A 121,283-nucleotide genomic window follows, 5' to 3' on the forward strand; every position below is an offset into this window, starting at 1 on the left:
ACACTGCTGTGTGCAATTGGCTTCTGCGTTTCGCCCACAAATATACAGTCAATTCACTTTACCGTCTATTCTGTGAAGCGCTTTGACGTCGAGAAGACATTAAAAAGCGTTATATCAAATGCAAGGATTATTATTATATTATTATAAAAACCTTCCTTTTTGATCGTGCTTCTGTGAAGGGCGCAAGTTGTTGTTGTTGTTGTCCTTGTCACCAAGCCATCTGTGCACTGTCATGAGCATAAGTCCATCTGGTTATCACCCACACAGATACACACACACACACACGTACCATCTCTTCCACTTTTACATACAAGATTTTCTGTTTACTAACTCTGCACATTCTGTCTTTGCACAATTATAACGCATGTGGTCAGGGATATCCTTCAATCGCAGGACACGTACACACATTGTGGATTGAGAATGCTGACACTCAGCTTCACATCAGCAAAGGTGCAAGTGGTCAGCATTTTCCACTGTGCAGCTTTGCAAATACATATGCCATGACGTATTGTTCTTCAAATCTCACCTAAAAACCTTCCTTTCTGATCGTGCTTCTGATCACCTCCCACTCCCCCCGGCTCCATTGTCAGACTCTGTCACTGTGAAGTACTCCAGGACTCTACCCTGTGTGAAGGGCGCTATATAAATGCAAGTTGTTGTATTCTTACGTTTCGCCCACAAAATATACAGTCATTTCACTTTACAGTATATTCTGTGAAGAGCTTTGAGACGTCTCTGAGATGTGATAAGACCTTGTATTAAATGCAAGGAATATTAGACACAGTTTACCCATGATGATTCAGGCTTGAACACAAGGCGTGGATGAAACGTTGGGCTATGTTGAGAGTCAGGAAGAGAATAGGGGGGTTTGAGTATTTAAGTGGGTATTTACGTTGCTAACTCCCTGTTTGCTCATATACGGTGTGAACAAGAAGCCATGGGATTTACCTGTTGTCTGAAAATACCCATTTCTTTAAGGCTTACCAGATAATGTAATGATTTCGTCACAATGTGTATAATAATAATAATAATAATCCTTCCATTCGGTTTAGTGCCTTTCATGTCACTCGGGCGTCTCAAAGTGTTTCCCAGGATTTTACTGTAAACTGTAGTAACTGTGTACTTTGTGGGCGAAACACAGCAGCCAATTTGCACAAAGCAACATCCCCCAAACAGCTTTTCTTTCGGAATAATGACTTGGGATCTTTATCTCCACCTGAACAGACAGACGGGACCTCGTCAGAAGGACGACATCTCTGACAATGCGACGCCCCCAGTGCTGTGTTGGGGTGTCAGCTTAGACTATGTGGTTCCTGATGTGGGGCTTGAACCCACAAACTCCTGACTCAGAGGTCACATTGCTTCCCACTGATTAAAGTTACTGTGGGCGAAACTTAGACAGTTGCTGCTGTGGGTGTGTGTTGGGGGCGGAGAAAGGACTTATTAAACTCCTATCTCTCACTGTGTCAGAGCCCGTCTGCTCACAGCTTCATCATGGTCATTCCCCTCGTTCTCCTCGGGATATTCTGGCAATGCAGCTCAGCCGCTTCCTCAGCCGCTTCCTCAGCCCGACTCAGGTGGGATCTGACAGGTAAGAGACTGAGATCCTGTCCTTAACAACAGAGAGTGGTGAGGACTGCACAGAGAGAGGGAGAGAGAGGGGGGGGGGGGGGGGGAGAGAGGGGGAAAGATAGAGATAGTGCGTGAGAGAGGGGTGGGGGGGGAGAGAGAGAGAGGGGGGAGAGAGGAGAGAGAGAGAGGAGGGAGAGAGAGAGAGTGTGTGTGAGAGAGAGAGTGTGAGAGGGAGAGAGAGAGAGTGAGTGAGAGAGAGTGAGAGGGAGAAATATATATCGTGAGAGAGAGAGTGAGAGTGATATATATATATCATGAGAGTGTGTGAGTGAGAGAAATAGAGAGAGCGAGAGTGTGAGAGATAGTGAGTGTGTCTAAGTGTATATATGTAAATATATGTAAATCGTGTGTGAGAGAGAAATAGTGAGAGAGAGAGAGGCAATTTGACCCTCTGTTTGTTGTTGTGAATCTATCATCAGTGGCTGTGTTTGCTGTAGTGCAGGAGCTGTGTGTGGGTTACACTCTCTCTCGGGATTCTCTCTGTTTAACGCGACATTCAGGTGAAATTGACAACAACAACAACAACAACAAGATTCCATTTATAGAGCGCCTTTCACGTCGGGAGGACGTCCCAAGGCGCTGTACAGTTGGGTCAGGACCCGAGCATTGGGGGGAAATGGTCAGGGTGAGGGGAGGGAAGGGAGGGAGCGAGGAGGGGGTAGAGAGTCGAGAGGGGAGCTGAAGGCTGAAGGTCAAAGAGAAAGGTCTTGAGACCGGCCTTGAAGGAGGAAAGGGAGGAAGCGGCGAAGGCACTGGGGGATAGAGTTCCAGAGCCTCGGGGCTGACAGGCTGAAGGCCCGGCCACCGATGGTAGGGCGGTTGGGGAGGGGGATGTGGAGCAGACCGGAGCCAGAGGAATGGAGGGTACGGGCAGGTAGGTAGGGGGATAGTAGGTCGGAGAGGTAGGAGGGAGCGAGGCCGTGAATGGCCATGTAGGTGAGGATGAGGATCTTGAATTCAATCCTCTGAGGGATGGGGAGCCAGTGGAGGCGGGCGAGGGCGAGGGCGAGGGCGAGGACGAGGGTGGGAGTGATGTGGGCGCGGTGTCTGGCGCGGGACAGTACACGAGCTGCAGAGTTCTGAATGACCTGTAGTGTGGAGGGAGGGCCGGGAAGGCCGACGAGGAGAGAGTTCCCATAGTCCAGCCTTGAGGTGATGAAGGCGTGGACCAGAGTTTCAGCCGCGTGAGGGGTGAGGTAGTGCCATAGTCTGGCGATGTTCTGGAGGTGATGGAAGGCGGTGCCAGTTGTGGTGCGGATATGAGGGAGAAAGGACAGCTCAGGGTCGAACAGAACCCCAAGGTTCCTGATGGCTTTGAGAGGTGGAGAGTGCGGCCTTGGATGCTGATGCTGTCAGCGCCTGAGGTGCGGAGGCGCTGACGTGAGCCAATCAGGAGGGCCTCAGTTTTGCACACGTTGAGCTGAAGAAAGTTGTCTCTCGTTCAGGACTCGATGTCAGACAGGCAGCTGTCAGGACATCGGTGGTCGTGGAGTTGAGGGTAGAGGAGGAAAGGTAGAGTTGGAAGTTAATCCCATGTCTGCGGATGATGTCACCACAGGGGGAGCCTATAGAGGGTGAAGAGGAAGGGACCGAGGACAGAGCCCTGAGAGACACCACATGAGACAGTGTGGGGGGTGGAGGAAAAGCAATTCATGGAAACAAAATGAAGATGGTGGGAGAGGTACGACCTAAACCACTCAAGGACAGGGCCTTGAAGGTTGAGGTGGGAGGACAAGCTGTGGAGGAGGATAGCGTGGTCGACAGAATCGAATGCTGCCAATAGGTTGAGGAGGATGAGGAGGCAGAGGGAGCCCTGATCACAGACGTTCAGGATGTCATTGGTGCCAAGTCGTCCTTCTACTCCAGGATAATCCTGGAGGCGAAGGACAACCCCAGGTTACTGTTTTCTACCACATCCCGACTCCTCCGTCCCCCCCGCCACCCCACGCAGGTCATCTCCTCCACCCTTCACTGCGAGGAGATGCTGGATTTCCTTGAATCCAAAATCAAGCGAATTCGCTCTGCGGTCACTTCCCCTCCAACATCCACCCACCCCCACCCCCTCCCTCCCACACTCCGACTCCTACCCATCCTCCCCTACACACTTTCGTACCCGTTTCCCCACCCTCTGTCACCAAACTTATCCTATCCCTGAAACCCACCACCTGCTCCCTTGACCCCATCCCCACTCCACTCCTTATCTCCCAGCTCCACCTCCTGCCCCACATATCACATACATAGTCAACCTGTCCCTCTCCTGTGGCTCTGTTCCCATTCCCTTAAAAACTGCCACCATCACTCCCACCTTGAAAAAACCCTCCCTTGATGCGTCGCAGCTATCAATCTCCGGCCCATCTCCAACCTCCCCTTCCTGTCCAAGGTCCTGGAATGAGTTGTGGCCTCGCAGCTGCGCTAAGTAATTCCAATCGATAGCCTATATTTGTGCTGCCTTAAGAGCTGCACTACTCGATCCTTGAGTGGTATTAAAACTCTGCAGTAATAATACTCTGATTACATCAATAGCTGACGTGCTGACTTCATCTTTTTGTCAGCCAATCAACTTATCTATCACCGCCTTGCCCACCTCCAATCCCTGACACACGGGAACCAACTCCTCCATGCCCAGTACACCAGATAACTCTTCTAGTTTCCGTCCTTTCTTGAAGGACAGGTGACTTCTCATCCCCGTACAGACTCGACCCTCTTTGGTAATCAGTGGAACTAATCCTTCCTTTCCTGCAGTACCTAATAACATCTTTGTCGTCTTCATGGTCATTTTTCTTACTGGAGGAATCCACTCACCCCTGGACTTATACAGTTCTCCTATCCAGAATGGCTGAAAGCCTAGCAGTCAATGGTGGGGCAGAGAGCGCGGGGGACATGAAGCAGGTCGGGGTTTGCTGAGCACTGAAATATTAATGTATTCATTTTGGTACAGGGAGGATGGGAATCTCCCGGCCTCAATCCCTCCAAACGAGGCTGAAAGACATCACTGCTTGTGCAGATTGTGAGTGTTGGAATATGCAGAGAGCAGAGAAATCCTTAGAGCTGTAGCTCAGGGCTGCAGCTCAGTGGTTAGACCACTCGCCTCACAAGCGAGATCCTGGGTTGATTCCCGGGCAGGGCGAAATGTTGGGCAAGTTTCCTTACTCCACATGCCTGTTTACCTGGCAGCAAGCAGGAACACGGTTGTTCATCAATTGATTTCTGGGGGTAATAAACCCTTCAAAAAAAATAAAACGAATAAATTGGTTATTTCAGTCCACGAATGTTTGTGGGACCCTGCTGTGTGCAATTGGCTGCCGAGTTTTGCCTGAAAAATATATAGTCAATTTACAGTAAATCCGGTGAAGCGCTTTGAGAACATCTCAAAGATGTGATAAGGCGCTTTATGAAAGCAAAGATTATTAAATCACAGGTACGCAATGTGCAGATGACAGTTGGTGGGTTTTATAGAGAATATCACCATCGACAGCTATTCTATCAACCCCCCACCCCACCATTCTGTAACTCTCTGCCTCAGTGTCTCCATCACGCTCCTTTTTACCCGCACCTGAAGACTTTCCTTCTCATCTGTGCCCAGAATCACCTTCCCCACCCCCATCCCCCGGCTCGGCATTAAGCCACGCTGTCGGTAAACACTGCAAGATGCTGAGCAGCATGAAGAGCGCTGTGTAAACGTGTCAATGTCCAAATGTATTATGTATCTCAGGCTGCAAGATATCGCTGCCTTGTGCACATTGTGAGGTTGTTAAAATGTGCAGATAGCAGAGAAGTCACAAATACATTTTACCACAGTTCAAAGCTAACAGTTCATATCCTTTATATACACATACAAACACCGCAGGGTCAGAGAGAGCAAAGGGAAAATATAGAAAAGGAAGAGCAGTTTAGAGCATCAGAGTGTGAGCGAGAACGACTGAGTAAAAGTAAAACAGTAAGAAAGAGCCATAAAGAGAGTTGGAGAGGTTCATATACAAGGTTCTACAGTAACTACTGTAACCTGATGGAACAATTAGTGCTGTAACCGATGTATATTCCGCCTGATGTCCAATAATCCTGGCCAATAAAATAGGTGACTCACTCTATGGCTGTTTCTGGGACATTGCCTGTGCAAACTGGCTACCGCGTTCGCTCACAAAATACACAGTCATTACACTTTAAAGTGTATCCTGTGAAGGAAGCACTTTGATTATTATCATTATCTTTGGCTGGTGTGTGGGAGTCGGGAACAGGGAAGGGGATGGGGATGTGGGAGAGGGTTTTAATAAATGAATGTCCTATACTGTGCCTGGCAAGCGAGAGGATCCGGCTTGGATTCCATTGGTGGATCGCTCTCCGGGGGTAATAATCACTCAAAAAATATGGTCACTCAATCCATGACTGTTTGTGGGACGCCGCTGTGTGCAACTGGTTGCTGTATTTTGGCCCCAAAATACACAGTCAATCCATTTTACAATATATTCTGTGAAGCGCTTTGAGACGTCTCAACGATGTGTTAAGACTCTATATAAAATACAAGGATTATTATTATTGATAAGGATGGCATCCACCCAAACAGCACAGATGGTTAAACGTCTCATCTGAAGACTCTGACAATGTGGCGCTTCACATAAATTTTGGTCTCTATTTGAAAAGAGCATTCAAAATGTTTTGGTATAAAATTACAATACAATATACATTAATCCGGAGCCTTTCATGTCGGAAGGATGTCTCAAAGCGTAATCACAAAGCCGGGTGGGGTGGGAGCCGAGGGGGTGGGGGGAATGATGACCCAACGCGTAGTCATAGAGGTACGTTTTGAGTCTTGCAGTGAAATGCGGGCGCGTGGGTGGGGGTGTGGGGGCAGCGTGTCAGAAGGACCCTAGGATGGAATTTCCAAAGCGGGGGTAGAATGGCTGAAAGCCTAGCCGTCAATGGTGGGGCAGAGAGCGCGGGGGACATGAAGCAGGTCGGGTTTGCTGAGCACTGAAATATTAATGTATTAATTTTGGTACAGGGAGGATGGGAATCTCCCGGCCTCAATCCCTCCACCTTGACCCCTCTCTGCCCGTCTTCAGATCGCGTCTGAAGACCCTCCCTCTGACTCGGCATCAATCTCCACTACCTTTTGTAAACTCTTGATAATTCAACCCTGCTTAACTTGTCACTCCCACTTAAGACATCACACTGTCAATATCCCGGCTACATTTATTGATGTGCTTATACCTATGTCGTACGCGCTTCTCCTGATAACTCGTCACTGAGCTCTTTTCCATTGGAGTGATGAGTTATCTGGAGTTTACTGTGGTTCTCTGCTTGAAGTTGTCTGATTATGGAGAACACCACATAACTGTGACACAGTTACATTGAGAACATTCCTGTACACATTGACACACAGTGTGTTCCTCACTGAACTTCCTCAATTTCATCAGGGTTGTTGCTTAAATTTGCAGTAAAATCATGAACTGAATGACTTTTCATTGACATCACAGTTTTGATCACACAATCTGTTTCAAGACCTCCTCAACCTCATTCCGTGTTTCAACACAGGTTACCACATAGGTCTGACACATCTAAGAAAATTGGACCAAAATGCTTCATATGGAAAGATGAGGGGCTTGGTTTTCATTGTAATACACCTGTCTACACGTATGTGTAATGAGGAAATGACATTAGGCTGATGACTGAGATTACCTTACTCATTGCCCATTCATTTGCTGATAATGAATTAATCTATTAATTTTGGCCATTCATTTATTGATCATACTGATTTTGCACTTTGAGACATCTGGAAGACGTGAAGCGCTATTTCAAATGCAAGAATTATTATTATTATTATCACCACCCCTATGTGCATGTGTGTGAGTGTGTGTGTGGATTTGTATGTAAGTGTTTGTGCGTGTGTGGGGGTGAGGGCCAGTGATACTTTTGCAATGTTGATGACTGCACAATCTGCCCCAGAATAAACCCCAAACTGCTGAAGCATCATAGACATCATCATTATTATGATCTTATTCCACTTAAATTAGTGTTCCTTTTTCACCCCTCGTGGTGATCGCTAATCAGCCGTGTTGCTTCTTACAGATCACAAACACGACCGGGTCAAATTTGGACGTGAAGATTATGCTGTAACTCTTCATGAAGGAAATACCGTTTACATTGGTGGAACAAATGTCGTTTACAAGATAAACATTGTGAATTCTTCGGAAGATATGGTACAATAGAATTTAATAGTAAACCATAGAATGCTAGCAATTTACAGCACAGAACAGCATTTATAATAATAATAATGCTTGTATTTGATATAGCGCTTTTCACGTCGGGAGGACGTCCAAAAGCGCTTCACAGAACACACTGTAAAGTCAATTGACTGTATATTTGTGGGCGAACGCGGCAGCCAATTGCACACAGCAATGTCCCACAAACAGTCGTAGATTGAAAATGACCAATTTATTATTGTTGTTGGTTTTGGAGGGATTATTATTAGGCTCTGTGTGGAATAAGGAAACTTGCCCAAGGTTTCGCCCTCTGCCTGGGTTTGAACTCAGGTCTCTCGCTCTCTAACACTGAGCTACAGGACTCCACAAATGTGTCTGCTGCTCTTTAAATAATTAATTCAGTCTAATTTATCTGCCCTATCTCCACATCCCTGTAGCTGACTATGTTTTATTTTTTGTATTTTCCTTTTCATTTGCACTATTTACAGCACAGAAAGAGATCATTCAGCCCATTGAGCTGCACCAGGGTCAGAGCAAGGTGTTCATTCAATCCCACTGCCCGTCCTGTCCCCACACCCCTTCGTATACCTGTTTACTTCCCTCTTCAAACCCACATTGGCCTCTGCCTCGCCCACCTTACTTGGTAGGGGTTCCACAGCTCAACAACTCTCTGAGTGAAATACTGTCCTAAACTCTCCTTTCACTCCTCCTGTGACTATTGCTTATCTGTGATCTCTAGTCACTGACTCCCCGACCAGTGGAAATAGCTTCTCCCTATTCACCCTGTCAACCCCCAGCATTATGTGTATCTCTATCAGGTCCCCATCAACCTTCTCTGCTCCAATGAAAACAGACTCAACCTCTGCAATCTCTCCTCAGTATAATCTCATCCCTGGAATCATCCTCGTAATCCTCCTCTGCAGCCCTCCAAAGGCTTAACATTTTCCTGAAGTGAGGTGCTCAAAACTGGCTGCAGTACTTGACTTGTGGTCTAACCAATGTCCTGTACAAACCGAGCCATGGTTGCTTTGCTTTTGTGCTCTCTGTCCCTGTGTGTGAACCAGAGGCCAAGCTGTTTCCTGTGTCCTGACTATAATTTGCTTCAGTATTTCTGAGAACTGAGAACTCCAATTCGCAACATTTTCTGTACATTTCCACAGCATTTATCTTAAAATGCTTTTTATTGAACAAAATGAATTAGAAATGCTGCACAATATACGCTAAATATTTATGTAGCATTAAATGTATATAGAATGCACATGTAGTGTAGGCACAGACCACTTCGGTCAAATGGCCTCATTCTGTGCTGGGTTATTCCATGGAGGTAAATGCAGCAGCAATGACAACAACAAGTTACATGTGTATAGCGCCTTTCACGTCAGGAGGACGTCCCAAGGCGCTGGACAGTGTACACCATTTTAGACCCGAGATGGGGTCAGGGGGGAGAAGGGAGGGGAGGGGAAGGGGGGTGCCGATGGCATGGTGGAAGAGGAGGGTCATTAGGTGGGACTTGAAGGAGGGGGTGAGGCGGAGTGATTGGGGAATGGAATTCCAGAGGTTGGGGGCAGAGTGGCTGAAGGCTCTCCTGCCAATGGTGGGGCGGGTGGGTCGGGGACATGGAGCAGCCGGAGCCGGCTGAGCGGAGGGAGCGGGCGGGTTGGTAGGGGGTTAGGAGGTCGCAAAGGTAGGGCGGAACAAGACCCTGGAGGCCTTTGAAGGTTAGGACCAGGATCTTGAACTGTATCCTCTGTGTAATGGGAAGCCAGTGGAGTTGGGCGAGGATGGGGGTGATAGGGTCACGGAGCCTGGTGCGGGAGAGGACACGGGCTGCAGAGTTCTGGATGATCTGCAGCCTTTGGAGGGAGGAGTTGGGGAGGTCGACAAGCAATGAATTTGCAGAGTCGAGCCTCGATATATTGAAGGCATGTATGAGGGTTTTGGCGGCCTGTGGTGTGAGACAGTGTCGGCGCGGGCAACGTTACAAAGGTGGGAGAAGGCAGAGCGGGTCATGGCACAGATGTAGGATAGAAAGGATAGTTGAGGGTCAAACAAGGTTCGGGACTGGCTCAGTGAGGGGGAGTGAGCCCCATGGAGGGTGATGCTGTCAGTGCCTGAGGTGAGGAGGTGCTGACGGGAGCCAATCAGGAGCCTCGATCTTGTTGACTTTCAAGTGATGAAAGTTCGCTCTCATCCAGGACTTGACGTCTGACAGACATTCTGTCAGGACAGCAGTGGGTCCTGGAGTCAAGGGTGGAGGTAGAGAGGTAGAGTTGGGTTTCATCCACATACATGTGGAAGTTGACCCCGTGTCTGGAGAGCATATAGATAGTGAAGGAGAGGGGACCAAGGACAGAGGCTTGAGGAACGCCGCATGTCCGGGGAGAAGCATTTTGAGGAGATAAAGTGCAGGTGGTGTGAGCAGTACGATCTGAACCAGTCAAGGTCACTGCCGCGGAGGAGAGACATCTGTTTCCCTCAGGTCACCTTTGTCAACATGAGGATATCTGGGGCCACGCTGACGAGTTGGTTGTGGCTGTTATGACTGTCAGAAATGACACAAAACTGTTGAATTAGAATGACCATAAATAAATAATCTTTGTATTTGGTGTAGTACCTTTCACATCGGGAGGGCATCTGAAAGTGTTTCACAGGACTCACTGTTAAGTGCAGTGACCGTGTGTATTTGTAGGTGAACGCTGCAACAGGCGATTTGCGCAGAGTCATATCCCACAAACAGCCGTGACGTGAACGACTGATTTTATTTGCGACATTCCTCGCCAGAACACAGGGAGAAACTCCCTTCTCTTTTCGAATAGCATTAGATCTTTTAGCATCTCCCTCAACCGGCACAGACAGGACCTCGATTTAATGTCTCAACTCAAGGACGGCACCTCTCATTAACGCAGCACTCCCCCAACACTGCACTGAGTGTTGGCCTCGAGCATAGGCCCTCAACTACAAGCTAAATATCCTATTTTGCATACATTTATCTGAGCTACAGAAGAATTGTCAGCTTCTATATGGAAGTGAATTAGCTCAACAGCATCATTGTTGTCCAGGATTATAATTGTTCTTTCTTTATCTTTCAGATTCCAGTGGTTGATCAAAAGGCCATTGATGATTGCAATAAAGACCAACTGGTGAGTTATGATCCTGAACTCTGCAGACTATTCTGTGCGCAAGACTTAAAATCTCAAATAGTATTTCAGGCAGCCTCTGGAAAGAATGTATTTTTCACGAGCTATTTGGAGTGATTGGAGGGTTGGACCATTTTGTTTACTGAAGTTTGCAATAACTTTGGCTGGTCTCGAATTATTTGGGACCAATTTTAATCTGTTCTTGTGCAAATCCTTGGTATTTGTTGCTTCTCAGCCTGGTTAAGATTGATTTGTATGCATAATAATAATCCTTGTATTTGAGACAGCGCTTCTCATGTTGGGAGGAAGTCTCCATGTGTTTCACTAGTGACTGTAGTGACTGTATTTTGTAGGCAAAGGTATAAATCTAAGCTGTTGTCTCTCTTCTGTTTAGCAGTTTAACATTGTTGGCATCTGTTTGTTTCCAGGACTACTGTCAAAATTTCATCACTGTTTTGCAAAGATTGGATGAAAACAAGATACTTGTGTGTGGCACCAATGCTCAGATTCCCCGGTGCTGGCATCTCGTAAGTAGACGTTCCACAAACAGTAACATGCATTGAAGTAACAAGCATTGAAATACAGTGGAAGCGATTAAACCGGACACATCAGGGCCGGCTGCTGTGTTCAGCTCAAGCAGTGTCCGAGCTTAACCAAAGTTCCATTATTTCTTCCCACCAGAGGAGGAGCAGTGACGGCACCGCCTCCCTCCCATTGCCATTCCCATTGGACGGAATGCAGACCAATTAGAGGTGGCTCCAAGGTGATTGACAGCCTTGCAGCCACTTGTGGATGGATGGGCACTCCAGCCAATCACAAGAGGTCCAGGTGTCAATCAATCGTGATTTGACTCCTCCCATTCCCTCCCTTGTTTCTCCCTGTTCCTCCGCCCCCTCACTGATTGACAGCTAAAAGCCGCTTGTGAATGGCTGGAGTCTGTTGTCAATCAATCACTATTGACTCCACCCATCTCCATCCTGGAGCCCTGGAGCACAGGGTCCATGCAGAGCAGACAGTTTATACACAGCCACGTCCTAGAAACAGCCATGAAGTGAATGCTGGTGGTACTCCAGTCTCTGTGTCAGTAGGTTGTGTTAGGACTTCATGCCCAATGCTCACAGTCTAGGCTGATACTCCAGGGTAGTGCTGGAGGTACACTGCTTTGTCAGAGGTGCCGTCCTTCGGATCACAGTGTTAAACCAAAGTGTAAAGCCACAGAGTCTTTATTGCCCATGTCGGATAGTTTATCCCAGTGTCCTGGTCAATAATCCTGAGTAATTCACTTCATGGCTGTTTGTGGGACATTGTTGTGTACCAGAAGGAGGTGCTGATGTTGCCTCCAAAACGCAAAGGGACTGCAAATTACAGCAAAGGCTTTGAGTACGTCCTCCCAACCAGAAAGACGCTTTATGAATAGTGAGAATATTAATCTGAGTGTTCTGCAGCTTTATAGTTTGCTGTTGTGACGGCGATTTTTCCACAGTCATTTTCTCCACTCTACCTCAGGCAATAATAATGATAATCCTTGAATTTGTTACAGCACTTTTCACAAATTGTGAATTGACTGTATAATTTAGGACGAAACGCAGCAGCCAATTGCCCGCAGCAGTGTCCCACAAACAATCGTGGATTGAGTTCAAATTATTATTGTTTTTTTTCTTGAGGGATTATTATCAGGCATGTGGATTAAGGAAACTTGCTCAAGATTTCGCACTGCCCTGCCAGGAATCGAACCCACGTCTCTCGCTTGCGAGGCGAGTGCTCTAACCACTGAGCTACAGGAAATGTAGGCAAGACGGAAGCCATACTCTTTGTCTCCCATCAACGTCTTCTCTCCTGCGGGTATGAACTTCTCAACCTCCCCAGGCTCTCCCTCACGCTCAAGATCGTCTCACTCGTTTTCAGATCATATCCTTTCATGCCCTGACACCGCCCTACCTATGCAATCTATTTGCTCCCACTCACCTTTTGCCTCCACTCGGTTGACTCCGGCTTCCTGTTTCTCCCTCGCCCCTCCACTCCAGCATTGCTGCCCATGCCTTCAGCCACTACACCCCGAAATTCTAGAACTCTGTCCCTCAATCACTCGGCCTTGCCCCCTCCCTCCCCACTTTCAAATCCCACCTAAAGACCTTCTTTTTTGATTGTGCCGTAAGAGGTTCGGATGGAGACAACCAATACGGTGGTGTAATAATCCAGTTTACTAAGTTATATAAATATTCTTAAAACTGAGACCATAGAAACAGTCAAATCGATATTGATTCTAATGGGAAGTGTGCTGACCCTCTGTCATGACTTCAACTATTCCAAAGTAACATCTTTCTTTACTGTGTTTCTATCTCGGCCTCCCCTAGTCACAGAGAATGAAGCACCCATCCTTTTCAAGCTGCTAGTGACCTTGATCAGGCTGCTTTGCCCGAGAGAGATATGGATAACTTTTGAGCAGCCTTCCACAGCTTGTGACAAAATAGGTCACCTAGAGAACATTGGATCCGAGATTCTGGAGCATCTTGGCCAAGTCGCAATTCCTTTTGCGGCACTTACTGCTTTATCCAATATAAAGGATATATTTCATAAATAATATCAATATTAATGAATAATTATTAAAATGTCACATCACTTTACAGTAAAATCCTTTGAAGCACTTTGAGACGTCTTGAGCGCGTGATAAGGCGCTGTATCAAATACAAGCTTTGTTATTAGTGGGTGAATGCTGCTCCATTCTCTGGAATTCCGTCTGGTGCTAATTACACAAAATAAAAATAATCTTTTGTACATCTTTCACATCAGGAGGACGTCTCAAAGGATTTCACAGATTCACTGTAAAATGTCATGACCGTGTATTTGTAGGCAGACGCAGCAGATAATTTTCACACAGCAACGTCCCACAAACAGTTGTTGTTGACCACGACATAGGCAGAAACTCCCGTCTGGTTTCCAAATAATGTCTTTGGGTCTTTAATGTCCACCTGCAAAGGCACAGGTGGGACCTCAGGTTAATGTCTCGTCTGAAGAACGGCACCTCTGAAAATGCAATGCACTCCTAGCAATTTGCATGATGCTTTTCCAATCTCAAAACGCTTCACAAGGTTTACTGTAGTGTAGTGACTGTTTTTGCAGGTGAAATTATGACATTGTACATCAGGATTTTTCAGCCGAGTAAGAGAATGTGTCCCCTTTCTGAGGTTCAAGAGCTGACTGAGCAACGAGCAATAAAACAAGTAAAACAAGTCACCTTTCTAACACTAATCACTTGTTTCTGTCCTATTAGGGCAATGATGGGAAATTGAGTGTGGTTATCAGTGAGATTAATACACCTCTTGGGAGAGGTGTTTCTGGGCACACCCCTAAACAGAGGACCACTTCACTGTATGAGGGTAAGTCTAGGTCCAATTCACATCTTGTTTCTGGGTAAAATTGATGTTCACATCCAACTCCTCTACCCAAACCCTTCCCTTGTCTCCTTCGCTCCACCATCAGTAGGCAGCCAAGTCTCTGGAACTCTCTGCCTAATTCCTACACCTTGCTTCCTCTTTGCCTGCCTTCAGATCTCACCTGAGGATCTTCTACAACAAGATTCAACAACAACAAGATTCCATTTATAGAGCGCCTTTCACGTCAGGAGGACATCCCAAGGCGCTGTACAGTTGGGTCAGGACCCGAGCAGGGGGAAATGGTCAGGGTGAGGGAAGGGAAGGGAGGGAGCGAGGAGGGGGTAGAGAATTACAGTTACTTCCTGTCTCCCTGGTTCAGCATCAACCTCCATTGAGACGTGAATAAACAACATGTTGCTGCTGTTGAAGTTGTTGTCTGATTATTATGTTCCAATACAGACCAAAGACTCTATTCAGCAGCTCCTCTCTATAGAAATGGTGACCAAATCGTTTTTCAAGGATATAAAGACAAAAAGTGGGTGCGGACTCAGGACAAGTGGATACAGGGTGAGAATGAAATGTTAATAAATGTTTAGGATCCTCTTTCTTTACTTGACGTTTGAGGATTGTTGCTCTCCTCACCTGTCAGGGCTTTGACTTGCAGGGTTAACTGGAGCTCAATGGGAGGATTCCCTGCCCCCAGTGACTGGTTTGCCCTTCTAAGTCCTGCTTTTACGTTTTCAACAATGTGTAGAACACTCTTTAATTTTTGGTCTCCAGTTACACAATCCAACAGTCACACTCAACACCTTCTACTCAGTTCGCTCTGCTTCCTGCTGTTCTCTCCCTCCTGATCTCCTTCCATTGGTCAATTGGTCCTTGTTTATTAATTAGCATCCAACATTGCTGATGTGCTGAGATCAGCAGTGCTCTGGAGTACCTGACCTGCCTGGCTCAGGAACTGTCACAGAGGATGCGCTCGATTCTGACATTCTGTTGCCAAAAAATGTCACCTTGGGGATAGTTCACCTCAGCCCCAAAGTCCGCATTCCCGCCTGCCTCCTGTTAAATTCTGCCTAAAAACATCATCCCCCCACCCCCTTTGCTTGGCTTCCTACTCATTTTTGTCATGTGTATTGTTGAATCGTTCAGCCTGGGAAGACCTGCCGATCATTTCCCTTTGACCAGGTGTCGAGCAGTTTCTGAATCATTCTGTGTCCATTATAGACCACATTTCCATCACAGCACTATTAAATCACTTCAGAAATGATCTGGAGGTTGGGGTTGGTTATTTCCCACATGTTGATCTGTTCTCTTTGATCAGCTGTCTTCTGTGAAAGAGGAAGAGAAAATAACCAAATCATGCTGTTCCATTTCCAAAACAAACCGACAGACAGACAAACAAAAAAGAAAAAGAGAAAGCAAGTTAGAGAGAGTGAGACAGAGAGAGATCACGTCAGTGAGAAAGGCTGGCACAGTGTGCTACTATAATGATGGTGTAAGTCCTGATGGGAGGACTTTAGTTAACATTGTAGTCAATGTCATTTTGTTTGATGTCCAATTATCTGCACTGTTTCCATATCCACATTGGGCCAAGGCTAGTTGTTTGGACATTGGGCTCTCTGCCATCTGGGTCACTCTTCAGTGACGTGTGATCTTGTATCCTCTCGTTTAGAGCCCATCTTTACCAATTTTGTGCCATTGGATGACCTGATTTTCATGTTCTTCCGGGAGAAGCGTGTGGGAACAAAGAACTGGGAGGTTGACCCCTGGATATCCCGGATTGCACGAGTGTGCAAGGTGTGTAAGGCCGGTTTGAACCATCAACATTTACAGCTCACAAGGAGGCCATTCAGACCATCAAGAGAAAGGAATTTCTCTCTCCCAGTGTCCTGGCCAAAATCTTTGAAATTTTTTTTTTAAAAAAGGCCTTTTATTTCGTGGCTGTTTATTGGACATTGCTGTATGCAATTGTGCTGCCAGTTTGCATACAAATACAGTCACTTCATTTCACAGTAATTCCTGTGAAGCGCTTTGAGACATCCTTCTGATGTGATAAGGCGCTATACCACAATCAAGGATTATTATTATCATGTCTTTGCTGCCTCTCTGAGAGCCATCTGTTTCGCTTGTCGTTTCTGATGGTAGAGACCACAAGATGATGTGATGATGTGATCAAGCCGCTTTTTAAATGAGTCCCAGCGTCCTGGCCTCAACCACCCTTCCCGACAACCCCGATACAATCATTACTGCACTCTGAGTAAATAAGTACTTCCAGTTGATCATCTTGCAATTGCCCTCTGCAGACCTGAACCTGTGTCCTCTTGTTCTGCTGTCCCAGTGCAGCAGAATTAACTGTTTTGGGCAGTGACGCACACTGACACCAATTTAATGTGAATGAGGTCTATCAGATGGCAACTATTATTGTTCTGTATTGCTATTACAGTCTGATCTCTTTACTCATAGGCTGACAAAGGGGGTCCCGAATCTGACTTGTTCAATAAATGGACGACCTTTCTGAAGGCAAGGCTGGTGTGCAGTCTGCCCTCCCAGAACCTGCATTTCAACCGGGTGGAAGACGTTTCCATTGATAAATCTAATATGTCCAGCGAGACCCGAGTCTATGGTATATTTTCCAACAGATGGTGAGTACACCAGAGCTGCAGAACACCCTCGTTCCAACTTTTAGTCTAAAGTTTCAATCTAAAGGTAAAAGACCTTCCTTTTTGATCGTGCTTACGGTCACCTCCCCCTTCCTCCCAAATCAATTAGGCATTCCCCCCTCTGGCTGTATGTGGGGTGTTAAATATGCTGCGTTTGCCTACAGACACAGTCACTAGACCTAATAATCACTAATTAACAAACTGGAACAGGGTTAGAAAGGATGGTTGAGGCCAGGACACTGAACACATTTAAAAAGCAGTTTGATGCTGTGATGGGGATGATAGGGGGGTGTTCTGGTGGTGGCCAAAGGGCCTTCTTCATCCAAACTAATTGTGAAATTCAATTCATTATGTGTTTCCATACAAATTATTTCATTTTCTCTTTTTTCAGGAATTCAACAGCGGTCTGTGTGTACTCCATAGGAGATATTTTGAACGTGTTTAAGAATTCCAATTTCAAGGGTTTCACTGGAAAATTCCTGACCATAGGCCTGGCACGGTAAGGAGTGACACAAATCTAGTTGTTCACAACACACAAATTAAGGTTCACTGATTGTTTGGAAGTGAATGACAAGCTTCTGCTGCAATAATAATCCTTGCACTTGATGTAACGCCTTATCACGTCTTCGAGACATCTCAAACCAATTCACAGAATATACTGTAAACTGTATGTTTATTTTGTGGGTGAAATGTTTCGCCAATTGTGCACAGCAGCGTCCCACGAACAGTGTGAATTAAGTGACCAAATTATTATAATTTTTTGAAATCTGAAAAAGTGATCCATCAATTGACTAACAACTTGGTTCCTACTTACTGCTGAGTAAACAGAGGTGTGTGGACTATGGAAACTTGCCTAAGGTTTCACACTGCCCGGAAACTGAACCTGGGTCCCCTCACTTGCAAGGCGAGCGTGCTAACCACCACGTTACATGCCCTGTCTGTCCAGGGTAACAGAGCTGGGGTTTATTGACTTATTTTCAACCCGAAATGTTTACAGTCCTTCTCATTCCAACCCCCTTATCTGTATGACGCTGAATATAACAGAGACATTGATGTGGAGGATAATCAGTTGACTGTTTTTACTTAAAAAATCTTCTTGTTTTGTGTTTGCATGTGATGCCAAAGAGAGAGAGAGGGGGAGGGCAGCAAATGATCAGTTCCTGAAAACAGCATCTGTTTAAAGCTTTACAAACGTTAGCATTCTGTTAATCTTCACTGGGCAGTCTTTAAATAGGATTTATCAAAGAGGAATGGGGCATTGAGATTCTCTCCCAAAGGTGGATAAAGTCAAAGACAACTTATAGCACAAATAAAGGTTAAATCTCCTGTTTCTTTTTGCACAAATATTGCAGTGTGTTGCTGACAGTCAGAGGGTACCACGTGACACCTTGATCTTCATAAGTAGACACCCTGAGATGGAGCAGCCGATCAACCCCATCGGAGGAAAACCAATCATCATCAGCAAACAGCACTACTTCAAGAAAATAGTGGTGGACAGAATTGTTGGGAAAGCTGGCCTGATCTCCCATGTTCTCTACCTGGCTACAGGTAGGTCATGGCAGGCTCTCGTTTGGCTAAATAGTCTTACTGACACATTAATGGGTCCTCAAGCCTTGCCTCTCGCCATCCTGGGCCAGTATAATTTTGGGGTTTGGCGAGCTGGGGAGAGAGTGCATTCCATTCCAAACACAGAGATTTCCATGTGTATGTGAAACTCTCAGTATTTGGTCTGGAGGTTCTTAAGCATGGAAATGGTATTGCGCATAATATATTTTTCATGTCAGAACATTTCAAAGCGCTTCACAGGATTTACTGTAAAATACAGTGACTGTACGTGAATTTACTTATTTTACTCTCCCCTACTGGAGCTCTTTACTCTAATACCATTACTCTGCTCTTATTTAAATAAAATAATGTTTTAAAATAAAACATTTTTTTAAACATTTAAACCAATTCCCTTTTAATGTTGTTGAGGACTCGGCCTCAACAGGTACTGAACGATTTTCCAAAACTGCTATTCTCACACCTCTTTGTGTGCGAGTGGTGTGAGGGGCTGTCCATCTGCAACAACATATTGAAACACACAGTCATCAACTCCATAACAAAACCACTCTGTCAGATTAACACAAATCCATGAAGAGCTCATTCTTAATGAGCACTAACCACCTCACTCACACTCAATCACTTCATGCCCTGACACCGACTCTCTGACCATCTCATGCCCCACTCCTCCAGAAGCCTCCTTCGCTCACCTGGCTTAGGCCTTCTGTTTGTCTCTGACCCCTCCGCTGCACCATTGGTGGCCATGTTTTCAGAACATGTGCCCCAAACCCTCTGCTTTGCGCTTTTTTGCATGTCACACCCAAAGACCACCTCGTCTGCCTCTGTACTCGGGCTCCCATCCTGTCTCTGTAATACACTTTGAGACCAATATTCTGCCGAGGTGAAAGGTACTACATGTGCAAGCTGTTTTTGTGTTTGGAGATCACCTTGGGATATATGTTACCTACAAAACCAGTCACACCAGTTCAGTAATTACTGTCAACTTGCAAAACGCTACAAGAATGCAAACGCTTTCTTTGCTAAGACTGCTGTAACATCACCGCTTGTTTGATCTCTGCAGAGAACGGAAAAATCCAGAAAGTGGTGGAAATAAATGAATCGACCTTCGTTATATCAGAAATCAAAGTTCTGAGCAAACCGGGGCCGATCTTATCCATGTTCCTCGATTCACAAACAGTAAGTGGCGAACGTGCCCAGAATCATCCATCTGGTAATAAATACCCCAACCAGCATCATATTTACCCTCTCAGCACTGAGGAACAGCACTGACCTTGTGCCTTTTCCGTTTTTTCTAGAAACATCTGTACATCAACTCTGCGGAGGAGCTAGAGCGGTTTCCGATGCCGCAGTGTTTCCGTCACACAAACACCTGTGAAAATTGTGTCATGGCCCGAGACCCTGACTGTGGGTGGAACTCAATCAGAAAGCAATGTGAAACTTTCGATCCGAAGGGGTAAGTGATAACCTTGTGATTGTCAGCGCTGATTTCTAATCTTTTCAGTGGTCAGCCCGGCTCAGCTGGTTACACTCCCGCTTCGGGGTCAGAAGGTTGTGGGTTTATACCCCACAGTCAGCCAACTCTCTCCCTGTGAGCCGCCCATTTCAGGTACGAAAAGTACAAATGGCTGACTTTTGGATCACCACCACCATCACTTCCTGTGGTGTGCAAAGCAGGACGTGATGTTGGTGGTGACCAGGAAGATGACCATGTTTTCGAGCAGGCCAGCACAGTGAATGGGGTGCACAGTGCCATTGTAAGAGACTACAGTGAAGGGCGTTGTAATGGGTCTGCGCTGTGTTTAAACAAAGCTGCTGTGCCTTGTGCCCTCTGTAAAGAAATGGCCAAGTTAGAAGTTCCAATGGGATGTGATTAGGAAGGCCAGCGTTCTGTTGACAAGTGACTGTGTGATGTGGGATGAATGTGTTCTTACTGCATAGCCTCATCCCAGACTTTAAACGTGAAATCCTTTTCCAGGGCCCTCATCCAAGATCTCCAACATGGGAATCACCAGAGATGCAATAAAACTGAAATTAATCTGCTATTTGAGAAACAGATATTTAAAGGTGAGATTGAAAGAATGCATTCCATTCCAAACAAGGAGTAAGGCATGTGCAGTAAAGCATAGAGTACCACGGCTACCAACAAATAACAGGAGGAACTGTGGGACAACAGGAAATGCAAATCCAATAGACCTGTGAAAAACTAGAGTGTAGTTTGCTCGTCAGTGTTCTTAAAGGCAAGGTATAGTAAACTCCTGATAACTCAGCACTGCAAGGGAAAAAAGCTCAATAATGAGCTATCAGGTGGAACGCAGAGAGTTAAGCATAAGTATAAATATAAATTATAATAATATAAATAAATGCAGCCAGGATCTAGACAGTGTGATGACAGGTTTTTTTTTAGGGATTATTATCCCCGGAAAAACGATTCGCCAATCGACTAACAACTGGGTTCCTACTTACTGCAAGGTAAACAGAGTGTGGAGTATTAAAACCTGCCCAACATTTCACCCTGCTGGGAATAGAACCTAGGACTTTCGTTTGCGAGCCGAGTGCTCTATTCACTGAGCTACAGGATATCCCCAATATAAACACGGAACTTAGCTTGCTAGGAACACCCCATATCAGCCCAATTCCCCCTCCCGTGTCTGGAACCACTTTGCTCTAAAGCTCTTTGCATTGAAAAGTCTGCATTACCTTTCGGGTCTATTATAGTGAGAAGGAATGCCTGAGGCTAAAGCGCGGGTTTCAAGAGGGAGGTAGGCGAGTATGAAAGTTAGAGGCTTGACCGGGTGTGGATTAAATGGATAGCTTGCTCTGAGGGCCAGCACAGACTCGATGGGCCAAATGGCCTCATTCTGCACTATAAATATTTATGATTCTATGAAATCCACTTCAACCCACCCCCCCCCACACCACCCCACATTCTTTGTGGTGTTGCCTTGAACATGAAGATTGTGACCTGATCCTCCAGATAAAATTGGTCACTGACTCGGTTTATGGGATGTTACTGTGCACTCTGTCTAGTTCAGCTACAAAACACGCAGTCTCTACACTTCACAGTAAACACTGTGATTCACGATGAGATGTCCTCCTGACAGGAAAGGTGCTGTATGAAACGTCAGGATTATTTATCCTGGCATGGCCATCAAGGCTATAGTAAGCTTAACCCCCATTTCCTGATGCAACAAATTGCATTTATAAAGCGCCTTTCACTTTGGGAGGACGTCCCAGAGTGCTGGGGGTAACTCCACAAGGGGTTAAGTACGGCTTAGTAATGAGTTCTGCATTTTTCCTCTTAGCGAAACGTGGTTTTGCAAGACAAGGACCTGAATTGGGGAAAGAGACACAGCAAATCAACATTTCCCTGGATACCAAGCCACCGCCCATGTACCTGCCGTGCCGGAAGTATTCCTATCACGCCGAGTATTCATGGAAACACAAAGACCAGATGCTGCCCTGCTCCTCCACTCGTGATGATTGTCTTCTCCTCATCGAGAGATTTTCTGAGCCTGATTATGGCTTGTACGAGTGTATTTCGAAGGAAAATGGAATGGAGCAAGTTCTGGCTTCCTATTTTATTCCTCATTCATCTGGGTGCAGTCTCACTCTGTACCCACCTCTGCTTCTAGTTGTGACACTCCTTCTGTACTGAAGACATGGTCTTCACACCCTGGCACATTTCTATCTTCCATAAAACAAAGATTCCAACCAAAGGTCAGAAAGAAAAACACTTGCCACGAAAATGCCATTCAGCCTCCTCCTCCCAGGGTCTCCGTGTCACAAGCTGTTCTGTCGCTATAGCTTTCTAACAAATTTAACCTAATACCATTCGTGCAAAGACAGGCGAGTTGTTACCAGCGGTTTGAAACAGCATTGACGGCAGGACTCACTTAATAAGCAGCTGTGATGGGAAGACAACAACAGCTTGCATTTATATAGCGCCCTCCACGCCGGGCAGCATCTCAGAGCGCTTAACAATGGTGGAGCCCAAGGTTGAGCCAAGGGGAGGGGGAAGCTGTGGTCGAAAAGGCGCCATCTGAAGATGGGGAAGGAGGGGGGGGGGGCGAGGTGAAGGGGTTGATGGAGGGAGTTCCAAAGTTTCGGGGCATCGTGGCTGAAGGCACGGCTGCCGATGGTGGAGCGGAGGATTCGGGGCACGTGCTGGAGGCCGGACACAGTAGAGGGGAGGATGTACTGCTGTGGGGAGAGAGAATGTTAGAGAGATGGGGTGGGGGCAAAAATGGAGGGATTTAAACACTACAATGAGGATCTTGAAGTCAATGATGGTAGGACAGTGGTTGTTCTGGAGAGATGACATCAAAGCAAACAGAAGGGTCTTGTTTTTCCAAACCTCCCTCATGTGAAGCATTTTGCAGTAACAGCTCATGGACAGAATTTGGATCCAGCTGAATCTAGGTGTCAGCTTAATAATAATAATAATAATAATCCTTGCATTTGATATAGCGCTTTTCACGTCGGGAGGACGTCCCAAAGCGCTTCACAGAATACACTGTAAAGTGAATTGACTGTATATTTGTGGGCAAATGCGGCAGCCAATTGCGCACAGCAATGTGCCACAAACAGTCGTAGATTGAAAATGACCAATTTATTATTGTTTTTTGCTTTTTTTTTGCTTTTTTATTGCTTAGCCAAGTGAGTAGCACATCTCACCTCTGGGTCAGAAGATTGGTGTTCAAGCTCCAGTTCGGGACACAGAGCTCAGGGTCTCAGCTGCCTTCCAGAGACATGGATGTGGTTTGTTCTTGGATGAGGTGTACAGCCAAGAACCTCCGTGACCATTAATGATCCAATGGGCACTGTTGTTAAAGAGAAGGGAGTTTATCCTCGTGTCCATGCCAACAATCCCTTGAATAAACTGTTGTTCTTCTCTTGGCTGTTTGTGCGACATTTTCTTGGTGCAGATTGGTTGCCGCGTTTGGTAAAACCAGTTCTCTTACATCAGGTCAGTCAGTAACACTTTGGTCTCTGGATCACTGTCTAATAATGGGTCTGAGGTTAAGGAAACATCATTGATTTTCATATTTTACCCATTTGATTCTATGTTTTGCAATATAAATAAATACTTTTTGAAGCTGACTAACATGTGGTTATCTTTGGTTTGGCTTCCCCAATGGCTTCACCTCCCACCATCACACAGTCAGCTGCAGGGCGCTACCCTCCCTCTGCTCCTTTTCCTCATCTACAATGGGCCCCTTGGTGACACAAGCGCAGACAGGGTCAATTGTCACCTCTCCGTGGATGTCACCCAAATCTACCTCTACTTCTGCCCTTGATCCCAGGTCCACTGGTGATTTGACCGCCCGCCTGACAGACATCAAGTCCTGGATCAGCCTCAATTTTCTTCAGCGAAAGATGAAGAAGACTCTTCCTACTCATTCTTCCTGCACTGACTGCCTCAACCTCCTGGCCTCTCTCTCCACTCACCGAGGCAGTGTATACTCTCAGGGTTTCTATTCATCTTCAGCTTTCTTTCCTCCCTTACATCCGGTCTCTGACTCTGACTGTTTTTCTTCACCTTGGCCACATTGTTTGCCTCTGTCCCTATCTCACACCCATGGCTGCCGAAAACCTCATTTGCACCTTCATCATCTCTAATGTTCTCACCACTGACCTCCACAGCTTCACCATCCTTAAGCTCCAGCTCTTACAAATCTCTGCAGTTCATATCCTCACCCACTTCCCATGTTCATCACCTCTGTCTCCCAGTGGTTTGACTCAAAGTTCCTCACCCTTACCTACAAATTCCTTCATCATCCTCTGTGACGTTTGCCGGCATCACTCCTGCTCACCCACTTCTTTTTGCAAACTCGGGCCAGCTGCGCTGCTCTATCCCAGAGCCTTTGCACTCCTTCCATCAATCTGTCCCTTTTTCCCCTCTATCTATCAAAAGCTACCCAAAAACGTAACACATCGGCCATGCCCAAGTCACCTCTCTCCTCCCCTACCCTCCTGCGCCAGCACTGTCTCAGTAAAACGCTCCATTGGAAAGAAAAAGGAAGTTTCTCTCTCCTCATGTCCTGGCCAACACATCCCCAGATAAAATTGTCTGTCATTCATCAGGCCAGGTGGGCTCTAGGAAATGATGATTGATTGGTGACTCTGGGTGGTATCCAGAGCCAATTACAAGGGCACTCATCAAATTTCCTGATTTCTCATCTAGCAAGTCCATCCCTGATTGTTGTGGTTGTAATATAAGTGATTAAATTACACGTAACATGCTGGAGATGCGAGCAAGCGAGGGGAGTGTTCTGGTAAGTCAACGAGGCAGACACCCTCAGAAGAGTAGGGAGCCGAGGGGTCGGGATTCTGAGTAAGAAGGTTCCAAACAACGAGATTTCATTTCGAAATTTCCCGCCTGGACCAACGGCCCAAATCACCTGCATGACATCACTTCCGCACGCCATCTTTCAGACCCTCCCTTTTTATTTCTATTCCTCACCTCTTCCATGTCCTCCTCCTTCATCCACCATCCCTCTCTCTCTCTGGCTTTGGTCCTCCCGACATGAAAGGCGCTCTATAAATGGAATCTTGTTGTTGTTGTTGTTGTTGTCCAAATAAAACCATGAGAACCATCAGTGCTGTCTCCCTTAGCCCCACCCTTCCATACACGTGTGCTGTTTCCCCTAGCCCCCGCCATGCCTGTGTGTCCTAGCCCCCGCCTTGCCTGTGTGTCCTAGCCCCCGCCTTGCCTGCAGGCTAACCATGTCCCACTAAATGCTTTGCTTCCGATCTCCACATGCACGTTTTTACTGCTGCCCGAACCGAGCCACTCTTCGCGCAACCTGAAAATGCTCCCCTTTTACTCCCCACAACCCTGATACTGCCAATCAAGCTGCTAAACAATCGTCTCTCAGCAACCCTCAACTCCCGTGCCCCCCTGAAATCCAGCGCTGTCTCTAAATCTACCCTACTCCTGGTATAACAGTCACCTCCGTGCCCTCAAAACGTAAACACGGACGCCTGAGCGCAGTTGGCACAAATCCAGCCTCGCAATCCACCGCCAGCTGTGGCCTCTCCCTCTAGCAGGTCCAAACGGCCTTTTACTCCAAAACCATTTCAGATGCCAAAAACAACCCAAAGTCACTGTTCTCCACCATCCATCACCTCCTCCATACATTCCTTCAAGCTTCCTCCATCCTCACCTCAAATGGCCAGGGGAAAGAGGTCCTTTAGTTAGTGCCAAAGATTGAAAAAATCCACTTGGCTGCATCTTCCTCCCCTTGTCCCCTTCCGCACACCCCTCTGACCATCCACACCACCCCCGCTCATGCTACAGCCTCTACCACTCCCCTTTCCCTACAATCCTTTGCCCAGATTATTCCCCCCCTCCCTCTCAACCATCACCTGCTGCCTCGACTCCAGAATCCTTCACGATATGGACATTGACCAAACTAACCCATTCTGGTGCATTATGGACTTGTGTATTGCTGAATGGGATACAATGAGGAACGGCTGCCAGAGGGTTGTGCCATTGTCTCGGGCTGATCTTCGCATTCCATGGCAGATGGTTGTCTCACTGTGAAAGACTGGAGACAAGCTTATCTTATGGTTTGACTCTCAGTTAGATGGTTTGCAAAGTCCCAAAGCGAGCCCTTGTCTGGTAAAGGCAAATGTGATCGCTTGCACAGAAAGAGGGAAGAAAGACAGATTCCTCCACACTCTGGTCAGAGGTGCAGGACAGCAGAACATTTTGGGTCAGAAGCGACTGAAGCATTGACCCTCTTCCATAAAGTTGACGACGACGTACTCCATCAAAACCGATAACTCCTCCATCGTTTCCAGGCGACGGCCTAATTACCCGACAGTCCGGAATTCGCTTCCGCAGTTGTAAGACTAAACTCTTTAACTGTCGCTCATTGTTGTTCTTATTAACTATAAATCCAGACGAATTATAACATCTTAATTGTCTGAGTGTTTGTCTTATTCTTACCTCGGGGTTACCAAAGTAAATCACTCTCCACCCCTTTCCACCCAGTTGCAGGTCACCCTTCTCTCTCCTCTCCCCTCTGCTGGCCAACACAGTCAACCAGTTTCTCTCCTCAGGTTCTGTTCCTCTCCGCTGTCATCGCTGTCAGTCGACCATGCCATCCTCATCCAACGCCTCTCTTCCCTCATCCACCTTAGTGGGACCACACTAGTTTGGTTCGTGTCTTACCTAACAAACAGCTTTCACTTCATCTTTTCAAACGGTTTCTCCTCCTGCTCCGCTCGGTCACCTGTGGAGTACCCCAGGGCTCGAACTTTGGCCCTGTCCTCCTCTTCATCTATATCCTCTTAGTGATGTCATCTGCAGACATGGGGTAAACTTCCACATGTATGACACACAAATCTACTTCCCTTCCAGCTGTGAGTCCAGGTCTGCCGTTGTTCTGACAGCTTGTCTGGCAGACATCAGGGCCTGGATAAGTGAAAACTTCTTACTAAATGTTGACAAGATGGAAGCCATGTTCCTTGGCTCCCGTCAACGTCTTCTATCTTGGGCCCCTGTCCACCTCAACCTCCCCGGCCTATCCCTCAATACTTACTGAACCAGTGCGCAACCTTGGCATTAGGTTCGACCCACAGCTCTCCTTCCTTTCCCACATGCAGCCCCTGACGAGGACCACCTTCCTCCACCTCCACCTCGTTGCCTGCCTCCAACCGGCCTACCTTACTCCAGATGCAGCCAAATCACTCATCCATGCGTTCGTCACCTCCCACCTCGACTATTCAAATGCCCTCTTTACCGGTCACCCCAGCTCCCACCATGCACAACATCCAACTGATCCAAAACTCGGCGCCCACATACTCACCCACATTAAACTCTCTAGGCCCCAAATTGTCAAAGGACAAGGTGGGTCTGAACCATGTCTTCACGACCACCTGAGCAGGTCAGGTGACGGGATGGCCTCTCCAGCATGGCCTAAGGCTAGTGACCAAGCTCTGTGTTCCAGTTTCTCCACTTACTCTCTGTGTGAGGGCAGATTACACTGCTCAGATGGAAAGTCCTGCAATATCGATCCCAGCCAACAGAGGGCTGAAGGCATAGCAGTTGCCAGGAACTCAATCCTTCCCATAACAACCTGCAAATCATTGGTGAGATTCGATTGTGCTCGTGTTCAAAGCGAATCTCACCAGGAGAACGTCTCTGGCAGGTACTAGCCGTAGGAATAACTGATAAGAACAGACTGCACATGATCTTAGCCAAAAGGCTGAGAAGTGATCAGGAAGTGATGCTTGACGTTGACCCAATGACCCAGAGATTGGCCATTTTTTTCTTTTTCTTTTTTCTGTGAGCATGTGGTATGAAGCCAGCCTAACTCACCTCGATGGGATTTTCACACGAGATACTGAGATATACTGAGATAAACCAATAAATATCCACTGCATTTTCATCCAAGCACCTTGGGACGTCCGCCTGATGAGAAAGGCGCTGTATTGCATTATATCCAATTCCCCTTCCTCATCCCTCCCCTCCTGCAGGTAGTGGCATGTTCTGGGGTAGACTGACACATTCCTTGTCTAACTGACTCTGTCCCTCTTTACGAGCAGCCAATCAGTGAGATCACTGACTGTGAGAGTGCAGCCAAAGCTGCCCTGGCTTCAGCCCAGACCACATGTTAATTCCACAGAGTTTAACACAAGTAATCATAATCATAATAATAATAATAATCCTTTGCATTTGATACAGCGCCTTATCACATCTTCGAGACTTCTCAAAGTGCTTCACAAAATATACTGTAAAGTGAATTGACTGAGGGCAAATCCCGGCTGGCAATTGTGCAGAGCAGTGTCCCACAAACAGTTATGGATTGAGTGACCAAATTATTTTATTTTTTTTGAAAGATTACCCTTGGAAAAGTGATCTGTCAATCGACTAACAACTGGGTTCCTACTAACTGCTGGTAATCAGAGCCGTGTGGAGTGAGGAAACTTGCTCAATGTTTTGCGCTGCCCGAGAATCAAACCCAGGTCCTCTCGCTTGCGAGGCGAGTGCTCTAACCACTGAGCTACAGGACTCCAGCATATCCCTAGTCAATGGAGCCCAAAGTGGGGTCATTGGTTATTGGTCAATCGGTTATTGAGATCCTTCTTGAAGAGCAGACAGACAGTTTATATTAATAAAACAACAATGTCTGTCTCTTTCTGTCTATTTACGTGCGCTTGAAGAAGGATTTCAATAAGCGATTGACTTAGAGACATGATTTATACCTCAACGGAAAGGTCTTGCACCTGGGAGTGACATTGGTATATTTGTTTTCGGGTATTACTTATTGTTCATGAGTTATGACCTAAAATGTATTTCAGTTTTGTTTTTTTCACTTCAGTTACACTTGGTGGCCATCAAGTCAAAGTGGTGCTGTGGCATCATGCATCACAGAGCACGTACGTAGCCAAGCAGCAGCGGGAACAACATAAAGAACACAGATGAAGATAAGCCACGGCAACAACAACAAAATTACATTTTTAAAGCACCTTTCACATTGGGAGGACATCCCAGTGATTATAAATTATACACTTATATATATCATTATCTGCTGTGCGCAATTGGCTGCCACGTTCGCCCACAAATATACAGTCAATTCACTTTACAGTATGTTCTGTGAAGCGCTTTGGGACGTCTAGAAGACGGGGAGAGCGCTGTATCAAATGCAAGGATTATTATTATTATTATAAAGATGTTTAAGCAAAAATCAAAACTTTCAAAGATAAGTAAAAATGCTCAACAAAACAGAGAAGGTCTATTAAATGACACTGAAGAACAAAGATCAGCACGGCTGCACTTCAATGCTGAAAGGACTGCAACAGTGAGCCAAAATAAATTGCCCACTTAAAGAACAGCATGGCAAAATGAGTCCTCCCACAGGAGTCCTCCCTGATGAGTATAGATAAAAATGAAATGTATGTCTGCCTGTCAATCTACAATCCATATTGGAATCCTTGCATAGCTGCAATAGTTACAGCTAGTATTATTATAATAATAATAATAATAATCTTTGCATTTGATATAGCGCTTTGCATGTCTTCTCAACGTCCCAAAGCGCTTCACAGAATATACTGTAAAGTGAATTGACTGAATATTTGTGGGAGAACGTGGCAGCCAATTGCGCACAGCAATGATCCACAAACAGTCATGGATTGAAAATGACCAATTTATTATTGTTTTGTTTAGGAGGGATTATTATTAGGCTCTATGTGGAGTAAGGAAACTTGCCCAAGGTTTCTCCCTCTGCCTGGAATTGAACCCCAATGCAAAGCGAGTGCTCTAACCACTGAGCTACAGGACTAAATAGTATTGGATTCTGAGCAGGGACAATTGAGTATTCCTTTAATGACAATGTCACAAAAGATTCCTGGAACAGGCTCCGCGCTTGTATCAGAACCGTGTTCAATTGGAATTTTCAGATAAAAATTGCCCAGAACATTGAGTGTCCTTGACATACTGTTCCCAACAATAACGCGAGAGATTCAACCTGCTGGGCAAAGCGGCGTCGCTGAGACGGGCTCACTCGCTGGTGTCTGGCTGGGCTGTGATCCTGCAGTTTGTAACATTCACTGCAACATCCAGTTGTTGTGTTTTGAGTTGTGTAACATACCCACCCACCCCCAAACCCTCCTTTATCACCATAAACGTCACGTAAGGCACGCGTGCCCTTAATTGAGGGCGTATCATTCACTCGATCTTTAGTTGTATAATGTGTCTAATTATCATGACCGTGTTATCAGCTGCCCTTTGCCATCAGCACGTTCCAAGTAAGTTAATCACTCACTTATCTTGCAACAACAACAATTGTGAAATCAGGAGGACGTGTCGCTGGATAATGAGGGATTTGCACCCGAGCTACGGGTTGGAGTCAAGAGGGGTGGAAGAAACGGGGATAGAGGGGAAATTAGGAAATTTGCCAAGTGGCCCCATGATTGATTCTCGATACCATCCCAGAGCCACCAGTCAATCATCATCGCCCAGAGCCCACCCTCCTTGATGAGTGATAGCTTCGAAAGCTAATCACTGCCCGGAATTCACTCTTCTATTTAAGCCCCCGACAAAGGTTTATAAACGCCCAGAGGTCTTATGGTGAATTGCCCCCCTCCCCCCCATTTTACCTAAAAATCCTGAGCCCTTTTGGGGGAGCCAGCCCGCCATCGAGAACAAGTTGCATTTATGCAGCATCTTTTGTGTAGGGAGCACAATAACAACAAATAACATTTGTATAGCGTCTTTCACGTCAAGAGGATGTCCCAAGGAGCTTCACACAGCTGACTGGGAACCCGAGCTGGTGTTGGTGGGTGTAAGGAGGAGAAATCTATTTATTGCTGATGGTAGAATAAAATCGTGTTGTATTATTTATCATTTCGATCTATGGATCTATCAATGGATCTGCATCTGTCTATTGTCCCATGTCCTCACTGCTCACCTAGGACAACAGAAACGTAAGTCATCACAATGAGCTAAAGTGCCTGCTTCAGGTAATAACAACAACAACAAACTGCCTTTCTACAGTGCCTTTCACGTCAAGAGAATGTTCCAAGGTGCTGGACAATGAGAGGTTTGCACCCAAGCTGCGAGTTGGAGTCAAGAGAGGTGGAGGGCAAGAGAGGTGGTGACAGGAAGATGACCAAAAGCTCGGTCGAAGTGGAAGGTCTGGAGATGAGCCTTGAAGGAGACAAGGGAGGGGCGAGGCAGATGGGCTCTGGGATGGAGTTCCGTTTAGGATAAGTTAGGAAAATAATAAGAAGAAACCTTCCCTGCCATGGAATTTTAGTGTTTACCTGAACACGGGACCTTGTTTAACACAGTGGGATTGCTAGGAATAGAAATTTAGGTGAGCCACAACTTATGGTAGGTAGACAATGCCAAAATGATTTAAAACAATTAAAACCTTGACACAGTCGTTTTAAATTTTAACCAATTAATAAATTAAATGAAAGTCAGTAAATCACTTAAACGCCTGCACAGTCTCCTCTTGTCTCTGCCCCCTTTGCCACAGTCGTGACATATTCACCTCCACCTTACACTGCGCAGTGCTCACTGTGGAGAGGAGTTGTCTTCTCCTGCACCAGCTTACAGGTGGCCTGAAGACCAGAGGTGCCGTTGACCCTGGCACTGAGCCTACTAACTCCTGTTAATCTTTAGCTGCACTCCAGGTCATTGCTGATGGACCAGCTAACCAGAGTCATTGGTAGGACCTGGAAGGGCAGACCAGTCACTAGGGGCAGGTAATCCTCCCACTCAGCTCCTGTTAATTAAGTAAGCAGGATGTGCCTCTCCGGGTAGAGAGTGCGCATTCCATTCCAACAATCTATTTCTGGCATTAGGTGAGCAGGGTGCGTCCCTCCGGAGAGAGAGCGTGTATTCCAATCCACAAACAGGACACTCCTCACACGCGGAGAACACTCGGGAGGCCGGTTTGGAGACCTTCACTCACAGTGACTGTTTCTGCATGTACCACGTCATAACTCAAATGTAAGTAAAACAAAAAAACAGCCTCGAAATTCAGACTGAATTTAAGAATTTGCCAAATTCTGGATGTTGTGAAACGCTGAGAAAATAGTGCGAATGTAGAGCCGGGGAAATTTCTCTCTCCCCCACAGAAAGTCGTGCCTAAACCTTCACGAAAATAACATACAGAAGATTAGATTAGATGGAAAAATTAGACACATTAAATCTAAAACTCAGATAAAAGGGGCTAGTGGCCAAGAGAACAGGAGGCGGAAGTCACTGCAGGATAAGCAGAAATACATGTTCAGATTGTTACTAATACCATTGCAACAATTATGCCCATTAAAAGCTGTGCGGAAATACCAAGGAGCCACTGGGAGACGGCATTCCGGCTGGTGAGTTAGGAAGCATTTTGTCTCAGTCTTTCTGTTGTGTTATACTCCACTGACCTTTGATCGGAGGAAATCACAGGAGACTATTTACTTATTACAATCCACATTTATACAGTGCGTTTCACATCAAGAGTATCTCTCAAACCGCTTCACACAGCTATCTGAGAGCCTGAGCTGTGTCTTGTCATGTGTTTGTGTGTGGGGGGGATGGGGGGGATGCTGAGATATTAATCAGCCATGATTCTCTCTGCCTCACTGGTTCGTTAGTCTTTATGTAAAGATTTCCATTTGGGTTTAGGAAGGTTGACGGGTGATCTGATTGAAGTATTTAAAATGATAAAGAGAAACTATTTCCAGAGAAACTGGTATGAATCCAAGGGGGGCATCATCTTAAAATCAGAGCCAGGCTATTTAGGAGTGAAATTAGGGGCAGTTTTTCACCCAAAGAGCAGTGGAAATCTAGAACTATCTCCCCCAAAAGGCTGTGGATGCTGGATCCATTCACATTGTCCAGACTGAGATGGATGGATTTCTGTTAGGTCACAGGGTATCAAGGGACACCGGCCAAAGCTGGGTAAATGGAGTAGAATGGCAGAACAGGCTTGAGGGGCTGAATGGCCTCTCCTGCTAGTGTGTTTTTGCTAGTGTGGAATATTGATTGCTATTTTATCAGTAATAATCCAAACATGTTCTGCGTATCGCATAGTTATTTCCGGCTCCTGTGCTCTCTGCACCCCCAAGAGGTTTGCTCTTCTAAATCTAATTTTTAAAGGTGTTGTGAGTGTGCCAGCCTGGCTGAGTCGGTACTACTCTCGCCTCTGACTCAGGAAGTGGTGGTTCAAAACCCCTTGGAACTCACAGAGCTAGGGGTGGGGGGTTGCATTGTTGGAGATATCATCCCTTGGGTGAAACCTTAAACCGAGGTCCCGTCCGCTTGTTCAGGTGTACGAAAAGAGAAGGGAGTTTCTCTCTCCCGGTGCCCAGGCCAACAATCCCCCGGATAAAATTGTTCATTCACTTCATGGCTGTTTGTGCACAAATTAGCTGCCACATTCATCCACAAAACACTCCACTTTACAGTGAATCCTATGAAGCGCTTTGAGACGTCCTCCTGATATGAAATCCGCTCTAACAAATGCAAGAGCTTTACTTATTTCTGTGTCTGTGTTCGTCTGCGTATGTGTCTACAGTGGACACACACATATATACCGCAATGTACCTACACCCAACAAATATTCATCTCTCTTGCTTTTAGATATTTACATTGGCCTAGGAATATGGGAAAACAGGAGGAGGGACAGGAGGAGGCCATTCAGCCCATCAATCCTGTTCCACCAGTTTGTTAGGTCTGCCAGATCTTTTAATCCCAAGGCCCCATCCTTCAGCTTTTCTCCTTAATATCTCCATGACCCATGCCTCTATCTCACTTTTAAACATCTCTATTGACCCTCTCACTCATTTTCAAATCACTTCACTCCCTTTACACCTCCCTAACTATCTGACCTGCTTACTCCCACTCCACCACCCTCTGCTTCCAGCCTCCTGTTTTTGTTTCTCGTGCCCTCCATTCCACCATCCATGACGGTGCCTTCAGCTACTACCCCAAACTCTGGAACTCTCTCCCTCAATCCCTCCACCTCACCCTCTCTCTTCCCACCTTCAAATTCCGCCTAAAGACTTTCCTTTTTGATCGTGCTTACGGTCACCTCCCCCCTCCCTCTGGTTCGTTGTCAGACTCCGCTCCTGTGAAGTGCTCTGGGTCATGTGAAGGGCACTGAGTTGGGACATGTGAAGGGCAAGTTGTTAATGTTGATTACATCTCTACAGCTCTCTGGGCCTGAGCCATCCACATCCTCACGACCATCTGTATGAGCAAATATTTCTGACCTCCGTCTCTCCTGACTCCTTGCTTTACAATCATTTCAGACACCAAATTCCACATTTCCCCAGCATGAGTTAGTGTGCTTCACTATTAACCAGTTTATTAACTGATTTATCTTTGATTTTATGATGATGTCCTCTATCTCTAGTCTCCCCAGAGAACAGGAGAAAGTTTCTCCGTATCTAACTTCATTGAAAATCCTTTGAAAAGCCTATCCCTGTCCCACCTGTCTCTGTAAACCCTGATCTGTCCTTTCTCCCCCACATCCGTGCCATGACCCGCTCTGCGTTTCCCACCTTCTCAACATTGCCCAACCCCGCCACTACTTCACCCCTCAAGCCGCCGAAGCTCTCAAACATGCCTTCATTACAGCCAGACTCGAACTATGCCAACCCTCTGCTTGTCGGCCTTCCCAACTCTTCCCTCTAAAAGCTGCAGAACTCTGTCCTCTCGTGCACCAGGCTCTGTGACCCCATCACCCCCACCCTCGCCCGGCTCCCCTGGCTTACCACCCCTCAGAGGATTGAGTTCAAAATTCTCTTCCTCACCTTCAAGGCCCTCCGTGGCCTTGCTCCTCCTACCTCTCTTACTTGCTAATCTCTTATCCCTCCACTCAGCAGATTCTGGCCTATTCCATTTCTCCCGCCTGGCCCACTCCACTATCGGTGGTCGGGCTTTCAGTCGCTCTGCCCCCACTCTTTGGAATTCCATCCCGCATTCCCTTCGTCTCGCTCCCTCCCTTGCCTCCTTCAAGGCATGCCTCAAGACCCTCCTCTTTGGCCGTGCCTTCGGCCACCCTCCTACCCTCTCTACCCTCCACCTTCCCTGATCCCAACCCTCACCCCCACCTGGGTCCTAATCCCTGATTGTTCAGTATTTTGGGACATCCTCCCGACGTGAAAGGCACAATACAAATCCTGTAGCTTAGTGGTTAGAGTCTCGCCTCGCAAGCAAGAAGACCTGGGTTCAATTCCCCAGCAGGGCGAAACCTTGGGCAAGTTTCCTTATTCCACACCCTTCTGTTTACCTCGCAGTAAGTACGATTGCCATTGTTATTTGATTGGTGGATCACTTTTCCAGGGGTAATAATCCCATCAAAAGCAAATAAAATTAAATAATAATTTGGTCAATCAATCCACGACTGTTTGTGGGACGCTGCTGTGCGCAATTGGCCGCTGCTTTTCGCCCACAAGATACACAGTCAATTAACTTTACAGTATATTCTGTGAAGCTCTTTGAGACGTCTCAATGAAGTGATAAAGTGTGTATAAAGTGTATCAAGTGCAAGGATTGTTTGGCTTGTTGTTGTTGCCATTGTCGGATACTTGGACTCTGGCTAGTTTGATATCAGTGCAAAGTCTCTTCACAAGGTCAAAGTTTGTGATTATTAATAAAACCAAATCTCATCTCTAGCACCTCGCAATCAAATTACACCTTCAATTAATTTCAATGTGTCAAACCATAAATTGTGAGGGTTTGGAACGATCTCATCTCTAGCACCTCGCAATCAATTATTTTAAATGTGTCAAACCATAAACTGGGAGGAACTAGCGATGAGGCTGGCGGGGGGGGGAGGGGGGGGTGTGGGTGATGAGTGGGGGAGTGGGGTGGGTGGGATGGGGTGATGGGTGGGGGAAGGGGAGTGATTTTTGGGTGGGAGAGCGGGGGGGATTGTTGGATGGGGGAGCGGGAGTGATTTACGGGTAGGTGCTGGTCGGGATCCCAACATTGAGTGAATAGTTTTTTTTATTGTTGTACTGAGCTGGCCAGGCAACCTTACAGTGGGTTGGACCCAAGGCTGAGTGATTGTGTTCAAGTCGCTCGCCTTATCTTTCTCGAGGAGCTATTGACCGAATAAGTATGAGTTGTGACACACTTTGGACCTTGGTTACTAATTATTAATATTGAGTGGTTATAAATTCATAGGTGTCAGGTGTGAGGTACATTACTCCGTTATTCACAGCTGATTGACTGCACTGGGAGCCCGGACACTGACAAGCCCTCACCTCCCCCGTGGACACACACAGGCACGTAAGAGCTTTCCTGACTTTTAACTAGAACTTGGTATGATCCATGTTGAGTTTTTTTAATGATTGTCAGACAGGGCTGGGGCTGGGGCTGGAACTGGGGTTAGAACTGGGGCTGGAGCTGGAGCTGGGGTTAGAACTGGGGCTGGAGCTGGGGCTGAGGCTGAACCTGGGGCTGGAGCTGCGGCTGAATCTGGCTGTGTTGATCTGCCCTCACCAGGTTGTGGTTTCCTCTTCTGCATGGCCGAACAGTGTGCATTTTGCAATGTACTGTGATTGATAATAGTAATAATAACCATGCTTGCATTTGATTTGGCCATCATGCCTTCGAGATGTCTCAAAGCACTTCATAGGATATGCTGTCAGTCATTCAGCCAACATTGACAGGTGACTTAGGCACCTCTCACAACCTCCCGCGACAGTCTCCCCGATTCAGACCTCGGTCTACCAGCCACAGACGGATGTGCTGGTAGAACCGTTCAATAACCGGTATGGAGTCCTGTAGCTCAGTGGTTAGAACATCCGCCCCGCAAGCGAGAAGACCTAGGTTCGATTCCCGGGGAGAGCAAAACGTTGGGCAAGTTTCCTTACTCCACACGCCTCTGTTTTACCAGCAGTAAGCAGGAACCTGGTTGTTAGTTGATTTGCGGATCGCTTTTCCGGGGGTAATAATCCCTTTAAAAAAATAAGAAGAATTTGGTCAATCAATCCATGACTGTTTGTGAGACGTTGCTGTATGCAATTGGTTTGCCCACAAATACAGTCAATTCACTTTACAGCATATTCTGTGAAGCACTTTGAGACGTCTAGAAGACGTGATAAGGCGCTGTATCAAGTGCAAGGATTATAGGGTGCTGCTCTTACTCCCATCATCAGAGAGTAAATTACTGACTGGCAACCTTCGAAATAGTATGTCATACCGGAAAGGTAGACTATGAGAACTACCAGTCAGGGATAAGAAATCAGAAACAGATTAATCATGTAAATGTATTGAAGCCATGGAACCTGTTTATAAATCCCGTACAGCAGGAGGCACATTTATGGCCCAAAGCCACGGTCTTGGACTATTCCATGTCTGTGTGCACGGGGGGGAATTTACATTTAAATTTAAATTAATGTAAATGAAAAGCACAGGTAGCTCAATTGATAGCGATATAGGGCTGTATTTTTGAGGAGGTTGAGAATGATAGAATTCGTGGTGGCCAACGAACCAGGGTGATGGTGAAATCCTGTCCTTGCCTGATACCGGAGGCACGGAAGGGCACGGGGAGGAAGGAGCTACCAGGTAGGCTGCTGCTGAGCGTTATCGAGGAGACCAAAAGTCTAACCCGATTGTGTTCAAACCGAAGGGAACCAATCAATATTGCATCGACTTTAGGAAAGTCAAACCAATTTCTAAATCCGCTGCCTAACAAATGAGTTGTCGGACTGATTGGGAGTCACCAAATCCATTTCAACTATGAAATTGTCCAAAGTCAAATTCCTTTGGGAGAGAATTTGAAAGAAAACACTGTGGTTGCCACCCCGTTTGGGCCTCACCACTTCACTACATTGCCTTTCGGACTTCCAAGGAGCTTCCAGCGCCTTATAGACAGACCGGTGTCTCAACAACGTGATAAGGCGCTATATCAAATACAAGAATTATTATTATAATTATTTATAAGGTGACGTGGGGTGGGGGGAGAAGGAGATTAGATGGCATTTTTTCATTCAGAGGCTCCTCAGGGCTTGTAACTGAGGCCAGGTTAATGGAATTAATCCAGAAGGAACTGGGTAAGTAGCTAAACAGTAAAGCTCTTAGGAGATGAGAGAAGAGAGCTGAAATATAGGATTAAATAAAAGGCGCACAATGAGCTGAATGGCCTGCTTCTGTGCAGAACATTTTCATGTTTTAAAATCTAAAACATCACTGCAATTAAGAGGAAATATGTGTGTAGGCAAGAGAGGAGTAGAGAGGTAGGTGTGGGGTGGAGGGGGCAGCTCCTGAGAAAGCATTAGGAGGGTTGGAGACTCGTGTCTTGTGTTGATTTGCTTGATGTTGTGACCGATCCCATGAATTCCTCTCCACCGCTTTGTTCCAAGGCAGGGCCGAGAGAGATGGAGCAGGAGAAGGGGTCACACTACAAGAAGCCCAGCAATGGGGTGGAGAACGCAGCGTTTGAGATCTCAGTGAGTATTGGGAGACGTCTTGTTTTGCAATTAATCTGGCCCTTAGGCAGAAAGCCGCGCTGGGCCGGGCCAGATCAGATCCTTCACCTCTCTGTCTCTCTCCAGGAGGACCCTGCTGGGCACGCCTCAAAGGACCCATATTCACACGACTCACCGCCTCTCTCTTCCTGGAAGAAAAAGAAGCCCAAGTTTGTGAGGTAGGAATGTGAGGAGATACCAATCACCAGACACCCACCCGGCACAGGCACAGACACTCAATCACTCTGTCATTACACTGTGTCAAGCATCAAGTTCTGGATGAGAGCTAACTTTCTCCAGTTAAATGTCTAAAGACCGAGGCTCTCCTGCTTGGTTCCCGTCAGCATCTCCACACCTCAGGCGCTGACAGCATCACTGTTCATGGATGCACTTTCCAGTACAGAACTTCAGTGTCTTGTTCAATTTCCAACTGTCCTTTATACCCCACATCCATGCCTTGACCAGCACTGCTTTCCCCCACCTCCGCAACATTGCCAGCCTCCGCCACTGCCTCTCCCCTCAGGACGCTGAATCCCTCATCCATTCATTCATCACGCTTGTCTATCCCCCAGTGGGTAGAGTTCAAGATCATCCTTACTTTTTAATTCCCTCTACAGTATTGCCCCACCCTACCTCGGTGCCTTATTAAACCCTACAAACCTGTCCACTCCCTTGACTCAGTGGGCACTAGTCTGCTCCACATCCTCCGCACTACCTGCTCCACTATTCGCAGTCGGGCCTTTCTGCCCCCACCCTCTGGAACGCCATCCCGGAGCCCCTTCGCCTTACCCCCTCCCTTGCCTCCTTCAAGGCCCGTCTTAAGACTCTCCTCTTTGACCATGACTTCAGCCAGTCTCCCATCCCCACCCTTTGGCCCCCACCCCTCCTGCATCCAACCGTCAGTTCAAGTGCAAACTGTCAACTGTCCAGCGCCTTGGGACATCCTCCCAACATGAAAGACACTGTATAAATGCAATTTGTTGTTGTTTTACCACAAGATACTGCATCTATACACAGTACAGAAATCTGCATTAAATCACACTGTGATCTTGTGAGCAGATAATCGGTTTAAGAGATTATAAATTGAATTTAATGATTACTGTTCTGAATAGAGGAATGCTGGCAAAGAGAGAGAGAGAGTGAATGAGAGAGAGAGAGAAAGAGCAAAAGAGAGAAAGAAAGAGCAAGACAGAGCACAAGAAAAAGAATGAGAGCAGGAAAGAAAGAGGAAGAAGGAGAGAGAGAGCAAGAGACAGAAAGAGTGAGAAAAAGCAAGAAGGAGAAAGAGAGCAAGAAAGAGAGTGAGGGGGGTAGCGAGAGAGATATCATAAGTGAGAGAGAGAGAGAGAGACAGCAACAGAATGAGAGAAAGCGACAGAGAAAGAGAGAGCGAGAGGGACAGCGAGAGAGATATAATGAGGAAGAGAGTGAAAGAGAAGGAAAGCAAGAGAGAAAGAGAGTGAGAGGGACAGTGAGAGGGAGAGAGATAATGAGTGAGAGAGTGAGAGAGCGAGAGAGAGCAAAATAGAGAGAGAGAGAGAGAGAGAGAGAGAGAGAGAGTGAGTGAATGATTTTCACGCAGCGAGTTGTTGGGATCTGGAATGCATTGCCTGAAAGGGTGGGGGAAGCCAATTCGATAATAACTTTTAAGAGAAGTAGATAATTATTTGGGGAGGACAAGTTTGCAGGGCTGTGGGGAGGGAGCGGGGAATGGGATTGATTTGGAAGCTCTTTTCAAGAGAGGCACAGACACGATGGGCCGAATGGCCTCCTTCTGTGCTGTATAATTCTATGAATCTATGAGTGAGAAGGCGAGACGGACAGACCGACCGACTGACCGACCGACCAACCGACCGACCAGTGTTGAGAAGAGTGTGGGCCAACACCCTGGGGGACACTGGACGATGATTTAGGGAATGATGGCAGTAAAGTCACTGACCCTGAGGTAAAATGTTGTATTTTCTGTTCACAGACACATGTCTCAGAATATCAAAGGAGCAAAGTTGTTCTATGAAAGCCACTCCACTGTATTCAAACGCGTTGTCCTGGGTATCCTGCTGGCAGGTAAAGCACAACGAGGTGCCCAGAGGGACTGAGTGGCGATCGGTCCTTCAGTTTGTCTTTTGGAACTCTACCCCTAAGCCCTCCGGCTCCACTGGCTTCCCACCCCCAGAGGACTGTGTTTAAGATCCACATCCTCACTTTCAAAGCCTCCTCCATGGGTTGCTCCTCCTTACTTCTGCAACCTATACACCCTCCCACCCTGTCCGCTCCCTCTGTTCGGCAGGCACTGGCCTGCTCTACGTCCCCCGCCCTGCCTGCGACACCATCAGCTGTCAGGCCTTCAACCTTTCTGCCCCCACCCTCTGGATCTCCGTCCTGGGGCACCTCTGCAAGCGAGAGACCTGGGTTTGATTCCCGGGCAGTGCAAAACATTGGGCAAGTTTCCTTACTCCTCTGTTTACCAGCAGTAAGTAGGATTGTTAATCAATTGCCGGGTCACTTTTCTGGGGGTAATAATCCCTTCAAAATAAATAAAAAATTATTTGGTCACTCAATCCGCAATCGGCTGCCGCATTTCACCCACAAAAACACATAGTCAATTCACTTTACAGTATATTCTGTGAAGCGCTTTGAGATGTCTCGAAGACGTGATAAGGCACTGTATCAAATGCAAGGATTATTATTATAATTATATTAGTATAACTATCCACTTCCTGTCTCTCTCCACGGCAGGTTTCGTCGCGTTTCTCATCACCGCCTGTGTGATGAGCTTCCAGCGAGCTCTCGCCCTCTTTGTGATGACCTGTTTGGTTTTGGTTATCAAAATTTATGAGCTCATCAAAAAGCTGTGGGGCAAACGCATAGTCAGACTCTTCCAGCCTGTGTCTAAGGTTTTCAAGAATAACTCCAAATGGCTTCAATGGTAAGTCACGTTACAAATCAGTGCTGCTCACAGACACACTGTCACTCACTCAACAGCTTAACCTCTAGGAACCTCTTCCTTAGGGCGTATTTCATTGTTGGAAGATCAACATCAAACCCCCCATCAGTGCCATGACCCGCTCTGCCTTCCCCCATCTCCGCAACATCGCCCGACTCTGCCACTGCCTCTCCCCCTCAGGCTGCCGAGACCCTCATCCAAGCTTTCATTGCATCCAGGCTTGACTACGCCAACTCGCTGCTTGTCAACCTTCCCAACTCCTCCTTCCACAAGATGCAGAATATTCAGAACTCTGCAGCTCATGTCCTTTCCCGCACGAGGCTCTGTGATCCTGTCAGCCCCATCCTCTCCCGGCTCCACCAGAGGATTGTCCCAATGCCTTGGGACAATCCTGACATGAAAGGCACTATATATCAATATACTATCAATACAATTTGTTGTTGTGTGGGAGACAATCCAGTCTCAAAATTTACATGTGAAAATTGGGAAAATTTCTTCAAACTAGTGGGAATTGGAATGCCATATTTTCCCACAGTCCCTTAAAAAGAAACCGGCTTCCAAATCCAGGCTACATTTAAGTCTTTCAGTTTTTATGCTGTTGATCGCGACAACGATAAGATGAAAGCTCAGGCCTGTGTGTGTGTGTGTGTGTGTGTGTGTGTGTGGGTGTGTGGCAGGATCTTTGCCTTGTTGGCGTTGGGAGGCCTTGTGGCTTGGCTCGCGATCGACACAGCGAAAAGGCCGGAGCAGCTCATCTCCTTCGGTGGTTTGTGCATGTTCATCATCATCCTCTTCGTTTTCTCCAGTCACCCTGGACAGGTAACTGGCCCCCACTTGACCCTCCGCTAATCCCCCACACCCACCCCCAGCCTCCGCTAATATTTTGCTGAATTGTGGAAAAATTTCATCTTTTATATTAATTTGAAAAGAGCTTCAGTTTAGTGAGTGTGTAACTGGCTTCGAATTCAATTTAACAATTCAACATAATCTTCAATTTCAAGATCTGGGACTGGGTGGGATTTCGGGTGGGGGAGGTGGGGGGGTTGGGGCATGCTGTCTAATGAGATTCGGATCACATCGTCTCCGTGGTTCATCACTTGTGTTAATTATCACCTCAGGTACCACAAACCTGCCCCACCTCCCACGCATGTGTTAGACGGTGAATGGTCGTGAGAATTCCAAGTTAGAAGGTTGTAGGTTCAAGCCCCACATTGGGACTTGTGATCGTATGGTCTGAGCTGACACTCCAATATAGTACTGGGGGGGTTGTGTTGCATTGTCGGAGGTGCCGTTCTTCAGATGGACGTTAAACTAAGGCCCCGTCTGCCTGTTCAGGTGAATGTTAAAGATCCCATAGAACGATTGGAAAAGAGAAGGGAGTTTCTCTCTCCTGGTCTCCTGGCCAACAATCCCCCAAATAGAATTGGTCACTCACTCCATGGATGATTGTGGGACACTACTGTGTGCAACTGACTGCCACATTCTGCCCACAAAAGCCACAGTCACTACACTTTACAGAATATCCTGTAAGGCGCTTTGAAACATATCGATGATGTGATGAGGCGCTATATCAAATGCAAGGATTATTATTATGTTCTTATAAGCTGCCGCTTCCCATCCAGGTGTCGTGGAGGGCAGTGGGCTGGGGGCTGGGCTTACAGTTCTGTCTCGGCCTCTTCATCATCAGAACAGAACCTGGATTTGCAGCATTTGACTGGCTGGGCCTCCAGATTCAGGTACAACTCTGAGAGAGAGTGAGAGGACATCCTCCAGCTGAGATAATTCAACACAGTGATAAACAGCTGTATCACTGACAAATACAATAACATTTACACAGCGCCCTTCACACAAGACAGTGTATCGAGGCGCTGCACAGTGGTGGGTTGGACACCGAGCAACAGAGAAGGGGGAGGGAGAGTGGACCAGAAGGAAGGCGGACAGTCAAGGAAGTAGGTCTTAAATGGGGTTTAAAGGTAAATAAAGAGCGGTCGAGCAAGTCGGAGGGATTTGGAGGCAGGGAGGTCCAGAGGTTAGGGGGATGAAGGCACAGCCACGATGGTGACACAGGATCAGAGTTACACAGCAAGCCTGAGTTAGCTGAGTGAAAAAGGTCAGGGGGCAGGGGAGTGGGGTACGGGCAGGTCAGAGAAGTAGAAAGGTGCTGGGGCGTGAAGGGGTTTGTAGGTGAGGGTCAGAGACTGGGAGCCAGTGGAACATGGCGAGATCCAAATATTATCTCAAGATGTGAATTTAATTCCATCTTGGAAATTCACAAGATTGGTCTGGGTGAAGAAGTTTCTTCGTCCCAACCAACTTGATCCCTCCACAACACCCACCCTACAGGCCCATTGACCAGCAGTGTATTACCAAGGCTGGAAACAACAAGAACAACAAAAAATTACATTTGCAAAGAACCTTCACGTCAGGAGGATGTCCTAAGGCGCTGGACAGCGATCCGCACCCACTTACAGCATCTTATCTTACCTGATGTCAATCTTTATCTCCTTTGCAGATATTTCTGGATTACACAAAAGCGGGGTCAGGCTTTGTGTTCGGAGAAGCCCTGATAGCTGACGTGTTTGCTTTCCAGGTCAGTCCTTTTCCCCCTTTATATTGCAGCGAACCTATCCTTCTTGAGCATCGTGCAGTGCTGGAGTAACACAGGAGAGAAATCCCACCTGGGTCTAAGTCACATTTCAGAGCGACCTTGGGGGTCTCCTTGGAGCTAAACTGGCTCCAAGGTTATACGCCTGGCTACAGAATGTCAGGATCGAGCCAGCACTCTGTGACCGTCTCTAGTACGGTTCCTGAGTCAGGCGGGTTCACAGTATTCCAGGGTACAGCCAGTCTGACTCTTCAGCAGGACCTGGCAGGATAGACCAGTCACTGGGGGCAGGGAGTCCTCCCACTCAGCTTCTGTTAGCCCTGCAGCTAAAGCTCTAACGGGTAGGATGATCCTCGTTGGACAAGCAGTGAGAAAGCTTGGCGGACAGCGATATCAATGGCAAGCTTTGAGGTTTTAGCTGGTTAGAATCCAGCAGTTATCCAAACACACACTCTGGGGTCGCCCCGCGCCTTGGCACTTGCCAACCTGCGCCTAATACTCTCCGGAATTAGGTAAACAGGATATATCCCTCCATGGAGAGAGAGAGAGAGAGAGAGAGAGAGAGAGCATTCCATTTCTAACAATCTATCTCTGAGATTTCCATGTGTAAGTGGGATGCACGGAATTCTCAGTTTGGTTTGGAGACTCTTAAGCCACGGTGATAGATTTCCACATGTGTCAGACACCCGGCTGACCTCCCTCACCAATTGTTATTTTTCAGCAAATTGTTGAATTCAGCCTTAACTCTGAAGCCACAGTTTCTTCAAAGAAACTTACAGAAAAATACGACTTCACATTAAGGCTGTGTTTAAGAAGTTCCCAAATTCTGGCAACTCTGAAATGTGATGTAAACAGAGTAAATCTGGACCAGGGGATGGGGGTGTGGAGGTATTTCACCGGAGTATGTTGGTGGAGATTAGTTTGTAAAACTAGGTGGAACTTCAAAGCTGAATGCCTTGAGGGCAAACTAGCGAAGAACATAAAGACAGACTGCAAGAGTTTTTATAAATATATAAAGAGGAAGAGGCTGTCAAAGGTAAAGATCCATTAGAGGCAGAGACGGGGGGAATTATAGTAGGGGACAAAGACATGGCAGAGTCATTAAACAAGTACTTTGCTACTGTCTTCACCTTAGAGGACATTGAAAACCTACCAAGAATAGAGGGGAACCAAGAAGACAATGTTAGCGAGAAACTTGGGGGAATTAATATTAGTAAAGAAATGTTTTTAGGTAAATTGTCAGGTCTTAAAACTGATAAACCCCCTGGACCTGATGGCCTACATCCGAGGGTTTTAAAAGAGGTGGCTACTGAGATACTGGATGGCTTGTGTTTGATCTTCCAAAATTCTCTGGATTCTGGAACGGTTCCCATTGATTGGAAGATTGCAAACATAACACCACTATTTAAGAGGGTGGGGAAAAGATGGGGAACTATAGACCAGTTAGTCTGACATCAGTGGGACGGAAAATTCTTGAGTCCTTAATTAAAGATGTCGTTATGGGATTCCTGGAAAGAGTGGTCAGTGTGTAGGTAACAGTGAAACAGGTCTCAGACACAATACACTGCCAATAAAAAACCGAAGTCGCTGGTAACCCTCAGCAGGTCGGACAGCATCTATGGAGAGAGGAAAATGGATTAATGTTTCAGGTCGATGATCTTCCATCAGAAAGGTGACCGTTCTGACAAAAGCTCATGGACCTGAAACGTTGACCCACTTTGCTCTCTTTATAGATGCTGCCTGACCTGCTGAGTGTTACCAGCGACTTCGGTTTTTATTTCAGATTTTATTTCAGCACCTGTAGTATTTTGCCATTTGTACACTTGCCAATCTCTGCCTGTCTTCACTCATGTTCCATTGCTCTCCCCACACACAGGCTTTACCAATAGTTATCTTCTTCAGCTGTGTGATGTCCATCCTCTATTACCTTGGTCTGATGCAGTGGCTGATTCTTAAGGTAAAATGGGTTGCTTTCCTCATACATTTACATAGTTGCATTAAGAATAATCCTTGCATTTGATATAGTGTGCTTTATCACGTCTTCGAGACGTCTCAAAGTGCTTCACAGCATGTACTGTAAAGTGAACTGACTATATTTTGTGGGCGAAACATGGCAGCCAATTGCGCACAGCAGTGTTCCACAAACAGTCGTGGATTGAGTGACCAAATTATTATTTGTTTATTTTTTTTTGGAAGGGATGATTAGCCCCGGAGAAGCGATCCGCCAATCGACTAAAGATCGATTGTTAGCGAGAAGTTAGCGAAAAGAGGAAACTCCACTCTCCCATGATGTTTAATCTTGCTGCTTTCATAAGAAACTACGGACAACAGTCGGCCATTTGACCTATCGAGTCTGATCCTCTAAGGCTGATCTGTCACGTAACCTTATTTCCCTGCCCTCTCACACTATCACCCGGACAACCCTACCCATCAAATATTCATCCATCTTCCTCTTACAGTTGACCTGGTCACCTTTAGGGGAGTGAATTCCTCATTTCTACAAACCTTTGTATGAAAAAAAATGTTTCTTATTTCACTCTGTTCTGGTTTAGCTCTAAGTTTAAGATGACAGAGAAGAAATGTTCCCCCCCCCCCTCTCTCTCTATCTCTCCCAGCGCCTTGGGACGTCCTCCTAACGTGAAAGGCGCTTTATAAATGGAATCTTGTTGTTGTTGTTGTTGCTATCTTATCAATTCTCCTGGTTTCTTGGCCAGCAATCCTCCAATAAAAAAATAATTGGTCATTTGCTTTGGGGTTTGTTCTTTGGCAGCAATTGACTGCCATGTTTGTCTCTCCCTTGCTCAGCATCAAAATAAATCACAGCTCCGAGAAGCTACCCCACATGAAGGACACTATATGCTCTATATATAGCAATTCTAGACATCTCACCAACATGATAATGCACTGTACCAAGTGCAAGGGTTATTATTATGTCGATAAAATGGGTCAATCACTTCACGGTTGTTTGTGGGATGTGGCTGTGTGCAAGTTAACTGCTGTGCTCGCCCACAAAATATTCCACTTTGCAGTGAATTCCGCTTTGGGATGTCCTGCGACGTGAAAGCCAAAATTCGAGTACAAGGATTATTCTTCTAGCTATTGTGATTTTGCTGTTTGAATTGAAATGTTGCAGTGCTATTTCTTGCACGAGGTTGATTGACAAAATCCAGTTAATCCAGAATTCTCACCAGGACTAAACTACGTACCCCCATCACACCAGTCCTCACCAGGCCCCATGGCTCCCTCTCACCACACAGATTGATTTCAACAACCTCACACTCGTCTTCAAATCCTTTCATGCCCAGGCACCTCCCTACCTCTCCACACTCCACCACCCGCTGCCTCTGCTCAACTTGGAGTCCTGTAGCTCAGTGGTTAGAGCACTCGCTTTGCAAGCGAGAGACCTGAGTTCAATTCCAGGCAGCGGGAAACCTTGGGCAAGTTTCCTTACTCCACACACCTAATAATAATCCCTCCAAAACCAAAAACAATAATAAATTGGTCATTTTCAATCTACGACTGTTTGTGGGACATTGCTGTGCGCAATTGGCTGCCGCGTTCGCCCACAAATATACAGTCAATTCACTTTACAGTGTGTTCTGTGAAGCGCTTTGGGACGTCCTCCTGACGTGAAAAGCACTATATCAAATGCAAGGATTATTATTATTATTATTATTATTTTGCACCAGCCACCTGCATATCCTTCCTGCCCTCCGTTCCGCCATTGGTGGTTGCGCTTTCACCAGATCTGCTCAGTGTTAGCCCTGAAACTCTGGAAAACTCTTCCACTATCCCCCTGCCTTGCCACTTCTTTCCCCACCTTCAGGTCGCTTCTGAAGACCTTCTTGATCGACCGTGTCTACGATCACCTCCCCCCTCCCCACTCGTGCTCCACCACTGTCAAGCGCTCTGGAACGTTGCCCTGCATGAGGGGCGCTGTGTAAATGCAAGTTGTTATTGTTGCCTGTCCGACCTGTCTCTCTCCACCTTTCCTCAGATCGCGTGGCTGATGCAAATAACAATGGGCACCGCGCCCACCGAGTCACTCAGTGTCGCTGGCAACATATTTGTGGGTCAGGTGAGCAAACATGGCAAAGGCTGCTTTCTGCCCTCGGGCCACACAATAACTCATTGTATTTATTGATCCTTACCCTCCTGTTGGGTTGAGGAGAAACGTCAGATAATTCACATCAATGAAGCCAGTGGAACTGCTCAGCACATGCGTGATTCTTCCCCCTCACCACACGCATGTCTCCCCTCTCACCACACGCATGTCTCCCCTCTCACCACATATATGTCTCCCCTTTCACCAGACAGGTGAATCTCTCCTCTCACCTCAACAACAGTCCAGATTCTCAGGGTTATTATTCCGCATGACAACCATCCTCCTTGCACCAAGCGGAGAGACTTGCCTGCAGAGGTCATGCTTTTCTGTCAACCCCACAGGGTTCACCCACTCTAATCCCCATCCCACCTCCATGAGCTGTTGTATGGTGGCTTCAAACTACAGGAGGACAGAGGGAATTCTATCCGCAGTGATTTAGCGGGAGAAGAACAAAGAGTTCTGCACTGCCAGATGTGCTGTCCTTCAGATGAGACATTAAATTGAGGTCCTGTTTGCCTGTTCAGGTGGACATTAAAGATCCCGCGGAATTATTCAAAAAGAGAGGGAATTTCTCTCTCCTGGTGTCCTGGCTGACAATCCTTCAAACAAAATTGGTTACTCACTCCATGGCTGATTTGGGGACGCACAGAAATGTCTTACAAACAGCCATGGAGTGAGTGACCAATTTTATTTGGGGGATTCTTGCCCAGGAATACAACCAGGCAAGACTTTGGCCTAGCAACCTTCTAACCCAGAACCAGGCTGACACTTTCTGCGTTTGATCTGATAGACGGAGGCTCCACTTCTGATCCGACCTTATCTGCCCGAAATGACAAAGTCCGAAATTCACGCTGTGATGACCGGAGGTTACGCCACGATTGCGGGCAGCGTGCTCGGAGCGTACATCTCCTTTGGGGTAAGTAAGTGCTGATCACCTTCAGGGCACATCGAGCTGGGAGGCTGCAGCTCAGTCAGTGGACCACAAGAACAGAGACATTAACAGGTCAGGAATCCGTTCAAATTTAAGCGTATCGCCAAACCCAGTGGTGGCCATTCATTTTCCATTGAGGCCGCACGTCAACAAAGATGCTGTGCGGAATGCCAAGAGGACTCTTACCCTCAAATGTTGGGATCTCTTTTAGGTGATGCATTACAATGTACAACGCCTTTCACGTCAGGAGGACATTTTAAGACGACAATTCTAGCTGAGGGGGGTTGAGGAAGGGGAAAGAGGAACCAAATCATGGTCAAAGAGGTACATTTTGAGGCATCCCTTGAAAGAGGGGAGGGAGGGAGGGAGGGAGGGAGAGAGGGAGAGAGAGAGAGAGAGAGGGGAAAGAAATCAGAGGGACCTGGCAACGGGGTTCCAGAGAGTGAGTGTCATGTTGAAAACCTGCCATCAATAGTAGGGTGGATGGAGTTGGCCGAGTGAAGGGAGCAGCTGAGTTGGGAAGAGGTCAAGCTGGTTGTAAAGGAGGGGAGAGACCGTGGGAGGCAGTTAAATGTGAGAACAAGGATCTTGAACTTGTAATGTGATGCAGGCTGTGTGTACCAGGTAACGCATGTCTCTATCGAGAGGGGAATAGGAGGGGTGGGGGCTCGTGCAGGCTATAGACACAAGCCATGGTGGAGCGGGCAAGGCAGGGAACATGGAGCAGGCCAGAGCCCGCCAAGTGGAGGGTGCGGACAGGTTGCCCAGTGAATGGTTTGGATGGTATTTTGCAGATCAGTGCGTCCGGATTGATCGCAGCCTCAGTGATGGCAGCACCATGTGCCCTCGCCCTGTCCAAACTCAGCTACCCCGAGGTCGAGGAGTCCAAGTTCATGACTGAGGAAGGAGTGAAAATAGATTGCGGGTGTGTGATGCTAACCTCGCTTCTGAAACCTCGCGATCAAAGTTTAATCCCTTCACTCCCTGGCACCTCCCTACTTCTCCAACTCCTCGCTCCCCAATCCACCACCCAGCGCCTCTGCTCGACTGGCACCGGCTTCTTGCTCATCCCTCGCACCCTCCCATCCACCATCAGAGGTCGCGCTTTCTGCCTCTACCCCCCGAAACCCTGGAACACTCTCCCTCAATCCCTCCACCTTGTCCCTCTCTCCCCTTTTTCAAGTCCTGCCTGAAGATCTTCCTCTTTGACCGTGCTTACGGCCACCTACCCCCTCACTCCCCCCTCCCCCGGCTCGGAGTCAGGCTCCCCAGCTGTTAAGCGCTCTGGAAGGCTACCCTGTGTGGAGGTCGCTATATAAATGCAAGTTGTTGCTGTTGATCGTCACTTGAATAGCAGTAAACTGTGGCGTCCCGGAGAGTAGTGGTTAGTGCACTCGTCTCGCAAACGATAGGACCCAGGTTTGATTCCCGGGCAGAGCGAATCCTTGGGTAAGTTTCCTTATTGCATACGCCTCTGTTTACCTAGCAGTAAATAGGAACCCTGTTGTTAGTCGTTTGGCAGATCGCTTTACGGGGGTGATAATAAATAATTAGTAATGAAAAAAATTGGTCACTCAATCCATGTCTGTTTGTGGGACACTGCTGTGCGTAATCACCTGCCGTGTTTCGCCCCCAAAATACACAGTCCATTCACTTCACGAAATATTCTGTGATGCGCTTTTAGATGTCTTAAACGATGCAATAAGGTGCTAAAGCATCCAAGGCTGCACTCTCCACCTCTCAAAGCCAGTCAGGAACCTCGGCGTTTTGTTCAACCCTGAGCTGTCCTTTCTCCCTCACATCCGCACCACAACTGGCACCGCCTTCCATCACCTCCGGAACATCGCCAGACTATGGCACTACCTCACCCCTCACGCGGCTGAAACCCTGGTCCACACCTTTGTCACCTCAAGGCTGGACTATGGGAACTCTCTCCTCGCCGGCCTTCCCGCCACCTCCCTCCACAAGCTGCAGGTCATTCAGAACTCTGCAGCTCGTGTACTGTCCCGCACCAGGCTTCGGGACCACATCACTCCCACCCTCGCCCTCACCCTCGCCCTCGCTCGCCTCCACTGGCTCCCCATCCCCCAGAGGATTGATTTCAAGATCCTCATCCTCACCTATAAGGCCATTCACGGCCTCGCTCCCTCCTACCTCTCCAACCTCCTATCCCCCTACCTACCTGCCCGTACCCTCCGTTCCTCTGGCTCTGGTCTGCTCCACATCCCCCGCCCCAACCGCCCTACCATCGGTGGCCGGGCCTTCAGCCTCTCAGCCCCGAGGCTCTGGAACTCTATCCCCCAGTGCCTTCGCCGCTTCCTCCCTCTCCTCCTTCAAGGCCGGTCTCAAAACCTTTCTCTTTGACCGAGCCTTCAGCTCCCCTCTCGACTCTCTTCCCCCTCCTCGCTCCCTCCCTTCCCTCCCCTCACCCTGACCATTTCTCCCCTCCTCGGGTCATGATCCGGCTGTGCAGCGCCTTGGGACGTCCTCCTGACGTGAAAGGCGCTTTATAAATGGAATCTTGTTGTTGTTGTTGTAAATCAAACGCCAGGATTATTATTATTAAACTCCTGATAACACTAGTGGTCACCAACATCATTAAATCATTATGCTGTCAATATCCCAGCTCCATTTATTCATATACAGTGTATTTATACGTATCGCCTTTCCTGGTAACTGGTCACTGAGCCCTCTTCCCTGGGAAGTGTAGCATATCTCAGAAAAATATGCTGCACAGTGAGTGTGTTGGTGCACTGCCCTTTCACCTCCATCCTGTGGGCACCAAGGTTACCAGACTTGGCTTTACTGATGGTGCGATCAAGAACAGTTGCATCATCAGCGGAGGGGGTGACCATCCACTTATTTCATTTTCAGGTGCATTTTCATTCAGGTTCTATAGTTTCCCCACCCCACCCCCCACCCCCACCATCACCTATTGTCACCCCATTCTCATATTAACATAGGAATTACTGGACAAAAAAAATCATGATATCTACCCTATTATTCAAAAAAAATCATCATTTCTTTAAGACTTATTTGACATTGTAATGGTATCAAAACTTTACAGTCACCTTCTGCCATCCTGGTCGTCACATACTACAATATTGGAGATGTTGATAGCAATTAATTCTGTATGGATTAGTTGACAGCAGAATGGGAAGCTTTGGGAACCTTAGATCCACAGTTGCCTGGTTCTTCCAAGCCATACTACACTTACTATATGTAATTACTCATATTACTGTATCCCAAAATATTATTCTCTGAAAGAAATCTATTTGATTTGTGTTTGAATGAATCATCACTTTCTCACAGTGTGTTTTCTCTATTGTTTTCAATGAATTCCCCTCAGAGACGCACAGAACATTCTGGAAGCTGCAAGTAATGGTGCCTCAGACTCCATTTGCCTGGTGGCTAACATTGCCGCCAACCTCATCGCCTTTTTAGCCATTCTGGAGTTTTTGAATGCTGGGCTCTCCTGGATCGGTGGCATGGTGGACTACCCAGAACTTACCTTTGAGGTACAGTTATTCTCAAACACAGCTTTGCTGATCAACCTCCGATCCTTACCCCGAGACACCCACTCCATCAGCTAAAGCACCAGAACCCACCGTGTCTGACACGTGCGGAAACCCATCACCAACCTCAAGAGTCTCCAAACCAAGCTGAGATTTCCATGCATCCCACCTACACATGGAAATCCCAGAGATAGATTGCAGCAATGGAATGCGCTCTCTCTCTCCCTGGAGGGATGCATCCTGCTTACCTAATCGCAGGAAGTATTAGGCGTAGGTTGGCAAGAGCCAAGGTTTGGGGACCCCAGAGTGTGAGTTGGGGTAACTACTGGAGTCTAACCAGCTAAAACTGCATAACTTGCCATTGTCCAGCTCAGACCACCCTACTGGTTAGGGCTTTGGCTTGCAGGATTATCAGGAGCAATTGAGACACAGGTAACTGTAATTCAGATTTCATTTAGATCCTGTTCATCAGTCCAGAATACTCAACGACCCTTCTCCCATTATAGCGTTAAGCGTTTTCTTCAATCCAGAGTCGAGTCGAGCTTCTACCCCATTTCAGCTAACATGTGGGTGTATCGTGTGTTAGCCTGGCTCAGTCAGTAGCATGTTTGTCTCTCAGTCAAAGGCTTTTAGGGTCAAGTCCCATGTCGGGACTTTGAACTCATACAGACTAAACTAACATTCCAGTGTGGTGCTGGGGGAATGCTGCATTGTTGGAGATTCCACCCTTCTGATGTGACATTACACTGAGGTCCCGTGTGCCTGTTCAGGTGGATGTTCGTCTACAAAATACACGATCACTCCACTCTACAGAGAATGGTTTTGAGACATTTCGATGATGCAATAAAGTGCTGTATCGAAATGCAAAGGATTCGATTCATAGAATATTACAGTACAAAAGGAGGCCATTCGGCCCACCATGCCTGTACCGGCTCTTTGAAAGAGCTACTAAATTGTCCCACTCCCCCGCTCTTTCCCCGCAGCCTTTCAAATTTTTCCTTTTCAAGTATATATCCAATTCCCTTTCGAAAGTTATTATTAAATTTGCTTCCATCACCCTTTCAGGCTTTATTGCAAAGTGCAGGCAATAATTTGTTTTATAGTTTAGTGGTTAGAGCACTCACCTCCCAGGCGAGAGGACTCTGGTTCGATTCCCAGACAGGGCGAAACCTTAGACGAGTTTCCTTACTCCACGCACCTCTGTTTGCCTAACAGTAAGTAGGAACCCGGTTGTTATTCGATTGTCAGATCGCTTTTCCAGGGGTAATATTCTCTTCAAAATAATAATAATAATCCAGTCACTCAATTCTCGACTGTTTGTGGGACGCTGCTGTGCGCAATTGGCTTCCACATTTCACCCAGAAAATATACAGTCAATTCACTTTACAGTATATTCCGTGAAGCACTTTGAGACGTCTCGACGACGTGATAAGGCGCTGTATCAAATGCAACGATTATTATTATTATTATTATTATTGTTAAGTGATGTGTTGAGCTTTGCTCCTGGGACTTTTCCACAGCTCATCTGCTCTTACATCTTCATGCCCATCGCCTTCATGATGGGTGCCGAGTGGAAAGATGCCTCTGTCATGGCGGAGCTGATCGGCGTCAAGCTCTTTCTGAACGAGTTTGTGGCTTTTAAGAGGCTCTCTCTATACCAGGAGAACCGTCTGAACGGTCTAGAGGAATACCTCAATGGGAAAAAGCAGTGGATCACTGTGAGTACACAGCCTGTGTCTGTCAAGTTTGTCACACCGTATGTGCCTTCCAACTTGTCAGCCTGGCGCAGTGATAGCGCTCTCGCTTCCGAGTCAGAAGGTTGTGGATTCAAGCTCCACGTTGGGACTTGGAATCACATAGTCTAAGATGTGACTCCAATGCAGCGCTGGGAGGGTGTGGCATTGTCGCAGGTGCCGTCCTTTGGATGACATGTTAAATCGAGGTTCTGTCTGCCTGTTCAGGTGGATGTTAAAGATCTAATGGCACTAGAAAAGAGAAATGAGTTTCTCTTTCCCGGTGTCCTGGCCAACAATGTCCCATATAAAATTGGCCACTCACTCCATGGCTGTTTGTGGGACACTGCTGTGTGCACTTGTGTGCTGCATTTTGCTCACAAAATACAGTCAATCCACTTTGCAGTATATCCTGTGAATTGCTTTGAGACGTCTCAATGATGTGATAAGGCGGTATATCAAATGCATGGAATATTATTATTAACTTCTAGGTGTCAGCCTGGCTCAGTCAGTATCACTCTTGCCTTGGAGTCAGAAAGTTGTGGGTTCAAGCCCCACTTCTGCTGTATTTCACCCACCCACAAATAACAGTCACTGCACTCTACAGTAATTCCTGTGAAGCATTTGAGACATCATGACGGCTTTAATGTAAATGATGTTACAAGGCCCAGAGGTAGACATTTACTCCAGGGTTGGTGATGGATGAGAATCAATCGAGAACTATCTTTTTCTCCTTGTAGCCCAGAACAGAAACGATCGCTACGTACGCTCTCTGTGGCTTTGCTAACTTCAGCTCCATTGGCATCATGCTCGGAGGCCTCTGTAAGTAACTAACGTTCGGCAAGAGCTGCTGATAGGTGAGAGGGCAGGGAGGGTGGGGGTAGGAGAGTGACCGAAGGCACAATCAAAGAGGAGGGTTTTGAGACGGGCCTCGAAGGAAGCAGTTTGTTTTATTTTTTTGTTAGTCAGCCAGGACACACACGTTCTGACACACAGGGAAACCTAACACAGTGCTTAAAAGAATCCAAACCAAACTGAGATTTCCATGCAAATCTCCTACACCTGAGAATCCCAGAGATAGCTTGTTCAAATGGAATGCGCACTCTCTCCTTGGAGGGATGCATCCTGCTTACCTAATTCTGGAAATTATTAGGCACTGGTTGACAAGATCCAAGACTTTGCGACCCCAGAATGTATGTTGGGGTAACTACTGGAGTCTAACTAGCTAAAACTGCATGGCTTGCCATGGATATTGCTGTCCAGCAAGCTTTCCCGCTGCTTGCTGCTTGTCCAACTATGACCACCTGACCCATTCAGGCTTTGGCTTGTAATGTAACAGGAGTTGAGTTGGAGGATTGACTGTCCCAAGTGACTTGTCTACCCTCCAGGTCCTGCAGATGAACCAGGGTGGCTGTGCCATCAAGACATAAGACTGTCCTGTCTAGCTCCAAGACACACAGGGCTCACGGTCATAGTGAGGTGGTTTAAGGGATGTGGACAAGAGCTGTGGAAATTATTAAATTATTATATTTGAACGCTAAAGATCCCATGGCCCTATTCAAAAAGAGAAGGGAGTTTCTCTCTCTTTCTCTCTTCCAATCCCCTAGGTAAAATTGGTCACTCACTACACAGCTGTGTGCAACTGGCTGCCGCATTTTGCCCACAAAATGCACCTTACAATGCATCCTGTGAGGTGCTTTGAGATCTCTCAATGACATGATAAAGCACTTCATCAAATGTAAGGATTCTTCCTATTACTGTTGTTATCAATATTGTGGAATGGGTTTGATGGGGGTTGAAAGTCCTCAGCTTAGTTAATATGTCTCTTTCACTCTCTCCCCCCCTCTCTCTCTCTCACTCTCCATGGGCACAGCCTCCATGGCTCCACAACGCAAGGGTGACATGGCACAGTTGGTCATTCGCGCCCTCTTCACAGGAACCTGCACATCTTTGCTAAATGCGTGTGTAGCAGGTACGTTGAGTGATACATGCATTGTCAGTCTGGTTCACTGGTAGTGCTCTCACCAATGCACGGCACTATTCAAAAAGAGAAGGCAGTTTCACTCACCCGGTGTCCTGGCCAACAATCTCCCAGATAAATTTGGTCACTCACTCCATGGCTGTTTGTGAGACATTCTTGTTTACAAATTAGCTACTGCTTTCACCTACAAAATGCAGGCACTACATTTTACAATGAATCTTGTGAAGTGCTTTGAGACGCTTCCCTGCTGTGAGAAGTCGCTGTATTAAACGTAAACTGATTAAAAATCTAAACCGAGCTCCTCCTCGTGTCCTTGTGTGTGTGTGTGGGCGAGTCAAACATCCTGGAAAGCCTACGAACAGCATTCCCACTCACCGGTCTCGTTCTCTCTCACGTCAGGAATTCTCTACGTGCCTCGGGGGTCTGTGGACTGTGTCTCCTTCCTCAATGGCAGCCTGTTCAACACTGCCAGCAGTGAGCTGTTTGGGTGCTGTCAGGATCTCTTCAGCAGGTCAGTGTATCTCCTCCCTATTCTTTATTCACACAGCTGCGGTTTTAGCAAATCAACTCACACAGGGGTACGGGTTCACAACGCTGCATTTCATTTCCCTAACAGACTGGGAGGGGGAGAAATTCCACACGGACCTAGACTTACTCTTGTAACATGGCGGCCCACCACAGTCAGTGTTGAGATACCGACGTTTTTTTGAAGGAATTATTACCCCTTGAAAAGCAATCCGCCATTCCACTAACAAACAGGTTCCTACTGCTAGTTGGGCAGAGGCGAGTGGAGTAAGGAAACTTGCCCAACGTTTCACCCTGCCCAGGGATCGAACCCAGGTCCTCTCGCTTGTGAGGCGAGAGCTCTAACCATTGAGCTCCAGGACAGCACCTTATTTACACCAACATTCTTCAAATCTGACAGTCTCTCTCTCACTCTCTCTCTCTCTCCACAGTGCGGTGAGCACTGGGAACGGCACCTGGTCTTTCGATGGGCAATGGAACACTGTAGCGGAGAGCCCCAAGTTTATGACTAATTGCTGTGGCTTGTACAACAATACTGTATGTTTTCAGTAAACACAGGACTGTTCTTACCCGTTCTTGTAAATAAGACAGAATGAACTGGCGAACATTTACTTCAGAAAGAATAACAGGACCCGAATCAGTGGCCCGAAATTTTTCACCATGTCAGCCTTGAGACCATTTCCTTCCAGTTTGTACAGAAGTGGAAAGTTCCAGCCCTAACGTGGGAGCCATGATTTCCACACTTCTTGAAAAACAGTTTCCAGATTAACAATGACTTTAGGAATATAGGAACATAGGAACTGTTCTCCCCCCCACCTTCCCTGCGCCCCCAACCATTCAATGCCTTGTAAGTGAATATCTCTGTCCGTATAACCCAGTGGTGATGGATTCCATGAAGACAACAACAACTTGTGTTTATATAGCGCCCTTCACTCGGGGCAGCTTCTTGGAGCGCTTAACAGTGGCGGAGCCTGACACAGAGCCAGAGGCAGTGACCATAAGCATGGACAAATAGGAAGGTCTTCAGTCATGATGTAAAAGAGGGGAAGGATGGGGCATGGATTGGGGGAGAAAGTTCCAAGGTTTCGGGGCATAGTGGCTGGAAATACGGCTGCTGATGGTGAAGCATCAAAGGTACACAAGCCTCAGATACAATACCTCACAGGGTCACAATTCCTCCAGCCACCCACCCTAACATCCCCCCATCACAGCATTGAGCTGCTTTTATTATGACTCCCAGTGCCCTGACCTCAAACCACCCTTCCTGGTAACCCTGTTCCAATTGTTAATTCCCTTCTGTATGAAGACTGTACTGATAATTACAGATATTTATAAAAGTGTGGCAACATGAAGTATGTTATGATGTAACTGATTGATGCCAGATTAAAGTTATAAACATAATATTTAACGTGTTCTCAAATGATTCATTTTCAAAAATGCAGAACAAGGTTAATAGGCAGATTGAATCCTTACAAAATACAGTCACTACAATTTAGAGTGAAGTGTTTTTGGAAGTCCTCCTGATGTGAAAGGTGCGAGAAATGTAAATTATATTATATCAAAGTAAGGAATATTATTGCATTTGGACAGTACTTACATCCGTTGAATAATTGAAAGAATTGTCTGTGTTAAAGACCTATCATTGTCAACCCCTCACAGTCGCTCGGGTAGGATTGTAGCAGCCTGTACCTAAAATTCAACCAAGTCTGTAAAATCTTTGTTTTACAATTCAAGGTTACGCAGAATTGTGAAAAGTTCTTAAATTAAAAACCTGCTGTTCTGCGATGCTTAAAACAAAGGTGGCTTCCAAATTCAGACTGGATTTAAGTTTTTTTCCGTCTTAAATCATTTAAGACAAGAAAAACAACAACAAAAACAACAACTTACATTTATCTAGCGTCCTTCACGCAGGGTAGCGTCCCAGAGCGCTTCATCAAGCCAGGAGGAGAGGGAGATAAAACATCTCAAAGTGCTTTGCAATCATTACAGACACAGACCTAAACAATGCCACCAAAATCACATCATTTCTCCAGTTAGTCCACCCACCCTCTGCCCCACCCATGCCCACACACACAAAAATAATAATAATCCTTGCAAGTGATATAGTGCTTTTCACGTCTTCTAGACCCCCAGCTCCGCTCATTTCTCTCTCGCCATTCCCTCTTTGAACCCCTCTAATCCAGCTTCCGCGCTGCTCACAGTTAGGAAACAGCCCTGGTCAAAGTCACTAATAACATTATGAACATCTGTGATCAGGGCTCCCTCTGCCTCCTTGTCCTCCTCGACCTCTCTGCCGCCTTCGACACCATCAATCATTCCATCCTCATACACCGCCTCTTTGCCTTACTCAATCTTCACGACCTGTCCTTGTCTGGTTCGATTCCTATCTCTCTCACCATCTCCACTTTGTTGCCTCTAACGGTTTCTCCTCCAGTCTCCGCACTGTCACGTCTGGCGTCCCCCTCAGGGCTCTGTCCTTGTCTCCTCTTTAATATCTATATGCTCCCCTTTGGTGTATGCGAATGACACCCAACTCTATCTTTCTGCCCCCACCCTCAACTCCAGGACCACTGCTGTCTGTCGGACATCAAGTCCTGGATGAGGGCAAATTTCCAACAGTTAAATGTGAACAAGACTGAGGCCCTCCTGATTGGCTCGCACCATCGCCTCCGCACCTCAGGCTCTGGCAACATCAACCTCCATAGTTACACACCACAACTCACCAACCAGTCAGGAACCGAGGTGTCTTGTTCAACAACAACAAGATTCCATTTATAGAGCACCTTTCACGTCGGGAGGACGTCCCTCAACTGTCTTTTCTTCCACACATTCAAGCCATGACCCGCTCTGCCTTCCCTCACCTCTGTAACATCACCCGACTCCGCCACTACCTCACCCCTCAGGCGCTGAAACTCTTGTTCATACCTTCATCACCTCCAGGCTCGACTATGCAAACTCCCTGCTTGACGGCCTTCCCAACTCCTCCCTCCACAGCTGCAGATAATCCAGAACTCTGCAGCCCGTGTCATCTCCTGCACCAAACTCCATGACCCCATCTCCCCTACTCTCGCCCAACTCCACTGGCTCCCTATCCTTCAGAGGATCCTGGTCCTCACCTACAAAGCCCTCCATGGCCTCGCCCCACAACAACAATAACAACAACACAATTACATTTATAGAGCACCTTTCACATTGGGAAGACGTCCCAAAGCGTCCCAAAGTGGTGTCGGGGCCCGAGCATGGAGGAGGGGAGGTGGTGTAGGGGTGAGGGAAGGCAGAGAGGTGGGAGGGAGACCAAAGGTACGGTCAAATAGAAAGGTCTTGAGACCAACCTTGAAGAAGGCACCCTACCTCTGCAACCTCCTAACCCCCTACCAACCCGCCAACTCCCTCCGCTCAGCCGGCTCCGGGCTACTCCATGTCCCATTGGCACCATTGGCAGAGAGCCTTCAGCCACTCTGCCCCCAACTTCTGGAATTCCATCCCCCAATCACTCCGCCTCACCCCCTCCTTAGCCTCCTTCAAGTTCCGCCTCTTCGACCAAGCCATCAGCACCCCCCTTCCACACCCCCCCTTCCCCACCTCTGACCCCAGCTAGGGGCTGAAATGCTGTACTCTGTCCACTGCCTTGGGATATCCTCCTGACGCGAAAGGGGCTATACAAATGTAATGTTGTTGTTGTTATCTCAAAGTGCTTCACAGAGTATACTGTAAAGTGAATTGACTGTATATTTGTGGGCGAAATGCAGCAGCCAATGCCCACAGCAGCTTCCCACAAACAGTCGTGGATTGAAGTGACCAATTTATTACTGTGTTTTTTTTTCTTGAGGGGTTATTATAAGGCATGTGGAGTAAGGGAATTTGCCCAAGGTTTTGCCCTGCTGAGAATCGAACCCAGGTCTCTCGCTTGCCCCTGAGCTGCAAAAATGCATTGTGCGATGTGTTAACAATCACGGGATATAATTATCACATAATTATCACATAATTATGACGGTGATAGGACTATCGAAGATTAAATCTTTTGTCCCTGGTGTAGAGGAGGCAGAAATAGCATAGCTCACACACAGCTCACTAAATTCCAATGTTTATCAACAAGTCCAGCTATTTCAGAGTCACGGCACACTCCCCTGAGGGTAAATAAATCCATAGAAAGATGAGAAGTTCAAGGTCCTGCGCCTATTGTCAGATCAAAGTTTGCTGTTACTCAATGATCCTGAGACATGAAATGTTGTCGTCAGACATGTTCTCATGCACAGCGGGCTCAGGCGTGTGATAACTAAGGAATGTGCGCTGGACACAAAGGGAGACAGGTGAAGGGTTAAGACACGTGCCTTACAGAGAAACACGAGCCTCACCTGGGTGTGATAAGTGGAGACTGGCCATAAAATGATAACGATCTCTGGGCAGGTTAATGTTCTCCTGAATGTCCAATTAAAAATGATTCACAGGGCAATGACAACCTGAATCTCCAGATTGCTCTTGGTTTATTTGAGATAGCTATTTATTAGGTCAACAACAACAAATTACATTTACATAGTGCCTTTCACGTCAGGAGGAAGTCCCAAGTCGCTGGACAGTCAGGGATCCGCATTGAGCGGAGAGGTGAGTCGGGGGTTAGGAGGTCACAGAAGTAGGGAGGAGCAAGGTCATAGAGGGCTTTGAAAGTGAGGACCAAATAGGACCCTTCAAAGCATAAACGTAAATAAAAATTTGGTCACTCAATCCACGATTGTTTGTGGGACGCTGGTGTGCGCAATTGACTGCCGCGTTTCACCCACAAAATATATTCTCAATTCACTTTACAGTATATTCTGTGAAGCCCTTTGAGACGTCTCAAAGATGTGATAAGGCGCTATATAAAAAAAATCAAATGCAAGGATTATTATATAAAGTGCAAGGATTATTATTATAAATTTAGCCCAACAATATTCCACTTCTTTCCTCTGAATGTAATAAACAGCAATGTGAATTGAAGGTTTATTGTTTGAGGGATATTTATATCAAGCTCAGCGCATTGGTAATTAACATTGAAACTGCAAGAATGAATTATTTATCATTAAAACTCCCGTGACATGGAAACTCGTGCAATGCAACGCCCCGTTACAACAAAACCCTTACAGGACATTTCTGTTGCAATGAATTTTCTTTTTCCACATTGAAAATCCCTTTATTTATAACTGTCTATGAAGATTAAACTCACACATTGTTAGAAAAGATCCTTTTTTTCGCAGATGACATTGCCAGTGTTCAGGTTTGGCTTTGTCAGTGTGAACATCTCACGCCTCACATGGAGTCCTGTAGCTCAGTGGTTAGAGCACTCGCCTTAAAGGTGAGAGGACCTGGGTTTGATTCCTGGGCAGGGCGAAACGTTGGGCAAGTTTCCTTACTCCTAGCAGTAAATCAGACCCTGTTTGTTAGTCGATTGGCAGATCGTTTTTCCGGGGGTAACAATCCTTTAAAAAATAACAATAATTTGGTCACTCAATCCACGACTGTTTGTGGGACACTGCGGTGAGCAATTGGCTGCTTCATTTTTCCCACAAAATATACCGTCAGCTCACTTTCCAGTATATTCTGTGAAGCGCTTTGAGACGTCTCGAAGACGTGATAATGCACTGTGTCAAATGTAAGTATCATTTTTATCATTTAACACAAAACATCCCCAGACACATTGCAGGGAATTGTGGTCAAACCTAGTAACTATCTACAGGCAAAGACCACAATCAATGTATGCACAGCAACGTCCCACAAACACCAGGAGGTGAAAGATCAATTGAACAGGCAATGGATGGGACCTTGGTTTAACACTTCATCCAAAAGATGATATCTCTGACATTGTAGCTCCCCCCTCTGCCTCCAACCCCCCACACCCCAGCTCTCTGCATGTGGAAGTTAGACTTGTTGGGTATAAAAGGAGTTTTAGTCGGTATCAATGAGATACAAATCTGACCAACTCCCAGCTGCCTGCTGCTCTTCCAATTTTTTTTTGGTGGGGTGGGAGTGAGGTGCTGTCACTTATCGAGTTTAATCATCCTTTTTTACTGCAATGTACTTCCTTTTTTTTGGTGGGTGTCTGACACATGTGGAAACCCATCACTATGCTTCAGAGTCTCCAAACCAAACTGAGAATACCAGGTCTCCCACCTCCACATGGAAATCCCAGAGATAGATTGTTGGAATGGAATGCTCTCTCTCTCTCTCTCTCCCTCTCTCCCTGGAGGGACGTATCCTGTTTACCTAATTCCAAAAAGTATTCGGCTCAAGTTAGCCAGAGCCAAGGCTTGGGGACCCCAGAGTGTGCTTTGGGGTAACTGCTGGAGTCTAACCAGCTTCTGGTCTGATCAGTTATAAACTACGGACTGCAGGAATCTGCATCACAGCATGAATTATAATATTATAATAACAATCCCTGCACTTTATATAGTGTCTTTCACTTCTGGAGGACATCTCAAAGCACTTCGGAGGAGGTACTGTAAAGTGTAGTAACTGCGTTTTGTTGAGTGTCATTGTGTCCAGCTGTGTGTGTATGTGCGTGTGCATGAGTTACATACATTTGTGTGAATGCATGCGTTTGAATATGTGTGAGTAAATGAGAGTGAATAAATGAGTGCATGTATGCATGAATGAACAAATGAATGAGTGTGGAGAGCAAGTGTGTGAACGGATGTGTGCTCGATCCCCAGCTCTCTTTTCTCCATCACATCCGGTCCCTCACCAAGACCACCTTTCCTCACATGGGCCCCATTGCCCGCCTCCTCCCCTACCTCACACTCAACGCCACTGAAACACTCCTTCACATATTCCTCACATTTTGTTCAGTTTCCCAGTGTTTCTCCTCGCTGGTTTTCCTCGCTCTACTAATCACAGGCTGCAACTCATCCAAACCTCCACACCCCAGTCCTCACCAAACTTCACTGGTTCCCAGTGGGTTGATTTCAAGCTCCTCACCCTCACCTATAAAATCATCCATTCCCTGGCACTTCCTTTTCTCTCCAACCTTCTCCTACTTCACTCCTCCACTCCCCACCTCCACTCAGCTAGCTCAGACTTGCCCATCTTCCATTCACCACCATCGGTGGCCAAGCTTTCAGTTCCTACACGTCTAATCTCTGCAACTTCCTCCTTCTAACTCCTCCACTGCTTCTCTTCCTGTTTAATTCTTGCCTGAAATCCAATCTCTTTGAACAAGCCTATGACCACCTCCCCATCCTCCATCCTTTACTCAGTGTCCAACCACATCTCTGTGAAGAGCTCCACAATTCCTGTGTGTGTTAGGTGCCATGTAATCACATGTTGCTGTTGTGTTCAGTGATAACGCATAGAGTAAGCTTTCATTCAATAATAGCTTGTGTAAGGTTGGTAGGAAGGAAACATCTCATGTAGTGTCAGTCATGCTGGATTTGGGAGGTCCTGGCTGCCTGGTGGGAGGGTATCATCAGCTCAGCTGAAAGATACTGGAGCTTGAGAACCATCAGCAGACACGTATTGTGACAGGTGTTATCACTCACATGTTTGTCCTATAGGAGAGGACCCCATTTGGAATAGACTTGTGGTAGACTTGGGGTATGCTTAGACTTGGAGAAGATATTGAGTAGATCTGGACTTGCTTTGACAGAAGTAATGTAAACAGCACATGAGTGGCAGTGGCTTCTGTAATTGACATTAAGTTTTCCTACATCACCATCCTACATCGATGGTATTTGTACACAATCTATTTCACATTCAATGATGCTCAGAATTGGGTTTCAACACTAAACCTAGAGAGCTACATGATGTCAGGAAGAATGAGTCCCTGTGGATAGATCTGCTCAGTACACGAGTCGCTTCACCAGCCCAGCAATCGTAGGTTTCATGGGGAGATGCAGGGGAACTAGGTCTCCTCCACTCTGGCACACAAGGGGAGCAGCTCAGCTTTGGGGATTGGAAGATGCCCAAGGTGGAACATTTTCCACTGAAGTAGGGTAACCCTAACCTGTCTCATGACAGTCTAAACCCAGCTCACATTCCCTTGTAATGGGCTCACAATGTCAGGGAGAACATTGGTGAGACACAGAGCATAGCTCCCCCTACCTTGCCCACTCCTGCCTCGATCCCACCCAGGCAACACAACCAATAACAATAAGTGAGACCTCCTTATTATGTTCTGACAAGAACTCAGGAGAACATTCCATATAATCGCCAGGCGGGTGTCACATCACCCCCCCCCACACACACACACAGAGCCTCCCTCAGTTTCTCAGCTGCCGGATTTGCAAGAAACTGAAACCAAATCAAATCAGTTCACGGCAAAAAAAAAATTCCCTTTAAACACAAAATTCCATCTCGTCTGAGTCATCATGGCAATTTTGCGGAATTGTGAAAATTCCTTAAATTTCAGTCTTTATTTGGAAGCCGGTTTCTTTTTAGGAAATATGGAAACCTCTACGTTAAATCTATTTAATAATTTTCCACAGGTCTGCTAAATTTTAAGACAAAATGGACTTGCAGGCTAAGAGTGGGTGGAATTTCGGGGCATTAGTGCCAATGGCATCTTTGTGTTGAGGACTGGTGTGAATTAGGACGTGAGTTGGAAATGCATTGGGTTCTCACAGAGCTGGACTGCAACCCAGAGAAGAGAGACCAAGTCAATTCCACTTGCCCTTTCTGGCTGGTCCCCGAAAACACAGAGAAAAGATGGATTCAAAGTAGATGCGGGGTGGGGGGTTGGTGAAACCAGACATCACCAGAAGATTGTTGGAATGGAATGCGCATTCTCTCCCTGAAGGCACGCATCCCACTTAGCTAATTCCAGAAAGTATTAGACGCAGGTTGGCAAAAGCCAAGGCTTGGGGTGCCAGAATGTGTCGGAGTAACTCCTGGAGTCTAACCAGCCAAAAGCACACAGCTTGCCATTGATATCGCTGTCTGGCAAGCTTTCCTGCTGCTTGTCCAGCTGGAACATTCCTAACTATTAGGGCTTTGGCTGCAAAGTTAACAGGAGCTGAGTGGTTGGATTCCCTGCCCCCAGTGACTGGTCGGCCCTTCCAGGTGCTGCGGATGTGCTAGGCTGGGCTGGGCTGTCATCAGCAGTGCTCTGGAATACTGCGGACCCACCTGGCTCAGCAACCAGACTAGAGACCGCCACAGAGGCCTGGCTCGATTCTGACATTCTGTAGCCAAACATGTCACCTTGGGAGCCAGTTCAGCTCCTAGGAGACCCTGTAAGGAGATTAGTAGGGGTGAAGTTGGCAACCTAATGTGACAATGTACAGTCTAGGGGGTTGTGTGCATTGGAAGCATTTCTGAGAGATAGCGTAATGCTCCCAACAACACTCACGGTGCTCAGTGAGATCCAGAATTAGCACCTCAGTTACAAGCTCATTCACGTCACTAAAACAAGTGACTGTCAGCTCACGTGACAGGCCTGTGTACGTCATTAATAAACCCAGCATTGGTGCTCTGATGCAACTGCTCACAACCACTTGGTGACCACCAGACGATCGCAAACAAAAACAACCCAACGCTAGTTAATTTTTAACAGTATCACCTAATATCGAAACAAAACTCATGTCAATCTCCCAATAATGGTCCCAGCTAATCTGCTGTCCGGATAATTGGCCGAATTATAATATATACCAAATAGCTTATTTACCCGTAATCTGCCTCTCAAAAAAANTACTCGCTGATATTAAATATTAGCCATCTAATATTCCCCGTCAGTTCATACATGCACTGTCAGGTCCTAAGCCATTTCTCACCTACAGTCTTGCCAACTAAGCGTGCCTGCCGCCTCTCTACACTTTCCTGCTCAAAAAGATAGTGGTCGAGTAACAAAGCAAAAATGAACTGTAAACCTATATATTATAAGGACTAGCAAATAGCCTGGGACAAGTAAATAGGTAGTTCGGGATATATGTGCATGCGACCGCCAAGAAGGTAGAAGGCGAACTAAATGGACCTTGGTCTTTTTTCGTCTAATATTTCTTATGTACTTATGCTCTTATGCTGTGTAAACAAAATCTCTGCGTTCTGCAAAAATCACTCTAGGTTTACTCTTGTGATTAATTAGCTTTCAGCTCTCCGAGACGCTGTCCCGCGTGAAGGGCGCTATAGAAAGGCAAGCTGTTGTTGTTGTTGTCAGACCCACTCGTTGGAACTACTGGGAACAACCTCACAAGGAGTAATGGTTTGTCGTAGTCGAGCGAGAGGCTGATGTGGACATCACCTCCCAGCGGACATTACTGACGATGACACTAAGTTTGATTCTCCTCTCTCTCTCTCTCTTGTTTTTTTGTATCCTTATTTTTACTCAAGTTTTTTTTTATCCACATAAATAAATTTCTTGCAAAAGTGCTTCAAACCCTTGCGCCATCCTTCTCGGCCACTGATCGGCCCGGTTTACCGAAGCCGGACAGATTTGGGTATTTCCACAGTTTTGTGCTTCACTCCAGACAGCGAGTCCTCGGAATCGCCCGTTTTGCGAGAGACTTTAGGGCTTGCAACCCCTTTTCTCGGAGCCTGTGGGCTGGAGAGACCCTTCCTCTGGACTTGAGGACTGCCTTGTGTCTTCCTGTGAACCTGAGGGCTGGACTGAGATGCTTTCCTCGCTGGCAGTGGGCTCCTGGCTGCCTTAGGTTTCAGTGACTGTTGGAGACTCTCGATGCTCTTCAGTGCCAGCGCCTCACAGTAGCAGTTACACTGATGGGCATGAGCAAAGTCCTCAATGATTGACGACGGACAGTTTCCTGTAAGACCTTGATACCTGCAAAGAGAAACACATTTAAGCATGATCACTGCTCTGTCTTTACAGTGAGTAATAATAATTGCATTAGATATAGCGCTATGATGTCTTCAAGACGTCTCAGAGCGCTTCACAGAATATACTGTAAAGTGTAGTGATTGTATATTTTGTGGGTGAAATGCGGCAGCCAATTACACACAGCAGTGTCCCATAATAGTTGTGGATTGAGTAACTCAAATTATTATTATTATTTATTTATTTTGAAGTGATTATTACCCCACCCCCAGAAAAATGATCCGCCAATTGACTAAGAACTAGGTACCTACTTACTGCTAGATAAACAGAGCTATGTGGACTAAGGAAACTTGCCCAACATTTTGCTCTACCTGGGAATCAAACCCAGATCCTCTCACTTGTGACACGAGTGCTGTAACCACTAAGCTATAGGACTCCACAATATATTTGAATCACCAACTTTCCCGCTCTCTGGAATGACAGAAACCATCCACCTCCACTTACAAACTACAACCATAGCTGCATTGGCCACTAAATCCCAGAGAACCAAAGAGATTTACACACTGATGAAGGCCATTCGTCCCATTGTTTCTGTACGAAAGAGCAATCCATTCAGTCCCAATTACGTGCCTTTTCCCCCACAACACTGCAAATCACTCCTTTTCAGATACCTATGCTGTTCCCTCTTGAAAGATAATTTGGATTCCACCTCAACCACACCCCCTTCAGGGCATTTCAGATCATTGCTCCTAATGTCTATCTTTCCTCCTTTTCTAACTATCTAAAATTAACACCCTCTAATCACTGTCTCACAGTGGAAATCATTTCTCCCCATCGACTATCAAACCCTCTCATCATTTGAAGCTCTTGATCAGGTCTCCCCTCAACCTCCCCTCAACCTCCCCAGCACCTTTGGACATTCTCTGAATGTGAAGGGCACTATATCAATGCAATTTGTTGTTGTTGTTCCAGTGAAAATAGTACCCGGTTCCTCTGGTTTCTATTCACAGGTCAAACCCCTCATCCCTGGTGTCATCCTAATAAATTTCCTCTACATCCTCTCTATGACCCTGGACTAAACACAACAACAATTTGTATTTTTATAGCGTCTTTCACATCAGGAGGTGGATAGTTCACCTAAAGTGACATGAACAAAGTGGTCTAACTAACTATTTACATAGAGGCTTCACCTCTTTGGTCTGACAGCAATATCAATGGCAAGCTATGCGGTTTTAATTGGTTAGACTCCAGCAGTTACCCCAAAACACACTCTGGGATCCCCCAACCCTTGGCTCTTGCCAACCTGTGCCTAATTAGGTAATGGTGATGGGTTTCCACATGTGTCAGACACCCGGCTGACCAAAATACAGATATATATTCTATGCCTCTATTTATAAGCCTAGGATCCTATTAGATTTGTCCAACTTCCTTCCCACCTTTAAGGATTTATATTCATTAACCTCTCAGTCTCTCCATTGTTCTACTCCTTTTAAAATGTTACCATTTAGCATATGCTTACTCTTTTTATCTGTCCTCCTGATAACCTCGCACTTCCTGCATTAAATTTCATTTGCCATTTCTCTGCCCAATCTACTAGTATATCTATATTCCCCTGAAGTTGCTTACAAACTTCTTCATCTACACTAGTGCTCTGAGACGCTCCCCTGGATGAGGGGCGCTATATAAATGTAACTTGTTGGTTGTTGTTTTGTATCAGCTGCAAATTTAGAAATTGTCCCCTTATATAAATGGAGAAAAGCAGTGGTCCTAACCCTGACCCCTGGGGTACACCAATCTTTACATCTCTCCATTACGAATAACAATCTTGTATTCCCCAAATTCTATCCTTTAACCAACTCTCTACCATTTCTGTCACCTACCTATTGCTAATAAGTACCTTTATTTGGTTAACAAGCCTCGTACATGGCACCTCATCAAAATCCTTTCAAAAATCCACATGTACCAGTTTCCTGGCCTCCACCACCCTCAGTCTCTCTCTCTCGCTCCAGTAAAACTCAGCGGAAATCCTCATTCAGTCCTTCATTTTCTAAGATTAGATTTTTCGTCTCTATTTGGCCCAAGCTTTTCTTTCATGATTCCTTTGCTTTTTATATATTTAGAAAATCCTTTTGTGGTTTTCTTTACATTAACCTGCCATCCATTCCACACACATCCTCTCTTGTCCTCTCTGCTCTGTTTTGCTTCACTGTTATATTCTCTGTCCTCTGCCTGATTTCCATGGATAATGCAATGTCTGTGATGAACGTACCCTTTGGAAACAGTGGCGATCCGCACATCAGTAATCTTCAGACCAACGCCTGTGTGGATAAGCAGACAGACAGAGTGACAAGTAGAAAGGCCACTGTTAAACATCACAAACCATATATTATTGACAGTGCTGAGACACATTGTCACTCAGGGTCCTGTAATAATAATAATAGTGCATTTGATATAGCGCTTTATCACGACTTTGAGATATCTCAAAGCGCTTCACAGGTTGTACTGTAAAGTGAATTGACTGTATATGTTTTGGGTGAAACGCGACAGCCAATTGTGCACAGCAGCGTCCCACAAACAGTTGTGGATTGAGTGACTTTTTTTAAATCCGGGGGTACCTTTTGAAGGGATTATTACACCTGGAAAAGCGATCCGCCAATCATCTAACAATCAGGTTCCTACTTACTGCTAGGCAAACAGAGGCGTGTGGAGTAAAGAAACTTGCCTAAGATTTCACCCCGCCCGGGAATCGAACCCAGGTCCTCTCTCTTCAGCGAGTGAGCAATTCGCTCGAGTGGTCAAGCAGAGTGACCAACAGCCATGAGCGAGTGACCAATTTTTTTTGTAATCTGAGGGTTTGTTGGCCAGGACAGTTGGAGAGAGAAACTCCCTTCTCTTTTCCGAGTAGCGCCACAGGATCGTTTACTTATATCAATGGATATTGATCGTCTACTGTACCTTGTAAGTCTGTTACCAACAAATTCCCGTTTGTCCATTGGTAAATCCAGTGCTGGAAAGCCCGGCACTTGTGTCCAATCTCAGAGTCACTTTTCACCGTCATATTCTTGTCTTTCATTGAATACTTCACAAAGGGGCCACTCAGCTCCTCCTCAATGGTGGCGTAGGGGATGTTGTTGGCCGGGCGATAGACCAGGTGCAGCGGAATTATCCTGAAATCAATTCAAGACGGGGTGAGTGACAACAACAACAAATTACACTTGTTCAGCACCTTTCACATCAGGAGGACGACCCAAGGTGTTGGACAGTCAGGGATCTGCACCCGAGCTGGTGGTTGGGATCAGGAGGGGTGGAGACCAGGGAGGGTAAGGGTAGGAGGATGACTGAAGGCCCGGGCTAAGAGGAGGGTCTTGAGACGGGGCTTGAAGGAGGCAAAGGAGGGAGCAAGGCGGAGGGACTGTGGGATGGAGTTCCAGAGAGTGGGGGCAGAGGCTGAAGGCTAAAAATGGGAGATGTGAAGCAGGCCAGTGCCCACTGAATGGAGGGAGTGGGCAGGTTGGTATGGGATTAGGAGGTCTCAGAGTTAGAGTGAAGCAAGGCCGTGGAGGGCTGTGAAGGTGAGGACCAGGATCTTGAATTGTATCCTCTGTGTGATCGGGAGCCAGTGGAGTCGGGCGAGGATAGGGGTGATAGAGACCTGCGGGGTCTGAAGCTGTTGGAATTGAGAGCAACTCCAAGCTGCAGGGAGACTTACTCCGGCACAACCCCAAAGGTATTGATCGTTCGAGCCTCGGCAGCAAAGATTTTATTGTACTCCCTCGCTGTGTTCTGCAGCTTGCATTCCTGGCGATAAAAAAAAACATAAGAACATAAGAAATGCTAGGCCAAAAAAAGACCAAGGTCCATCTAGTTCACCGTCCACTTTCCTGGCGGTCGCGTTCGCATATGTCCCGAACCCTATTTGTACTATATCCCACAATGTTATTTCCTAAAAGAAAATGATCTAATCTGTGTTTTAAGGAATTAACACTTCCTGCTTCAACCATCACCCTAGGGAGCCTGTCCCACAGAATCCTGTGGTTAGAGCAAGTGAGAGACCTGAGTTCAATTCCAGGCAGAGGGCGAAACCTTGGACAAGTTTCCTTACTCCACACAGAGCCTAATAATAATCCCTCCAAAACCAACAACAATAATAAATTGGTCATTTTCAATCCACGACTGTTTGTGGGACATTGCTGTGCGCAATTGGCTGCCGCGTTCGCCCACACATATACAGTCAATTGACTTTACAGTGTGTTCTGTGAAGCGCTTTGAGACGTCCTCCCGACGTGAAAAGCGCTATATCAAATGCAAGGATTATTATTTATTATTATTATTATTCGCTCATTGAACTAGCGTTTCCATAGATATTTCCTGAATTTACCCCCTTCAATCGCAGGCCGTGTTCTCTGGTTTTAGTCTGACTTGGGTGGCAGCACTGAGGGAGGATAGAGGTGTACATGTTGCAGAGAGATGAGATCAAATGGGTCCAAAGGCCTTCTCTACCTAAACTTCTTTTGCGACCTTGTGATATTGGTCCAGTTACAGGATTTACTGTAAAGTGTAGTGCCTGTGTATTTTGTAGGAAAAACACAGCAGCTAGTTCCACACAGCAGTGTCCTACAAATAGCTATGGAGTGAGTGACCGATTTTATCCAAAGGCTTGTTGGCCAGGACACCAGGAGAGAGAAACTCCCTTCTCTTTTCAAATCGTGCCATAAGATGTTTAACAGTCAGACAGGACCTCGGTTTAACATCTCATCCGAAGGGCGACACCTCTGACAATGCGGCACTTGGCTACAGACCAAGACAGGCCCTTGGCTACAGACCAAGACATGCTGACAGTGGTGTTATCAGCTCCCGAGTGAACTGCAATCATTCTCCTCTGCGGGCGATACGACTGCTCCACTCTGCAGTTGGGCCGGATGGTTTACCTGCACAGTGAGGCTGTGGTTTCTCTCAATCAGGCTGTTCTCGTTCTTGGTGGTGTAAGCGATGCAGTTTCGCACTTTGATGATACAGGTAGAGCCGGAGTCGAAGATGGGGTCTAACCCGTATATAACCTTCACCCGGCTGGCCTTGCCCAGGAACCCAGCTCCAAAATGCACCTCCTCCATCATAATCCTGCCGAAAAACTTGTCAGCCCAGAACCCGGAGTCCATCAGACTTTTAGCGAACAGCACAGGCATCATTTCGATTTCCTCGCCCACTGTAATGGAGACCACAGGATGTGACACTCTGCGTTACACACAGCACAAGGCCAAGTTGTGACTCAATAATAATCCTTTCATTTGATACAGCGTCTTAACATGTCATCGAGACGTCTCAAAGTACTTCACAGAATACACTGTAAAATGGAGACTGTGTGTTTAGTGGGTGAAAGGCAGCAGCCAATATGCACACAGCAGTGTTCCACAAACAGCTGTGGAGCGAGTAACCAATTTTATTTGGGGGTTCGTTGGCCAGGACACTGGGAGGGAGAGAGAAACTCCCTTCTCTCTTAGTGTCATGGGATCTACAACGTCCACCTGAACAGGTAGTCAGGACCTTAGTTTAACATCCCATGTGTGAATGACGGCACCTCCGACAATGAACCCCAAACCCCCGCTGCCCCCACCACTGCATTGGAGCATCAGATTAGACTATGTGATTCCAAGTCGCAAAGTGGGGCTTGAACCCACAACCTTCTGACTCAGAGGTGAGAGCGCTACCAACTGAAGCAGACTGACACTTACTAAACTAAAAGGCCTGTCAGCATGGCGGGTCGCTGTAGGGAGGCTGTGATCTTACCTTCAACATCTTCCCTGGAAATAAATCCGCTCATCCCTGCAACAACAACAAACATCCCACTTAGACTATCAGCCAATAACAATATTCGGTAATTGACTAACAACTGGGTACCTACTCGCTGCTGGTCAGGACCCGAGCAGGGGGGAAATGGTCAGGGGGAGGGGAGGGAAGGGAGGGAGCGAGGAGGGGGTAGATAGTCGAGAGGGGAGCTTAATGCTGAGCTGAATTACTGTGTGGGGGGTGGGGTTGGAGGGGGAAACGAGGAGGGGAGGGGTGGACGAGGAGGGGAGGGGGGGACGAGGAGGGGAGGGGGGGACGAGGAGGGAGGATGGAGAGGCTACTGCCCCTCACACACAACAGCCCCGCCCCTCACACACAACAGCCCCGCCCCTTACACACCCCACTCCCCTGCCCCTTACAGTCCCAGATGTGTTATTGCCCCCCCCCACTCATTCACTCACAAACCAGGGGTAGACAGCTGTTTGGAAGGCGTGGTGTAGGCTGACACATCACTTACCTCCACTGCTGAGCAGGAAGTCTGTGCTGTCGGAGCCGTAATCATTCTCCACCACACACTTGTAAACACCACAATCCTTCCCCGAGGCCTGGACGATGGCCAGCGCTAACTGGCTTTCATCCCCAGCGCTGAAACACAGCACAGCGCAGCCGTCTGATCAGAGCACGGCAACAGGAGCATCCTCCCCAAACTCTTTTGTGTGTATCGTGTGCATTGATTGTAGTGTATTGTGCTATATTGTGTTGTATTATATTGTCTGTCTTGTATTGTGTGTATGAACATAAGATCATCAGAATTTGCTGTTGAAACAAGTTCAAGGTCCCTCTAGTTTGCCTTCCACCATCCTGGCACTCGCTTGACATGTCGGGTCCCAAACTGTACACTGCATTCCCAGATATTATTTTCTAGCAGAAATCTATTTAATTTGTTCTTGTATTGTATTATACTGTGTTGTGTTTAGTGTGTACAGTACTGTATTGTGTTGGGTTGTGTGGTAAGAATCTGGTTGAAGGAGAACCAAGCCATGGATCAGTTACCTCCGCTTCAGTTCATCCAAACAAAGTCCATCTTTAAACCATCGGACAGTCGAGTCGCTCAACAAATTGAAGAACTGACACCAGAGCTTCAGGTTCCCGGAGGCGTCAGTAAACTGCTCGGCTCTGATCTTCCTGATCACCTGAGGAGCTAAAGAACACGCAGAGCCGGTCAGAGGCTGACTGACGGGATACAGGGCACAGGGGACGGGGGGGGTGGAGGAGGGGTGGGGCTGGAGGCTCATCTGGAGATGGACGAGCTGGGAAAAATGGTGCTGGGTAAATGCAAGTTGTTCTTCATATCACACACACTGTCTCTGCGCCTTAGCCCTCTGAGCCCTCAGGGCTCTGTCCTCGGTCCCCTCCTCTTCACCCTCTATATGCTCCCCCTCGGTGACATCATCCGCAGACATGGAGTTAACTTCCACATGTATGCGGATGACACCCAACTCTACCTTTCCTCCTCTACTCTCAACTCCACGACCACCGATGTCCTGACAGCTGTCTGTCCGACATCGAGTCCTGGACGAGAGACAACTTTCTTCAGCTCAACGTGCGAAAAACCGAGGCCCTCCTGATTGGCTCACGCCAGCGCCTCCGCACCTCAGGCGCTGACACCATCAGCATCCAAGGCTGCACTCTCCACCTCTCAAAGCCAGTCAGGAACCTCGGGGTTTTGTTCGACCCTGAGCTGTCCTTTCTCCCTCACATCCGCACCACAACTGGCACTGCCTTCCATCACCTCCGGAACATCGCCAGACTACGGCATTACCTCACCCCTCACGCTGCTGAAACCCTGGTTCATGCCTTTATCACCTCAAGGCTGGACTATGGGAACTCTCTCCTCGCCGGCCTTCCCGCCACCTCCCTCCACGGGCTGCAGGTCATTCAGAACTCTGCAGCTCGTGTACTGTCCCGCACCAGACACCGCGACCACACCACACCCACCCTCGCTCGCCTCCACTGGCTCCCCATCCCCCAGAGGATTGATTTCAAGATCCTCATCCTCACCTACAAGGCCATTCACGGCCTTGCTCCCTCCTACCTCTCCAACCTACTATCCCCCCACCTACCCGTCCGTACCCTCCGTTCCTCTGGCTCCGGTCTGCTCCACGTCCCCCGCCCCAACCGCCCTACCATCGGTGGTCGGGCCTTCAGCCTCTCAGCCCCCAGGCTCTGGAACTCCATCCCCCAGTGCCTTCGCCGCTTCCTCCCTTTCCTCCTTCAAGGCCGGTCTCAAAACCTTTCTCTTTGACCGTGCCTTCAGCTCCCCTCTCGACTCTCTTCCCCCTCCTCGCTCCCTCCCTTCCTTCCCCTCACCCTGACCATTTCCCCCCTCCTCGCTCCCTCCCTTCCCTCACCCTGACCATATCCCCCCTGCTCGGGTCATGACCCAACTGTGCAGCGCCTTGGGACGTCCTCCTGACGTGAAAGGCGCTTTATAAATGGAATCTTGTTGTTGTTGTTGTTGTTATCACGATGTTGAGATGCCTCAAAGCGCTTCAAAGGATATGGGTGTTTTGTAAGCGAAACGCAGCAGCCAATTGCACACAGCAGCGTCCCACGCACTGTCTCTGATAACACCTTACAAACATAGAGTCTGTTCACACTCACTCTTACACTCAGTGCAGTCACACTCGTACCTTTAAAGGGGTTTTTGGTTGATTTCACCTCCTCTGTTTTGGCCTCACTTTTCCCAGTGGATGACTTGACCTCCGCGACTGTTTCCCCTCTGGTTGCTGACACGCTCTCGCTCTTCTCCTCCGGCTCCTGGCGAAGCTTGGGGACCTGGAGCATGGTCATCCTGCGGGCGGGGATAGGGGAGCAGCGGGGGGCTTGGGGGGCCGGTGGGGTCACCGGAGCCTGTAACAAGGAGTTGCTTCTCCTGCGAGGCAGGGGATAGAGGTCGTCCTCCACCAGCTCCTGCATCCTCCTCCCAGCCTCTTCCTTCCTTGGCTGAGGTTGCATGTTAAGAGCATCCAATGGCAACACCTCGGTGTTCTCCGTTTGCTTGGATTTGGGGACAAATATCTTGCGCCGGGCTCCAGCGGCCAACTCCTGAGGGGTGGCGGACGGAATGGGAGGTGGGCTCTCGCTGGGCTTGAGCTTGGGATCTCTGCCCTGCTCAGGAGGGGTCCCCAGCTCCCTGTGACCCAGCTCCTCGGACGCCTGGCTCGTTGTTGCCGCTTCTTTGAGCAGAACATCTCCCACCAGGATGCACGGCAGTCGGCTCACCTCCGGCGCCCTGGAGTCGGGAACGCTCTTCACCGGGACATGGTCACCCCCACTCCCGAGGGGGTTTGTGTCTGTGTCCCCCATGATCACCAATGCCTTTTCAACACTTCGAACATCCGTCACTACCAACAACGTCCTTCCACCATTCGGCACCTCCTTCCTCTTGTCTTCCACTGTCTCCGTCGAGCACGGCACTGGGGCTTTGTCTGTAGTCTTGTCCTCAACATGCACAGAAGGAACTGTGGAGCCTTCTCTATTCTCTCTCCTGCTACCGTCCAGAGCCATCGGTGGTGCAGGTGTCTGTCGGGTGTCGATAACGTTTCGTGCCAATGCCAGCCTTGGCTTGGTCTGATCTCCAGTTGGCACAAGAGGCATCTTGGTTGGGAATTGCTCACCATTAGATGAAAAGGACTTCGGATCGCTCCCGCCCAAGCCCCCAACCCTGGGCTCCTCGCCAGCACTACTCACTGGGCACAGAGCATGGTCATCTCCCTTCTCCATCAACAGTGATGCTGGACTAGACACCTGTGGCTCAGGCTCTCTCACAGCCACAGGTAATGGCGACACCTTAACATGCTCAACATCTGTACCAACCACAGGCACTCGCTCTTCTTGTGTACAGACACTGTGCGCGGTACCGTCCGGGAACCCGCTCGGTGGGGTCCAGCCAACCTCTGTCTCTGCCGATGGCTTCACGGGGACAGGCAGTGACCCACACGGGAGGCCATCAGTCGGCTGCAGTCCTGCTGTGTCCTGGATGTGTGAGCCCAGCCCACTAACAGCTGAGATGTTCAATGCTACTTTGCTAATGACCGCTGGAGGTCTATCACCCCTCGAGGTAGTGGGTGTCTGTAAACCAGCGAGCAATGACTCAGCATTGTCAGGAGAGCCCACAGCCACAGCTCCCTGCACACACATTCCCAATCCAACATCCTCACCGCATCCCACCGGCTTTGTGGTTTTGGTAATCTCAGCATCACCCTGGACACCCATCATCCCCGTCAGTTTCTCACCTCTGGCCACTGCCTCAGGAACACGTTCTTCAACCAAAGGAACCTTCATTGTTAAGGAAGTTCCACCCAACAAAGCTTCGCTTACAGAACATGTGCTTATCGTCTCCCTTCTCTCTGGGACCAGGTTTTCCACGGAATCTCGGCTCTGTGCCGTGCGCACGGGCACCTCGGCAGCCTGGCCAGCAATCTGGGCAAGGCTGTCAATTGTTACTTCCATTGGTTCAAAGCCATCTCTTAGGTGGTCCTGGCTGGCCTGACTTCCGTGGCTTCCCCTCTCTGCCACACACTGATGTTCCCTGTGATTGTTGGCCTGAGCTCTCTCACTAGACACTTGGTCCTCAGGGTCTCTTAGTGGCTTTGCTTCCAGTATTGGACGCTCAGCTGTTGTCTCGTTTTGCTTTGACGATTTCAAGAAATCCAACATCTCCCTCTGGGTGTCGCTAGCACCTACCTGGTCAGGTCCCGCCTGACCCTCCTCCTCCACAGCCTGAAATACAAAGAGACTATCAGCCGTTGTCTGACACACGCGAAAACCCATTCTCAAGTTGAAGAATAGCAGTGAAGAGCACAGAAACTTGGGCATTAAATCCTTAATGGTGGGAAGACAGGTGGACAAAGCTGTCAAGAAGTGAGAATACAGCAGTAGTATCGTCTTCATGCCCTCTTATTAGCAGAGGAGGGATGTCCTCCGTTCGAATGTGGCCAAATGACCCACAGTGACCAGTGAAAACATACCACCAGGTGCAGCCGCCTGTAGTTCTGTGGACAGCCATCAGGTGGCGATAACTGCCCAGGAATGAACCAACAACATCAACCTGGAAAACCAGATACAATACAACAACAACAACAACAACACGGTTACATCTGTATAGCGCCTTTCACGTCGGGAGGACGTCCCGAGGCGCTGGGAATACAATACGCTTTACATTTCAACAACATATCAAATGCAAGGATTATTATATTATTATTATTATTATTATAACACCTTTCATATCGGGGGGATGTAAGAGGGGCTGCTTAAATTTTGCCCACAAAATACACTTCACAATATATTCTGTGAAGAGCTTTGAGACATCTCAACGATGTGATAATGCAAAATGATTATAGTTATTATTAATGATTTAACGGACTGGTTTTCAGCCATCTGAAGGGGGGCAGATCGGAAGGGGGTTGGCGAAAGTGGTCCATGGCCCCTTAATTTGAGGACTCATTATAATAATAATACTTGCATTTGATATAACGCCTCATTACGTCTTCGAGACGTCTCAAAGCGCTTCACAGAATATACTGTAAAGTGAATTGACTGTTTATTTTGTGTGGGCGAAACGTAGCAGCTAATTTCACACAGCAGCGTCCCATACACTCTCTCTATCTGATACTACCTTACAAAGGTAGAGCCTGTTCACACTCACTCTTACATTCAGTGCAGTCACACGCGTGACTTTAAATGGGTTTTTGGTTGATTCCACTGCTTATCTTCAACACAATAATGGGGTTCCGCGTGTGTCAGACACCTGACTGATCACCGTGATGGGTTTTCGCATGTGTCAGTCATGAATTGAGTCACCAAATGTGGCAGCCAATTGCTCACAGCAGTGTCCCACAAACAGTCCTGGATTGAGTGACCAAATGGATGGATTATTACCTTCGGAAAGCGATCCGCTAATCGACTAACAACCGGGTTCTTACTTACTGCTAGGCAAACAGAAGTGTAAGGAAAGTTGCCCAACGTTTCGGCCTGCTTGGGACTAAGCTACAGGACTCCACAGTATATTTGAATCACTAAACTTCCCGCTGTCTGGAATGACACCAGTATTCCTGATGGTAGCATCATTAGAGATAGCGGCAAATTCAAAAATAAACTGATTAGAAACCCTCTGGGCCCCTGTCTATGTATCACAGCTTTTTTTGTCTGTGTCAGTCAGTGTCCTTGTCACAGGGTTTTATTTTAGTTTGAGAGAAAGTGAGCAGAGTTAGGACTCTGGAGATGATTTTCATTAGCACTGGAGCTCATGTGTATTTTGTGTGATCACTGTTTTACCTGCAAGCTTTCACTGGGCTGATGGTAATAATAAATAAATAACAATAATCCTTACATTTGATATAGCGCCTTATCACATCTTCAAGACGTCTCAAAGCGTCACAGACTACACTGTAAAGTGAATTGACTGTATTTTTGTGGGCGAAATGCAAAACAAAAAAAAGTAATAATAAGAATTTGTTTAATTAATAATTCATTAATTAATAATAAATGTCAATAATAATCCTTGAATTTCAACAACACATTACATTGACACAGCGCCTTTCACATCAGGAGGATGTCCCAAAGATGACCAAAGGCGCGGTCGAAGAGGAGGGTCTTGAGACGGGCCTTGAAGGAGGTGAGGGAGGGAGTGGGAGGACGAGGTGGAGAGGTCCGGGATGGAGGAAAGTGGCCTAAAATTGGCCGGTGGATTATGGAGAGAGGATCTACGTAGCTTGTCTCAGGTTTCCTGGAGAAATCAGCTGTTTTGAGTCTCCATTTCATCTCTCCCTGAGGAGGCAATTAATAGTCTCACATATGTAGGACACATGTCTGAGTGTGTCTCGTCAGCCTGGCCACTTGTTGTACATTTATTGTACACACAATACTTTGTCAAGCAGACCTGAATGCCAGGCGCTGACTCCCATCTGGGACCACATCACAATGAAAGAGTTTGTTTTAAATGGCACATTGTGGAGCTGCTGCTCAAACCCTCGGTTTCTCATTGACGGAACGTCAGGTTGGAACATTTTGCGACAGCTGAGAGACACTGTTCCTTAGAAACTCTTACACCCGCACCCACCTGACCACTTCCCCCTTCCCCCCTCCCCCTCCCGCCCCATCTCATTGGATTAGTGAAAGTTTCCATCTCTTACAGCAAACCCAGCTGTGTTGGATTCCAAATCTGACTCAATAATCTTCACCGCTTCTTCATTTCCCCTTTGATTCTGAATTGGGTCATTGTTGGCACGTATGCGAACACACACATGTGTACACAGACATATATGTACATATACACACACACACTTACACACACACAAATATGCACGCAGACATACATACACACGCACATATATGTACATACACTTATACACGCACAAATATGCACACACATGTAGACACATGCAGATACGTACACGGTTTATGCTCCAGTGCCCTTGTGAGCATTTCGCAGCTAATGAATAGTTCTGAGCTGAATAGATCCATGGTGACACCTGTAATAGTTCTGTAGCTCAGTGGTTAGAGCACTCGCTTTGCAAGCGAGACACCTGAGTTCAATTCCAGACAGAGGGCGAAACCTTGGGCAAGTTTCCTTACTCCACACATCTAATAATAATCCCTCCAAAACCAAAAAAAAAATTTGTCATTTTCAATCCATGACTGTTTGTGGGACATTGCTGTGCACAATTGGCTGCCGCGTTCGCTCAAACATACAGTCAATTCACTTTACAGTTTATTCTATGAAGCGCTTTCAGATGTCGAGAAGACGTGAAAAGCGCTATATCAAATGTAAGGATTATTATTATAATAGACCCTAAAGGAAACAGAGCAGTAAGAACTATCCAACATTATCATATAATCCAGCAGTTAATATTTGATTCAATGAGGGGGAGGTGGATTCCTGGCAATGATGGGGGTGGGGATTGTATTGACTGTATATTTTTGTGGGTGAAATGTGGAGGCAATTGTGCACAGCAGCGTCCCACAAACTTATCATGGATTTAGTGACCAATTTTTTTTAAATGTGCTAAAGTCAATGAAATGATTTCTCCAGGAAACCTGAGACAAGCCACGTGGATCCTCTCTCCAGAATCCACTGGCAAATTTTAGGCCACTTTCCTCCATCCCTGAGCCCCTCCGCCACGCCCCTCCCTCACCTCCTTTAAGGCCCGTCTCAAGACCCTCCTCTTCGACCCATCCCCCACCAAGCTGGGCCAGTGAGGGTGTTCTGACATAGCCAACACAGTCACCAACAACAACAACTTGCATTGATACAGCGCCTGTCACACAGAGTAACGTCCCGAAGCATTTAAGAGATAACAAGAGGGTACAGGGGAGGTTTTAGTGCTGGTATTTGGCTCAGACTATATATCAAGCCTGTCAGACTGTGGAGACTGTGGGATAGGTTTGCCTGTTATTACAAGGCCATAACACGGCAATAAAAGCCTTAAAACAAGGTGAGTCAGCCTGGCTCAGTCAGTAACACTCCTCTTAATCAGAGGGTTGTGGGTTCAAGTTTCATGTTGGAACATGAACTCACATAGTCTAGACTGACACTTCAATACATTATCGGAGATGCCGTCCTACGGATGAGATGTCAAACCATTGTCCTGTCTGCCTGTTCAGGTGGATGTTAAAGATCCGCGGTGCTATTCGAAAAGATTCTGCTTTTCTCTCTCTCTCTCCTGGTATCCTGGTGTCCAATAATCCCCCAAATAAAATTGGTCACTCACTGCATGGCTGTTTGTGTGATATCGCTGTGTGGGAATTAGGTACCTCATTCATCTACAAATACACAGTCACTGCACTTCACAGCATATCAACAACAACAACAGATTGCATTTATACAGCGCCTTTCACATTGGGAGGATGTCCCAAAGTACTGGATTTGCACACAAGGTGTGGTTGGGATCAAGGGGTGGGGTGGGTGTAGGAGGTGTAGTCTCTGTGGGACTGAAGGTTTTTTTATCTCTGTCTAAGGCTGGGTGGATTTTTAGGTGTTCAGCAATAATAATAATACTTGATTTGATACAGTACCTTATCATTTCATTGACTTTATCACATTTTAAAAAAAATTGGTCACTCAATCCATGATAAGTTTGTGGGACGCTGCTGTGCGCAATTGGCTGCCGCATTTCACCCACAAAAATATACAGTCAATTCACTTTATAGTATAATCTGTGAAGCACTTTGAGATATAAGGTGTTATATCAAATGCAAGGATGATGATGATTGAAACGTCTCAAAGGGCTTCACAGAATATACTGTAAAGTAAATCGACTGCATATTTTGTGAGTGAAATTGGGCACAGCAGCGTCCCAAAACAGTCATGGATTGAGTGACCAAATGGATAGATTATTACCTTTGGAAAGTGATCCACCAATTGACTAACAACCTACTTACTGCAACTGTGTGGAGTAAAGAAACTTGCCTTAGGTTTTGTCCGGCCCGGAAATCAAACCCAAGTCCTCTCACTTGCGAGGCGAGTGCTCTAACCACTGAGCTACAGGATTCCATGTTTAGTAGCTGAACACGGTCTCTGCTTCATTCCTGTGCTTCCTTCCTTCTCTGTCTACTTGGCGGGGGTAGTTTTCATTCGTTTTCAAATTACTTAATTCCCTGACACCTCCCTACCTCTCCGATCCCACTCCATCACCCGCTGCCTCCGTTCGACTGGCTCCGGCCTCCTGTTTATCTCTCGTCCCCTCTGTTCCACCATTGGTGGTCGGGCCTTCAGCCATTACAGCCCAAAAATCTGGAACTCTCTCCCGCAACCCCTCCCTCCGCTTTTCCCCCTCCCTCCCCACTTTCAAATTCCGCATAAAAAGACCTTCCCTTTTGATTGTGCTTACGGTCACCTCCCCCCTCCCTCTCCCCCGCGGCTCGGGGTCAGACTCTGCCACTGGCAAGCGCTCCAGGATGCTACCGTCCGCGTGTAGGGTGTGATATGAAAGCAAGTTGTTGTTGTTGAAGTTGTTCTGGAGGCTGCCACATTCTGGCCACTCTGAAACCTTCAATAGCAAGAGTAAATCGAGTGCTTGTTGGGATTTCAGCCCTAGGGCATTTCAACAATTACATAAGTCCTGTAGTCCTATGGAGTTATAGAGTCCTGTAGTGGTTAGAGCACTTGCCTCGCAAGCGAGAGACTTGGGTTTGATTCACTGCAGAGGGCAAAATCTTGGGCAAGTTTCCTTACTCCACACGCCTGATAATAATCGCTCAAGAAAAAAAACACAATAATAAAAAAATTGGTCACTTCAATCTACAACTGTTTATGGGACGCTGCTGTGCGTAATTGGCTGCCGCGTTTCACCCACAAAATACAGTCAATTCAGTCCATTCTGTGAAGCGCTTTGAGACATCTATAAACGTGAAAAGCACTATATCAAATGCAAGGATTATTATTATTATTATTAAGTCAAATCTCTTCCAACCAGCTGGTCAGTAATACTGTCAAGGAGACAAAGACACGTCTTAAATCGGCATGAGGGAATGTCATTGGTTACACAGCAAGGCCATAACGTCACTGGCTTAAACCTCTGAACTTTTCGTTCCTGTGTTTATTTATAATGACAGCTGGGAAAGTCCAGGCTTCAGTCCAGACTGAGGTCAATGAAAAACTAAACAGCTAACACACACTTGGCAGATAGTCTCAGTGAGGAACAAAGTTTAATGTCCTCTTAATAACTCGCCTCTTACCACAATAACGGTAGTCCTTGCAGCTGATGTAGCACCTGATCCCATTGGGACACCTCAAAGTGCTTCACACGATTTCCCGCAGATTGCAGTGACTGAGTATTCTATAGGCAAGATAGCGGCCAATTTGGTCACAGCGACATCCCACAATCAGCCATGGAGTGAGTGACCAACTTTATCTGGGGGATTTTCAAAATTATGAGGGGATTCGATAGGGTGAACAAGGCAAAACTGTTTCCACTGGTGGGCGGGTTGATAGCCCGAGGACAGCGATTTAAAATAGTCGTTAAAACAAACAGGGGAGGTGAGGAGAAATGTTTTCACACAGCGAGTTGTTGGGATCTGGAATGCATTGCCTGAAAGGGTGGGGGAGGCCGATTCAATAACAACTTTTAAGAGAGAAGCAGATAATTATTTGGGGAGGACAAGTTTGCAGGGCTATGGGGAGAGAGCGGGGGAGTGGGGTTGATGAAGGCTATGGGGAGAGAGGGGGGAGTGGGGTTGATCAGGGCTATGGGGAGAGAGTGGGGGAGTGGGGTTGAGGGCTATGGGGAGAGGGGGGGGAGTGGGGTTGATCAGGGCTATGGGGAGAGGAGGGGAGTGGGGTTGATCAGGGCTATGGGGAGAGAGGGGGAGTGGGGTTGATCAGGGCTATGAGGAGAGAGTGGGGGAGTGGGTTGATCAGGGCTATGGGGAAAGAGCGGGGGAGCGGGGTTGATTTGGAAGCTCTTTTCAAAGAGCTGGCCAGACACGATGGGCCAAATGGCCTCCTTCTGTGTAATTCTGATTGTTTGCCAGAACGCTGGGAGAGAGAAATCTCCCTTTTCTATTCCAAAAGCACTGCGGGATCTTTAACGTCCACCTACTGAACCTCTCATCCAGCAATATATTTTGCAGATGACCAAGTGATTGTCTGGCAGATATGATATTTTTATCAGAATATAAATGAGATGTAAGGACTGCCTTGCGAAGGCAGAGAGGGCCTAACGGAGAGGGCTTAACTGTATTTGTAACCACCCGCTATTTTCCAGGAACATTGCAGTTGCTGTTTTGTGTGTGTGTCTCGGTGTCTGTGTGCTCTCCCTGCTCCGGGGCTGAGAGCTGAGCTCTGCCTGTGGCTCTGGAGGTGACCCTGGTACAGCCAGCGAGAGCCCTGGCCAGAACACATGTCACCACATTCAACTTCTGTCAACCGCCTGCCTGCTAAAGTCCCTTATAAATAGCCTGTGTAAGTGCCGATTGCATTACCCGCTGGCCCAAGTGAGACCAAATCTTATATAAGGTCAGACACCGCGAAGGAACCACTTACCTCAGCGAGCGCCTCGCAGACCAGCTGTGGGGAGAACGTGGGCCTCAGGCCGCCCTCTCCCGGCTCTGCCCTGGGCTGCCCGGCCTCTGCTCCGTCCTTGGGCCATGCAAGCGAGGAGGTGAAGTGGACCCCCTGGTCAGGTCCTTTGTCAGGCCCTCGTGCGGAGCTCACACCAGAGTCCTGCAGGTCTCTCCCCTCGCTGGGACCGACCTTGTCTCCCACCGAGGGCTGTGGCCTCCTACTAACAACACGCAGGTCACATGTCTCTCCGGTTTCCGTCTCCATGATGACCGAGGGCATCGTCATGTCTGTATCAGTCCCCGACGTTTCCATGGTCTGAAGCTCCTCAGACGCCTGTTTGGAGGCACAAGCCCTCGCTGGGGCCTTCAGGTCAGGAGGTGGGGAGAAGCTCTCGCTCAATCTCTTCCCTCTGTTGCCCGCACGGTCTGGGAGCCAGGAGCCGGCCTCGTCACTGCCTCCCTGAGGCTTCTCCTCCTGCTGGGAAGCCTGGATCGTGTCTAAGTACATGTCCCTCATGGAGAAGTACATGACCTGGGCAGGATCTTGCTCTCTGGGAGCCTCTGGGCACTGGCTGGCGCTCCAGTCTCCATTGCTTGGAGCCCGAGTCACCTCAGCGTGTGGGCCTTTGGAAGTCTGCCCTTTCAATCGATCCTTCTCACATCCCACACTCACACCTTCCGGGCTGGGAGGTGGTGAAGAGACGTCTTTCAGCCCCAGAAGCACTGAAGACAGAGGGGCATCAACATCCATCCCATCCTCAGCTTTCGATGGTTTGACATCGTCCCCTGATTTGCTTCTCTTCAAAGTATCTGAGAAGTACTGGGACAGGCTTCCCGACTCCTTGCTCCCGTTGATGCTATTCTCATTGCAGAAGCCTTGAGGCTTGTCCTCGGTGATCACAGCCGGCAGCTCGCTCTCTTCCGCCTTGTCTTCCAAGAGTTTCCTTTTCTTCTTCTTGGCTGCAAACTCCTTGCTCGTGGGTTTGGCCGTCACCATCTCCACCGTCTTGTAAATGTAGTCCATGAACGAAATCCCATTCTCCACCGGGTTTTCCTGCAAATTCTTCACCGAAGCTTCCCTGGCATCTTCCTTGGCGTTGAGCCTGACCCCTTGGGGGCCTCTTACGTAGCCATTGTGGACCTCGGAGAAGGGAATGGGCGGTTTGTCCGACACTCCGGCCCTGGGCGTAGTGGCCGGTCGATGGTGTAGCCTGGTCTCGGGGTCTGGGAGTAACCCTTTGAGCTTCTCCTCTGTGTTGCCCACCGAGCTGGCTGACACCGAGCTGGCTGACACCGAGCTGGCTGACACCGAGCTGGCTGACGCCGTGCGGGCCTGACCGTACGACTTGCGTTTGCGCTGAGCCTTCTCCGGATTCACCGTCCGCAGGAGATCCACGCGTTCGTCGCTGGGAGCTCGTTGCATGTTCTCCTTGCCCCGCTCCAGCTCCCGCCGCTTGGCCTCCGCCTTCTGCTTGAGTTTGCCAAACCAGCGCTGGTGGATCTTGTACTCGCTCATGGTGCCCACCTCCAGGATGCCGGAGCACGACACAATCCCTTTGCTGTTCCGGGCCGACGCCTGGTAAATGGCAGCGTCCTCCTCCGTACACCTGCCGGCAAAACACACATCAGTCAGTCAGTCTGACCCTCTTCTCGACTCAGCACCACAGCCAATACAATCCCTCACGATGGTATGAGTTATAATAATAACCCTGCAAACCATAGTCCTAATAGGGTGGTCCTAGCTGGACAAGCAGTGAGTAAGCTGGCCACATAATGCTCTCAATGGCAAGCTATGTAGTTTTGGCTGGTTAGCAGTTACCAACGCATACTATGGGGTCTCCAATCCTTGGCTCTTGCCAACCTGTGCCTAATACTTTCCGGAATTAGGTAAGCAGAGAGAGAGAGAGAGAGAGTGCATTCCATTTCAACAATCTATCTCTAGGATTGCCATGTGTCGGTGGGAGGCCTGGAATTCTCAGCTTGGTTTGGAGACTCTTAAGCAACGGTGGTGGGTTTCTGCACGAGTCTGACACCCGGCTGGGCAAAATAATAATAGATAATAATAATCCTTGCATTTGATATAGCGCCTTATCATATAATGATATGATGCTTCACAGAATACTCTGTAAAGTGTAGTGAAACGAGGCAGCCAATTGCACACAGCAGTGTCCCACAAACAGTCATGGAGTGAGTGATCAAATTATATTTTTGCCCACAAAATACACAATCATTTTAGTTTACAATATATCCTGTGAAGCACTTTGAGACGCCTCAACGATGTGATAAGGCGCTATATCAACAACAAGATTACATTTGTATAGCACCTTTCACGTCGGGAGGGCGTCGCAAGGCGCTGGACAGTGACAGCATTTCAGATGCAAGAATTATTATTATTTTATTTTATTTGTGGTCAGCCGAGCGTCTGACACACACGTAAACACACCACCGTGCTTAAGAGTATCCAAACCAAACTGAGAGTTCCATGTGTATATGCACCTACACGAGGAAATTCTTGTGTCTGGAATGGAACGCGCACTCCCTCCCTGGAGAGATGAAACCTGCTTACCTAATGATATTGTATTGGGCACAGGTTGGCGAGAGTCAAGACTTGCGGAACACCAGAGTGCGCGCTGGGGTAACTGCTGGAGTCTGAACATGCCAACCCCGCATAGCTTGCTATTGAGAGCACTATCTGGCAAACTTTCCCGCTGCTTGTCCAACTAGGACCACCATTAGGGCTTTGGCTGCAGGATTAACAGGAGCTGAGTAGGAGGATTCCATGCCCCTGATGACTGCACAGTAATAGACATACAGATAGGAGGGTGTGCCCTCAGCGGTTAGTGAGGGACAGGTTGGCATAAACAAAGACCTTCAGTTACAGATGACAGATTGAGCACAGGTTCATTATTCCAGGCAACGACTACAAAAACTAGCCTTAATATACAGCCCTCCTACCTCCCCACCCTTTGCCCTCCATCCCTCTGCAATCCGAACCCTCAGCTTGGGTGCAAACCCCTCATTGTCCAGCACCTTTGGACATCCTCCCGATGTGAAAGGGGCTATATAAATGCCATTTTGTTGTTGTTTGCTGATGTCTCAGAGTCGCTGAGCAATGATAGCAAGCATAGAATGTAAACGTATGTTAATTGGCAAAATATTGGAATAATAAACAAAGGGAGAGGTTAGGAAAATATTTCTTTACACAGAGGAACCACATAATAGTCCTTGCATTTATATAGCATCTTATCACTTCATCGAGGCATCTCAAAGCGCTTCACAGGATATACTGTAACAACAACAACAAAATGACATTTATAGAGCATCTTTCACGTCGGGAGGATGTCCCAAGGCACTGTCAGGGGTCAGGACCCGAGCATGGAGGGGGAGGGCTAGGGTAGAAGTGAGGGAAGGCAGAGAGGTGGGAAGGCGACTGAAGGCACGATCGAAAAGGAGGGCCTTGAGACCGGCCTTCAAGGAGGCAAGGGAGGAAGCGATGAGAAGGGACTGTGGGATGGAGTTCCAGAGTGTGTGGGCAGACAGGCTGAAAGGGCGGGTAGGGCGGGTTGGGCGGGAGACATGGAGCAGGCTGAATGGAGGGAGTCAGCAGGTCAGAGAGGTAGGAGGGGGCAAGAGCGTCGATGGCCTTGAAAGTGAGAACGAGGATCTTGAATTCAATTCACTGATAGATGGGGAGTCAGTGGAGGCGAGGGTGGGAGTGATGGGGTCATGGAGCCAGGTGCATGTAGTAACTGTGTATTTGTGGGTGAAACGCAGCAATCAGTTGCGCAAAACAATGTCCCACACATAGCCATAGAGTGAGTGACCAATTTTATTTGGGGTATTGTTGGCCAGGACTCCCTTCTCTTTTTGAATAGTGCCATGAGATCTTTAAGATCCATCTGAACAGATGGGACCTCAGTTTAACATCTCATCTAAAGGGCAATGCTCTGAAAATGCAACACTCCCCCAGCACTGCATTGGAATGTCAGCTTAGACGATGTGTCCTGACATTGGGCTTGAACCCACAACCTTTTGATTCAGAGGGGAGAGCCCTATCATTGAGCCACATTGAAACACAGAAATTTACAGCAAAGAAGAAGGCCATTTGGTCCATCATGTCTGTGTGGCTCCCTCAGAGAATCCTTTCAGTCATTTCTGCCCCTTTCCCCCCCAACCACCCCCATTCCCCCGTAACATCTCAAAACTCGGCACAGCCATGTCAGCTGCCCTTCTGTACTCACTTGAAGACATGAAGAGAATGCTTCTTTCCATTGCGGAATATTTGATATTTGGGAAGTCCACAATATCGGTCCATCTCCATGTCATCCTTGTACCATGTGACCTCTGGCTCTGGGTAACCTACAGCAGAACAGACTCTGGGGTTAGACACTGTCACCCATACCCGGTTGTGAACTAGGTGTTAATTGATTGGCGGATCGCTTTCCGGGGAGTAATAATCCCTCCGTAAAAAAATTAGTATAATAGTAATAATAATAATCCTTGCATTTGATATAGCGCTTTTCACGTCTTCGAGACGTCCCAAAGCACTTCACAGAATATACTGTAAAGTGAATTGATTGTATTTGTCGGTGAACGCGGCAGCCAATTGGGCACAGTAGTGTCTCACAAACAGTCGTGGATTGAAAATGACCAATTTATTATTGTTTTGTTTTTTGAGGGATTATTATTAGGCTCTGTGTGGAGTAAGGAAACTTGCCCAAGGTTTCACCCTGACGGGAATCAAACCCAGGTCTCTCGCTTGCAAAGCGAGTGCTCTAACCACTGAGCTACAGGACCGTGTTATGAGTGTAAGTGTCTGTGTGCGAGTTTGTATGCGTGTGCCTGCGTGTGTATGTGAAGGTGTTTCATTAACCAACAATGATAATATTAATTTGGTCACTCAATACATGACTGCTTGTGGGACACCACCGTGCGCAATTGACTGCCGCGTTTCGCCCACAAAATACACAGTTTACAATATATTCTGTGAGGCGCTTTGAGATGTCTAACAACGTGATAAGGCGCGATATGAAATGCAAGGATTATTATTTTTTATTATCATTAAAATGGCTGAAAATCAAACCAGCATACCAAACAGTTGCAACCTAGCAACCATTCTCATTGTGGTGAGGGTATGGCGGGTTCTTCGTAATAGAAAAATACTGTGGCAGAAATAAATGAAGCCAAATAAATCCTATTGTGTTTCATCAACAGAGCTCGAACTGGGCCTGGAACGGTGGTGGAGGCAGAATCTGCAGAATCTGCTTAGGTGAAGTGGATTTGATAGGAACCTGAATGAGACTTGGGCGAAGATACAACTTAGGTGATTATACAATTTATAACGATACAACAACAACTTGCAGTTATATAGCGCCCTCCACACAGGGAGGCATCTCAGAGCGCTTAACCATGACAGGGTCTGACTCCGAGCCGGGGGAACGGGGTGGTGGGGGGAGGCAGCAGGTGACTGTAAGCACGGTCGAAGGTGGGGCTTGGAAGACGGAAGAGAGGGGGCAAGGCAGAGTGTTCAGAGTTTCAGGGTGTAGTGGCTGAAAGAGCAACCTCTGATGGTGGGGCGGAGGGTGTGAGGGACGAGCAGGAGCCGAGGCCAGTCGAGCGGAGGCACCGGGTGGTGGATTGAGGAGTGAGGAGGTTGTAGAGGGAGGGAGGTGTCAGGGAGTGAATGGATTTCAACACGAGTGTGAGGATCTTGAAGTCGATCTGTTTGGTGATGGGGAGCCAGTGGAGCCTGGGCCAGAACTGGTGAGATGTGGGTAGGGAGTTTGGTTCGGGTCAGTATGTGGGCGGCAGCGTCTGAATGAGCTGATCTTGTGAATAGTAGAGCTGGGGAGACCGGCGAGGAGTGAGTTGGAGGGAGGTGATAAACGTATGCACAAGGGGTTTCGGCTGCATTAGGTACGGTCGGAGGTGGGCAATGTGGCGGAAGTGGAGGAAGGCGGTCCTGGTCAGGGACCGGATGTGGGGGAGGAAGGACAGCTGGGGGAGTCGAACCGGACGCCTAGATTGTGCACTGGTTCGGTGAGCCTGAGGGAGAACCCAGGGAGGTTGCGGAGTTCAGATCCGCAGAAGTGAAAACGGTGACGGGAGCCAAGGAGTATGGCTTCCATCTTGTCCATATTCAGCTGCAGAAAGTTTACACTCGTCCAGGCCCCGATATCTGCCAGAAAGCTGATAGAACATCAGGGACCTGAAGTCAATGCTGCAGGAGGAATAGTAGATTTGTGTGTCATCCGCATACATGTGAATGTTTACCCGGTGTCTGTGGATGACATTGCTGAGAAGGAGCATATAGATAAGGAAAAGAAGAGGCCAAGGATGGAGCCCTGGGGTACCCCACAGGTGACTGGCGGGGGCGGGAGGAGAAACTATTACCAAGATGAAAGGGAGGAGGTTGGTTAAGGTAGGACTTAAACCATATGAGTACAGTCCCACTAAGGTGGATGAGGGAGGAGAGGCAGTGGAGGAGGATGGCGTGGTTGACTGTGTCGAACGTGACAAGAGAGATCCAGGAGGACGAGGAGGCAGAGGGAGCCCTGGTCACAAATAGAGAGAACATTGTTTGTGATTTTGACAAGCGCTGTCTCTGTGCAGCTGAGGCGAAAACCAGACTGGAGGGACTCGAGGAGGGAGTGGAGGGAGAGTTGCGACTGAAGTTGACCTGCAACAATGCATTCCAGGACTTTGGCAAGGAAGGGCAGGTTGGAGATGGGACAGTAGTGTGCGAGATTAGAGGAATCGAGGGTGGGGGTTTTGAGGAGGGGGGTGATGATAGGGGTTTCAGAGGGAGTGGAACAGAGCCTGAGGAGAGAGAGACTAGTTGACGGTACCAGCCAGCAGGGAGAGAAGAGGGGGAGTTGAGTGACCAACAGCTGGGTGCAGAGGGGGTCGAGGGAGCAGTTAGTGAACTTCATCCAGGTGATTGTGGTTGAGAGGGAGGAGGGAGAAATGGGGTCAAAGGAGTATAAGGAGTGGGGAGTGCTAATAGCTGTGGCAGAGGGAGAAGGTGGTGTGGATGGTCTGGGTGGGGGGGACATGGGGAGGATGCAGCCAAGTAGATGTTTGCAATCTTTAAGACAAAGAAGTCTAGGACCTCTTCGCACCTGGCATTTGATGTGAGGATTGAGGGGGCTTGAGGGGGTGCACGGAGGAGGTGATGGACAGTGGAAAACAGCGTCTTGGGTTGTTGTTTGCACCAGGATGACTTTGGAGTAAAAGTCAGTTGTGGCCTGTGAAAGGGAGAGGTGGAGGGTGAGGAGGAGCTCGAGCCACAGCTGGGCTGAATCATGAGACACTATTTCTGCCATCTGCTCGAGTGTCCGGGTTTGTGTTTTGAGTGAGCGGACATGACTGTTGTACCAGGGGGAGCGGGTGGGTTTGGAAACAACCCTGGATTTCAGCGGAGCCAGGGAAGATAAGACTTTAGTGAGATTTTTGCATAAAATCATAATCCTCGTGTTCCATATCGCACCTGGAACAATAAATAGTTTTAAGTGTAGTGACCGTACACTTGTTGATAACTGCGGCAGCCAATATACGTGCAGCAATGTTCCACAAAAAGCCATGAAGTGAATGAATCAGAGAATCCTAGACATTTACGGAACAGCAGAGGCCATTTGGCCCATCTAGCCTGTCCCGCTCTCAGAGCAAGCTGTTCATTCAATCACACTGCCCTGTCCTATCCCCACACCACTCCAAGCCTCTGACCATCAAATTCCCTCTTCAAACCCACACTGACCTCTGCCTCTCCCACCTTGGTAGGGGTTCCCAGCCCTGAGTGAAAACATTCTCCTGAACTCTCTTTATCTTATAATTATGACTCGAGTCACTGACTCTTCAGCCAGTGGAGATACCACTGGGGGATTGTTGGCCAGGACACCGGGAGAGAGAAACTCCCTTCTCTTTTCCAATAGCGCCGCAGGATCTTTAACATTCCCCTGAACAGGCAGAAGGGATACGGGTTTAACGTCTGATTTAAAGGATGGCACCTCCACCAATGCAGAGCTGAGTTGAAATGTCATCTTAGACTGTGAGCAGTGAGAAGCCGTCCAGCGTGAAGGGCGCTATATAAATACAAGTTGGTGTTGTTGAGCTTAAAGTTTTGTTGTGGGGACTTGAACCCCCAACCTTCTAACCCCAAGGCAAGAGAGTTACCAACTAAGCCAGGTTGACAGTGGCAGTCAGTCCCTGCGCTGTACGTACACAGGACTTAACAAGGACACAACCACAACGATCAGATCCTTTCATCTCAGGTGAAACAATGTGGTGTTTTCCTGTGGCTAATCTCCTGTGCTGTTAGGGGAGGCTTGTGGTAGGCTGTGTAACCAGAGTCCATGACAGGTGCTTTACGTGCGTTCCAGGAGGCTGTGAGTTCTGGGAATATTCTGGGAATTCTCTTATCTTCCCATGGCCTGTGTCTGCTTCCTCCCGGCCGGTCTAAGTCACACGCTGAGGTCTATAAATAAGGCCTTGTGGCTTTGTCATGTTGATATTTTCCATTGTGTAACATTGTAAACAAGTTAGAGTTGGTCACACAGCAGCTCAGCTTTCAAACTCCAGCCATCACGCGGCAGCCAATTCTCTGTCCTATTAGCAGAATGAGTCAGAACCTTTCTGAACAGAGGTCACGGTTGGGTGTCTAAACGCGTCCGAGGTCCCGTGTATATTGTAGTCATAAAATAATAATCCTTGCGTTTGATACGGCCCTTACTGCATCATCAAAACGTCTCAGGCTTTCACTGTGACTGTGTGTTTGTGGGTAATAATAATAATAATCATCATCCTTGCATTTGATATAATAATAATCCTTCTATTTGACACAGCACCTTATCACGTCATTGAGACATCTCAAAGCGCTTCACAGAATATATTGTAAAGCATAATGACTATTTTTGGGGGAAAGGCAGAAGCCAATTGTGCACAGTAGTGTCCCACAAACAGTCGTGGATTGAAGTGACCAAATTTTATTTTAATGGGTGTAGGTACGGTGGGGAAAGGCGAACAGTTCACTGATGTGTGCTGCAGTCAACCTCATCCACATCCCAGTCTAACCTGCTGAGTCTCTGTACAATAGACAACATTCAGATGACAACAACTTGCATTTAGATAGCGCCCCTCAATCAGGATAGCATCCCAGAGCACTTACACTACACAATGGAAATGTACACGATGGAAAAATAACTATCCTCCACCATCACAAAGCCACAAGGCTTTATTTGGACCTCAGAATGTGACTTAGAGAAGCCGGGAGAAAACACCCACAAGCCACGGGAAGATAAGAGAATTCCCAGAATACTCCCAGAACTGGGAAGGACAAACTTACAAGGCTATGGGGAGAGAGTGGGGGAGTGGGGTTGATTTGGAACCGCTTTTCAAAGAGCCGGCACAGACACGATGGGCTGAATGGCCTCCTTCTGTGCTGTATAATTCTATGAACTCACAGCCTCTAGGGGTTAGGCTGCTTGAACACACTTAAAGTCCCAGACTGCCATTGACACCTGCCACTTACACAGCAGAAGCCCAACCTCCCAGCGAAGGACTGAAAGAGGAACAGCACCAACAACAACAGCTTGCATTTATATAGAGCCCTTCAGGCCAGACGGCATCTTGGAGCGCTTGACAATGGCGGAGCCTGATGCCGAGCCAGGGAGAGGTGGAGGTGACCGTAGGCACGGTCGAAGAGGAAAGTCTTCGAAGGCAACCTGAAAATGAGGAGAGAGGAGGCAAGGCGAAGGGATTGAGGGAGAGAGTTCCACAGCTTCAGGGCGCAGTGGCTGAAAGCAAGGCCTCCAATGGTGGGGCAGAGGGTCTGGGGGACAAGGAGGAGACTGGAGCCAGTTGAGCGGAGGCAGCAAGTAGTGGTGTAGGGAGCGAGCAGGGAGCGAGAGATAGCAAAGGACTGAAAGAGGAACAAGCTCCTTTAGAGTGGGATCATCCCCAATTTAGAAAATGGTTTACCACGGCCTGAACTTTGAAGTCGCTTTTCTGTCAATTTCTTTTAAGAATTGATGAGAAACCGAGCTTTGAAGTTAAGGCTGAAATAGTCAGGTTGTCACTTTCTGCACACTGTGAAATGCGACGTAAACCGAGTAAATCCAGACCTGAAATTCCACCCGGTCTTAGCCTGGGAGACTGTCTTTGACTGGAAATTGAAGCTGGGGAAAGTTCTTAATATTAGTCTCCATTTGGAAGATTTTTCTGGAGTTATTAGGAAAGAAACCAGCTGTCAAATTACAGCTACCAAATCTTCCACCATTCTGCGCCACCTCACATTTTAAGCCATAATAATAATAATCCTTACATTTGATACAGTGACTTATCATTCTGTCAAAACATCTAAAAGCGCTTCACATGACATTCAAACTTCACCAGCCTGAATGCTCCCTTCGCTCAGTGGGCACTGACCTGCTCCATGACCCCTTCCTGCCTGCTCCACTATTGGCGTTCGGGCCTTCAGCCTTTCTGCCCCCATCCCGGAGCCCCTCCGCCTCACTCTCCCTTGCCTTCTTCAAGGCCCGTCTCAAGGCCTCCTTTTTCAACCATATCTTCGGGCACCGTCCTACCCCCATCCACTCCGCCCTCCACCCCTCTTGATCCCAACCCGCAGCTCAGATGTAAACACCTCATTGTCCAGCACTTTGGGATGTCCTCCCGACATGAAAGCCGCTGCATAAAAGCAATTTGTTGTTCCATTAAAATAGTACCCTCCATGCCGGGTGGGGTCCCAGAGCCCTTAAGAGGATATACTGTGAAGTGCAGTGACTGTGTATTTATAGGTGAATGAGGTACCTAATTCCCAAATAGCAATATCCCACAAACAGCCATGGAATGAGTGACAATTTTATTTGGGGGATTTTTGGCCCCTTCTTTTTTCGAATAGCACCGCGGGATTTTTACCATCCACCTGAACAGGCAGACAGGACAATGGTTTGACATCTCATCTGTAGGACGGCATCTCCGATAATGCATCACTGTATTGGAGGGTCAATACAGACTATGTGAGTTCATGTTCCAACACGAGACTTGAACCCACAACCCTCTGACTAAGAAGAGAGAGTGTTACCAACGGAGCCAGGCTGACTCACCTTATTACAAAGCTGTTATGGTCTTGTTATGGCCTTGTAATAACAGGCAAACCCATCCCACAGTCTCCACAGTATGACAGGCTTGATATGCAGTTCAAACCCAGATACCAGCACTAAAACCCCCCTGTACCCTCTTGTTACCTTCGGGACTGTACCCCTCGTGAAGGGCACTATAGCAATGCAAGTTGTTGTTGTTATTACCTCTTATTGTTCCAGCAAATGTCCTTGGATCCCAGGAGCTTGTTACTAATAATAATAATCCTCATATTTGATATAGCGCCTTATATCTTTGAGATGTATCAAAGCACTTCACAGAATATACTGTAATGTAAATTGACTGTATATTTTGTGGGCGAAACGAGGCAGCCAATTCCACACAGCAGTGTCCCACAAAAAGTTGTGGATTGAGTGATCAAATTATCTTTTTTTTCTTTTCTCCCTGAAAAGCGATCCGCCAATTGATTAACAACTGAGTTCCTACTTACTACCAGGTAAGCGTCTGTGTGGAGTAAAGAAACTTGCCCAATGTTTCATCCTGCCCGGGAATCGAACAAGAGGCCTCTTGCTTGCCAGACAAGTGCTGTAACCACTAAACTATAGCATTCCACAAATTATTACCTGCACCTTGCAATAAAGAGTTAGAAATTGTGCAATTCTGTTTCATCGCCAATTAGACTCAGCTGACGTGCACTGGAATGTCTGGAATTCCGGAATTCATGAACCTGAGCTAATTGATTTATGAAGCCCAGAAATCACACAGGAAAATTTCTGGTAAGTGTTACATAACGTCTGTTCAGTGTCACCCTTCAGGGATGTGCGGTCACAATGGGCAAATCCCACTGATATTTGCCTTGTAATAACACATATCCAGACCACAATCCCCACTGTCTGCTGGGCTCGGTATTACAGGCAGTTTTACAGTCGCATTCAACTACAAATACACAGTCAATGAACTTCACAGTATATACGCTGCTGTGTGCAATTGGCTGCCGCGTTTCGCCCACAAAACATACACTTCATAGTGTATCCTGTAAAGCGCTTTATAGAGCGCCTTTCACGTCGGGAGGACGTCCCAAAGCGACCCCGGCTGGAATTCAAGGCTCTACACTGCTCTCTCTCTGTCCGTTTTCTGGGCTCTCACCCTCTCTCTGTCTCTCTCTCTCTCAGCCTTCCACACACTTACATTCCACTGGTGCCGCCGCACCCTGGCTCCACTTTGGAGACGAGAATAAAAGCTCAGTTATCTTCATGGAAGTTAAAATAGTAAATAATCCTCAGCAGGAAGTTTATAACGATAATAATCCTTGCATTTGATACAACGCCTTATGTCTTTGAGTCACTTCAAAGCGCTTCACAGAATATTTTGTAAAGTGAATTGACTGTATTTTGTGGGCAAATCAGAACAGCCAATTGCACACAGCAGCGTCCCACAAACAGTCGTGGGTTGAGTGACCAAATCACTATCGTTATTATTTTTTTGTCCGAGTTTCTTCTGGGAAGAAATCCTTCAAAGGATTTGCTGCAAAGCATCGTGACTGTATATTTTGCAGACCCACATGGCAGCCAATTTCAACACAGCGACTTCCCACAAACTGTCATGAGGTGAATGACCGATTGTCTCTCTCCACCATCCCAGTGATGAGCAGTTACCGGATGTAACTCAAGCTTCGGATAAGCGAAGCGTTCCGATCCTGCAGCTTTTGGGGTCAAATCCACAGACTTTAGGTTTGGGTCTCGTGGACTTAAAACAGCAGATTCTTTCCGATCCGGGGTGAATTTGGAAACCGGTTACTTTTAAGCGGCTGCCCGGACTGGCTTCCAAATGAAGCCTGAACGTCTTTGCAATTTAAAATTTTAAGGCAAAGTGGTCTGAAAGACTGAGACTAGGTGGAATTTCAGCCTGGGAGTCTCGCTCAGTGGCTAATATTTTCTAAAGATACATTGCAGCCCCATTTAACGCATTCCTTTGTAGCACTGGTTCAGTTATTGCAGTGTGCACCATACTGAGAAGCTCTTTCCGATTAGTGCTCTCTCACTAAGATGGCCAACGGCCAGGTCAGCAGGTCACCTCCAGCGTCACTTCCTGTGAGCCGCTCTTGCACAAAGCAGGAAATTATGTCAATAGCGATCTGATGACCTGGAAGTCAGGCCTTTTTTTTTATAAACATAAAACGAGCCAAATGTGCAATCGACAGTGAAAGTGGCTTTCTTGGCCTTGTTGCCATGTGACGGATCACCAACGACGACCACTTTCTAAGGAAGTCACAGGAATTAGTCTCCTGCAGCTCAGTGGTTAGAGCACTCGCCTCGCAAGTGAGAGGACCTGGGTTTGATGCCTGGGCAGGGCTAAACATCGGGCAAGTTTCCTTACTCCACACGCTTCTGTTTACCTAGCAGTAAGTAGGAACCCTGTTGTTAGTCAATTGATGCATCGTTTTTCGGGAATAATAATCCCTTCAGAAAAATATATTAAAAAAATAATTTGGTCACTAAATCTATGACTGTTTGTGGAACAGTGCTGTGTGCAATTGCAGCCGCGTTCTGCCCACAAAATATACAGTCCATTCACTTTACAGTATATTCTGTGAAATGCTTTGAGATGTCTCGAAGACGTGATAAGGCGCTATAACAAATGCAAGGATAACTATTATTAGATAGAAGTCTTGCACCATCCTGCTTTGAGCTCACATTACTCGTATTGAGGTGTCAATAACTTACCTGTGACAATGCAGTGAAACTTGACGTCGTTGTCCTCAGATACCGCACGGGATTTCAACGTTGTTTCAAAACAAGGCTGAGTCTCTTCAGTGAGATGAGCCATGATGGTGCAGAAGGTTTGCCTGAAAGGAAACATGAGAATTAATAACAAATAATCCTATTTCTGATACAGTACTTCACTTAGAAACCAAGTGTCTCAGGAGAAAAAAAGGGAGTTTAATCATCCTTGTCTGAGTTGGAACCCTTTGAAGGTAACTTTAATATCCTTGAATTCTCAGTCTAGACTCTTGGTCCAGTGCAGTGCTATTTGGAGCGCCACATTGTCAGAGGTGCCGTCTTTCAGACGAGATCAGATCAAACCATGACCTGCCTGTTCAGGGGGACATTAAAGATCCTGTCACACTATTTGGAAAGAGTCTCTCCCGGTGTCCAAGTCAACAGAAGAATGAATCATTCACTTCATGGCTGTTTGTGGGACGTTGCAGTGTGCAAATTGGCTGAAGCGTTCTGCGGAGGAAGAGCAGACCTGCCAGGCTTCTATACTCATAAAGACAAAATATCTATGTATCTGTCCGCCAATAACGCAACAACTGATTGGCATAGAGACATGATTTATAACTCATCAGAAGGGTCTGGTAAGTGGAGTGTCATGGGCATATTTTGTTTCAGCAATCTCCTATCATTTATTTAAAAAATGCTTTAATTGAGTCCTAAAATATGAGATAAGCATGGTATTCTGCAGCAAAGTAGCGACAAAGGAAATCTCACACTTTTCTAGAAAGATACATGTATACTAATAAAGGCCAAATGTCTGTTTGTGTGTTTGTCCGCCAATAATGTAATAACCGATTGACGTAGAGACATGATTTATATATCATTGGAAAGGTCTTGCATGGGGGAGTGTATGGGCATATTTTTCGGGGGAATCTCCTATCGTTATAAGAGCATAAGAAATGCTAGACAAAAAAAGACCAAGGTTATCTAGTTCGCCTTCCACCTTCCTGGCGGTCGCGTGCATGTCTGGACTACCTTTGTACTATATCAATAATGTATAATAATATAAAATATAATAATATCAAGTATAACACAACAACAACAACAAGATTACATTTGTATAGCGCCTTTCACGTCAGGAGGACATTCCAAGGCGCTGGACAGTGTACAGGATTTCAATAATAATACAATTATAAAAACTTTATAATAATATAAAGTAAACAAGCTCATCGCACATGTATGGCAGTTTTGCTTAAGGTGTAGACACAGTATTTATGGCATGTTAAATGGTTTATGAGTGGGTATCACTGAAGTCTACATTCCGTATTGGATCCTTTGATTGCAAGCGTTGCTGCAACAGTTACGACTAGTCTTTATTAATAATAATTCTTGTTTTTGATATCGGGCCTTATTACTTCATTGAGACGTCTCAAAGTACTTCACAGATTATACTGTAAGTGTAGTGACTGTGTATTTTGTGGCCGTATCACAGCAGCTAATTGCGCACAGCAGCGACTCACAAACATCATGGATTGAGTGACCAATTTTTTTTTAAGAGGGAATATTACCCGCAGAAAGCAATTCGCTAATCGACTAACAACCTGCTTCCAAATTACTGCCAGGTAAACAAAGGCGTGTGGAGTAAGAAAACTTGCCTAAGGTTTCACCCAGCCCGGGAATCAAACCCAGGTCCTCCCACATGTGAGGCGAATGCACTAACCACCACACTACGGGACTCTACTCAATCGCTCTGAAGCACATCCCTGGAAGTTCGTGGTGGATGTCAGTTAGGGAGCTGGACCCAGGAGATACAGCGCTGGGGCCTTTCAGAAGGATCAACTAGTGTTCAGAGGGAGAGAACAGTTAGTGGATACATTGGCAAAGCTCATGTGCTTTTAAAAGAGCAAAGTTGGGTTTCACTGTGTGGTTAGTTGAGGTGGCTGGCTCAGTGTGCTGAGTGGCTAGTGAGGTAGGTAGGATGGGATGCTCAGTAGTACTGCTGTAATGACTGCAAAAGGTGAAATGTCACTGTGTGTTGGTGGGGGGGTGGGGGGAGTTCTGTAAAGTTATCTCAGTCACTTACAGTGGGGTTGACGCAGCTCGCCACTGGCAGGAAAAATAATGATTTTCGTTAGCAGCCCATCCTGTGTCTAGGTTTTTTTTTGCCTAACGCACGCCAAAGCCCATCACCATGCTTAAAGAGTCTTCAAACCAGACTGAGAGCGCCACATCTGTTGGCACATGGAAATTTCCCTGTGTCTGTAATGGAACGTGCACTCTCTGACTGAGGGACACATCCTGCTTACCTAATTTCCATGTGTATTAAGCACAGGTTGACAAGAGCCAAGGCTTGGAGATCCCAGAGTGTGCAATGGAGTCTAACCAGCTAAAACCGCATAGCTTGCCATTGATATCGCTGTCTGGCAAGCTTTCCCGCTGCTTGTCCAGCCAGGACCACCCTACCCGTTAGGGCTGTAGGGTTAACGGGAGCCAATTGGGAGGATTCCCTGCCCCCAGCCTGGTGTTGTAAGTTAAAATGCAGTCAGGGCCATAAATGAGGCTGGTTCCTGGAATCCCAGTGAACAACAGCAACATCTCAATATGATCAAAGAGTTTCTCTGACAGCGATGTTTTCCACCAGCTGCCTCAGTCCATAAGATCCCAACATAAATGGCGATTACCTTACACGGAGACCTAGCAATCCTTACAGTGAACTGTCTGTTCTCATGCCTTGCCCTTGCACGTCCAGGGCATAACATTCAATCATTTGCTCATTGCGTAATGCTGGCTTGGTCATGTGATGGGTTGCAGAGAGAGAGAGAGAGAGGAGGGGAGAGAGAGAGTGATCTTTGCATCCACCTGAACCCCACAGGTTCAATCATTTACATGGTTCTGCTCTGCTTCTCTGTTACCGGATGCTGTGATTGAGGTGTATAAAATAATGACAGGAATTGACAGGTTAGAGAGTGGACGACTCTTCCTTCTGCTAGAGGGATCAAGCCTTAAACTCAGAGCGGGGGTGAGTTTAAGGCTCTGTCCCTTGTAATGACCAAATAAAATTGGTCACTCACTCATGACTATTTATAGGACATTGCTGTGCGCAAGCTGGCTGCCACATTTCGCCCATAAAATACACAGTCAAAACCACTTTCCAGTATATTCTGTGAAGTGCTTTGAGACGTCTCAACGACGTGATGAGGCGCTAAATCAATTGCAAGGATTATTATTATCCCTCTAGCAGAAGGAAGAGTCTTGTTGGACCTCCATCCTGGAGTCTCTTCGACTCGCTCCTTCACTCCCTGCCCTCTTTCAAGGCTTGTCTGAAAATATACCTCTTTGACCATACTTTCTTTTATCTTTCCCCTCCCCACTTCCACCCCTCAACTCCCACCCCCAGCTCAGGTATCCAGCCAGCACTGTGAAACACTTTGAGACTTCCTCCCAACGTAAAACGTGCCGTGTAAATGTAAATGGTATTGTATTGTGTATGGCTCATAAAGTATCTTAAAAGACAGAGAAATAGCATCCAGCAAAATGATCATTTAATCAACAATTATATCAATTCTGTCTTCCTAATTAATGCCCATAGCTTTATAACAAGTCATATAACTGCAAAATAAGGCCTCCATCAGTCTGAGGTTTACCCAGTGACACAATTACACTCCTTGGTTGTCATTTTATTATTATTAATAATAATAATCCTTGCATTTTATATAGCACCTCATCACATTGTCGATATGTCTCAAAGCGCATCACAGAATAAGCTGTAAAGCTTAGTGACTGTGAAATCCGTGGACAACACTTTTGACCGTTTCCAGATCGACAATGTGCCACCAATGCTTCCCAACGAGTGTTATAAATACAGCAGAATCCTTCCAGGAACATAGACAATCAGGAACAGGAGGAGGCCATTCAGCCCATCGAGTCTGTTTCCAGTTTATTAGATCTATGAATCTCTTTGCACCCCCACCCTATCATCACACCCCTTAATGTAGATATATATATATATATAAAACCCATACGTCTCTCTCTCTCTTTGAAACATCCCTATTTGTTTCTGTCTCTACAGCTCTCTGGACATCTTCACCACCCTCCAAGGTCTCGCTCTTCCCTACCTCTGTGACCTATTAAAACTTCATCAACCTGTCTGCTCCCTCTGCTCTGCAGGTACTGGCCTGCTCCAGGTCCTCCACCGCCTGCTCCACTATCTGCAGTCGGGCCTTCAGCCTTTCTGTGCCCACCCTCTGGAACTCCATCCTGGAGCCCCTCCATCCCGGACTCTCCTTTGCGTCTCAAGACCTTCCCTTTGGACTGTGCCTTCAGTCATCTCCACCCCTCAGCCCACAGCTCCGGTGTAAACCCTCATTGACCAGCATCTTGGGACGTCCTTTCGACGTGAAAGGCGCTGTGTATATACAATTTGTTGTTATTGTTGGACACCCTCGAGTCTGATGTATCCTTCCTAAGACTGGGCGCCCCAAAGTGATCTCATTGCTCCAAATGAGGTCTGATCAGTGCTCTATATAATTTTTTTTAGAGGGTATATTACCGCCTTACTTTTATACTCCAGGCCACTTCTAGTAAATGCCTTACTAAAGGTCTTATAATAATAAATAGTAAGAATCCTTGATTTGATATAGCGAGTTATCCACGTTTGCGAGATGCCTCAAAGCTCTTCACGCAATATATTGTAAAGTGCAGTGACTGTATATTTTGTGGGCGAAACGCAGCAGCCAATTGCGCACAGCAGCGTCCCACAAACAGTTGTGGATTGAAGTGATCAATTTTATTGTTGTTCAAAGGCCTTATTAGCTTTAAGACCTTCAAGTTTTGAACAATATGTTGTCAAACATTTATGTTTTTTACCCACTGACTGAACCTTCCAGCCTCAGCCAATAATCATTTTCTAAACATGGAGAAGTAGCAGTGAGTATCTGGGGTGTGTTTTGCAAAGTGTTTTTCCCCCAAATATGTTGTGTAAGATGCAGCGCCTTATTATAACATCACTAAAATGCCTTAAAGCAATAATGGAGCAGACCAGTACCTGCAGAGCGGATTTATTGTAACGTGTAGTGACTGCGTATTTTGTAGATAAACGCATCAGCTAATTTGCATTCACTGATGTCCGACAACCAGCCATGGAGTGAGTGACCGATTTATTTGGGGGATTGTTGGCCAGGCCTCCGGGAGAGAGAAACTCCCTTCTCTTTTCCAACAGTTCCGTGGGTTCTATTCTAATCAATGATGAACATTGGAGATAATGGGCGGGAGGCATTGTCAGGAGGCACTGTCAGGAGATCTGCTGTGCAGTTCAATGGCATGAGATGCGTTTCATTTTGTTCTGTCAGTCACTGAACGTTTTGCTATTCCCGTAAACAGCGTACTGTAACAGGACACAGTTGCTAACCTTCGCAACTTCACTAAACACACCCCAACATCTCACTGTTTCTATTTCATGCTTTATAAAATGATGATTAGGTCAAAGCATTCCCTAGAATCAGTCAGTAAAGTCAGTCCCTAAACTAATACAAAGCATACGGCTCGTTAGAAACATACACAAATAGAAACAGGAGGAGGCCATTCAGCCCCTCGAGCCTGTTCCGCCATTCTATAATTCATAGCTGATCTGTACCTCAACTCTAATTACCCGCCCTTGCCCCGTATCCTTGATACCCTGACCTAAAAAATATCTATCCTCCTCAGTCTGGACAATGTGACTGTATCCAGCCATAATCCACAGCCTTTTGGGGGAGAGAGTTCCAGATTTCCACTACCGTTTGGATGAAAAACTGCCCCTGACTTCATTCCTAAATGGCCCGGCTCTAATTCTAAGATGATGCCCCCCTTGTTCTGAATTCACCCATCAGAAGAAATAGTTTCTCTGTAGCTGCCCTCTCGAACCCTTTATTATTTTAAACACCTCAAACAGATCACACTGTACAACCCCCCCCCCCTCTCCCTTCAGTCTCTCCAGCCCGCAGACATTCCCAGCCATAGCTCCGGACACCTCTTCACAATGAGGGCCGGAGATTTACATCGGAAAAACTTTTCCCATTAATTTGAAAGTTTAGTTATTTTTGTCACATCTCAAAACCCAGAGCAAAGCTGTGCAGATAGCAACACTGGCACCTGTGTCTGTCTGTAACACCCTGGGCCAGGCTGCTTACAACACAAAGCTTGTGATACGCTGCTTACAACACACCTCTTGTGACACCATAACAACAACAACAAAAATTGCGTTGACACAGCGCCTTTCACCCCGGGAGGACGTCCTGAGGCGCTGGAGAGTTGAGGGCTTGCACCCGAGCTGGGGGGGTTGGAATCAAGTGGGTCGGAGTATATTTGAAGTGGTGGTGAAGAGTGGCCAAAGGCACGGTCAAAGAGGAAGGTTTTGAGACGGGATTTAAAGGAGGCAAAGGAGGGGGCGAAGTGGAGGGATTCGGGGTTGGAGTTCCACAGGGTGGGTGAAGGCCTGATCGCCAATGGTAGGGCGGGTAAGGCGGGGGACATGGAGAAGGTCAGTGCCCGCTGAGCAGAGAGAACGGACAGTTTGTTATGGTGTTAAACCATTGGAGGGCTTTAAAAGTGAGACACGTTGAGTGTGACATACAGTGTCACACTGTTCGGTGATACCCACTCTGATCCAGATTTACTCTAATAACATAGCATTTCAACGTGTTCAGAATTTGTTAAAATTATTAAGCACAGTCGTTAATTTGAAGTTTCTTTTAAGAGACAAAGAACACAGGCTTCAAAGATACAACTGAATTCAGCAAGCTGCCAGATTCCATAGTAAACCTGTACCCAGAAGAAATCTTACCCCAGGATTCTGTGTCACTGTTCATACAGTTAGACGCATGGCTTCCCTGGATCAGCACCTATCTGTTGAAGCTTTCAAATACATTTAAAAAGTATGAAATTCAGCCCCTCGACCCTGCATCACTCAAAAGAACCATAGAAACTTACAACACAGAAAAAGGTGTTGTTCCGTTTGGTCCTTGGAATCACATTGGCTGATCTCCAGGGCAGTCCTGGGATGGCGGGGGTGGTGGGGGAGTGTTGGATTGTCAGAGGTGCTGGCATTAAGATTCCAGGGTAGTATTTGAAAAGAGAAGGGAGTTTCTCTCTCCTGATGTCCTGGCCAACAATCCCCCAAATAAAAAGTGATCATCATTCTGTGGCTGTTGTGGGACATTGCTATGTGCAATTGGCTGTCAGATTCACCCACAAAATACACAGTCACTGCAGTTTGCAGTATATTCTGTGAAGCGCTTTGAGACAGCTTGTCGATGTGATAAGGCGCTATTTCAAATGCAAGGATTATTATTATCCAGCCTCTGCTGGCTCTTTTAAAAAGCGATCCTCTCAGTCCCAGTTACCTGCCGCCACACCTCCACAGCACCAGACGGTTTACCATCCCAGTACTAACTAACCCTAATTCTGCTTAGCTTCCGAGAGACACAGAGACACAGGAACTGCCCCGCTAGTATCTCCTGAAAAAAACAGATTTGCTGTCTTACCACATCCTGATCACAACTCATTTTTGGTTAACGATGGCCCTTTGGCCCATCTGATCTCATAATAATAATAATAATAATCCTTGCATTTGATATCGATCCTTTCTAAGTCATTGAGCCTTATTATGCTTCACCAAATATATTGTAAAGCGTAGTGACTGTGAATTTTGTGGATGAAATGCGGCAGCCAATTTGCACACAGCGACATCCCACAAACAGCCATGGAGCAAAAGATCCTTTTTTTTTAAGCTTGTTGGCCAGGAAATCGGGAAGGAGAAACTCGCTTCTCTTTTCGAATATTGCCATGGGATCTATCATGTCTCATTCTTCCAGATCTCCCACGCCCTCCCATCACGGCACTGGGAAGTCATGAGGCCAGCGTCCCAGCCCCGTCACCAGCCCATTGATCAGCCTATTGTACCCCCTCCCTCCCTCCCATACCCACTCACCTGTTCTCAGGGCGCACATTGAGAAAGTAGTTACGGCTGGTCTCACTCCGTGTGGGCCCTTGCTCTCCCCCATTGCTCTCGTTATCTGAAGAATAACGGCCGTTGGTTGAAGCAGACCGGATCAGACGCTGGAAACTCATTTTTCCGCTTTTCGTTTCTTTTCTCTTCTCTGCTCCCTGGATCGTGTCAGATCTCCAGTCAGGCCGTTGGGGTCAGTGGATCAATGCTGTTGGTGTGATCAAACCACGGCAGGCTCCTCCAACAATGCACTTGGGATAACACAGAGAGTAATCCAACCGCTGTAGACTAGACTCACAACTCCAGCTATTGAACGAGACCCAGTAACAATGGTCAATTGGATACTGTAAGACTCTATTCACAATTGTACTACAGAGTGACCAAAAAATTGTGATACCATTACAATGTCTAATAATAATAATCCTTGCATTTGATATCGTGCCTTATCACTTCTTGAGACGTCTCAATTCACAGAATACACTGACAAGTGAATTGACTGTGTATTTTGTGGGTGAGACACGGCAGCCAATTGCACACAGCAGCGTTCCACAAACAGTCTTAAAGTCTTAAAGAAATTATAATGTTTTTTAGATAAGCGGGTAGCTGAAAATAAGACTTTTTGGTCACCAAGTATTTCAAACATCAATCATTATGAACACCACAGACACACACACATCTCTCTAACAAAAAGCCAATTTTCCTTCAAGTTATTTCATACTCTCTGTCTCTGTCTCTTTCTCTCTCTCTCTCTCTCTCACACACAGACAAATACAATCGATTTTTTTTTGCAAATAACAAAATCAATACTATAGCAAAAATCATTCATTAGAAAACACACATCCTCTCTCTCTAAAAAAATCAATTTTCCTTCACGCTATTTCACATTCTCTCTCTCTCACACACACACGGACACAAATACAATCTTTTTTTGCAGGTTAAACCAAAAAAAATTGGGATCAAAAAGAAATGAAAGCGTTGGGGATAACTAGGGTATGGGAACTTCACTGAGTTGGAAGGAGATCGAGGTTTGAGTTAAAAATAGATTGTTGCAGTTTTAGTTCCCTCCTTGAAATCACTCGCTCTCCCCATAGAAAATCTCTTATCTCTGCATTCAGCAAAGGTCTATTTTACACAGAAATCAGCAGCTAATAAACCTGTCACCGAAATAATAGATGTAATACAATAGAAAGCGAATCTCTGCTCACCATTCTCCCTCTGAGCTTTGCCTCTGCCCCAGTGAATGGCTGCAGATGTCAATCAATCCCCTCTCTGGAGCTATTTATAAAGAAAGAGCTTCACTGTCTGCAAATAACACACCACAGACATCCAGAACTTTACAGCCACTTCCCAACTTATTGCACCAAGTTGGACTGTGAGATTTCTCTCTGTCTTGTTGTCCCGTGAAATGGACAAGCGCCTTGCGGAGTGTGGCAGCACCTGCTCCACAGGGCCTGTTGGCTTCACAGTGTGACTGTGTGTGTTGAGCTGTGTTGTGTGTGTGTGTCTCTCTCTGGAGCACATGAGTGGTCACCACATGCCAGGCAAGCCTGACCTAGCCTGTCATCTCCCAAACTAACCCAAGACCTCAGTCAATCACACTGTCCCACCGCCCCCACCCCCCCACATAGGATGCATTGCTCCACCCATCCATAAACCATCAACAACAACTTGCATTTACACAGCGCCCTTCACACGGGGTACCATTCCGGAGCGCTTCACACTGTCAGAGTCTGACCCTGAGCCAGGGGGAGAGGGAAGGGGGGCGTGACCGTAAACACGATCAAAAAGGAAGGTCTTTAGATGGGTTTTAAAAGTGGGGAGAGGCAAAGCAGAGGATTCAGGGAGAGAGTTCCAGAGAATCGGGGCGTAGTGGCTGAAGGAACGGCTACCGATGGTGGAGAGAAGGACACGAGGGACAAACAGGAGGCCGGAGACAGCCGAGCGGAAGCAGCGGGTGGGGGAGTGGGGGGTGAGCAGGTCGGAGAGTTAGGGAGGTGCCAGGGTATGAAGGGATTTGAAATTGTGTGAGAGGATGTTGAAATCGATCTGTTCGGTAATTTAGAGCCAACAAAACAACAACAAATTACATTCCATCTGGAGGAAGTCCCAAGGCACTGGACAGTCAGAAAGGATTTGCAAACGTTGGACAAAAGCGTATCAATATATTTTTGTCCAAAGTTTGTATCTAAACCTGTGGAAAAGTCAGATGTTTGCACAGTTGAAAGTCTTTGGGAAACTAGAGAAAACAACCAAATATATTGGGGCTGATTAGAATTATTATAATCTCTCTGTTTAGCCAAGTACTGTTATTAATATTGAACGTAATAATCTCACTGTTTTTTCCATTGTCTGTAACATCAATAAAGGATTCCCTGTCCAGTCTAATGATTATATTTCATGTGAATGTAGCAGCTAATTACACACATCAAAGTCAACTGGAAAGTGTAGTGACTGTGTAGATAATAATAACCCTTGCATTTGATATTTGTTTTTGTAAGCAAATGGTAATGTCAACTGTAAAGTGTAGTGACTGGTTTTATTTTGTAGGAAAATGGTACAACCAATTACACACAGTTGGGAGTGGATGCTAAAGAGATGCGGGGGTGGGGGGGGCACAGGAGGAGGAAGATGCCCAAAAACTGAGTCAAAAAGGTGAATCATTAAGTGGGCTTTGAAAGTGGAAATTCAGATCAGAGCAAACTGATTAAACACAGAGAGTCCTCCCGACAGCTTGTGTCTACATTACTGTAATAATAATATAATAACCTTTGTATTCTATACAGCGCCATATTACGTAATCGTATTACGTAATATTACGTAATATTCACAGAATATACTGTAAAGTGAATTGACTGGGCAGAACGCAGCAGCCAATTGTGCACAACAGCCGTGGATTGAGTGACCAAATTATTATTTTTTATTATAAAAAAAATTCTTAACACTGATTCCATAAACTTCAGACAAAATAGATGACCGCAGCAGAATACTGAATTACTCATTTTCTTTTAAAAAAAATTCCTGTGACACTATTCTTTACATCTAAACATCGTATATATCAGATCTATGTATATAACAACAAGAAAATTACATTTGTAAAGCTCCATTCACGTCGGGAGGACGTCCCAAGGCGCTGGACATACAAAGTTTCGGACCTGAGCTGGGGGACGGGATCGGAGAGGGTGGAGGCGGGTGGGGATTCAGGGAGAACGAAAGCACGGTCGAAGAGGAGGATCTTGTGATGGGTCTTGAAGGGGTCAAGGGAGGGGGCGAGGTGGAGGGACTGCGGGATGGATTTCCAGAGGGTGGAGGCAGAGTTACAGAAGGCCCACCATCCAATAGAGGCGAGCGAGGCGTGTGACGTAAAGCAGGCCGGAGCCCGCTGAGCAGAGGGAGCGAACAGGGTGGTAGGGGGTTAGGAGGTCACAGAGGTAGGGGGTAGCAAGACCATGGAGGGCTTTGAAGGTGAGGCCCAGGATCTTGAACTGTATCCTCTGTGTGATGGGAAGCCAGCGGATTGGGCGAGGATGGTGGTGATAGGGTCACGGAGCCTGGTGCGGGAGAGGACACGGGCTGCAGAGTTTTGGATGATCTGCAGCCTGTGGAGGGAGGAGTTGGAGAGGCCGACAAGCAATGAGTTTGCATAGTCGAACCTCGATGTAATGAAGGCGCGTGTGAGGGTTTCGGTGTGAGACAGTGTCGGAGCCAGGCGATGTTGCGGAGGTGGGGGAAGGCAGAGTAGATCATGGCACAGATGTGGGGTAAAAAGAATAGTTGAGGGTCGAACAAGACCCCAAGGTTTCGGCCTGGCTCAGCAAGGTGGAATGTGCAACCATGGATGGTGATGCTGTCAGTGCCTGAGGTGAGGAGGCGCTGGCGGGAGGCAATTAGGAGCCTCGGTCTTGCTGGCGTTCAACTGAAGAAAATTAGCTCTCAACCAGGACTTCATATCCAACAGACACCGTTTGTGGAGATGAAGTGAGAGGTACGATCTGAACTAGTTAAAGACAGAGCCGTGAAGGTTGAGGTGAGAGGGGGTGGATGAGGATAGAGCAGTCAAAGGCATCGAAGGCAGCAGAGAGGTCAAGGATGGCGAGGAGGCAGAGGGAGCCCTGGTCACAGATGGACAGAATGTCCTTGGTCACTTTGACCAGGGCTGTTTCTGTGCTGTGGGCGGCATAGAAACCCGATTTGAGGGGTTCAAGAAGGGAGTGACGGGAGAGAAAGGAGTGAAGCTGAGAAGCAACAACTCGATCCAAGACCTTGGAGAGGAAAGGGAGGTTGGAGATGGGGTGTATAGAAGGGTCCAGGGAGGGTTTTTTAAGGATAGGAGTGATGACTGTTGTTTTTAATGGGGTGGGAACGATGCCAGAGCACAGGGAGAGATTTATAATGTCAGTGAGTAGAGGGGCAAGGAGGTGGAGCTGGGAGGTAAGGAGAGGGGTAGGGATGGGGTCGAGGGAGCAGGTTTTTGTTTTCATGCGGGTTATGGTGGTGATGAGAGAGGAGGGGGAGACAGGCTTGAAGGTGTGGAGAGAGGGATGGGGTAGGTGCCGGGGTGGGAGGGGGAGATGGGGAGGGGATAGCAGATGGAATGGCAGAGGAAGCTGAACGGATAACTTTGACTTTGGATTCGAGGAAGTCCAGCATCTCCTCGCTGTTGGCAACAACAACAACAAAATTAGGGGAGGGTGGAGGGCAGGAGAGGAAGCAGGGTGATCGCAAGCACCCTGCTTTCCCCCAGCCCCCCGCCCACACCCTCCACCCTGCTTATTAATAATGAGGATTATTATTATTACCATTATCAGGGACACAGACACAAAATATAAAATAACTAATATAACCGTCGTGGGTAGATTTCTTTGGTGACTAATACAATAGGATTTGTTAGGAAATGACCATTACATACTAATCATTATTAATTTCTTATGAATATGACTTTAGGATGACCTGCGCCACACAGTACTGTATTTTGCTGTTACTAAGAGACACAGTTCTGTTTATAGTCACAGATGGTGATCACAAGATTTCGAACAGCGAATCTGGCAGGCGAGAAACCTTGCACATACAGTGTGATCATAGAAACCACGTGCTGTCTCAAATTAAGTAAGAAACGCCATGATTAAGCCATGATTCCCACTCATAGAAATTCCTTCACACCCTGACACCTCCCTACCTTTCTGACCTGCTGTCTCCACACTCCGCTAATCAGTGGCTGTGACACGGGCTCCAACGGATGGAGAGAAACCCAAAGATTTTGTTTTAGTTTGAGAGAGAGTGAGCAAGCGGACACAGTGGAGAAGGCTCTTAGTTAGCGCTGTAGCTCACGTGTATTTTGTGTGATCACTGTTTTACCCACAATGTTTCCATAAACCCCACTGTGGCGGATAATAACAAATAATAATAATAGCAATAATAATCCTTGCGTTTCGACATCAAATTACATTTGTAAAGCATCTTTCACACCAGTAGGACATCCCAAGGCACCGGACAGTCAAGGATTTGTACCTGAGCTCAGGGTTGGAATCAGAAGGGGTGGAGGTCGGGGAAGGTAGGAGTAGGTGGTGGTCGAGGAGGGTCTTGAGGTATTCCTTGAAGGAGGCAAGGGAGGGGGCGCGAGGCGAAGAAACTGTGGGATGGAGTGCCGGGGGGAGGGGGTATAATAATAATATAATATATATGATATATATTATATATATAGTCCTGTAGCTCAGTGGTTAGACCACTCGCTTTGCAAGTGAGAGACCTGAGTTCAATTCCAGGCAGAGGGCGAAACCTTGGGCAAGTTTCCTAACTCCACACAGAGCCTAATAATAATCCCTCCAAAACCAAAAACAATAATAAATTGGTCATTTTCAATCTACGACTGTTTGTGGGACATTGCTGTGCGCAATTGGCTGCCGCGTTCGCCCACAAATATACAGTCAATTCACTTTACAGTGTGTTCTGTGAAGCGCTTTGGGACGTCCTCCCGACGTGAAAGTCTATATCAAATGCAAGGATTATTATTGTTATTATTATTAGTGAGTTGATTAGTTGGTTGGCTAGTGAGTGGGTTGGCTGGTTGGTTGGCTAGTGTGTGGGCTGGTTAGTGAGTGGGTTGGCTGGTTGGTTGGCTAGTGTGTGGGCTGGTTAGTGAGTGAGTTGGCTGGTTGATTGGCTAGCGAGAGGGTTGGTTGGCTAGTGAGTGGGCTGGTTAATGAGTGGGTTGGCTGGTTGGTTGGCTAGTGAGTGGGTTGGTTGGCTAGTGAGTGGGCTGGTTAGTGAATGGGTTGGCTGGTAGGTTGGCTAGTGTGTTGGCTGGTTAGTGAGAGGGTTGGCTGGTTGGTTGGCTAGTGTGTGGGCTGGTTATAACAACAACAAGATTCCATTTATAGAGCGCCTTTCACGTCGGGATGAAGTCCCAAAGCACTGGACAGTTGGGTCAGGACCCGAGCAGGGGGGAAATGGTCAGGGTGAGGGGAGGAGAGGGTTGTGAGGAGGGGGTGGAAATGGTCAGGGTGAGGGGAGGGAGCGAGGGGGGGGAAATGGTCAGGGTGAGGGGACTGAGCGAGGAGGGGGTGGAGAGTCGAGAGGGGAGCTGAAGGCACGGTCGAAGAGAAAGGTCTTGAGACCGGCCTTGAAGGAGGAAAGGGAGGAAGCGGCGAAGGCACTGGGGGATAGAGTTCCAGAGCCTGGGGCTGAGAGGCTGAAGGCCCGGCCACCGATGGTAGGGCGGTTGGGGCGGGGGAGTGGAGCAGACCGGAGCCAGAGGAACGGAGGGTACGGGCAGGTAGGTAGGGGATAGTAGGTCGGAGAGGTAGGAGGAGCGAGGCCGTGAATGGCCTTGTAGGTGAGGATGAGGATCTTGAATTCAATCCTCTGGGGGATGGGGAGCCAGTGGAGGCGAGCGAGGGTGGGAGTGATGTGGCGCGAAGCCTGGTGCGGGACAGTACACGAGCTGCAGAGGTCTGAATGACCTGCAGTGTGGAGGGAGGGCCGGGAAGGCCACGAGGAGAGAGTTCCCATAGTCCAGTCTTGAGGTGATAAAGGTGAGGACCCGAGTTTCAGCCGCGTGAGGGGTGAGGTAGTGCCGTAGTCTGGCGATGTTCCGAAGGTGATGGAAGGCGGTGCCAGTTGTAGTGCGGATATGTGGGAGAAAGGACAGCTCAGGGTCGAGGGGAACCCCGAGGTTCCTGACTGGCTTTGAGAGGTGGAGAGTGCGGAGCTGATGGTGTCAGCGCCTGAGGTGCGGAGGCGCTGACGTGAGCCAATCAGGAGGGCCTCAGTTTTTCGCACGTTGAGCTGAAGAAAGTTGTCTCTCGTCCAGGACTCGATGTCGGACAGGCAGCTGTCAGGACATCGGTGGTCGTGGAGTTGAGGGTAGAGGAGGAAAGGTAGAGTTGGGTGTCATCCGCATACATGTGGAAGTTAACCCCATGTCTGCGGATGATGTCACCACAGGGGGAGCATATAGAGGGTGAAGAGGAGGGGACCGAGGACAGAGCCCTGAGGGACACCACATGAGACAGTGCGGGGGGTGGAGGAAAAGCCATTTGTGGAGACAAAGTGAAGACGGTGGGAGAGGTACGACCTAAACCATTCAAGGACAGTGCCTTGAAGGTTGAGGTGGGAGGACAAGCGGTGGAGGAGGATAGCGTGGTCGACCGTATCGAATGCTGCCGATAGGTCGAGGAGGACGAGGAGACAGAGGGAGCCCTGGTCACAGATGGTCAGGATATCATTGGTGACCTTGACCAGGGCAGTTTCTGTGCTATGGGCAGCACGGAAACCTGACTGAAGGGGTTCAAAAAGTGAATGGGTGGAAAGGAAAGAGCGCAGTTGGGAGGCGACAACTCTTTCCAAGACCTTGGAGAGAAAGGGGAGGTTGGAGATGGGCCGGTAGCTTGATAGCTGCGACGCATCAAGGGAGGGTTTTTTCAGGGTGGGCGTGATGATGGCAGTTTTTAAAGGAATGGGGACAGAGCCAGAGGAGAGGGACAGGTTTATGATGTCAGTGATATGTGGGGCAAGAAAGTGGAGCTGGGAGATAAGGAGTGGAGTGGGGATGGGGTCAAGGGAGCAGGTGGTTGGTTTTAGGGATAGGATGAGTTCAGTGACAGAGGGTGGGGAAACGGGTAGGAAGGTGTGTAGGGGAGGATGGGTAGGAGTCGGAGTGTGGGAGGGAGGGGGTGGGGGGGAGCCGGGGGGGGCCGGGGGTGGGGGGTGGGGCCGGGGGTGGGGGGTGGGGGTGTGGCCGGGGGGGGGCAGGGTGGGGGGTGGGGCTCAGTGCTGTGTGTGTGTGTGTGTGTGTGTGTGTGAGAGAGGCTTTAGGGCCCTGTGGAGCCGATGTTGGTATTTTCAGTGAGAGGTTCCGGGGATTTCCTCTCTCAGTGACACCGACACCGACACCGACCGCCGCGCGGCCCCGGACCCGCACTCCCGGACCCGCACTCCCGGACCCGCACTCCCGGACCCCGCCTCACACTCACACACAGGTCAGTGTCACAGCCCCCGAGCTCACACTCACTCACTCACACTCACTCACTCACTCACACTCACTCACTCACTCACTGACACTCACACTCACTCACACTCACTCACTGACACTCACACTCACTCACACTCACTCACTCACACTCACTCACTCACACTCACTCACACTGACACACACACTCACTCACACTCACTCACTCACTCTCACTCACTCACTGACACTCACACTCACTCACTGACACTCACTGACACTCACTCACTGACACACTCACTCACACTCACTCACTCACTCTCACTGACACTCACTCTCACTGACACTCACAGACACTCACACTCACTGACACTCACTCACTGACACTCACTCACTGACACTCACTCACTGACACTCACTCACTCACTGACACACTCACTCACACTCACTCACTCACTCACTCACTGACACTCACACTCACTAACACTCACTCTCACTCACACTCACTCACTGACACTCACTCACTCACTGTCACTCACTCACTGACACTCACTCACTCACTGACACACTCACACTCACTGACACACTCACTCACTCACTCACTGACACTCACTCACCCACTAACTCACACTCATTGACACTCACTAACTCACTGACACTCACTCACTCACTAACTCAATGACACTCACTCACTCACTGACACTCACTCACTGACACTCACACTCACTGACACTCATTCACACTCACTCACTCACACTCACTCACTCTCACTGACACTCACACTCACTGACACTCACTCTCACTCACTCTCACTCACACTCACTCACTGTCACTCACTCACTAACTCACTAACTCACTCTCACTGACACTCACACTCACTGACACTCACTCTCACTGTCACTCACTCACTGTCACTCACTCACTGTCACTCACTCACTGACACTCACACTCACTGACACTCACTCACTCACTAACTCACACTCACTGACACTCACTAACTCACTGACACTCACTGACACTCACTCACTAACTCACTGACACTCACTCACTAACTCACTGACACTCACTCACTCACTCACTGACACTCACTGACACTCACTCACTAACTCACTGACACTCACTGACACTCACTCACTGACTCGCTGACACTCACTCACTAACTCGCTGACACTCACTCACTAACTCGCTGACACTCACTCACTAACTCGCTGACACTCACTCACTAACTCGCTGACACTCACTAACTCGCTGACACTCACTCACTAACTCACTGACACTCACTCACTAACTCACTGACACTCACTCACTGACACTCACTGACACTCACTCAGTAACTCACTGACACTCACTCAGTAACTCACTGACACTCACTCACACTGACACTCATTCAGTAACTCACTGACACTAACTCACTGACACTAACTCACTCACACTCACTCACTAACTCACTCACACTCACTCACTAACTCACTCACACTGACACTCATTCACTCACTCACACTGACACTCATTCACTCACTCACACTGACACTCATTCAGTAACTCACTGACTCACTCACACTCACTCACTAACTCACTCACACTGACACTCACTCACTCACACTGACACTCACTCACTCACTCACTCACTGACACTCACTCACTCACTGACACTCGCTCACTCACTGACACTCACTCACTCACTGACACACTCACTCACTGACACACTCACTCACTGACACACTCACTCAGTGACACACTCACTCACTCGCTGACGCACTCACTCGCTGACGCACTCACTCACTGACACACTCACTGACACACTCTCTCACTGGCACACTCACTAAGTCACTCACTCACTGACACTCACTAACTCACTCACTGACACACTCACTGACACACTCACTCACTGGCACACTCACTCACTGGCACACTCACTAAGTCACTGACTCACTGATACTCACTAACTCACTCACTGACACACTCACGCACTCACTAACACACTCACTGACACACTCACTAACTGACACACACTGATACACACAGTAACTAACACTGAGCGGGAGAGAGAGAGACAGAGAGACACACACACTGAGTGGGAGAGAGACAGAGAGAGACACACACTGAGTGGGAGAGAGACAGAGAGACACACACTGAGTGGGAGAGAGACAGAGAGGGACACACACACACACTGACTGACAAATAAAAAGAGTCAAGGAGAATGTCAGACAGACAGACAGACAGAGGAAGATTGACTGACCGAGACAGTCACACACAGCTTTGCTCACAGTGCAATTATTATTTCAGCCAAAGTAACAAACCAGACTCCCAGTGTGTGTGTGTGTGTGTGTGTGTCTGTTTGTACCTGTGTATGTCTCTCTTCCGTCTGTGTGTGTGTGTGTGTGTGTGTGGTGAAAGGGGAGTCCCGAGCTGATGTCTGGTTTCAGATGTGGATGCAGATTGGGGACAAACAGCAGTAGAGATACAGTTAAAGTCTGTGTAAACTACAGGGAACGGGATCTGCTTTGATCGGGTTTGCTATCGGTAGTTAAACGTGAACTGAGATTTGCTATCTTCACAACCAGTAAAAGCACTGCCTAAAAAAGGTGATGTGGTTTAGCTCAGCTGCCTGACTGAGAGACGGAAACCCAAAACCAGAGCTTCCAAACCAAGGGAGAGAGCAGAGGCTTGGGGAGAGCCCGGCGTGTGTGTTGGGGTAACTGCTGGAGTCTAACCAGAGCGCTGTCTGGCAAGCTTTCCCACCGCTTGTCCAGCTGGGACTACTAGGCCTTGGGATTGCAGGATTAACAATATGGGACCTTGGCTTAACGTCTCATCTGATGTTGGACACCTCTAACAATGCCGTGCTTCCCCAGCATTGCATTGGAGTGTCAGCTTGGACAAAATGAGTTGCACCTACAGTCATTGGGGCTTGAACCAACACATTAGGGCTTTGGCTTGCAGAGGTAACGGGAGCTAAGTGAGAATTATCCCTGCCCTCAATGACTATCTGCCCTACCAAATCCTGCCAATGAGCCAGGCTGGGCTGGGCTGTCACCAGCAGTGTACTGCGAACCCGCCTGGCTCAGGAACCAGACTAGAGATCGTCACAGAGGAAGGGCTCGACACAATATTAATAATCTTGTATTTGATATAGCACAGTATCACGTTGAGATGTCTCAAAGCGCTTCACGAGATATACTGTATACAATTGGAATGTCTGCGTATTTTGTGGGTGAAACGCAGCAACCAGTTGCACAATGCCGTGTCCCAAAAACAGCCATGGGATGAGTGACAATTTTATTTGGGGGATTGTTGGCCAGGAGACCAGGAAGGAGAAACTCCTTTCTCTTTTCAAATAGAGCCGCGGGATCTTTACATCCACCAGAGCAGGTAGACCTCGGTTTAACATCGTGTCTGAAGGACGGCACCTTCCACAATGCAACTCATTCCAACGCTGCACTGGGGTGTCAGTTTAGATGATGTGATTCCAAGTCCCGATGTGGGGCTTGAACCCACAACCTTTGTGACTCTGAGGCGAGAGTGTTATCACGTGCCAGGCTGACACAAAGACCAATACCCCTGGAAAGCGATCCGCCAATTGACTGACAACCGGGTTCCTACTTACTGCTTGGCAAACAGAGGCGTGTGGCGTAAGGAAACTTGCTAAGGTTTTGCCCCACCTAGGTATCGAACCCAGGACCTCTTGCTTGCGAGGCGAGTGCTCCAACCACCGAGCTACAATATTCCATTGCTGTGTATATATTGAAGATCAAATATCACTTTTGAAAACCACAGATAACAAGCCTCAGAGAAATGTAGGTCAGTGACGCTGTCTCCACCCAGCGAGTAAAAATTGAACCATTTTGTCAAAACAAATCATTTTGTCAAAATGAACCATTCTTCCTGTGGATTTAGCGGTCATTAAATGGAATCAGCTTATTCAGGGATATGTGCGGAGATATTTATGCTCCCCACAGTCTTAGAAGTTGCAGTAAAATGTGTATTAGAAAGATTAAGCATTTCGCCCACAAATATGCAGTCAGTTTACAGTCTATTCTGTGAAGTACTTTGAGACATCTAGAAGATGTGAAAAGCATCTTGATGTCAAATTCAAGGATTATTATTATTAATTGCTCAGTGTGTTGGGATTACACGATGAAAAACATAATTTACCAAAACTCATTTGCAAACTAATACTGCAGCTCCTGAATCACAATTCAACCAAGAAAAATTAACTCAAATGACAAGCAGTTTATGCTTCACTGGGTGGTGTTTCTGCCTATATTTCAGCTTGATTCTTTTTCCGACAATGCCTTGATTAATGTAATTACGTCTACAAAGTTAAAATGTTCCAGAATGTTCTGTGAGTTTACAACAACTTACATTTGTATAGCGCCTTTCACATCGGGAGGATATCCCAAGGTGCTGGACAGTCAGGGATTTAGACCCGAGCAGGGGCTCATGATCATGAGGGGTGGGGGGGTAGGAGGGCAATCAAGGCTGGTTGTAGAGGAAGGTCTTGAAATGGGCCTTGAAGGAGGCAAGTGGGGGAGCGAGGCGAAGGGACTATGGGATAGAGTTCCAAAGGGTAGGAGCAGACAGGCTGAAGGTCTGACTGCTGAATGTGGGGCAGCCAGGGCGGGGAACATTGAGCTTAACTCAAAACAGTATCATCAGAATACGTCACTGACGGTTAGCCGGGTGTCTGACATGTGGAAACCGATCACCGTTACTTAAGAGTCTCCAAACCAAGCTGAAAATTCCAGGCCTCCCACCGACACATGGCAACCCCAGAGATAGGGTGTTGAAATGTAACACACGCGCGCTCTCTCCCTGGAGGGATGCATTCTGCTTACATAATTCCAGAGAGTATTAGGCACAGGTTGGCTTGGGGGATTGGGTAATTGCTGGAGTCTAACCAGCTTGAACAACCAACCCACAGTGTTGACAACGTTCCCTGTGAAGCTCTTTGACGTGTTGTGATGATGGACAATACAATTGACATTTATTTACACAGGGAATTTCATGTCGGGAGGACATTTATATGCGCTGACTGGCACCTCTGCCTTGCCCTGGCCTCCCCCGCATGAGGGGGCGGGAGCCACAGAGACTAAGGAGGGGGAAGATGACCGAAAGCGCGGTCAAAGAGAGAAGCTTTGAAGTGGGTTTTGAAGGGGACGGGAGTGGGAGAGTGTGGGGAATGGAGTTCCAGAGAGCGGGGTGGGCTGTAGTATAGCGCCTGAGTTATTACAGTTATAATATAGATGCCTGAGTTATTGTCTCGCGTGTTGTGAGTGATAGCCAGGAGGTTAGAGAGAGTGCTCGTCTGTGTTTGTGCTGTACTCGAAATCAGGGAAATGTGATGAATCACTACCAGATGAAACAGACCACGTGCAGCGCTTTTAAGCAAGACCTTGCAACATCTCGCCTGTTCCATGTACACAAACAGTGTCTCTTGGCGGAACAGCCAAAATTGGAATCATTTTCACAAGTTTGAAGGGTTTTTGTTTGGCGCCGGCTGTCACGTTAACAGAATATTTTGTTTGACAGAACTTTTACAAGATGAAATCTTTGCTCTTTCCCAGCTGATGGTAAATGAGACTCACGCTCTGTCTCACGCTCTATCCCCCTTTGT

General features: G+C 47.3%; 3 protein-coding genes and 1 pseudogene across 9 annotated transcripts; 2 read left to right on the forward strand and 2 right to left on the reverse strand.

The window, feature by feature from the left end:
* The first annotated feature begins 1,409 nt into the window (after positions 1 to 1,409).
* Positions 1,410 to 18,460, forward strand: LOC103189221 (semaphorin-7A-like). The gene is made up of 10 exons (XM_042343078.1): positions 1,410 to 1,591; positions 7,699 to 7,829; positions 10,922 to 10,972; positions 11,398 to 11,496; positions 14,241 to 14,346; positions 14,803 to 14,910; positions 16,019 to 16,143; positions 16,810 to 16,988; positions 17,398 to 17,505; positions 18,359 to 18,460. Exons 1-10 carry the CDS (start codon positions 1,495 to 1,497, stop codon positions 18,396 to 18,398), a joined length of 1,044 nt encoding a protein of 347 aa, XP_042199012.1. The 5' UTR covers positions 1,410 to 1,494; the 3' UTR covers positions 18,399 to 18,460.
* A 9,095-nt stretch (positions 18,461 to 27,555) lies between these two features.
* LOC121850604 lies at positions 27,556 to 27,796 on the reverse strand (annotated as a pseudogene).
* A 3,966-nt stretch (positions 27,797 to 31,762) lies between these two features.
* Positions 31,763 to 58,241, forward strand: slc28a1 (solute carrier family 28 member 1). 7 transcript variants are annotated; one of them, XM_042343041.1, is made up of 20 exons: positions 31,763 to 31,790; positions 31,890 to 32,037; positions 36,214 to 36,318; positions 38,397 to 38,483; positions 38,589 to 38,680; positions 40,474 to 40,565; positions 41,238 to 41,427; positions 42,123 to 42,264; positions 43,068 to 43,181; positions 43,958 to 44,035; positions 45,927 to 46,007; positions 48,048 to 48,128; positions 48,946 to 49,071; positions 49,881 to 50,011; positions 52,436 to 52,604; positions 54,122 to 54,319; positions 55,075 to 55,156; positions 56,208 to 56,306; positions 56,715 to 56,826; positions 57,272 to 58,241. In XM_042343041.1, the coding sequence occupies exons 4-20, from the start codon at positions 38,412 to 38,414 to the stop codon at positions 57,390 to 57,392; spliced, it is 1,980 nt and encodes a 659-aa protein (XP_042198975.1). In that variant the 5' UTR covers positions 31,763 to 31,790; positions 31,890 to 32,037; positions 36,214 to 36,318; positions 38,397 to 38,411; the 3' UTR covers positions 57,393 to 58,241. The 7 variants fall into 7 exon arrangements, with proteins under 7 accessions (XP_042198975.1, XP_042198977.1, XP_042198978.1 ...); XM_042343043.1 differs by lacking the exon at positions 31,763 to 31,790 and having other exon boundaries at positions 31,872 to 32,037; positions 36,214 to 36,314; XM_042343044.1 differs by lacking the exon at positions 31,763 to 31,790 and having other exon boundaries at positions 31,872 to 32,037; positions 36,214 to 36,314; positions 38,401 to 38,483.
* Positions 58,242 to 65,987: 7,746 nt separating this feature from the next.
* On the reverse strand, positions 65,988 to 108,718 carry alpk3a (alpha-kinase 3a). Its single transcript, XM_007910120.2, has 14 exons — positions 108,429 to 108,718; positions 107,206 to 107,529; positions 99,246 to 99,367; positions 89,667 to 89,784; positions 85,406 to 87,032; positions 76,053 to 78,144; positions 74,413 to 74,560; positions 73,877 to 74,004; positions 73,360 to 73,395; positions 72,504 to 72,778; positions 71,285 to 71,373; positions 70,531 to 70,742; positions 69,845 to 69,893; positions 65,988 to 67,581 (listed from the first exon to the last, which is right to left on the reverse strand). Exons 2-14 carry the CDS (start codon positions 107,343 to 107,345, stop codon positions 67,218 to 67,220), a joined length of 5,400 nt encoding a protein of 1,799 aa, XP_007908311.1. The 5' UTR covers positions 107,346 to 107,529; positions 108,429 to 108,718; the 3' UTR covers positions 65,988 to 67,217.
* Between the last annotated feature and the right edge of the window lie 12,565 nt (positions 108,719 to 121,283).

This window comes from Callorhinchus milii, unplaced genomic scaffold (genome assembly GCF_018977255.1).
Source record: "Callorhinchus milii isolate IMCB2004 unplaced genomic scaffold, IMCB_Cmil_1.0 Scaffold22, whole genome shotgun sequence".
Lineage (NCBI taxonomy): Eukaryota > Metazoa > Chordata > Chondrichthyes > Chimaeriformes > Callorhinchidae > Callorhinchus > Callorhinchus milii.

Coding starts and splice junctions, on each gene's coding strand:
- alpk3a (XM_007910120.2), bottom strand. CDS start 107,345: ATGAGTTTCCAGCGTCTGATCCGGTCTGCTTCAACCAACGGCCGTTAT. Junction 74,005..74,412: donor TTGGATGAACTGAAGCGGAG/GTAACTGATCCA, acceptor GCTGTGTTTCAG/CGCTGGGGATGAAAGCCAGT. Junction 71,374..72,503: donor ACCACAGCCTCACTGTGCAG/GTAAACCATCCG, acceptor TTTTATCGCCAG/GAATGCAAGCTGCAGAACAC.
- LOC103189221 (XM_042343078.1), top strand. CDS start 1,495: ATGGTCATTCCCCTCGTTCTCCTCGGGATATTCTGGCAATGCAGCTCA. Junction 14,347..14,802: donor GACCACTTCACTGTATGAGG/GTAAGTCTAGGT, acceptor GTTCCAATACAG/ACCAAAGACTCTATTCAGCA. Junction 16,989..17,397: donor GGTATATTTTCCAACAGATG/GTGAGTACACCA, acceptor CTCTTTTTTCAG/GAATTCAACAGCGGTCTGTG.
- slc28a1 (XM_042343040.1), top strand. CDS start 38,367: ATGAATTCCTCTCCACCGCTTTGTTCCAAGGCAGGGCCGAGAGAGATG. Junction 38,681..40,473: donor AAGAAGCCCAAGTTTGTGAG/GTAGGAATGTGA, acceptor TTCTGTTCACAG/ACACATGTCTCAGAATATCA. Junction 41,428..42,122: donor AACTCCAAATGGCTTCAATG/GTAAGTCACGTT, acceptor GGTGTGTGGCAG/GATCTTTGCCTTGTTGGCGT.